Genomic DNA, 144179 nt, shown 5'->3' with positions numbered 1-144179 from the left:
TGCAGTGGTTGAATAATATATATTTGCAAGAGATTTAAACAGAGAAATAGGAAGATTTGTGAACATGTAAGAGCATGGTTTTAAGTAAAAGCAATATATTTATGTGTGTGTTTCAGAGCTGACGGGGCACTTGAGCACTGAGGCAGAGCCAGACGGTCACTTTGGAAAATAAGCTCCGGATACCCACACTCCAAGAGAAGGACTGAAAAAAGCTGAATCAAATACAGACGCTCAGAAAAGAAGTGGGCAGTGGTGTAATGCAAGTCTTGGACTCCCCACGGGAATCGTGAGACAAGAAATATTTCTTATGAATTAATACAATATGATGATTTAGGACAAATTACCCTCTTTAATCCTTTTCTTTGCTGAAATATTTTTATTACGAGCTACTTTTATTTATATTTAATTGTATTTATTATTAATTATTTTTATGATTTATTTTTAGTTTGATTGCATAATTAACACTGGCCATTTAGCAGTTATCCACCACAATGTGAAAATAATTATTGGCTTTTTGTTGACAAATAGAATTTTTATATCACATCCCTTCTGCTCTTAGGTGGTCTTTTCAGAAAAATGTCAACCACATACACCGCCGTTCAAAAGTTTGGGCTCGGTAAGATTTTTTGATGTTTTTGAAATAAGTCCATTATGCTCAGCAAGGCTGTATTTATTTGATCAAAAATATAGTTTATACAGCAAAACTGTAATGTTGTTAAATATTATTATAATTAAAAAAAAAATGTTTTCTATTCGAAATTATACCATGGTTTGTCTGAGTTTTGAAATTATGCCATGGTCTGTCTGAATACTTGATTCTGATTGGCTGGCAGATATGCATTAAGTAAGGGGTTAGCTGTGCATTAAACGATTTTACGATTTAGCTAGCTGTGTATTATTCTGCCTATACCATGGTCATTTGCCATGGGAGGGTAAAAATAACAGTTATTTAGTCAGTTATGGCTATTTAGTCAGTTATGGCTAGCATTCTACCCGCTTCGAATCAGACACAGAGATTAAATAGTGTGGTAAGATCACATTTATTTGAATGAGTTATAACATTTAATTTATTCGAGAGAGATCGATCGAGAGAGAAAGAAAGAAAAAGAGAGATGACAGTTGTGTGTGCATTACTTGTGTACGCACGTCTCTCTACAAACAATGAAGCTGAGTTTAGTTACTTTGCTAACGAATATAACGTAACGATTTAGTATCTAAGCTGTTTTATTAATAAAACTCAAGGGGCAGCGTTGGAAACAAGTTTCTGTGCTTCTACTGCTGAATGTTTCTGTGTGTGTGCAGAACGATCTCTCTCTGTGTTTATGTGCGAGTGATGTGTGCTGGTTTTTGTGCATCAATTAAAACAGCTCATTGCATATAGAATGATGATTAAACTGACTTGGAACTGCCCGTGCATGAAACGGTTTTAATGCATACCTGCCAGCCAATCAGAATCGAGTATTCAGACAGACCATGATATAAAATGTGCTGTTTTCAATTATGCACACAAACACACAGAGAGAAAGATCGGATATCATGCTCTGCAGACACAGAAACATTCGGGAGCACCGAGACTTGTCAATGCTGCCCCATGACTTTTTTTTTTAAAATAATTTTTTTTGGCGTTTTTATGTCTTTATTTAGATAGGACAGTGGAGTTGGACAGGAAGCGAAGTGGGAGAGAGAGGAAGGGGTGGCTCAGGAAAGGTCCACAAGCTGGGATTCAAACTCAGGTTGCCTGCAGTGCAATGCTGCTATATGTCGGCGGGCTAACCACAAGGCTATTGGTGCCAACTGCCCTGTGACTTTTATTAATAAAGTAGCCTAGTTATTGGATCGCTCCATTATATTTCTCAGTAACGAAGTGGTAAAATTGCTGTATTTGAAGTAACTAAACAGTAACTAAACTAGTCATTGTTTGTAGAGAGAAGAAGACATGGGTTCTATCATACACACAACTTTCATCTCTCTCTCAATAATTAATTCAAATAAATTTTAGAATTCATTTAAATAAATGTGGTCTTACAGCACTATTTCATCTCTGTGTCTGATTTGAAGCGTGCAGAATACTAGAGCTAATGAGCTGTAACTGTTGAAAATAACCTTTATTTTTACCATTCCGGTCAAATATTGCACTGGAAACAGCATTAACAGATTTAACTTGTCAGTGCTGCCAAATGACCATGGTATAAGCAGAATAATGCACGGCTAGCTGTGCATTAAACAATTTTAATGCACCTGCGCTTCACCTTGGGTGATTCTTGGCCTTCACGTTGTGCATTAAAATAGTGTAATGCACAGATAGTCATGCATTATAACTTACATATTTTAAAGTGTAGTTTATAGTAATGATGGTAAAGCAGAATTTGCAGAAGTCAGTATTCCAATATGCAATTTTTTCGCTAATATTCTATTTTTGCTCAGGAAACAAGTATTATGACTATCACTTTTGAAAACAATTGTGCTGCTTAGTGTGCTACTTTTTTGTGGAAACCATGATACATTTTTTGTTTCAGTTGGTCAATTCAGTGTGTCTTTGTTGAATAAAAGTAAGATGTTCTTCTTAAAAAAAAAAAAAAAACGGACTGACTGACTGGCATAAAAGTTCTATGTAAACACATGGTATATTTGCCACTTTGATGAAGCTTCTATACAGTGTAAATCCTTCCATAATATAACCATAATGTAACTGACTCATAATGCCATGAGAGGGTCTCTAGAAAGGGTCAAGGAGCCTCTTCACTGTTGATCAAGTGGATCATTCCATATGGTGAGGTAGAGAGATGTATCTGTAGACTGAGAAACTCAAACATTTAGATGTGTTCTGAAGAGCTCAGTAGTGTGCAGTTGTCAAGCACTATTATACACTGGGCTTCTTTGTGTTGTGGCGTTATGCTGCTAAAAGCAGCTAAGCTGATATATGTCGGATGTTTTGGTTTGACCTCCATTGTTCGAGACAGGGCCGAGACTCACTCTGTCCTGATTTGCCATGGCAGCAATTAGTTTTTTTCTGTTTGAGCAAGATAATGTCACAAAGTTCATTTTAAATAAAGTTATTTCCAACTATAATGAAATGTAATGGGACCTTTTCAAGACAAATGAGCTTTTTATGCCTTTGTTCAATTGAATATGTAAGAAAATGCAATTACAGTATCTGAAGGCAAATTCAGTCCCAGTTTTGGATATATTAGTCATATTTGTACTGGCTCTTAAGGCCAATGAACAACAGAACAGAGTGTCACTTATTTCTCTGATTAGTCACGTTGTCACGGCAACTGTCGATTGGGATGCCCAGGTGGCCGCACTGAGTGGGCTGAAATTCATGAAGCATTTACATACTGCAAAGCTTCCTAATGTTGGTATGAAAAGATGTGAGCAGGATTAGAGTGTCTAAATGAAGGTTTTATTTAACAGAGTTCAGTCAACCACAGCACAAGCTATGTGAAAAGCACACAGTAAGTGTGTGTAAGTGGTTTGGCTGTGTCAACACTTAGAAATGACACACAGGACAGAAGTGTATACTTTTTAAACACCACAATGTTAATCCAGCTTGAGACTCTTTAGTGTGACTTTCACCAGATGAGAACCGCATGGATAGAAATGAGTTTTTCCTGGATGTTAACACACTGGTCACGTAACTACATTTACTTGCTTCCACTGACCTCTTACAACTGTTGTTCCTTCTGTTTACTCTGTCCCTCTGTCTCATTTTATTCTCTCCTCTCTTTCTCATTTTTTTTTTTGATCGGACATGTTCATATTTGGTCTAGCACCACTGGGAATTTTCACTGTTAGTATCACTTTGCTTATTTGTGTTTGAGTTATATAGACAGATTGCATCAGTGGTGGGGAGTTTTCAGCGAGTCTCTCTGTAGTTACCTCATTATATCAGTCTTAGTGAGTGAGTAATGGATTCATTCATTTAACTGATTTTAGCAACTTTTTAAATAACGAAAGAATATGTAAAAGTATGGTATTTGGGGAAAAAGTGCCCCCTGCTGTTGGGGCTAAAAGGCACAATAATTAACATGATAATTAATAAAAGGCTGACTTTTCTATTTGTTGACAGGACATAGATTCAGATGGCAAATGTCATATGTTATGTTGGGTGTCCATCTTAGAAATAATCACCATGTTTAGAATGGAACCATCATATTTAAAAACATGCTATTAATCATATCATATAATAAAATATCATTTGTTGTTACTACTGTAAATCTGTATTAAATTACTATGGGATCTCCTTCAATCCTTTCAGAATCTTTACATTTTAAAATGATTTTGCTTCTGTATTTTAAAATATATGTTTTATTTGAACATATTTTAATAAAAGTATATTTATTGAACAAAAAATAATTATTTTATTTATCAAAATAAGCAGAAGGTAGTACAAACTTTGCTAAAGTGGTTGTTTTGCACAAGTAACAACTCAGACATTATAAAAAAAAACAGTATTTGTATCAATAGTGTGTGCCTTTTACCCTTTTACCCCCATTCTGGTGAACATTTTACCCTGTGTGTGGGGTAAAAGGCTCCCCTGCCACCTCATACATTTATAAGATTTTTAAACAACTTGGATGATTTCTTTTCACAAAAAAAATCTGTTGCTCCATAAATTTTCAATACAAACGTATATATTTTTCTGCAATCATACACTTTGGGCACAAAGTGTATTTTTTTTCTTAGGGTGTGTCTTTAGCCCCGTTGTCCCTTATTGTTTTTATGAGTGAGTCATTTAAACATCAGTCATTTAACCGATTTTTTTTTTTTTTTTTCACTTACAAACAAAACAAATGATTCTCTTTATAATCTAGTTATTGGATAATTTACTTAACTGAGTCATTGAATCATTTACTCAACTGATTCATTCAGAAAAACAGATACATTCAGTAACAAAACACCGCAGCTGCTTTGCTAAGAGAACCAACTGTAGAAGTGTTTTTTTTTTTGGCTAATTATAAACAAAATAATATTGTGTCTCAAGTTGGACCTTTTATTAACATCTATAATAACTATTAACAATATTAACTATTATCTATTGAACTGCTGTGTAAAATCAACAACACATATGCGGTTTTGTTGTTGATTTGAATATCATTGCGACTGTGATTTCCTAAGGCCGAATTGCTTGTGATATTTCTTATTTTATAGTGTATTTTGTAAAATAATTATGTAAATCATTAATCACAGATCCGTTTCATAGATTGTCATCTGGCTCGTCTAGAAGGTTCCTTAATGTAAATACTGTAATAGACCGCCAGAATGTTGCCTCACCACACGTTTCAACAAAAGAAAAAATCAACTCACGTGATCTCTAATTATACAGTGAATTTGCTGTTTGAGAGCTACGCCCTGTAATTTGTGGCAGGCTCATTCAAAACCACAGAGACACCTGAAGAGCAAATATTTAGACCTAAAACTAAACCTGATCCTTTCAACATCCTTAAAGTCTGATGTTATTCATGTTCAGTTTCTCATTGTCAGGTAAGCCTTAGGGATTTTAAAAACATACCAAGATGATGTTGTATTATATCTTTGTTTATATTTTACAGTTACAATCCACAGATGGGATGTCTGGGTTTAAAGTCCATGAAACAGCTGGGAAGCTTCAATAGTTGTAGACTGAGGATCAGTGCTTATCCACAGAATGAAAGTCTCTGAAATCATTTCAAGCTCCTCTACAGCTGGTCACACTGTAGGACAGGTCAGTCTCAAAGAACGCTTATTATTTATGGTACTAACCACCAGAGGGCAGAACAAAGAGGCACCAAATTTGTGGGCGCTGAGTTTGTGTGTGCGCCTGAGAGCAGAATCGATCACTGCCGACTAGAGGTAGTCCCTCACGTCCCAGCAGTGTGTGTACATCACACACACAGATACAGAGACACGCAGACACACACAAACACACATTATGAATTATTCATAAGAGAGGTGTAAGTCAGTCACGGTGACACACAGAATCACTGACTAACGCTCAGCGTCTTACAGAAAGACAGAGCTTGTGTTTTTTTAGATGGTGGCGATCATTGATGTGTGTGTGAAGCTGTGGGTGGAGCGTCTGTTGTCAGTGATGTACTGTATAGTGCTAGAAGCTTTTGCTTGGCCAAACCCAGCAGTCTGTGACCAGATTACTGTCTCTCTCCTCATCCCCCTCCATTCCTCCCTCTTTTTTCACACTCGCTTACTCTCTCCTTCAGTTTCCCTCCTCCCGCTCCCTTTCTCTTCTCGTTCTCCGTATTCACCCCTCTGTGTTGATGATTCTGTTATCCAAATGGAGAGGAACTGAAAGAGAGCTGGCTGAGGGGCCGCCATGTCTGTGCGCTCTCATATCGTACATTGAAGAGCGTTATATCACGAACCCCTTGAGAAAGACACATGCCGTTTGATGGCATTGCATGTTTTTCTAACAAATAAAGCAGGGATGTAACCACCACTAAATATTCAGATTTTTAGAGGAATAGTTCCTTAAAAAAATATATATATATATTTTTGTGCTTTCTCACCCTCATGATGTTCCAAAAATGTAAATGTTTCTGTTTTCTGTGCAGCACAAAAGGAGATATTCTACAGTATGTTTACACTGCTCTTTTTTATACAATGAAACTGAATGGTGTCCTGGGACTGTCAAGGTCTTAAAATGACAAAAAACACCATCATGATACAGATAACAGTCAGCATGCTGGAGACTAAAATTGTGTGCCAATAATGTATCTGTTATTTAAAAATGAATAATTGCTGAAAATTGAATAATTGAAATGAATATGGTATGGAAGCCTGTTTCCGCCACTGAATAAAAGTAAAAAAGTTAATTATCTCTTTATTTATCTGTTCACTTTTACTTTTTTCTTGCAATTTTGGGTTTACATCTCACAGTTCTCACTTTTTTTTCAGATTTGCATGACACAAACTCTCAGTTCTGACTTTCTTTCTCAGACTTGTGAGATTGCGATTTTGCAATTGCGAGTTATAAAGTCAAAAATTGTGAAATACAGTCTCAATCATGAAAAATGAAGTCAGAATTGCATGATATAAACTTGAAATTGAGTTATAAAGTCAGAATTGTGAGATTAAAAACTCAGAATTTTTTAAAACTCACAAGTTTTTATCTCACAATTCTGACTTTATTTCTTGCAGTTGTGAGTTTATATCACGCAATTCTGACTTTACAATATGCAGTTACGAGTTTATATCTTAATTCTGAGAAAAAGTCAGAATTGCGATATACAAACTCACAATTACGAGAAAAACTCCAATTATGAGTTTTTATCTCACAATTCTGACATTATAACTCGCAGTTGTGATTTTATATCTCAATTAAGTCAGAGTTGCAATATACAAACTCGCAATTTTTAGTTTTTATCTCGCAATTCTGACTTTAGAACATGCAATTGCGAGTTTATATCTCAATTCTGAGAAAAAGTCAGAATTGCAAGATAAAAACAAAATTGTGGAATACAGTTCTGACTTTATTTCTGAGAATTGCAACATTATTTCTTATTGCGATTTTGTATCACGCAATTCTGATATCTCACAATTAAAGTCAGAATTACGAGTTTGTCTGTCAGAATTGCGAGATAAAAAGTTGCATTTACCTTTTTTTAAATTTTTTTTATTCAGTGGTGGAAACAGGTGTCCATAATATAGGGTGCTTTGCTTTATTCATTTCAAAATTTAAATTACTTTTTTTTTTTTTACATGGCTGTTTTTACACATAATATTGCCAATACATAAATGCACACCTAAAAGTGAAAGGAAAAATGTGTTAAATATTAAAAATAATTTAGGAACTTTTAAAAGTGATTTGATCTCAATGTTTTGGACCCCATTATACATGTGTATGCACATACACTACCATTCAAAAGTGTTTTTCCCCCTTTAATTAATTATTTTAATTTATCACAGTTCCAGCACAATTTAGAATTTTTTGAAAATTAGATTTTTCTAATTTTTCTAGAGCACCAATAAGCATATTAATATGCTTAACTAAAATATTATATTTTAAAATATTTGAATAAAATTTATTAAAATAGAAATAAGTTATTTTAAAACTAAATAATGTTTCACATTTTTTTTACAGCATTTTTAATCAAATAAATGCAGCCTTGGTGACTGTAAACTAATATTTTTACCATCCCAGAACTCTTGAACGGTACATCTATGATGAAATAAAAAGGTAATTCTATTAATAATTACAAGTAAAAATAAAACAGTTTATGTTTCACTACACAAATGTTTCCAATATCTCTCTCTCTCTGTTCCCTGTCTCTCTCCCTGTTAGTAAGCTGATCTCTTGGCACCGTGCTGGAGGAGTCTTCCTTTTCTGGAAGGACCTGATGCATGCTGGTCGAGCCCTGCACATACACACACGTTTACACACCCTCACGCACACGTACACACACAGCACAGAGGTGTCACATTTAATATTTCACTCTGTGCACACTTGCAAGCGCACACACATTCTCAGAGAGCATATGAGTGGACTATTGGCTGCAATCAGAACATATCTCTGTTTACTCTGTGAGAATAAGCCTTTCTCTGTCAGCTATTGTTCTTTCTTTCATATTATTTAATTGCTCTTCTACACCTCCTCGTTTTGTTTCACTCTTGTTTAATGTGTTCTCACCCCCATCACTCCCTCTCTCTCTTTCTCTACGAATATTAGGAGCGTCTGTGTGGGTGTGCTTAACAGATCAAAGCAGGTAGGCTATTCAACAGGATTACGCTCCTCTGCTTTTCTCCTTTCTCTGTTCCAAACTAATCTGTCCATCAATATCTTGTCTCCCTATCCCTGTCTCTCCCTGTCCCCTCCTTCTCTCTCTCTCTCTCTCTCTCTCTCTCTCTCTCTCGCTCGCTTCACTATCTCTCCACACCCTTACTGGGGAACACCAGACAGAAGAAGGCGAGTCTTCTGGAACACAGAGGGAGAGAGTTCACACGAGAGAGCGTGTGCACGTCTCTCAGCATCTCTCCCATAAACAAACACCATCAGCGGAGGTTTAATGGACTTCTCTGCCTGGTCCACGTTGATCCGAGTGGATGTTGGAATAAGGAGGATCGCTCAGGGAGTCTGATTGGATCAGCTTTCCCAAAATGAGTGAAGAAGCCAAAGAAAAAAGTAGCTCCAAACCAGCGCACCGCAAAAAGAAAGGCAAGAAGGTAAGGTGGAATTGCAATATGTTATTATGTTAATATGTTTTTGTGGTTTTGCCTGTTGTTTGCTCAAGGGCTCATGATGGATTGATGAAGATGCTTTAAACCCACTAAGAGCTAGAAAAGCCAATAAGGGTGGTGTATGTCAGGCTTTTGATTGAGAAATATGGGGTTTTGATTTTTTTTAGTATTGATTGTTTTTTTTTTATTGATCTGAAGACTGCCACCCCCAATGCATTTACTCTGATGTCATTTGTGTTGGCTGTCAATCAGCATATTTCTAATTAACATCTTTTAATATTTTTTCTGAAATTTTTGAAACTATTTTGCTTTATAATACCAAAACATAATTTTTAATATTTTTTGTGTGTATGTGTGTATGTGTGTGTGCATACATGTGCGTGTTTAACCGTGAGGTATATTTTCTAGATGATTTCTTGGTATGTCAGAAGATGGTTATTAGTGGGTGTGGTTTAGGTCAATAGGTCGATGGGCCTTTTCTGACAGTTTAAACCAATTTCTTCTGACTTCATTTAAATTACTTCTTGGAGGCATGTGTTTGCGTGAGGGATGAAAAGAGGACGTGCAAGCGGTCATGCGTTCATGACAGCATGTCCATCTTATGAAGCTGTGCTTGTGCTGAACTGGATGTCGTGTGCTTGTTTATGTGTAATGTTATCAGACTCTCAGAACACTTTTGTTGTGTGTTCGACCGTGTGCTTTTTTCAAAAGCGTATGTTTAGGATTTTTGCAACTGTGCGCGGAAGCACAAGTTTGTGCGTGCTTGTTTGTGCATCTGTGCGGTTGTCTTTTTGAATTTGCATGTTGTGGAATGCTGAGTGATTGACAGGTTTTGTCAGGCAGTTATTTGGGAATTTGCTGAAAAACAACAACATCGCTTTCGTTAGGAGTTATGTACACTACATACACCAACATTTTAATATCATGCACAAATCTGATTTTCAACAGTGCATGACTGTTCATGACAAGTCTGATGTCTGACACAAATACTTTAAAGCAGTTGCTCTTCTTTGACTTTGAGGTTGATGGTATCTTTGAGCCCTCAAGGGACAACGTACCCCCTCTGACACACGCCTAAACAATTAAAGGATTTTCACCTATTGCAAATGGCCCCTCCATTTTTGGATGTGGTTCTGTGTGTGTGTATGAGTGTGTACTTGTTCTTATGAGTCATGTCATGTGGTATGTAGAGAATCTTCTGTTAAACCAACAATAATACCTTTAAAAAAACACACAAAACTGTAATGTATTTGGTACACAAACAAATGTTAAATGATATGTAGTCTTTGTAGTGGCAATCCAATTAGGACTAAGAACAAAATAAAGCTACTACAAAATAATACAAATATTTTGTTAATCACTGTTTTTGTCTTGTTTTCGTGCTTGGAAGGTGATTTTAAAATACCCAAGTATTAAACTTGCTTATTTTTGAGACTTATTTTCAAAAGAACATATATTGAGTGTAATATTTATTTTGTTATCATTGTATTTTATTTTGTATTAATTTATTTTTGTAATTATATTATTTTAACCCCGATGGCAATAGATTTTTACGCTTAGCATAATGATTTTTTGCAGTGTGGTACAGGTTCCAAGGATGTTTCATTACCCCTCAAACAGGCATCATTTACCTCATCCATTAGTAAAAGGTTTTGGCAAGGAAGGCATTTTGTCAGCATTTTAATGGTTTGCGCCTGTGCGTGCATGTGTCTTGGCCTGCTTTGTTACTACACTGTGAGATAACCATGTGTTAATGATTGTAGTCATGGAAACAAGAGAAAGAAGGAGAGATTTAGACAAGACAGACCGACACAAAGAAGTACAAAAGCTGTCATCAGAGCCGTATCTTTAAATAACATACACTGACGTCATATGAAAGATTTCGCATTTGAAAATTCGAGATTGATCTCCAATACGTTTTTTTTCTTCATCGGCCCAATCAACAGACAGCACCACACGTGTGACAGCTCTCATGTCACTTGTCGCTATGGTGCTATCCAAGATCACATTGAGCGTCTAAAAGGGAGCGAGAGAGATGTAGTCTGCTGTCAAATCAAAATAAACGTCATATACTTGAAAACTCCCCTATAGTTGATTTCTCTCCTCCGTTTCACTATATTTCCTGCTTCTGCTCATTTCCTTAACTGTCCTTGTGTGAAATGGATGGTTCCCGATTTCCTTATTTGCCCTAATGCCATCTCTTTTGGTCACAAACAACTACACTTTTCTCACTTGCTGCGTTTGTGTGAGTTTTTACGTAGATGTGAGTCTGTGTGTGCACCTGTGTGTGATGCTGACATGGGGCGTGGTGCTCCATTATAGCCCCTCTGCCACCATCATGTCCTTCTGGCTGACACACACGCAGACACACACTTACAGCGGACTTGAACATCGCAATGGCAACACAGCTGTGAATACAGACAGAAATATCAGCAAGTAAGAGAGAACCGTCTACTTTGGCCAGAAAGATCAGACCTGTCAGTGGAGGGAAAAAAAGTTTGTTTGAAGGAGAGCAAGAGAGAAGAAAGAAAAGGAAAGAGGAAGGAAGGAAAACGTTCAGAATGGAGGGAAAGAAAAGAGATTTGTGGTATACTGGAAGGAAGTAATGAAAAAGAAATACTGTTGGTATGGAAGAAAGTAAAGAAAGAACAAATTATTGGTATATGGATAAAAGAAAGAAAAAGGATGGAGGGAAGAAAAAAGATACTGGATACTGGATGGAAAGCAGGAAGAAAACATGGAAGGAAGGAATGAATGAAGGAAGGAAAGGTTGATGGTATACTGGAAGGAAGTAGGTAAGGGAAGCAAAATTTTTAGTCTGGAAAGAAGGAATGAAGGAAAGGAGAATGGATTGTTGCTATGCTGGATGCAAGAAAGAGAAAGGAAGAAAAACATTTGGGAAGAAAGGAAAGAAAGAAAGAAAGAAAGAAAGATTGCTAGTATGGAAAGAAGGAAGGAAGAAAAATGATTGGTACTGTGTGCTGATAGGAAGAAAGGAAAAGGTTGGTACAGGAAGGAAGGAAGAAAAACATGGAAGCAAAGAAAGGAATAAAGATTGTTGGTGTACTGGAAGGTGGAAGGAAAAGAAATTGTTGGTATGGAAGAAAGGAAGGAAAGAATTGTAATGTATGCTTGAAGAAAAAAAAACAAAAAAAGGAAGGAAGGAAAAAATATTGTTAGTATGGAAGGAAGAAAGACAAAATGGATTGTTGGTATGCTTGAAGGAAAAGAAAAGAAAGGAAGGAAGAAAAGCATTTAGAAAGGAAGAAAAGAAAGAAAGATTGTTAGGATGGAAAGAAGGAAGGAAGAAAAATGATCGGTTCTGTACGCTGATATGAAGAAAGGAAGGAGGATTGAAAAAGATTGGTGAAGGAAGGAAGAAAAACATTCTGGAAGCGAAGCAGGAAAGAAGAATGGATTGTTGCTGGATGGACAAAAGAAAAGGGAAGAAGGAAAGAAAGGAAAGTTGCTATTGTAAGAAAGAGAGAAGAAAGAAAGAAAAAAACATTGGGAAGGAAAAAAATATTGTTAGTATGGAAGGGAGAAAGCAAAAATGCATTGTTGGTATGCTCGAAGGAAGGAAGGAAAACAGGAAAAACATTTAGAAAGGAAGAAAAAAGATTGGTACAGGAAAGAAGGAAGAAAAACATTCAGAAAGGAAAGAAAGAAGAATGGATTGTTGGTATGCTCGAAGGAAGGAAGCAAGGTAAATAGGAAAAACATTTAGAAAGGAAGAATAGATTGGTACAGGAAGGAAAGAAAGAAGGATAAACCTTCAGAAAGCAAAGAAAGAAAGAAGAATGGATTGTTGTTATGCTGGACTGAACAAAGAAAAGTACTTGAGGAAGAAGGAAGAAAGAAAAAACATTTGGGAAGGAAGAATAGAAATATTGTTAGTATCGAAGGGAGAAAGAAAAAATGTTGGTATGCTCGAAGGAAGGAAGGAAGAAAGGAAAAACAAAGGAAAGAAGGATTGTTAGTATGGAAAGAAGGAAGGAAGAAAAAATGATCGGTACTGTAAGAAGAATGGATTGTTGCTGGATGGACGAAAGAAAAGGGAAGAAGGAAGGAAAGGAAAATTGCTATTGTAAGAAAGAGAGAAGGAAGAAAGAAAACAACATTGGGAAGGAAAGAAATATTGTTAGTATGGAAGGGAGAAAGCAAAAATGCATTGTTGGTATGCTCGAAGGAAGGAAGGAAAACAGGAAAAACATTTAGAAAGGAAGAAAAAGGATTGGTACAGGAAAGTAGGAAGAAAAACATTCAGAAAGGAAAGAAAGAAGAATGGATTGTTGCTATGCTGGACTGAAGAAAGAAAAGCAAGGAAGGAAAAAGAAGGAAAAGAAAGATTGTTACTTGAAGAAGAAGGAAGAAAGAAAAAACATTTGGGAAGGAAGGAAAGAAATATTGTTAGTATGGAAGGGAGAAAGAAAAAATGTTGGTGTGCTCGAAGGAAGGAAGAAAGAAAGGAAAAACAAAGGAAAGAAGGATTGTTAGTATGGAAAGAAGGAAGGAAGAAAAAATGATCGGTACTGTAAGAAGAATGGATTGTTGCTGGATGGACGAAAGAAAAGGGAAGAAGGAAGGAAAGGAAAATTGCTATTGTAAGAAAGAAAGAAGGAAGAAAGAAAACAACATTGGGAAGGAAAGAAATATTGTTAGTATGGAAGGGAGAAAGCAAAAATGCATTGTTGGTATGCTCGAAGGAAGGAAAACAGGAAGAAAAAGGATTGGTACAGGAAAGTAGGAAGAAAAACATTCAGAAAGGAAAGAAAGAAGAATGATTGTTACTATGCTGGACTGAAGAAAGAAAAGCAAGGAAGGAAAAAGAGGGAAAGGAAAGATTGTTACTTGAGGAAGAAGGAAGAAAGAAAAAACATTTGGGAATGAAGGAAAGAAATATCGTTAGTATGGAAGGGAGAAAGAAAAAATGTTGGTATGCTCGAAGGAAGGAAGGAAGGAAGGAAAAACAAAGGAAAGAAGGATTGTTAGTATGGAAAGTAGGAAGGAAGAAAAATAATCGGTACTGTATGCTGATAGGAAGAAAGAAAGGAGGAAGGAAAAAGATTGGTACAAGAAGGAAGGAAGAAAAACATTCAGGAAGCAAAGAAAGAAAGAAAGAAAGAAAGAAATAGAAAAGGAAAGATTGTTGGTATACTAAAAGGGGGAAGGAAAAAAAAGATTGCCCAGGAAGTACGATAAAAGAAAGAGTGTTGGTATACAGGAAGGAAGGAAGGACGGAGGGGAGAAAGGATGTTTGGAAAGGATAAAATATAATATTTAGAAAGCAGGGAAGGAAAGAAATATTATTGGTATACAAGCAGGAAGAAATTAAGGAAGGAAGAAATGAAGAAAAAACATTCTGAGGAGAAGGAAAGAAAAGAACGAAAGATGAGTCCAATGTGAGAGCAGAATGAGAGAAATAGCAAGCAGAGATTTCTGAAAGAGCGGGATCAAGAGAAAGAGCTGCTCTTCTTTTGAAGAAGGTAGAGAGAATCCGAAAAAATCTCAACGTGAAGTGCTGACAGAAGGCATGGGAACATAAATGTGTGAGAGCAGGAGATGATGTAAACAAAACGAGCAAGGGAGGGTTAGTCTAAAAGGAGAGACGGTGTATTTAAAGGGGCTGAGGGCACTAAATCATAACAGAGCTAGAGAAACCGTTGCCATGGAGCTTTTGGCAGAGGGGCAATCCATCAGTCTGCTCAACTACACATGCGCAGACACATATGCTCACATGTAAACACCAACACATAGATTTATATACTCAAAAACACATGCACACATAAATATTCTTTAGAGCTTCCTAATAAAACATAACTGGCCAAAAGGCCACTGCAAAGAAAATATATGGTGACTATATATATTATTAACTCACATGATTTCAGAGATGCTTTTCATTAGCTGGTTCATATTCTTAAAGGGATAGTCTACAAAAATTAAAAAAATTGTCCTTATGTCGTTTCAAACCTAAAGAAAAAGAAAGACCAAAAGAAAACTCAGACAACAGTAAAACCCACTGACTTTGATTGTATGGACAAAAACACTGAGACATTTTTTAAAATATCTTCTTGGGTGACTAAATAATGGCAGAATATTTGAGTGAACTGTCTCTTTAAGCTTCTGAACCTTATTATATTTTAAGATTTGCAATAAAAGAATGCATATTTAAAGCTATAGGTATCAATAATACATTTTTAAATGTGTACTGGTGTTCCTCGGCTAGGCCAGCAGAACATGTAGGTTAGAAAAAAAAAAGTGTGACAGATACTCGAGCATGACTTTCTGTTGCTCTCTCTGTAATCTTAATCCCACTTCTGAGCAAACAGACAGATTTTCCCAGCCTCTCCGGTGTCTGCAGGAGAATCCAACACACACTCGGTTCCAAACGCCAGTCTGGGGAAATATTTAGCACACGGAAGGGCACCCTAAGACACATCGGAGAGGAGCGAAACTGTACACCTGTCAGGGAGAGAGACAGAAGGAGAGCAGTTTGACCCCATGCTGAATAGAGTGGCATATGCATGTACACTATTCCTACAGGGGTAATGTATCTTTAGCCTTTCAGGATACATTTTGATCTGACAGCCATTAATATTAATCACCATGACTGATTAGCGAATCCATATGAAAAACCTTTGTTATCAGTCCTGTGGTGTTAAAGGTGTTTACAGAATTATTGACGGTTGATTTAGATGTAGACATCTGGTGCTTTGTCGTAGTGATGTGTGAGTATGTGTGAAAGTGTAAATCCATGTGTTGTGTGTGTGTTTGTAAGTAAGTGATATAACTCTATCAGGAAAGAATCTGCAGCATTAGTGAGCTGTAACAGTCTGAAGTGCTGATGAGGCAGTCTGGGTACTAGTGTTGCTGGCCTTTCGGCTCTGCAGCGATGAAGCTCTTTGGCCCTTATAACACATTCTGGACTTACGATTGCACTGTCTGCCCCCTTCTCTTCTGAGAACGTATTTAAACATATTTCCCTTTAGTAATTAAAAAATGCCGTATGTCATATGCCGCAGGCTGAGTGCCATAGGTAATCACAGTGTGCCGACATACAGCCATATTGCACGGCTTCGAGTGTGATATTGTGTTTATACAACGGTTCGACGGCATGAGTGTGTAAATACATAAGAAACAACAACAAAGTGTCTTTAAAATTCCTCTTTTGTGGAACTACACTGTAAAAAATAAAAAACACAATTTGTTGAGTCAGCTTAAAACAATTTGTTACCCTGCTGCCTTAAAATTTTAAGTTCAGTCAACTAAAATAAGTTTAGTCAACTTAGATATTTGTGTTTGCTAAACTTAACAGATGGGTAAGCTGGCTTAAAATTTTAAGTTGATTCAACTCAAATATCTAAGTTTTCACTTAGTACAATTTAACATTTCAAGTTGAATAAACTTTTTTGAGTTGACTGAATTTAAAATTTTAAGGCAGCCAGGTTACAAATTATTTTAAGTTGACTCAACAAATTGTTTTTTACAGTGTAGTTCTTTCCGCCACGGATTCAAATCTCAAGCTGATAGTTTAACAGTTGAGCTCAAGCCTCTGTTAATAAATAAAAAACGGCACTTTAGACTAGTAACGAAGGAACGTTGATTTGCTTAATTAAAAGCTTATTGTATTACTGTTTTAAAAGCTCACTGTGTTACGTACAGTATATATGGAATGAGTGAGTGTGAATACCAGCATCTGATACACCATTCATTTTTCAGCTCAATCTCGTATTCACAATAAAACATTAGTTTGAATGTCTGCTAAGGAAAGCGATATCTTTGTCATACTATCGTTTTAACTGCTAAGGGTGATTTCCAATGACAGCAATGCTTAGTTCATTGTGTCTTACAAGGTGTTGTTGAAAGTAAAAATAACTTCCTTGTTTACAACCCCATTTCAGTCTCTTTCAGTATAAAAGTCTTTACTGTTGACTCACTCATAAAAAGATAAAAATCAGTCATGAACACACACACTGTTTCCCAATACTAAATACTGTAATTAAATCCTATTATTATTTTTATAAAATATTATTTACTAGGGATGTGACGATATTATCACTACCGTGGAATCATGATAGCATAACTGTCTCGATATTATCTTGGTCACAAGATGATATGAAACAATATAGGTCTTCTGGGTAAAAAGTGTAGTTCACAGTGAATGCAGTGAACTCATTTATTGCATGTGTATGAGTTTATTGGCATTTGGGAATGCAACGGCCACCAGCTATGCTTTATTTTCGCAGCAGATGATTACAGCATTTCACTAGATTTGTAGCACGACACTTTTCGTAAGCCTGTTTTCACTGAAGCTGGTGTTTTCCTTCAAAATAAAAGCTTTACTGCTGTTTCCCTCAAAATTAAAGCTTAAAAGTGCAGTATGAATTGCCAACAGCTAGCCATTTGTATGGGTAGTGTTACTGCAGTTCAAATTCAAAATATCTCTTTCAAGTGTAGAAATTAGGAAAGAAGCTAGGGCTCACAACTCACAACATTGAAGCAAATTTTCAAATAGATGTTATCTTTATTAACAAACCACGTATTAAACAAGTACATTTTTGCCAAAAAATCTTAAAACTACATTCTGTGATACAAAAACAGTATCATTTATAAAATGACAGTGGATTCAGGCATCCATGACACTCACTGTGAGAAATAATGCAGGCGGAGTGATACAAACAATAAAACGTTTGGAGTTCCGATATCACTAGAATATTGCACTCCTTTCAGCCAATCATTTAGCTCGCATGCAACACATTTTACAGTGCACTACATTTACAACAGAAACAGTCCCTTTGGAGTAACCTGGGGTTAAATGCCTTGCCCTTGGGCACATGGGTAATAGGGAAGCCCTCATGGGGAGCTGGGTTACTAGAATAAATCAATAAACACATAAGCAAGTTACCATTGCACAACATAGCATGTGACATGAGTTTGAAACACACAATAGAGTGCTTTGAATATGCAGTACGTAACAGATAATTATAGGTGTGTAAATCTTCATGCAACTATGCATCTGCACGAATTACAGTTGCTGAGGTTTCCATACTTTTAATTCCATGTGGTTGCAATAACAGTAGTTAAACACTAGAGCATAACAGAGGAAGAACAATTTTACCTGGTTTTCCATTACACACCCTGTTTACTGAAACTAGCACTAATAATTACCGGAATGGTTGTTTGTGCCTTTGTAATGAGTTGTTTTGATGTGCATTTGCTCCACCAGGGTGATGACTAACTCAAATCAGCGTCTCATTCACTAACTGTGCATTTGAATGTATTTGTGTATGTAACCTCTGTAAACATTTTTAAACAGAAATCGTGATTCATGGCTAAATTGCACTTACATTTATTCTAAATTTAGAATTAAAGTCACGAAGCCACATGCAAAAATGAGAGACCCTTGGTGGCTTTAGAAACATGGAATGCGTTAAGCTGAAATGTTGCTATTCAGTTTGTTACAGGTATTCTTACCCAAGAATGAATGAGGCAAAATGTGTGTTTGTGAGTGTGATTGTGGGTGTGTAGTGTGATATACTTCATTTATATCTACTATGATGGTGTGAACGTGTAAATGAAACACCATTGGAGATACTCATAACAGCTACGTTGCGTGTGTACGTAAGTGTGCAGATTTAGTATGGCAGAGGCTGTTAGCCAAAACATTTGGAAAATCTAAGTCTTTAGAGTTTGAAAACTGTGGCACTTGGTGTTTTTGACTACATTTTTTTGTGACTTTTATGCATTGTTGCAGTTATTGCAGCGGGTATGGTGATGTTAGTCTTAAAAAATATATATAATAATAAATATATCTTAAAAATGCAGTCTATTGAAAAATATTGTTTTTTTTAATATAATTAGTAGTTTGGTTCTGTCTTGATAACTATACTACCAGTCAAAAGTTTTTGAACAGTAAGATTTTAAATGTTTTTTAAAGACATCTCTTCTGCTTATTTGATCCAAAGTACAGCAAAAACAGTAAAATTTTAAGATATTTTTGCTATTTAAAATAACTGTTTTTGTTTAAATATATTTTAAAATGTAATTTATTCCTGTGATTTCAAAGCTGAATTTTTAGTATCATTACTCCAGTCACATGTGACACTGAAGAGTGGAGTAATGATGCTAAAAAAATTTTGCTTCGCTCACAGGAAAAAATGTTATTTTAAAATATATTTTAATAGAAAACAGTTATTTTAAATAGCAAAAATATTTCTAAATTTTACAGTTTTCTGTACTTTGGATTACATAAATGCAGGCCTGGTGAGCAGAAACTAAAAAACATTAAAAATCTTACTGTTCAAAAAATGTTGACTGGTAGTGGTGATATGCAGTGAACAAAATGTAGATGAAGAACATAATGAATTCAAAATGCTTAATGTCCTGTGACAGTTAAAGATCTAACGAGATTAATAAGAGAACGGGAGCAGAAAAAAGACAAAACGATGTTGTTTGAAGATGTAGACGTGATTGAAGGGCTTCTGCTGAGCGTGTGTTTAGAGAGCTCTATTTCAGACACATCACCAGAGAGATCTGCCTACATTTGCCTGTTCCTCCCTCTCTCTGTTTCTCTCCCTCCATCCGTTGGCCATCTTCCAGCGCTCAGAAGCGCGGTTCAGAAATGCACCTGAGACCAGCGATCACCCTCACAAAGAGAGCGGAAGTTCAAGAGAAAGAAATGGCAGTGCTAATGGTGTATTATGTTGGACTAAATGAGGAACTCCCACATGACTGAATAGAGTTATATAAACATCGCTTGTGGATGGGATTGTGTGTATTACACACATTTCCATATACACACATTTTCTTTCGCTCTCTTAAAGTAGTGTTCGGTTTTACTGTACGGCTGTGCAGACAGAATAGTACAGTATTGTCAACTCACACACACTGTCTTGTAATAGAAGCTTTAGGTGAGAAGTGCAACAGAAATCTGACAACTTATAGCGAAGTGTGTTGGCGTTTTCTTCAACTTGAAAGTTTGGTGTCCCAACATTTGCATTTCAGTAGCCATGTTTGAAATGTTGATGTTTGTTACTTACAAGTAAACACTTTCTTGATTTCTCCAGAATCAGGTAGAATGAATTCTTTAGTGAATTCTGCATCTTTCATGGGATTGTGTTGTGCAGTGGTGCCATAAGCTTATTACAAGTCTGCTTGTAGCAATTTAGGGTTAAGTGCCTTACTCAAGGACACAGTGGTGATGGCTAATGCGGATTGAACCAACATCCTTACAGTTACTATCCCTGAACCTTAACCACCACACCACACTTTTCTTTAGGGTTACAAAATATAGCAGTAACTTTTTGGTTATGTACAAATTTTCAGAGATCTTCTAATTAATTTGATATTTTTTCAGTTTTGGATATATAGTTCCTCATTTATGTTTCTTTTTTTTTACATTTATACTCAAAAATGCTGGGTTAAAATCAACCCAGCGTTGAGTGAAATATGGACAAACCCAGCAATTGGAATGTTTTGACCCAGCAATTGGATACCTTCTGAGTAGTTTTATTTAACTGAACTATTGCTTAAAAATGACATATTTCTTGCTTAAAATATAAATAATAATTAAATAACAAACATTTTTTAAATGCTTATTAATACACTCTAAAAATGCTGGGTTAAAAACAACCCAACATGGGTTATATGGCAACCCAGTGCTGGGTAAATATTGGACAGAACACATGCTGGGTTATTTTGACCCAGCTGGTTGGGTTAAATGTTTTTACCAGACATGCTGGGTGATTTTATTTAAGTCAACTATTGTTAAAATTATTATATTGCTGGTTTAAAATGAACTGAAACTTATAAAATTACTAGAGGCAAGAACAATAATCAAAAGATGAACATTTATTATTAAGCAAGAACACATGGACAAAATACAAGACAAATTTTATTTATTTGGGTGAATACAGGATAGTTTACAATATTACATACATTTAAATGTGTTTCACAAGCATTTGTTTCACAAAAAAAGTAACATTCAAAAGTAGAATTCAAATTTTAGTGTATTCAGCCGTTCTCTGTAATTGCTTTTTACCGAAATAGTGCTAACTGGCTGACTGTCTTCAAAAACTTCCCATAAACAAACAGTACTGACATTAGAGAACATATTTTAAGATTAAACTCAGTACAGTAACAAATAAAATCTATTTATTTTATGCAAGGCAAAAGACGTTTCCATCCTGCCAAACAACCAATATAAAAAAATAACCCAATAAAATGACCTAACAAGTTGAACCCAGCATTTGGATAAATATTAAATAAATAAATAACCCAGCATTTAGAATGTAAATGTTCACCTTTTGATTACTGCTGATGCTTCTGATTTCTTATTTACAACCTATTTTGGGTTCATTTTAAAACCAGCCATATAGTAATTTTTTTAAACAATAGTTGAGTTAAATAAAACAACCCAGAAGGTTGTGTTAAGCATTTAACCTAACCGCTGGGGCAAAGCAACCCAATTGCTGGGTTAAAAATTCAAATGTAACACACTCCTGTTTAGAACCAAAACCAAAACAAAAACCAATCATTCTGAAATCTGATTCTCCTCCACTTTTCTTTCTCTGATGAAGTATGGATAATTCAGATCACAACCTTTGTATCTCTCTCTTTTTTCCCTCCCACCTTCTGCAGACATATTGACATCCTTTCCGTCTAAGTCTATACGACAATCTGTCTAATCCATCAGTCACGCATTCATTGTATGATCTCTCTCTCACACACACAAATGAGATATTGAATTTTGGTTAAGAATATGGCGAAAACATCAGATTATGTCCTCCCACGTTTACTGAACGCAAGTCGGATCCGGTTTGGCCTTGAGCTTTGATAGAGACTGACTTGAGATCAGCGATTATAGGCTAAATGAATGTGCAGAGAGAAGGATTGGTTATTAATCTGCAATTAATCATCAAAGGCTTGTGTCAGAATCACCAAATGAAGCATAGCTTTTCATGAGGGATTATCAGGCCTGTGTGAGAGAGTATGGTTGGGTGTGCAGAGTGTTTTGATGGAGCAGAGCTTGGAGCAGAAATGAGAACTGATGAAGAATTACACTGATGGGAAGTAGCAGTAGATTTGCTGTGATGGGCGAGCATGTGTCTGCGTGTACCAGCACTTAATGTGGTTAATAACCACCCTTTGCCTTCTGGTAATACTGTGCTTTAGACTTGGATGGTTTGTTCGCTCTGGGGATGTCAAGAAAAACAGTGTTGATGAATTAAATTATCTCCATAATGTGATGTATTTTAGAGTGAAACAGGATATTAAAAAATATAGGTGGGACTTGATTTGATCTAGAATTGATTGTGAAAAGTCTCTAGGGGTCTTCAAGCAGCCAAGTAAAGACTGATTTGTGCCGGGTCCAAATTCTGTGAGAAGATGCAGCATTGTTATTTATAATTCCATATATATAGTATTATTTATACCTTATTATTTAATATCTATGTATAATATGATATGTAATATCTATGTATGTATAATAAGAATAAGATATATAGTATATGAAATATAGTGTGTGTATATATATATACTCGCATATAAGAGCTTATTTGCGAGAACAGATAAAATCATTCTTCAAAAATCATGTTTTTATTATGTTATTATGTTATCATTTTTTTATTTTGTTATAGTTTTAGTTATGTATATTTCAGGCTATATATATCTAGTTGTATATATAGATTTGAAATTATATGTAGTATTATTATTATAGTAAAATAAGATAAATATGCTTATCATTGATTTCTGGTTTGTTAGGATAGGACAATATGTGGCCGAGATACAACTATTAGAAAATCTGTTTATCATACTGTTATTCATATTTCATGTTTCTGTATATATATCTATTTTTTTTTTCATAGCATTATTTCTATAGTTCTACAGTTTTATATAATTATTATAATTTTATTATATCCTTTTATAATTTTATTTAATTATATTTTTAGAATTATACTAGGTTTTATAAAATTATTAATAGAGAAATAAGGAAGACATAGAATTTATATATTTATAAATATATATATATATATACTATAAGTTATACTATACAGCCTATATATTTTACTTCTTTCTCTCTGTATATATAATATATAAATTTTTAGATTATTTATATATATTTACATATCTAAAGGTTTTTGATTATTTATATATATATATATATATATATATATATAGTTCTTAGCCATGCATATTACTAATCAAAAATCAAGTTTTGATATATTTACGGTAGGATATTTACAAAAAATCGATGTTAATATAAAATGGTTTTCATTAATATCCCATATCATAAAATAATAACGTATAATGAAAACAATTTTACTTCCATTAGATAGATAGGTAGGTAGGTAGGTAGGTTGGTAGATAGATAGGTTTGGTGATTCAAGCTGGTTTGTCAAGCTGTTAATGTGGATACTTGACAATAATTTAGATTTTTTAGTGACTGTTTATGCTGAAAGCAGTTTAATCAATTGAGGCCAGCACATTGCTTATCAATAATCACCATATTGCATCATGCTCCTTTATCACTTCGCTCACAGTCTGACGCTCATGTTGTCACCTCAAACCACAGACTCGTGTTAAAAATGAATGACTTTTGGTAGCTTTGTCGCCGACAATCACTGTCACTGTGAACGAGCCATTAATATTCATAGATGGAGCCACCGCAAGGGTCTCGATTCCTTCTTTTCACAGTGCTATCTGACCCCGAGAACAGCCGTCCCAGAAATACACACTTACACACACACACACACGCAGATGTGCAAACTCACATAGCTTACTCTAGGCTTCAGATTCATCTTCTTGGCAGGTGGAAGGAACGGGATGCTTTGAAGTCTGGGTGCACACAAACACGAAGACGCACAGACACAGGCGCTGAAACAAGCAGTCTGTCACACACGGATAGACGGCAGCACACTGGCAGCCATATTACAGGATTAGGAATGTGTGTGAGACGGGGATAAAAGGGCAAGTGTGTGAAGCAGGGACAGTCGTGACCTGTTTTTAAGTGCGTACCCTGTGTGTGTGTTTGCGTCTGGATGATCTTGAGATGTCTGGGTAGTGTAATGTTGTTGTAGAAGGTCGAAATGGAGTGAGAAAGAAGGTCGTTAAGCGTATTGTGATCTCTTCTTTAAAGCTGTTAATGAGTGTGTGAAATGTGCTTAGCTTATGGAAGGAGGGTGTGTACGTGTTGTGCTCTTTTCTCAGAGTGAGGGTGTTTTTCATGGTGCTCTATTTGTGTCGCCATTGGTTACTCTCCTGTGTCCGTTGCCTTGACGACCCCGGGGCGGGGTTTCAGACTAAATATCAGCAGACGAGACTCTCCTTTGCTCTTTCTGTTCCCCGTCTCTCTCGCTCATATATGAACATACTCACATGCAAATAAAATACAGATTTCAGCAACAAGAATGCAGATGAATTGGTTTGTATGCATGCATGTGTTGACGTGTACTTGTATCACCCACATGAATGTGTGATACAGTATATATATATATATATATATATATATTTGTATGATATGTTTATGTGATATTATTTTATTTAAAAATACTGTTTTAGTTTTAGTTGCTAAATTTTGAATTGTGTTTGGCATGTAAGTGATATCTAATAAAGCAAACAAATGTAACAATTTTTTGATATTTGTTTCTGTAAGTTGCCATGAAACAGAAATCCTTCTATTTGAACATTTTTATTACTTATTTATATTGTAAAAAAATAATATATGCATGTTTTACTTTATTTAATTTAATTTAATTTAATATAATTTAATTTAATTTTATTTTATTTTATTTTATTTTATTTTATTTTATTTTATTTTATTTTATTATTTTTTATTTTATTTTAACAAAATGATTTTGTTTCTTTAAGTTGCCATGAAACCGAAATTCTTCTATTTGAAAATGTTTTAACTTAATTTATTATTTTTATTTTATTGTAAAAAATTTCATTTATGCATTTCGTTTATTTTATTTTATTTTATTTTAACAAAATGATTTTTGTTTCTTTAAGTTGCCATGAAACAGAAATTGTTTTTATTACTTAATTTTTAATTTTATTGTAAAAATTTAATCCATACTTATTTTGTTTTTTGTTTTGTTTTATTTTATTGTATTTTATTTTATTATTTTTTTATTTTTATTTTATTGGAAACATTTCATCCACACGTTATTTTATTTTATTTTATTTATTTTTTTATTTTTTTTTATTATTTTATTTTAACAAAATGATTTTTGTTTCTTTAAGTTGCCATGAAACAGAAATTGTTCGATTTTAAAAATTGTATAACTTAATTTTTAATTTTTATTTTATTGTAAAAATTTAATCCATACCTGTTTTTTGTTTTGTTTTGTTTTGTTTTGTTTTTTTTTTTTTTTTATTTTTTTTTTTTATTTTCGTAATTTTTAATTTATATTTTATTGTAAACATTTCATCCACACATTATTTAATTTAATCTTATTTTAGTTATTTTTTTGACCTTGTAATTTTTATTAAAATGTCAAAATTTGGGCTTTCGGCAGAAAAAACAGACTTCTCTGTCATTGACAAATGACAGTCTTCCAGTCATTTTTTTCGATTATCTGAAATATCTGTCGCTACTTCCATTTAATCATGACTTTAAAATGTGTCTACCTCAAGAAATTTTAGTATTACACTGTTATTTATTAAAAAGTTATTTCATTGGTTTTGCACCTGTTTAGGAAGCAGTGCCACTTTCACTTGCTGTTTGCTCTGCCACTGCCACATTTCTACCATTAGAAAAAGTTGGGAGCCAATGTACTGTGCAAATGGCTATAATAACCCGAACTGCTTTATTCCTTTTTCCTTTCATCAGCAGGGAGTAAAGTAGGCCTAACTCACAACTTTGATTGTGTTAATCAAGTAAACAAGAAAAGAGGCTTTATCACAAGATTATCTTAAAGGGATGTTTCACTAAAAAATTAAAATTCTGTCATTAATTGCTCACCCTTGTGTCGTTCCAAATCGTAAGACTTTCATTCATCTTCAGAATACAAATTAAGATATTTTTGATGAAATCCAAGAGCTTTCTGACCCTGCATAGACAGCAACGCAACAAACACGTTCAAGGCTCTTTCATGAGAGTACCAGGCCTTGAACCTGGAAGTTGCATTTCTGTCTATGAAGGATCTGAAAGCTCTCGGATTTAATATCGTAGAAAATCAAGAATATCTAAATTTGTGTTCCAAAGATGAACAAAGGTCTTATGGGTTTGGAACGACATGAGGATGAGTAATTAAGAACAGAATTTTCATTTTTGGGTAAACTATCCCTTTAACCACTGCATCCCTAATTTTATCTGCCTTCATGTTCTTTCCACAGGTAGATCTGCACGTGCTTTTCTGTCTCTGCGCTGACTACAGCAAGTGAAATTAATCCTCTGATCTCTTAAACTGATTAGCGATTAGCACGCTAACAGTGTCTGATCTCGCTCTGATTGCTGTTAGCGTGTATGCTAACTCAGACTCCAGCTGTCAGTGAGTCACTGCCAGTGTTCTTAATTAAGCAAACTAGATTGATCTGTGACACAGCAGAACACAAAATGACAGGATGGTGAGTCTGACTCACCAACATGTTTAGCTATTCTCATAATTACAGCCTGTGTGTGTGTGCATGCAAGTGTGTCCATTTAAATGTTTTTGAGGATGAGTGGCCATCATAATAAAACTGAACTTTCAAGTTGGGACCATTAGGAAACATCAAAGTGATGTTCCAGGAAATAAAACCCATTATTAGCTAGAGAAGCAAATGCAAAATATTCATTTGAACCTGAAATACAATACAATATATCAGGAGTGGCGAACTCCGGTCCTGGAGAGCCGCAGCCCTGCAGAGTTCAGCTCCAACCCTAATTAAAACTCAGCTGACTGTTGCTTTCTAGTAACACTTCAGACCTTGATTAGCTTGTTCAGGTGTGTTTGATTAGGGTTGAAGCAAAACTATGCAGGGCTGCGGCTCTCCAGGACCGACGTTCGCCACCCCTGCAATATATAGACCAGGGTTGCCAGGTTTTCACAACAAGGCCCATCCAATTGCTACTCTAACTAGCCCAATCTCATTTTCGAGGGGGTAAAATACAAGTTTTTTGGCGGGGTTCCCCTGGTAAAATTCAGATTCCAGGGACTAAATATCAAATTATTGGGGTCCCTTCAACCCACGGACATAAAAAACAACTGTGGCAACAGTGTTAAAGTAGCCCAATTCCGCGGGAAAAACGTGGGCTTGGCAACACTGATATACTGTATTTGGAATAGACGTCACAGTTAAGTCACATGCAGCTGCACGCACAAAGTGGTTGCAGGAAAAGCTCTGGTAACTGAGGTAAATGGGTAAAATCCATGGAATAAGAGAAAAAAAAAAACATTTTTGTGCCTTTTGATGTCAAAATCGGAATGCAAATAATTTTTATAGAATACTGTCGTCGAAGATGCCATTTGAAGCTAAACTCAGATGTTTAAACGTACATACTATGAATGAAAATTGCTATGATTATTCTACTTTTAAAGCATAAATTTGATTTAAACAACAGGTCTACATAATATTCACATATGCTGTTCATAGCGGACGTATTGTATTAGCCCTACAGTTACAGCATGAAATATTATTTAAACCAGGGGTGCTCAACCCTGGTCCTGGAGATCGACTTTCCTGCAGAGTTCAGCTCCAGCCCTGACCAAACACACCTGAACCAGCTAATTAGGATCTGAAGGAGCACTTGATAATTACAGACAGTTGTGTTTGATTAGGGTTGGAACTAAACTCTGCAGGAAGGTCGACCTCCAGGAACAGGGTTGGGCACCCCTGATTTAAACCTTTTACTATTGTCACACCCCTGTGGACTGTTTATGTTGGTTTGAGTTACACAAACCCTCTTGTGCCCATATTTGGTTCTTCCTGTCCTCATTGTGTCCTGATTAGTTAACTCGTTTCACCTGTTTATGTATCATTAACCACCCTATATAGTTGTTTGAGTTCAATGCTTTGGGTCCGGTCTCGTCTACTTGCATGTGTTTTTCTGCCTACTTGTAACTTCATTGTTGATTATATTAAAGATTTGGATTTCACGTTTATCCTTTGGCGAGTACATTCTGCCTGCACGTGTTGTGACAGAAGACCGAACCTTTAAAAAAGTCTGGAAGGGATTGCAAGAATAAAGTCAGAATTTTTAAATATAAAATCAAATGTACCTTTTTTTTATTCTTTATTCCATGGCTCTATAGTATGGAAGCCCGTTTCCACCACTGAATAAAATGTAAAAAAAGGTAACTGTGACTTTTTATCTCACAATTTAAACGTTTTTTTTCTTGCAAAGTTCAGATCTGAGGAGAAAAAAAGAGCGATATGTTCACAGAATTGCGAGTTCATATCTCGGAATTCGGATATTAACTGACTTTATTTTTTTTTTTGCAGTTGCTACTTTGTATCTCAATTTCTTTTTTTCTTGCAAGTTTATAGTTCTGACTTTTCGCAGAATTCTGACATTAATTAATAAAGTCAGAATTGCGTGATATAAATTTGAAATTGCAAGTTATAAAGTAAAAAAAGTCAAAATTGTGAGATAAGTTGCAATTACTTTTTAAAAAAAAATTTATTCAGTGACAGAAACAGACATTTTCTGTCACCACATAGGCTCCGCCCACAAAGTCATCCATTCAGTTTAGAATCTGTAAGACTATTTCACTATCTAACGTCAATTTCCTTAAATAACAGTGCTTATCGCTGGGTGACAAGCTCTTGTAATATGCGGATAACACTTGCCATCTAATTAATATATCCTATAGTCTTTTTAAATTTAACCATTTTGTACCGTATCTGTGTAATTCTCTAGCCATGAAGGCTATCTCTCCAGGGTTTTCTGCAACCATGATGCGTGCGCATCCCAATTGTTTATAAACCTATAATTGGTCTTTAAACATAAAACAAAATTTTAAAGTAGCTTAACCTTTAGTTCTGAGAAATTATTTGCAACTTGTGGGACATTAGATCCAACTTGTGGCCTGCCACAGGAAGGAGGACCAACTGGTTTTCGCATGTTTGTAATCCACCGTCCCTGATCATATCTGTGTGACAAGTCTGAATAAAAAAAATTGACTGTAGACATTAACTGCCTTAGGTGTATCACTGTCACATAGATTCATCTTTGAAGGTGAATTTGATTGACAGCGCTAAGCTTAGTGTGTTTGCTTGTGTAATATAATACTGGTTCAGCCCCCAATGACATATAGAACATAAGATCCAAGTGACCCGACTTAAAACCTACCAAACACACACATATACATACACATAAACTGAACGGGAGCAAAGGTCATATGTCAAACTACTCCTTCTTTAAAGTTCTTAAAGTTTGTTTACAAAGCTTCTTCTGTGAAATAGCACCCGTGTAAGTGTGTGGATCAAGGCTGTGAAATTGACAGCTTAGAGAAACTCCTGTGCCAGCACAAGCAAGCAGATGGCATACAGACCCACTGATGGGCACACACATATGGTCACACACAAAGATATGATCACACACACACACACGTTGAAAAACTGCAGAATTGCATTCACAAATGAATTCTTATATTTACTATATACGCTATGTATGTAGATTCAACATACTGGGAGTGAAGTTGGGTTGCGTAATTTTTCAATCATCATCAGCAGGTTCTGAATTTTATGTCATTTGAGTACCTCAGGTTTTTACATTTCTGAACGCCCTCCCTTACTGGATCTTTTCACAGACACAAACCCTTCCGAGTTCATCATTATGCACTGAAATAACCAGCTCCACCAGAGCGTAAAATCATTCCTTCCTCCATTTTTCTTTTTGCTAACATTTGTGGAAACTTTTCTCTTTTCACTTCCTGAGATTTTTCATCTGGATGATCATGGAAAATGTAAGCAGAATCACTTGTACATGCCCAGCTGAGGTTGTATATACTGAAGAAATAGGTTAGGAGTAAATGCAGTAATCATGCAATGCATTTGTAGCAGTAGCCAGAAATACATTGTATGGGTCAAAATGATAGATTTTTCTTTTATGCCAAAAATCATTAGGATATTAAGTAAAGATCATGTTCCATGAAGATATTTTGTAAATTTCCTACCGTAAATATATCAGAACTTAATTTTTGATTAGTAATATGCATTGCTACGAACTTTATTTAGATTTTTTTTTGCACCCTCAGATTCCAGATTTTCAAATAGTTGTATCTCGGCCAAATATTGTCCTATCCTAACAAACCACACAAAAAACTGATCCTTATGACTGGTTTTGTGGTCCAGGGTCACATTTATTTTAGTCTGTTTTTGTCTATTGTTCATCCTCATTTATATAAAAAATATGTTTTTAATATTGCAAGCATAGTTTGGTAGGACTCTAGAGCAAAGCCATCCATATTTGTTCATTAGATGGGTTGCTTCTTGTTTTCAGTAGAGAAACATGCATTTCGCCTGCAGAATGCTAACTTAAAAAACTAACTAGCATAAGCATGACCCACTGGGAGTGATTTCTCTGTTATATAATTCAAAGATGTTTCTTGAGCACCATTTTAACATATTGGAATGATTTCCGAAAGGCTCATGTGTCATTTACAGCTGTGACACTGAAAACCAGCCATTTGCAAGATTACAGTATTCACTTTGCGATCGATCTGTTCCTCTTTATGTTGCGTAAGTGTTTTTCATGGATCAGATTTATCTCTACAGCTAACTAGAGCTAAAAGGTGGATGCCATGGGCATAGTGACATTTACACAAGAGAGGATGGATTTAACTCAGCCCTCTGGATCTATATTGTGATCACTTATGGATGTCTCCATATATGGCATACTGTATACAATCATAGATAAATGCTGTTTAGCAATTTTATTGTTTTTATTGTGAGGTCATAAGGGTGTATTATGATCTAGCATGTAGCAACAGTGACATTTACCTTGTGTAACTCACTCTGTCCCCTTGTGGTAAAGTAAGGTAATGCATTCCATTTGAAACATCAATGTGTGTGAGTGAGTGTGTGTGTGTGTTGGAGGAAAGTGGGCTAACTAGGTTACCATACAGAGCCAGAGAGTTAATGTCACCTGTCATCTCTCCAGAGAGAAGAGAAAGCAATAGAGTGTGACCTGGATTCATTTTAGACAGAGAAACATATAAAGAAAAAGAGAGCGAGGGGGAGAATATAAGACATCTCACAGGAGACACAGATTTCTTGAATTTATGGATCTATATTTGAAGTGGCTGTCAAGTTCAGATGGAATCTTATGGGTTGATTTAAAGCAAAAATGATATAAAGTCACAGTTTTTCAGAGGTGTCAAATTCAGTTCTGGCCACTGTTCTGCAGAGTTTAGCTCCAACCCTAATTAAACACACATAAGCTAATCATGGTCTCCTGGATTACTAGTCTAGAAACTTCCAGACAGGTGTTTTAGAGCTGGTTAGAGCTACATTCTGCAGGACAGTGGCCCTCCGGGACTTGGAGTTTTACGTGGCTGTGCCACTATATTAACACCATTTGGTTGGGACCTTCAGTATAAAAGCATGTCCTAGAACCAAGGGTGTCCAATCCTGTTTCTCGAGGGCAGCTGTCCTGCAGAGTTGAGCTTCAGCCCCAAATAAACATACCTGAACCAGCTAATGAAGGTCTTACTAGCCATACTAGAAACCTCCAGGCAGGTGTGCTAAACTGGAGCTAAACTCAGCAGGACAGTGGCTCTCCAGGACTGAGTTTGGACACCCCTGTCCTGGCAGGTTTTCAGATGATTATCTGTGGGCTTTAGACAAATGCTGTGATTGGCTGGTGAAATTCGGGGGCACACACAAAATGACATGCATGCTTTGACAACATTAGTTGTTTCTTTTTCATGCATTGAACATTTTATTTGGTTTTATCATTTAATTATCAATTTTTAATTTATTCAATTTTATTAATTTTATCAATTTTATTTTGTTCTTTGTTCAGAGTAGGTCTCTACTCTTTGTTACATTTTTACTTTGCTTCAGTTTGTTTTTCAAACCACAAGAGGGCAGTAGAGCACCACTGTAAGTACTAGGATCAGGAGCATATGTGAATATTGCAGTATGCACGGCAGATCAGGGAACAGGCAGTAAAATTTAGATGTATATGTTATTGTTCTCAGTGTTCAGATCTTAATGTAAAGCTCTTAGTGAAATTTTGAAAGTATCACTATACTGTTTTTTTTCACCGCTATACTTTATTGCAGGGTTCCTCAAATTTTGCCCTGAAGGGCCAGTGTCCTGTAGAGTTTAGCTCCAACCCTGATCAAACACACCCAAAAAAATCTAATGAAGGTTTTCAGGATCAGTAGAAAATTACAGGCAGGTGAATTTGATCAGGGTTTCAGCTAAACTCTGCAGGGCAATGGCCCACGGAACAGAACCAGTGCTGCCAAGTCTGTTTCCAGGTTTGTTTTTCATGTCTGCAGTTCGACTCCAGTAATGTGATATTAAGCCCCTGGAATGCAAATTTTACCAGGGGAACCCCACCAAAAAAATGTGTATTTTACCCCCCATAACGCGACTGGGCTAGTTTTGGGCGGGTTTTGTTGTGAAAACCAGGCAACCCTGAACAGAACCCTGCTTGATTGTGTCTGAATTGTGTCTGAATGTGGATTGAGAGCAGGCCCGCCACTGAAATTCACAGCAGCCAGGACAAAATTTTATAGGAGGGCCATCTTTTCTCTGGGCCTAGAAAATGGGCAAGCCATAAAGGACACAAATGTTTTGCAAATGCCAACCAGATGACACAGTGTCCAGGATAACGTTCCCGGATGTCCCCCTCGACAATGGCCCTAAGCCAGGGTTCAAAATGAACATTTTGGCAAGTAATTTTGGCTTTGGCCAGTTTCTGGCCATTTCCTGGAGACTTTTTTTACTTTAATTGCATGGTATATGTCCATAACCCTTTACTAGCAAATGTCCTCAGCTGTGACATCGAAGGCAGTGGACAGGGAAAAATAGTTCTAATGATGTTCACAAGAAATATGCCTAATAAATAAAATATTTGTGATTTACACTATCATTTTTTTAAATAAATTAATAGTTTTATTCATCAAAGATGCATTTAATTGATCAAAAGTTACAGTAAACACATTTATAATGGTGCATTTACATTTTTTGGAACTCTCTGTTCATCAAGGAATGCTGGAAAATACATCACAGTTTTCACAAAAATATTAAGCAGCACAGCTGTTTTAAATATTAATAATAAGAAATGTTTATTGAGCACCAAATTAGCATGATTAGATATTAGAATCATATTAAAATTATTTCTGAAGGATCATGTGACATTAAAGACTGGATTAATAGCTGCTGAAAATTCATCTTGGCCATTACAGAATTAAATTATACTTCAAAAATATAAGCATTAAAATAGAAAACAATCATTTTAAATTGTAATAATGTTATCTCACAGTATTACTGTTTTGTAATGCATTTTTATTTGCATCTTTGGTGAACATAAGGGACGTCTTTCGAAAACATTGAAAAATCTTACCAACCCCAACTTGGAATGGTAGTATATGTTGTATATATAATCAGAATACATATCTATGTTTGTATGGTCATTAATGGAGAAAGTTGCTAACCCTGACCTTATGATTTCAACACAAAACATGCACCTTCGTTCCTCGTCGTAATTGGACAATTTTGTACTAAAGACAGTTTTAATGGAAGTTCATGATCCTTACAGTGTCTTTGCACTCTGATTTATCAGCACTTCCACATATATTGTTTTTTTAGTCAGCTATTGTTTTGTTTGTCTGCTCTGATAGTATCTGGTTTGTTGGGTTTAGCTTTGTTATCTGATCTGACTGCTCTGGCTGTTTTGACTATTATCTCTGGTCAGTTTGAACTGACGGCTGGACTGGTCAGTGTTTTTGGAGATGGAGGGTGTGTTTCTGCGTTTGCATGACTGGAGAGGTCACTGGGTTCAACAACTCAGCACAGATGCATCGTGGGTAATTCCCCAAGGTGTGATGGAGTGCAAATGGTCTCTTTGGTGACACGGGTGAACTGGGAATGTGCACGCTGTCCCGAGGGAGGAAGGTACTGTGACTACACGCGCACAAGCTCTCCCCTAGTGTGCCAATGAATTATGAATCAGCTTTTCAGGAATCGTTTGGACTCTGATCTGCTGTGATCAGGTCTTATGGTTTAGTAGTGCTGGCACCTTTACAACCGATCATTTGGTAATTCTCACCATTTTGATGAATGTTTGGGTGAGATTTTTAAGAGTATGGGTAAAAAAAGGTTGCTGGGTTTGTTTGTGTGTTTTTAACGTACTGCTTTTGTTTTTATGCAGTGTTTCCCAGACAGAGGTAGTATATGAGTTTGGCTGTTTGCCCAGTCTGATGGGTAAATGGACCCTTTTGAGCAGTGTTTGTGGCAGTAACAGTGGATCCAGAGCAAAGGGAACTGGGCCAGGCTGAGAGTGAGCCAAAACAGACCACTCTCTCAGTTTAACCAGACTTTAAGAAAATATAGGGAAGTATTATAGTCAAAGAGTTGGCCTCGCTTTATATTAGGTGGCCTTAACTACTATGTATTTACATTTAAATTAATCATTTGGTACAGTACACCTATTGTGTACATATGTTTTTACATTGTACTTATATTTTAAAAACACCTACATGTAATTACGTGGGCAATGGGTTGAAGGTTCAAATTGCAGTTTCAATGCAGCTTCAAAGGGCTCTACATGATCCCAGCTGAGAAATAAGTGTCTTATCTAGCAAAACAAACACAAATTTATATACTTCTTAACCACAAATGCTCGTCTTGTACTAGCTGGGCCTCACACATTACATAATCACGTACACATGACGTAAGCGGAAGTAATGACCCAGTGTTTACAAAGCGAACGTGCAAAGAAAGACGAACACCCTTGACAAAAAAAGCTTAAACAACGATGTCGGACGATTTTGAAGTTGTTTTTCGCCCTACACTACCTTTTCTGAACTGGAGTACACAGATGAAGAACTAACCGTGCATGACCTTTCCAACACGATTATGTAATGCGTGAAGGTGCACATGCACATCACAAAGCTAGTGCAAGATGAGCATTTGTGGTTAAAAAGTATATAAATTGTAATATTTTAAAGAAAATGACCAATTGTTTTGGTAGATAAATCCCTTATTCCCCATTTGGGATTGTGTAGGGCCCTTTGAAGCTGCATTGAAACTGCAGTTTGGACCTTCATTCCTTTGGTCACCACTGAAGTCCATTATATGGAGAAAAATCCTGGAATGTTTTCCTCATTCTTTTCGACTGAAGGAAGAAAGACATGAACATCTTGGATGACATGGGGGTGAGTCAATTATCAGAATTTTTTTTTTTTATTGTAGAAGTGAATTTCTCCTTTGGGATGATGGTCAGAAAAAAGCACAAATAGAAAATATAATGAAATAAATAAAAATATTATTTTTCCAATAAATACCACTTTTAATAAATATAAAAATATATATAAATCTTATATACAACTTTATATTTATAATTATATAGTGTATATGTAGTATTATTTATGTGCATGTGCTATAGAATGTATTTTATATTTATGCATTTTATTTAGATTTTTTTTTATTTAGATCTTTGTGAAATATCTTTGTATGTAATACTGTAAATAATAGTCTGCACACAAATAATATAAATCACTTTCCATTTATAGAAACCAGTTGTTTCTATTAAATAATAAATACTAATAAATACTAATTGTATTTATAGAAAGTTATTTACTGTATGCAGACCATCATTTTTCCTTAAATATAAATCTTAGTAAAGATCTAATAAATAACACATTCATTTTACAGGTAGTTTTTTAATTGGAATGTTCTGAACAATTCATACCAGCTAAATATGACTCATGAACTGCAGTGTGTGAACACTCATATTATATATGAGTGATTAAAGAGTCAGTAAACCCCAAAACAAAATGTATTCAAAAACATTAATTCACCACCCTGTTGTTCCAAACCTATCAGTTTCTTCTATGGAATGCAAAAAGGAGAAATTATGTAGAATGTTCACGCTATACTTTTCCATATGTTTTTTAAATATAATATTGTACATTGCATGTACTTATATTTCATTCAGAAAAGCAATGTGACCATTCTGCCTAACATCCTTTGTTGTTCCATGGAAGAAAGAAAGTCACTCAGTTTTGAAATTGCGGCAGTTTCTGTTTTTGAATGAGCTTTCCCTTTAAGGTGTTGCTAACATGTGTAGCATGTTCTCTTTTTTTGTCACACACATGCAACATGAAGTACAGGGTTTTTTCTGTACAGGCAGCGACTGAGACAGTCTCAGAGTTGCCGAGGACCCTGCTGCACTCAGGTGGCTGATACGCAGGAGAACCAACATGGCTGCCGTCACTCCATATTCAGAATGTCAATGACATCAGAGCTGTTGCGCGTGTAAACCACGATCATTTTTCACTCCTGTTCATTCATCTCTCACATTTCCCTATGGGAAACACACTGGGCTTTATGGCCACATTGATTTTTGTAGTCCCTAAACATGAATTCACCCCAAATCCCCACAAATGCAATCTAATATAACCAATACACAAAGCATTGTGTTTGTATCTAAATTCACATGCCCTAAAATATACATAATTACACCTCTTTTTCTATTTAGACTGGGTCAGCTGTTAGAATAATGGGATTGGAGTAGTACTGGTACCCTCCCTCACATCAAATTATGTGTGTGTGTGTGTGTGTGTGTGAATGAAGGATCGCACATGCATGAGCTAAATTGTGTGACACCCCTCCCCTACAACCACCATGCACACACACACACATGGTGCTAGTGGGGGGCTACACATATGCGCATATATTCACACTCGCACACACTGATGCTGGTTGTCGCGGCGACACGTACACGGTTCAGGTAGGACCGTTTGGGGACGGCTAAGGAGAGAACGTGGTTTCCGTAGTAACCACCCCAGCTGCCCTCCTCCACCCCTCTCTCTCTCTCTTTCTTTCTTTCTCTCCTTCAGTCGTTCACTTGTGCCTGGTGATGATGGTGTCACCATCCATCTCTCTTTCTCTCTCCCACCCTCTTTCTTTCTTTCTCTGTATCTTCTTCTTCTCTCTGGATATGGTTCCTTGAGCAGCCAATGACAAAGGCTGGAGGAGAGCAAACGGAGTAGTCCTTTTTTTTTTCTTTCTGGACGGAATTCTTCTCTTCCACTCTTCATTGGTGGAATTTTTTGGAATCTTTTGAGGAATTGGAATTCTTGTTACATATTCTGGACATTTGTGTGAGTGAGTGAGTGTGTTTGTGTGAGTGTGTGTGTGTGTGTGTATGGTTGCTGTGGGGACGTGGCTGATGCTTGATAATGGCTCATGCGGCGTCTCAGATTAAGAAGAATAAAGATGTGGATGTTAACGCACTGGAGGATGAAAAGGAAAGGAAAAGGAAGAGCAGGAAACACTCAAAGGATCAAAAGAAAAAGGTACATGGGAATACACACGCACACATTCATGTTATTAGAGGGGTTTGTGGGATGGCAACATCTCGCCTGTTACTGCTAGTGAGTTCAGCGTGTGTATGTGTGTGTTAAATCTGTGCTGCAGTGCCAAGGTTACACTTTACATTTACCGCTCGGCATCCTCCTCACATAATCACACACATACGTCCCATAAACAACCAGCCGTGACGTGCGTGTGTCTCTTGCTCTGCGTTCAGGTTAAAAATGAGAGCATCACACTGCAGCATGTTCTGAGAGATTTTACTGTCCTCTGAAACGCGTGCGTGTGCGCGCAGACTCTCGTGTATTATACATCACATACTGATTTATTGATGTTTGTTCTGTGGAGAGTGATGGAATGAAGCATGCGGATGTTAGCCGTGCTAACTGTCTATCATTTCATTTCATAGAGACCCAACACACACATACACACTGCCTATATCCACCACACCCAGACAGATCTTCCTCAGCCGTACCTCTGCGGTTCCTGGTTGTTCTTATGTTGCTGCTGTGATATTTTAAACCGGTTTTGTTGTGTGATGTGGTTTAAGACATAAAGGATTCCCGTGGAAGCGATTGATGGCTGGGTGACTGCCTCCTGCCTCTTATAACATGTGTCTTACCTGTGATCAACACACTGAGCTATGATCACGTCTGTTGACCTTTGCTGTTTTATGAGGTGTGTGTGTGAGAGAGAGTGAGTTTTACCCTCTGCTAATGGACTATAATTTGTCATGCCAAAAAAAAACCATGTAGAAACACTTAAAAATTAAAGGTTTAAGACAGAAAATTGACGTTCAACAGTATTAATGTTATTTTATTGGAAATCTTTTTATTGTTAGACAAGTTTATTTTTTAAAGAAATACTGGCATTTTAAAATTAAGTATATGTTGTATTTTATTATTTTATTTTATTTTATCATTTTCATTATGGTCACTGACTCATTATTTTATTTTATTTACTTTGTATTTTATTTAAGGTTATTATTATTTATTTATGTATTCATTTATTTCTGACCATGGACCGCAAAACCAGTCATAAGTCGCATGGGTATATTTGTAGAAGTAGCCAACAATACATTGTATGGGTCAAAATTATAGATTTTTCTTTTATGCCAAAAATCATTAGGATATTAAGTTCAAATCATGTTCAATGAAGATATTTTGTAAATTTCCTACCATAAATATATCCAAACGTAATTTTTGATTAGTAATATGCATTGCTAGGAATTTAATTTGGACAACTTTAAAGGTGATTTTCTCAATATTTTGATTTTTTTGCACCCTCAGATTTCAAATTTTCAAATAGTTGTATCTTGGCCAAATATTGTGCTGTCCTAACAAACCATACATCAATACAACCATACAATGGAACGCTTATTTATTCAGCTTTCAGATGATATATAAATCTCAATTTAAAAAAAAAATTATCCTTATGACTGTGATTTGTGGTCCAGGGTCACATTTGTTCTTTTGTTTTGGTATTTTTGTATTAATACTTTGGCAAAACACTCATACCAATTAAATGCTTTGAAACCAAAATGATGAGAGAAGGATAGAGCTTTATGGTTATGTGTGGATTACAATACATAATTGCACACGATAAAGGAATTTTAACATTTTCTTGAAATGAGAATAGAAAAGGAGATATATGAGAATGAGAGACAACAGAGGACGGTTCTCTTTATACATATGAATGACAAACAGAGAGACATCATAAAGATGGAGGTTAATGTGTGCTGCACTCTTGTATGGAGGAGGTAATTGCCTTCGCATTGTGGGACAGAGACACACATGTGCTTTCACACACACATCCAACCACCCACCCACCAGTACATTACACAAATTTAAAAGGAGAGCAATTAGGAAGACTCATTTGGCAAAGAGAAATAGCTGTTTTTTGTCTGAGGTTCTGGATTGGTCATTTTGTCTGGGTTTCCTGTCAGGGAATCCCAGAGCTTCTTCTATAAAACATTCTATGGTAATACCATACCCTTTTGGACATGTATCGCCGTAATACCCCAAATTGGCAACCAGTTAATTGACTATTAAAATTCCCTTTGATCAAGGTTTCACTTTAATATTTAAGAATATGTGTGCTTTTAATGACTGTGGTATATGAATATGGTATCATTTAGAACAATGGTATATATCAAAATGGTTCACTTTGTTTCCTCATAATAATATTCTTTGTTTATTTTAGTATTTGGCTCCTCCTTGGTTTATTTTGCTCTGCATATCTCATGGTTTTAAAGCTGTGTCACACAATGTAGATTTCTGCATCCCAGGTTACACTGAGGGTTGCCGTGGGAACAGGGAACCATCTGTTGTGTTTTGGGAGTCAGGCCGTCTGAGTGTCACTGTCCTGATCTCAGATCAGTCCCCGGGGTGTTGTTGTGATTTAATGAAAGGCCTCACTTTCAGGGGCCAAAGTAGGTGTCGGTTTCACAAGGAGCATTGATGACTCATGTTAGTTTTTGAATATTTATTGATTATTCAGGTGTGTCTTTTGAGTGATTGTTGTAAAAAAAAACAATCTGTTACACTTAAGAGAAAGATAGAGAGGAAGTCAGGAAAGTACATAAAAACTCTGAAGCTGTGTCACTGTGGTTTTCAAACATCATCCTCCTCTTTTACAGCTTGTGAAATGTCTATATCTTATATTACACAAATGGACTGAGCAAAGAAGAGAGTAAGAGAACAGAGAGAGGTAGAGGCATGGAGACCAGCTGATTGCCATTGGCAGAGGTCATATGAAGGTTAGCTGGTTTCAGTCTTGTGCCCCAGGACAGTGTATCCTGTACAGAGCTCAGTCATGGAGAAGTGAAGCTACTGGAACCTCCAGGACTTTTGAATTAACTCGCTGACCATTTGTTGATATTCTCGGTTGTCTTTGAGCAGATGAGAAAAATCCAGTTTTAGGCGACGATGTGTCCCATTTGGATATCAGGGAACAACTGATAACAGATGCCATAGATAAGGACAATGTAGTTTTTTTGTTTCTCTGGTTTTGTGCATTTCAGCCTTTTATATAAGCAGAATAATTTCAGCTCTTTTTTGTGAAAACTTAACAAAGATATGGTTTGCTATTTCCTTTATAATGCGTTATATAGTTTCGTAATACTATTTTAACATTGTGAATACAGTCACAGTTAAATCAAAAACGCACAGTGGAGCAAAAACGTGCTGTTAAAATTAGCTTAACATTTTAAAAGTTTAATGCAATAATTTTAACGCATAAACCAAATTTGATATTGATGATCACAAGATGATCACAGTTATTTTAATCCTTAAAGGGGATGTTTTCCACAAGTTAGTGTGATTTTTTTTTTTTTTAGGGTCTTCATGAAATGTCTGCAACATACTTTGGTTAAAATTCCTTGTGTAAAACAACATCCTTTTTATCTTGTCAAAAACAGTATTTTGAAGAAAAAAAAACCTGTTTTGGTGCATGTCTCTTTAAATAATAATGAGCTACTGCTCACTCCACCCCTCTCTTGCTTTTATTTTGTGTATTTGGTGGTGCATTTTAATCAAAAACAAAACGAATCCACTGCGTCCTCAGTTGCTCTCATGTTGGGAGAAAATGAGACTCTTATGTTCACTTTTACGTCCAACTACAAAACACATGCATTGCTAACGAGACATTGTTGAGCTGCTCGGGTGCGGAGAAAATGGTGAACAGCGTACAACTAAGGACAGAAATATGCTAATATGAGACAGTCCATCAGTGGTTGTGGGCGGGGCCTGAGCAGTATGACATCATAATGCTCAGAAAATCAAAATGACTTGATAATTGAGATTGTTTCGTTTTTTGGGGGATTAAAAAAAGGAGTGAATGGATTTTTATCATTGTAGGGTGGTTGTGTCCACTCAGTGCTAGGACACATTTAAGACACATGGTGCAAACACCATGTAAAAGTGAATTTTGCATCCGATGTCCCCTTTAAACAAGTCTGCAAAGCATTATTCTACAGTAAATGTATCGTAAATGTGTGAAAACTATATTAAAATAATGTAAAATTTAGTTAATTTTCATTTTTTTTAATTAGCATTTTGTGAAATCATCAAAGCAATTGTATAATTGTTTCACGGTTGGAGCAGGTTGGGTTTTGTAATACTGAGGAGTGAAAATAATTTATAAAATTGTGAAAGTTTTGATATTTTGTTTAAGGTTATCAAAACAAAGATTATCAAAACAATTTTTTCTTCTTTATTCCTCTGACTGGCTAAATGCATAAATGTAAATGTACAATAATTACATTTATTTTATTATACTACATTTCTGTTTTTTTATTACTGGATTTTTTTTTTCTGAAAAACTGGGACCGACTGGGCTTTCTAATAGTGCATAACTATAATTTTACAGCGTTTGTGCACTGGGCAGTAAGATGTCAGAGAGTTAAATGCCTTTTTGGGGTTTGTCCCTGGTGAACACTCGTGCACCGTGAAGCCCCTATAGCAGAATTCACAGTCGCACATGTACGTATGTGCATGTGGCAGGACAATGTGATAAATGAGCTTCGCTCCACACCATTAATGAGAGAAGCCGTGTAATAGTGTGTCTCTCTCTATTGCTCACACGCACAAACATGAAGAAGGAATGATGTGGGGGAGGGGAAGGGGGTGATGGAGAGAATGAGAGAGACTCACACATTGAGGGGGAGATGAAGAGGGTGATTTTGTGGGAGAGGTGAAGAACAGCCCATTATCCATCTATTCAGATGCTTTGTTCTATTTGTATGTGATCATGTGATCATCAGTTATTAGATTAATCATCTCAGTCTTGCTTTATAACCATATTTGCTTATTGCATATTTACAGATGCAGAAGAAGTTCTGCATCTGTGGCAGTCACGAGATTGTTTTTCATTCATTCAAAGCAGAAGCACATCAGCAAATAACTGCATTTGTGATTCTAATTGAGTAATGGATGATTCCAGGACTTTTGTCTGTTATTCAGTGATACATGAGTAGCAGATGTTTAGAGTGTCCATGATAGGAGAGAACAGGTGTAAACAAGTGTATTTATGGTAATATGTGTGTGTGTGTGTGTGGATCAGGTTTTGCTTACATCCTGGGTACCGAATGTCTCCACAAGCATAGTAAAAACTCCCAAGTTTTTTAGTAAAAGTCCCAATGAGGTAAATGGCCTTTACAAAACAAAAGTATAATGCAATATGTTAAATAGTAATTTTCACATAGGGGAGACTAGTTTTTCTATTTTTAAATATACTGCAATATGTACATGGACCATGTATGGCTATATATTGATACATATAAAAATACATATAGCAATATTTATACAAAAACTGCACTACATTTGAACATGTAATTACATGTAATAGCTAAAAGTCAACAGAAAGCTATGTCCTAGTGGGTTTTTATAAATATTATAGCTCTTTTAAGTATTTTTAAAGCTGTAAAGAAATATCTTTTACATTTGTATAATCTGACATTTCCTTACGTGTGTTGTGTTGGTTTATGAGCTGTATTGGTTATCTGTTAAAGGTTGATCTGTGCTTGAGGCTCCATATAGAGCTTCAGTTCCCTGCTGAGAACACTGTGTGTCAGAGGACAGATCATACACTCACACACAACCATACCTCCTCACCTACAGCCATATTTATACAGGAGCCCAATGTAAAAGAAGAATGAGTACACTTTGTGTTGGTGAACAGACTCAAACACATTCATACCTCCTCACCTACACTCTTAAAAATAAAGTCTCCAAAGGGGTGTTTTTGCGGTGATGCCATAGAAGAACCATTTTTGGTTCCCCAAAGAACCTTTCAGTGAACAGTTCTTGAATGAAACATTTTGAAGAACGTTTTAAAAATCTAAAGAACCTTTTTCCTTTTCTGCATTTGAAAGGTTCCGTGGATGTTCAAGATTCTTCGTGGAACCAACAGTGCCATAAAAGGACCTTTATTTTTAAGAGTGTACAGCCGTATTTCCACAAGAGTCAAATGTAAAATAAATTGAAAATGAGAGTTAGAACAAAATGCCACAGTGTTGATGCTGAAATATTGAATCATACACCTCATCTGTGTCACAGGTTTGAGAATATCTCTCTCATTAGAATCCCAGCTGTGCAGTAAACATGCTTCTGCATGTACAGTACATCTGTAATCTGGAAGCTTGATTGTGAATGTCATTATTTTTTAAGATTCAAAGAGTTGAATTGATTCTCAAAGTATGTGTTACTTTTCTTAAAACTGTGAGGTGAGGTTGGTCATATTTTGGAATCATAATTGTAAGTTGATGCACGCTACAGTTTAGAGAGGTATTTATTTATTAAAAAAATGCTTAATACATTTGTTAAGCAAAGACATAAAAGTGACTGTAAGGACTTTCTGTAACATTGATTTATATTTCAAATATAAATAAATAACTTTCAGTTCATTAAAGAAAAAATCCACATATTCTACAAAAATATTAAGCAGCAAAACTGCTTCAACTTTAATAATGATAAGAAATGCTTGTTGAGCTTCAAATTATTAAAATGATTTCTGAAGGATCATGTGACGCTGAAGACTGGAGTAATGATTGCTGAAAAATCAGCTTTGCCATCATGGGAATAAATTACATTTTAACATACAAAACAGTTAGTTTAATATTAATATTATTGCTTTGTAATAATATTTCATAATAGTGTACATACTGTTGATCTGAATTAATGGTAGCGTTTTGAATGGTATCATGATATGATTTAAACTGTGCTTAAAAACGATTAATGTTCACATGAAACAAGACTTCAGTCATATCAGTAGTCTAGAAAAATTGTTTTGTTATATAAGCATTTTCTTCCCATGGGGGCTGCCATGTTGAAGTCACATGACTAGACAAATACCTTCTTTGTACTGTACAGTACAGTCTGTTTGCTAATGCATGTTTCCCTAATAGGAACAATAAAGCACCTATCAACTGACGTATTTAAAAGAACATGTGAAATGCTGTGCTTCTGGGAAACTACTGAGTGATGATTCAACCTATCATTGAAATCAATCATGGAAATGAACAGATTCACTAAAATGATACTGGCTTTCCCAGTGCTAGTCAACAGATGTTTATAGATAAAAATAATGCAGAAATACAATCATAAAAGCGTTTTAATGAAAGATTGTAACAGTATTAACCATTTTAAGAGGCTAATGTGATCATTCTTTCTTTCTTTCTTTCCTCCGTACTTTGTCTATTTCACTGTCTGTCTTTCTCAGTGACCCATTTTTCAGGAAATTCCCACATTTCCATTTTGGAAGAATATCCAGCTATTATTAATTGTTATGTCAAGTTCAATATAGATCATATCAAGGCTGTATGACATGAAGGTGTGTGTCTGTGCAAGTGAGTGTTTTTTGGAAGATGTGTGTGTGCGTGGGAGAGTCATGTGATCAGAAATGAGGTCGCCCCCCTCACAGTATATTATTGCTTCTGCTTAGTCAGCAACACCAAGAAAGTCTCCCTGTGTGTGTGTGTGTGTGTGTGTCTTTGAATAGTCCATGACCCAACTTGCTTGTCAATAAGTTCACTGCTAACCTTGGAAAAATGTTCTTCAGTATGTTTGTCTTTTCTTTCTTTAGTATGTACAGTACACTACTGTTCAAAAGTTTGGGGTCAGTAAGTTTTTTAAGTCTAAAATAAGTCTCTTATGCCCACCAAAACTGCATTTATTTGATCAAAAACAGTAAAAATGGCAATTTTGTGAAATGTTGCAATTTAAAATGACTGTTGTTTATTTTTATATATATTAAAAAATATACACAATCCTAATAATATGATTTTGTGCTCATAAAACATTTATTACAGTATATTATCCATGCTGAAAACGGTTGTGCTGCTTCTATTTCCTGTAACTCGTAATACATTTTTTAGAATATAGAGTTCAAAAGAACAGCATTTATTTGAAACAGAGGTTGTGCTAGACCTCAACATTTTCTGTCATTTTGACGGACAGGGTCGTAAAAATTCCAAATTCATAATCTATTATTACCCTTAATTTTAAGTTTCATATTTTAATTAGAATAACACATTTAATTGCCTTTATTTTTGTTCACATTTTCATTTTTAATCATGAACCTACAGGACGACATCACAGTGAATGAACAGTACATAGTGCGTCTTTCTTCCAATAAATAGTAATAGGCTAGGCTTTGTGTTACTTATGATATGAAACAAAGTCTCATATTTCAATTTTTGTCCATTTCATTAGGAAATTCAAGCATTAAATACTGTTTTGGCACTCTTTAATGTGACATGATAGATCGTTGTAGCTTCTGTGTACTTGTCTGTGCGTAATCATACGTATAGGAAAACATTCATGACAGTTTCATTTTTGTTCTGGATCCAGTGCTCTGCTGCTACACTGGAGCGCACTTGCCACCAACTGGATAGGGGTGGGAATTACAGCTACAGCTGTGCAATAGATCACCCTCAGTGTAATCTGTCAAAATGACGGACTGCCTTCAGATATTTCCATCACTGCTAAAAAACAAAAAAAAAACTACTGATGCGAACCATTTGAACCAGATTCAGGGTCTCTCTATTTAGAACAGTTTATATTTTACAGTCTTATTGGTTTGTAATAAAGCTTTGTTATTCAGGATTCTATTTATGATCAAATAATGACAAAGTGTTTCTATATATTTCTCTCGGCCTTTCTGTCCGTTTTATTATGGTCATTCTTTCTGCACTGTAATTCTTTTTAGATCACATTTGCTTCTGTCCTGTAAATGCCAGTCAAAGGTACTCTGTCTGATAATGGTCTATTACCCAGCAGCTCTCTATTGATCTTGTTCAGAGTGTTGTTGTATCTCTGGTACATTCTCAGGGTAGCAGCCAGACTGTCTGCCCTTATAAAACTCCTTTACTGTAAACTGAACAGAGATGTGTGTATTTGTGTGTATCTTTGAAAGGCTACAATATAACGTCTGTTTAAAGTTTTATGGTATGCTGGCAGGACCTCATAGCTTAAAGTTGTGTGATATTACTTGGAATGACAATATTGGATAATAGGTTCTGGTTTGATTTAAAATTAAACAGCTTAAAGGAGAAGTCCACTTCCAAAACAGAGATTCACATATAATGTACTCACCCTCTTGTCATCCAAGATGTTCATGTCTTTCTTTCTCCAGTCGTAAAGAAGTTATGTTTTTTAAGGAAAACATTTCAGCATTTTTCTCCATATAATGGACTGATATGGTGCCCCGATTTTGAACTTCCAAAATGCAGTTTAAATGCGGCTTCAAACGATCCCAAATGCGGTTGTAAACGATCCCAGCCACGGAAGAAGGGTTTTATCTAACGAAACAATCGGTTATTTTCATTAAAAAAATACAATTTCAATACTTTTTAATCTCAAATGCTCGTCTTGCCTTTCTCTCCCTGAACTCTGTGTATTCCGGCTCAAGACAGTTAGGGTATGTCGAAAAACTCCAATTGCATTTTCTCCCTCAACTTCAAAATCATTTAAAAATCATCCCACATCGCTGCAGAAGTACCGACCCAGTCTTTGCAAAGTGAACATGCAAAGAAGATCAAACACCCTTAACAAAAAAGGTAAAACAGTGATATAGGGCGATTTTGAAGTTGAGGGAGAGCATGAGATGGAAGGTTTTCGACATACCCTAACTATCATGACCCGGAACATAAAAAGTTTAGGCTGAGTGAGACAAGACAAGCGTTTGACATTAAAAAGTATATAAATTGTATTATTTTTATTAAAATTATTGTTTTGCTAGATAAGACCCTTCTTTCTCGGCTGAGATTGTTTACAACTGCATTTGAGATAGTTTGAAGCTGCATTTAAACTGCATTTTGGAAGTTCAAACTCAAGGCACCATATCAGTCCATTATATGAGGAAAAATGCTGAAATGTTTTCGTCAAAAAACAATTTCTTTACGGCTGAAGAAAGACATGAACATCTTGGTTGACAAGGGGGTGAGTACATTATATGTGAATCTTCGTTTTGGAAGTGGACTTCTCCTTTAATTGTTTTAATGAATATTTTTTTATTTTATTTTATTTTAATCTGCATCATCTTTTGCAGTAATTTTGGTTTGTCCCTCAATTCTTTAATCCAAAGGAAAATCATAAGTGGTGTGGATTCATATTTTATAGATCAACCATTAGCATAAGAATTAAACCGGATGACTGATGCAATATCTCGGCTCGTGGTCTTCAAACAGCATGTGTGTACATTTGAGATATTTTGAGGTGTGTGTATAATGTGTGTGTGTTTGGGGGGTGTTTGAGGGCACAGGGGGGAGTAATACAGGCAGATGGCCTTTCCCTCCTCTCTCATCTGCTACAGTCTGAGTGCCAGATAATATCTCACACACACACTCACACACTTTTAAATGGAAGAGCATGTGACAGTCATTCATCGAGCATGTGCACTGGTTTGATCCTGTGTTCTGCATTAGAATATATTAGAAAGCAAGCATGTGGTTACTTATCTTTAAGTACAGTGCACGAGACGGTGTATAAATTGTACCTCGAGGTTTTCGGGGATTTTTGTTATAGAATTTGCATAGCTTAATCTTGGCACACAAAGACTCTGTCTAAGCTTTTGTACTAAAGTGAAAAAAAAGATTGCATTTATGTGATCCAAAAAGACAGTAAAAACAGTAATGTTGTGAAATATTGTCCAAAGTTATACAGTTTCAGTATCTAATATGCTGATTTAGTGCCCTAGAAACTTTTCTTCTTATTATTAATGTTCAAAATGATTGTGTTGAATATTTTTATGCAAATTTTTTTTTCATACATTTCTAAAATATATTCACTACTGTTTAAAATTTTGGGATCAGTATTTTTTTTTAATGTTTTTTAAGAAGTCTCTTATGCTCATTATATTTTTATTTATTTGATTGAAAAAACAGGAAATATTATTTAAATTTAAAATAACAGTTTTCTATTTTAATATACTTTAAAAAAAAATATTTCTGTGATGCAAAGCTGAATTTTCACTATCAATACTCCAGCCTTCAGTGTTACACAATCCTTCAGAAATCATTCTAATATGCTGATTTATTATCATTGTTGGAACATTTGTGCTGCTTAATATTTTTGGAACCTGTGATTCTTTTTTAGGATTATTTAATGAATAAAAAGTTTAAAAGAACAGCATTTATTCAAAAATTACTGACCCTACATGTTAAATGGTAGTGTATATTATTGGAAACGATTTTTATTTTAAATAAATGCTATTCTTTTTTATGTTTTATTCATCAAACAATCATATGTTCCAAAATAAATAAATACATAAATAAATAAAATTACGCAGTACAACTGTTTCCAACATTGATAATAAATCAGAATATTAGAATGATTTCTGAAGGATCATGTAACACTGAAGACTGGAGTCATGATGCTGAAATTTCAGTGCTGCATCACAGGAATAAATTGTATTTTAAAGTATATTACAATAGAAAACCACTATTTTAAATTACAATAATATTTCACAATATTACAGTTTTTTCTGTATTATTATTGTTAATCAAATAAACACAGCCTTGATGAGCAGAAAACACTTCTTTGAAAAACATCCCAGACTTGTACGGCAGTGTGTATTTTTTAATAAACTCTTTTCAATTATCAGTTTAGTGCATACTCGCTGAATAAAATATTAATTAAATCTTGCTGATAACAAAACTGCAAAAAGCTAAAAAATTAAACAATGCAAAAAAAAAAAAAAAAAAAAAAAGTAAAAAGTGAGCAGCTATAGCTAAATGATCCACAACCTAATCATTTCTTATGTTTGTTTGTATATGCAGAACTCCCTGAGGAACTGGCTTTTATTTAAAATCAATATTACAGTAAGCATTAAATCATGGCTATTGAATTCTGCACAGTGTTTCTGGACTTTTTCTGACCCTTTGGACACTATTTGTTGGTATTTTCTCTCAGCAGACTAGTTTCGTACAGGACGCTAATTAACTAGCACATAATAAACGAACTAAAAAAAATTCACATGGCTCTTTTTCACTCTGTCATTCTCACTTGCCTCCTTCATCTCTTACTGTCTCACTAATTCACAAATGATTAAACACACGCACATTACATTACGGCCATGGTCTTGTCATTATTTAGTTCCTTTATTATCTTCCTTAATCCAGATTTATAGTTCTTCATAGTATGATAGTCTACCTTAAGATACTTGTAAGCCTGAAGAGCCCTTCTTATGGCTTTGCTGTTCACTCAGACTCTCTTTTCTCTTTGACCTAATGATGGGATTGTGATTTATCCTTCTCACCTGACTTGAAATTCCCAGTGAAAATATAATCCAGGAATCCAGCTAATCTCAGTCCCACAGCTGGATGGAGATGTGCTGAAAATGGCAATCTGCATGTTAAAAAGATCTATTATGTATCATCTGTATACCATACCATTAAACCAATTACAATTAATTCCAGATAAATGAAGTATCTACAAAAACATGACAGACATGATATGTTATTAATTATGTGGCAGTTGCATGTTTCCGGTCATGTTTGTGTTATGAATATCTATTAAAAATATAGGCTATTGTAGACAATCTTCTAAACAAATTTACAACATTTTAAAGATTTAAATATGTGCATGTGTAGAATATTGCATCCAGCATCTGCAGACTGTCTGCACCTGGGTGCTGAGGCCACACACATTTCAGAAAATTAGTTTTAACATTTTTTTTTCTCACTGGGTGGATCAGATGTGGTTTTATGGAGAGGATGGTTGGGGTCTGTAATGATAAATGCCTTGTAGAAGCATGATTCTGGGTCACACGCTGCTGTTCTGCCCCCAGAGACCCACAGACTCACACACTCGCAAGTTCATGCATGCCGGCACACATTAACTGCGGCCCCTCAGAGAGAACATGAGAGAGTTTAAAGTGCTCCCAGCTGCCCGAACTCACATGAACTATTCACTATCTTTTTTATTGACTTTTTAATTGACTGATCTGTTGACTGTAGACTTATAAATCATCAAATTATTATTATTTCATTATTAACAATTCTGATCTAAATTCTGATTTAATATTATTAAAAATATTCATAATTAAAATATTATTATTATTATTATTATTATTATTATTACTATGAGTAGGAGTAGTAGTTCTATACTTGGTAAATAATTTAATTAAGAATAATAATAATTATTATTATTAATATCATTACAAATACATGTTACATTAATATTATATATTATTTTTTTGTTGTTGTACTATTCTTATAAATTGACTAAGTTTAGGTTATGATAATAATAATAATAATTATTATTATTTTATATTTTATTGGTAACAATAATTACAATCATCCTCCTTCTTCTTTAAAATATTAACCATAATTATAATAATTATTCATTATTATTGTTATTATTATTATTTTATATTTTATTAGTAACAATAATTACAGTCCTTATTATTATTATTATTATTATTTAAAATATTCTTATATAATATTTATATTTATATATTATATAATTATAATAATTAATAATAATAATAATTTTATTAGTAGTAGTAGTAGTAGTAGTAGTTCTATACTTGGTAAGTATTTTTATTAACAACAACAATAATAATAATACTTATTATTATTACTAATGTTATTATCATTGTTAAAAAAATATATTAAATGTATATGAAATATTAACAATAATAACAACAATAATAAAATAATTATTTTTATTGTTGTTGTTAAAATATATATTAAATAATATTAAATATTAATATTAATGAATTAATATTAGTATTATTATTAGTAGTAGCTGTTGTACTATTCTTATAAATTGAAGTGCAGGTAATAATAATAATAATGATAGACATATTTTTTATTTATTATTATTATATATTTCATTAATAACAATAATAACCATTTTATTAATATAATTTGTAATATGTAAAATAATGATAACAATTATTATTATTATTATTATTATTATTATTTGCAGTAGTTCTAAACTTGGTAAATTATTATTTTATTAATAATAATAATAATTGTTAATTATTATTATTTGTATTATTATTATATATTTCATTAATGGCAATTCTTCTTATTATTATTAATACGTAAAATATTATTCCTTATTATTATTAGTAGTAGTAGTAGTAACAGCAGCAGCAGTAGTTGTAGTTCTAGACTTGGTAAATAATTCCATTAATAATAATAATAATAATAATAAATGATAATATTTGTTAATTATTATTATTATTATTGTATATGTAATTAATAACAATTCTTATTAATATTATTATTAATATGTAAAATATCATTCCTTATTAGTAGTAGTAGCAGCAGCAGCAGTAGTTGTATTTATTAGTATTATTATTATTATATATAAGTGCAAATTATAATAATAATAATAATAATAATATTTTTATTTCAGTAATGTGACATAATTGTGAGTGAAATGTTGCAAGAAAAAAAAATAATAGGGACAGACTTGATTTTATCTGTTGCTCTTAAGTTTGATTAAAAATAACATTTTTTACTTGGACTGGTTAGTTGTTCACAATATGACCAGTATCATACATTAGAAAAGCAAATAGGGCATTTTGCCATTTTGTATGTAACAAAGGAGATGGATGTTTTTGTTTATCAGTTTCTGTTAGGGTGACAGTATTGAATCTCTCCACTAGGGTCCAGTGTGAGTCTGGATATCAGGCATATTCTGATGATGTCATCATTGCTGATGTTTCTTTGCAGTCACTCTGTGTTTGTAGTGCTGTTCACCTCATTTCCTCTGTGTCGATCATAGACCTTTTCCTGCCATGCCTCTGCGTCACATGTTAGAAGACTGTTGCCGACGGACATTAAATTTCACATTTTCAGCAAACACAGTGAGTGCACACAAACGAAACATCATCACAAATAACCAACATACATGCAAACACAGTACTGACAACCTGTCAAATCCGAACTAAGCAAAAATGCAAACTTAAATACTATATTGCTAGATCCAGAATCTGTGTTGGTATTTCGTCATGTACAAGCGAAGCTCATTTGTCCTTCTAGAATGTAAAACTCTGCCCTATTTCTGAAAGCCTGGAAATCCTTCAGTGCCCATGGGTTTAAAGTAGGTGTAGCCCTTGTGAACACCTCTGTGTGTCTGACTGTATTTGAGAGAGAGAGAATGATGGCTCTCACATACTTTCCCTGATTGTCTGATGAGGTGGAGGTCATTGAGGGAAACCATCAACACGGTTACTGAACATCTTGAGCTCCTTCACATCACATTCTCTCTCCCCTCCTCCTCCTCTGTTGCCTTAGCAACACCACCATCCCAGAACGAGGAGACCTGTGATGCACCCCAAAGCATCATGGGATGCCTCTCTGCATAATCAAAGTGTATGTGTGTGTGTGAATGCCTGTATGTTCAAGTGCATGTCTGTATTTCTTACAGCTATGTTTTAGAGCGAGTACCATGAACAGGATCAATAGCATAAATAAATAATTTTAGGAAAAAAGTGTTGCAGATGTGATGTGCATTAGGAAGTATGTCTAAACAGCAGTATTTAGGGGTTTAAAGAAGAAGCTATTTGGTGATTCAAATAAAGCTTTTCAGAACATGTCCAGATCATTTCATTTCACGAACAAAATAAGATAAAAAAAAGCCAACAATATTGTATGGGTCAAAATGATCGATTTTTCTTTTATGCCAAAAATCTTTAGGATATTAAGTAAAGATCATGTTCCATTAAGATACTTTGTAAATTTCCTACCGTAAATATATCAAAAGTTAATTTTTGATTAGTAATATGAATTGCTAAGAAGTTCATTTGGATAACTTTAAAGGTGATTTTCTCAATATTTTGATTTTTTTGCACCCTCAGATTCCAGATTTTCATATTGTTGTATCTCGGCCAAATATTAACAAACCATAGATCAGTGGAAAGCTTATTTAACCCTTATGACTGGTTTTGTGGTCCAGGGTCACATATATTATAAAATATGTTTGTGGATGCTAAGTGTTTATGTTTTATAAAAGAAGTCTCTTGTTCTTAATAAAGCTGCATTTGTTTGCCTAAAAATACAGTAGCAACTAATATTTTAAAATATTGTTACAATTTAAATGTAATGTATTCCTGTAATGGCAAAATTTCAGCAGCGATTACTCCATTCTTCAGTGTCGCATGGTCCTTCCAGATTTCCCGCAGAATTGGGCTACTTTAACACTGTTGCCGTGGGTTGTTTTTCATGTCCACAGGTTGAAGCGACCCCAATAACGTTATATTTAGCCCCTGGAGTGCAAACTGTACGGGGGAACCCTACCAAGAAATGTGTATTTTACCCCCACAGAACATGTTTTTTTACTGGGGGACCCCCCCTCTAAAAGCGATTGGGCTAGGTTTGAGAAGCAATTAGGCGGGTTTTGTTGTGAAAACCTGGCAACCCTGGATCCTTCAGAAATCACAACTTTGGAATGGTAGTCTGTAGTTAAATTAAATAAATATAATTTAAATTATTATTTAATTATTATTCACTATTATTTAAATTGTAAATTATACATCATTTAAAATGTCAATTTCTTTGTACATTTTTTAAATTATCATTGAGAATGTTTTTATGAGATTGATTTGTATAAGTAGTAAAATGTTAGCATCTCTAAAACCATTTACTAATATTTTTTTATATATTTACATATTTAAAATATCTTAATGTGAGATTTAAAATTTACATTGTTAAAGGATTAGTTCACTTCCAGAATAAAAATTTCCCGATAATTTACTGCCCCCCCTTTGTCATCCAAGATGTCCATGTCTTTCTTTCTTCAGTCGCAAAGAAATTAAGGTTTTTAAGGAAAACATTTCAGGATTTTTCTTGTGTGGTTAATTCTTCGGTTCAGAAAGGTAGGGTAGGGCGAAAAACTCTCATTCTCATTTCATTCAAACTTAAAAAACGTCCAACATTGTTTTACCTTTTTTTGTACAGGGTGTTTGACTTTCTTTTCATTTTTGCTTTGTAAACACTGGGTCGGTACTTCCACCTATGTCACATGTGATCTTTCCAATGTGATCATGTAATGCATGAATTCAAGCTAGTGCAAAATGTTTTTTTATTGTTTTTTGAAAATGACCAATTTTACTAATCTAGATAAAACACTTATTCCTTGGCTGGGATTGTGTAGAGCCCTTCAAAGCTGCACTGAAACTGCAGTTTAGACCTTCAATCCACTGATCCCCATTGAAGTCCACAATATGGAGAAAAATCCTGGAATGTTTTCCTCAAAAACCTTAATTTTTTTTTTCAGATGAAGAAAAAAAGACATGATGGTGGTGAGTAAATTATCAGGAAATTTTAATTATGCAGTGAACTAATCCTTTAAACTCTCTGTTGAAAAGCAAGAGTTAAATCATTTGTTATAAAATCAAATTGTCAGTGGCAGTTAGCTCTCCATATGTTCACACAGTATGTGTCTGTCTGACACAGCTCTAGGCCACTCCCCCCCTTTCCATAAACACATGGGCACAATACAGACGATACACAACAGAAGAAAACAAACACCCAACGGTACATTCACCAGAACAGTATATTCAAACAGACACTAAGATACACAAAGCAAGCAGAGTATGTAAACAAAACAGCCTGTGTCACTGTGTAATGGGTGACACACTTCATCCCTTTGTCAGAGAGCTACAGCTGGGGTGTGTTTTTACGTGATGGTGCTTTGGCCCTAATACTACGGGAAATACCCCTAATCCTTTTTTGAACCCTGCATTCAACCTAATAAACCGACCCCCAGCAGTCCTAAACACACACACACGCTCTTTTTGTCCAAAAAGGGAGCAGATAAGCACTCAGACAATACATGAGGGTTTGCAGGAAGGGGGAGACTACAGAACGGAGGGAAAGGGAGTCCTATTAGCAAATGCATTGGATTCAGCTGCTATATTTGGACCTCATATCACTATTCAAAAGACTCCCACCCTCTGCGTTCAGTGTGTATGACAGAAAGAGAGAGGAAATCAGAGAGGAAGGCTCATAAAAACATGCCAGCGATGTAACTGATGAATATTGGAGCCGGTTCCCATTGGATTCATAGAAAGAGTGAGGGAGAATAGTATAAAGAAGGAAAGAGATTGTTTTGGCAGAAGTTATAAACAGAGAAAACAGGGAAGTCATAAGTTTGACACAGGAGGAGAGGTCAAGTTGTAAAAGAGAATAGACGAACAGAGAAGGTTGGATTCAAAGTGACTTTGTGTTCACTGTAGTAGCGCAGAGCATTGTATCCTTGTGTCTGTACTCGCACACACGTCAGGTGGAAGCGTGTCTTTGAGCATCCTGCTGCCTGGGCATTTTTTTCCACACATCACATGACTGAATGGCACCTTGCTGGCCGCAGAGCTAGAGAAGTAAGTGATCGGGTTTCTGTAGGACTGCAGGAAAAATGGCGGTGGAAGAGGCTGCTGAATATTTTTCACCCGTAAGTACTCTACAAATATGGTTGGGAATGATTGGGAAGTGTGTGTTGTTTTAAATAGGTGTTTTGGGAATGGTTGGGAGATGAAGATTGTTGGTTGAGGATGCTTGGGTTCATTGTGCTTTTGCTCGTTTTGCTCTTTATCTGCTTCAGCCTGAGTCAGATTTTGTCCTTCAAACCTTTTATTAACATATTTCTTGAATACAAGATATATTTGACACTGCTGGTAATTTTAAACTCCTCTGCGGTCTAAATGGCGCAAAGTGTGATCTGCTGGGCTCAGATTTCTAGATTTTATTTGCAGTCCTCAGAGTTATCAGAGAACCACTTACTGTTTATTTGAAGAGCAGCTCTGTTGACAAGGTTGAATCATATGCAAAATCAGATCTGATTCATGTGTGCTGGTGTTATTACCACCATTTTGACATTCATGCTAGTCAGGCACTCCAACTCTACCTTTGCTCTAGTGCTTTTTTACTGACCTTGGTGTGTGTGTGCATGCATGGTAACACAAGCACAGGGTGTCCTGGTGCTAGAAGGCTCATTGCCATGTTCACTACAGTTCTGGACAATTTTATCTAGTTTACCTAACAGTGCTGTATATATACATGACTGTGAATCTACCTCTTTAAGCTATTGTGACTATGGGGCTTCAGTTTTATTGTGATGCTGAGGGTGGAGAGACTTCAGTCTCGGATTTGTGTTTATAGGGTGTTTAACTTTTCAGAAATGACTAGTTTTTAAATTTAAAGCAGAAGTGAAAGATTATGGCAAAATGTAACCCTTTAATAGCACTTGAGGAGCGCTTTCCCTTTAAGAACTGCTGTGCTCATGTGATGAGCATTTAGTGTATTTCTTTTCTTTTTTTAAAACAAAGTAGATGTAATTATGTATCTTTTTCTAAAGGGTAGTACTAAATGGAAAAAATATGATGTGTAGGCAAAATAAGAAAAATGTACACATCTCCATTCTGTTCAAAAGTTTTCACCCCTGACTCTAAATGCATCGTTTTTCCTTCTGGAGCATCAGTGAGTGCTTGAACCTTCTGTAATAGTTGCATATGACAAACAAGGGACTTATGAACAACTATCACTAAACAAAAAATCACAGCTGTGGATCATTCAGGTAACAACATAGTATTAAGAATCAAGGGGATGTGAACTTTTAAAACTGGGTCATTTTATAAATTCAGCTATTATTTTCTCTTGTGGACTATATGTAAACATCTTCCATGTGAAATATCTTATTCAGGTCAGCACTACATATAAAATAACTTGCATTTTGTATGATCCCTCTTATTTTGGTAAAATAATTAACATTTAGCAGATTCTGAAAGGGGGATGAATAACTTTTGACCTCATCTGTATAATACTGCCTGTTCATCAGTTACATGAATAACATGAAAATAATTATGTGCGTGGTATTGGCCAGAATTTCAACATTGGTACTCTTTTAAGCCTATAGCATATTTTAAATAATTTGACTTACTTTAAAGGGATAGTTCACCAAAAAATGAAAATTCTGTCATTAATTACACACCCTCATGTCGTTCCAAACCAGTAAGGCCTTCGTTCATTTTCGAAACACAAATTGAGATATTTTAGATGAAATCAGAGAGCTTTCTGACCCTGCATAGACAGCAGTGCAACTACTATGTTCAAAGCCCAGAAATGTAGTAAGGACGTTGATAAAATAGTCCATGGGACATCAGTGGTTCAAGCATAATTATATAAAGCTATTTTCTGCAAAAATAACAACTTCATTCAATAATTTCTTCTTTTTTGTGTCAGTCTTTGAAGTATGTTCACGAGAGTACCATGTATGTGTGCGGTGCTGCTATTTTAACAATGTCCTTACTACCTTTCTGGGCCTTGAACGTGTCAGGTGCAGTGTTGTCTATGCAGGGTAAGAAAGCTTTTGGATTCCATCAAAAATATCTTAATTTGTGTTCCGAAGATGACCGAAGGTCTTACGCATTTTGGAATGCTTTACTATTGAAAATTAATACTGTTCTGTCCCGTTCCATTATGTCTGACCCAGACAGTCTGAACTGACTGACTCCTCTGCAAAAACCAACCACAAATGGTTCAATCTGACTGTAAATTGCAACATGTTGTCTTTTACATTATTTTCAGGATTGTAGCTGGATATAGCGGTGCTGATGTTGTCTCTTCAGAGGACAGGAATGTGTGTGTGTGTGTGTGTGTGTGTGTGCGTAGTCGCCTTGTCTGCAGCCACACTGACGGGTAGCTTTGTTTTTTTGCCTATCATGCAGTATTTGAGCTCACTGCTTATCTAGGACCTGAAGAGACACTGAGACAGAAAGACAGAGACTAGGGTATTATTAGGTCAGCTGTTTAAATACTCTTATTCTTTTATGAACAATAGCTGTACAGACATTAACATTTTGTTTTCACATGTAGTGTCGCATCATTTTAATCAACTCTGACCTTTTTTCTTCTTTCCTCACATCTTTCTTTCCGTCCAGTATGTCTGATGTTTTAATAACAGCTGTACCCTAGAGAATGTCTTATGTAACTCCACTGGGTGTGTTTGTGTGTTCGTAACTGTGTGTATGTGAGGTAGCGCAGAGTGTTTCCACTCTACTGTGCATACTGTACATGCATCGAGTGTTCACAGAATTTCCCACACTAAAATATTGATGCTTACTATTTTAAAACAGAGAGGCCTTTCACATCTCCATGCTTGAGATGAATTATACAGTGTGAGCGTTTATAAAGATTCAGAGCTTGACACTTGACACACAGGTTGTTACCACTGGTGTAAAGAGGATTTTTTTCTCTTATTTTTGAGGTTAGGGGTTTTTCACACAGTATTAGTAAGATTATCCCAAAGACAGATTAGGTGGCCAGGAAGAAACCACCACCCAGGACACTTTAGAAACCAAATAAAACTATCCAGAACACCTTAGCAAGTGCATAGTAAGATACAAACAACAATTGTTCTAAATACCTTAGCAATGTCCTGGTAGTGTAGCAAAACTTATGTTTAGTAAGTGCTCCACTGTGCACATCTAAAACAAATACCTCAAGAATTGTCAAAAAACAAATATATCCTGTACATATAAACAATAAATGTTAATGTTTACGGAAAGTAACACTTAGCACCAGTTTTTCAAGGCACAAACATAACTACACAATGGCAATTCATGACCTCTGTGTATGTCCACAATGGGACTTGCATTCAGTCATACATAAAACATTTTGCCTAGTTTCTCACAACCTCCCACAAAACCATTTGTATATTTTACTTAGTGAGAAAATTTTCTGTGGTGGCTGAAGCATGTTTGGTTTTTGTGCAATACTATGGATATACAAAAGATAAAGATGATCTGTTCAGACGACATCAACATTGGAAATCACAGAGGTCGGGTAAAGGTTGATATGGACAGTGTTCAGGTAATGTAAAGTTAAGATGTTTTATGGAGTTTTTTGTATTCTCTGATACTGTTTTGTAGGTTGTACATGAATGTTTACATGTTTACATGTGGATATTCAGTGTTGGGAAGGTTACTTTGGAAATGTAATAGCTTACAGATTACAAGTTACGCTATTTAAAATGTTATAAGAAGTGTAACTATTTCAATTACTTTATTAAAATAATGTAACTGATTACATTTGATTACTTTTTTGTTACTTTTTAAAATTTCTAACTAATTGTTACTCATTTTGAAACATTTAAAGCAGGCAGGGTTAACCTGACAGTAGTACTCAACACTGATTACCGTCAGACTTTCAATATCCTTCATCATCTGAATTAAGATTTAAAAAAATTAATTTTAAAGCACAGGCACCACAAAATCAGACTTTAGCATCTCTTTTTACTTTGAGGTCAATACAGTTAGAGTTAAATACAAATTTAAAATCATAAAATCATAACATATCATGTAGTTTAATAGCTATGATACTGTTTTTGAAATCAAATATTTGCATAGCTATTACAGGAAACACTGGCATATAACAAAGCCTTGGGGGAAAAAACAGTTAATCTTAAAAAAATAAAGCATATACATAAACCCAAACAGGAAATAAAACAGTTGTTGAATAAGCATGTGTTCTACTCTGTCTTAAACTCCTCAAACATTGGTATTTTTCAAAAGTTTACATTATTTTAGTAATTTACATATAGTCCACAAGAGAAAAAATTAGTTGAATTTATAAAAATGTCCCCGTTCAAAAGTTCACATCCCCTTGATTCTTAATACTGTGTTGTACCTGAATGATCCACAGCTGTTTTTTTTAGTAATAGTTGTTCATGAGTCCCTTGTTTGTCCTGAACAGTTAAACTGCCTGCTGTTCTTCAGAAAAATATTTTCAGCATTTTTGTGTATTTGAACCCTTTTCAACAATGGCTGTATGATTTTGAGATCCATCTTTTCACTCTGAGGACAACTGAGGGCCAGGGGCTGAAAACCTTTGAACTTGTGTACAATTTTCTTATTTTGCCTAAGTATCATAATTTTTGTTTTCATCTAGTACTGCCCTTCAGAGGCAATAGCAATTTTTTTACATGTTTCCCAGAAGACAAAATAAGTTAAATTTACCCTGATCTTCAAATTCAAAAAGTTTTCACCCCCAAGCTTTTTTTTTTTTTTTTTTTTTTTCCTTCTGGAACATCAATGAGTGTTTGAACCTTCTGTAATAGTTGCATATGAGTCCCTCAGTTGTCCTCAGTGTGAAAAGATGGATCTTAAAATCATACAGTGTTAGAAATGGTTTAAATACACAAAAATGCTGGAAAACCAAGTAATCTGTGGGACTAACAACAGACTTATGAACAACTATGTTCAGATATTCAGGGATATTCAGATGTAACCCCTTTTGTATTCACAAACATTTTCATAAGTTACTGTAATTTAATTACACGTTTTTCTCAGTAGCTGTAACAGGTTACAGTTAACATTTATTTTGTAATTAAATTATGTAATTCCATTACATGTAACTAGTAACTCCCCAACACTGTGGATATTATGTGTGAACATTGTGTCACTGCTTTAGCAAAAGATAGCATTTGTTTAGCAAGTTAAGCATGCTGTTAAAAAGTTTTTTGACAGAAAGTATTCAGCAAGGGTGCATTAAATTGATCAAAAATTACAGTAAAGGCATTTAAAATGTTTGAAAAATATTTAAAATAACAGCTTGAACAAGTTTTATTATAAATTTATTATATTATAAATTTATATTAAGCAGCACAGCAGTTTTCATCACTGATAATAAAAACAAATGTTTTGTTTCTTGAGCACTAAATCAGCATAATAGAATGATTTCTGAAGGATCGTGTGACGCTGAAGTAAAATTAATCTTTGCCATCACAAGAATAAATATATTAAAAACTGTTATTTTAAATTGTAATAATGTTTCACAGTCTGACCCTTTTTTTTTACTGTATTTGTTTGATCAAATGTAAATCAACATAAGAGACTGAGCAGACTTTTCATCTAGCGCTTTCATTATACTTATCATACTTGCAATCCCACTGGAGTAATGAGGGGTTAAGAGTCTTGCTCAAGGGCACTATGATAACAGGACAGGAGGTCATTCCTCCACACGGCAACCCATGCTTTGAATAAACCATGTTTATGTTAGAAATCCAGATCTTATCCAATAGGACACCAACACTCACATTACTTCATACAGATGTTCTGTGCGACTATATATGTGAGTGGGTGTGGGTGGGTGTTATGTTCCAAGCTAGAATCCTCCAGGGAAGGAGTTAGGGGTGACAAGCTGGAAAAACTCATTAACTCAGAGATAAGAGAGGAAAATCACAAAAAGGCTGCCACACACATACAATGTTTTTACTCTCTCAGTCCTTTTATTCTGTGTGTGAGGAGCAGAATTTGTTTACCGTAAGCATTACCCTCTGAGCAAAGGCATCTTTTGCGTGTGCTATTAATCCATCATTTCATACAGCACAAACTGTAAATGTCCGATGATACAAGCACACACTCGCATGCACAAGAAATGGAGGTTTTCCCAGTGGAAAAGGTTGAGTAAATGACTAGCTAATGAGCTTAGAGTTCATTATGAACTGTAAATCTCATACTAGAATATAGAAGCATACACACACACTATTATAAAAACACACATCTGTCCTTTCCTGGGTGATATATTCTTGACTGTTTTGGTTGCTAGATGAATAAGCATGTCATTTATCTCCGTAATACACCAGCATAACCTCTTCTTGTCAAACTCAGATGAGTTACTTTTGGAAAGTGAGCCTTTCTTTCCAGATCTTCCTGCCAGCACACACACTGATGGTGGATACGGGGAGGAGTTTGTCCTGGGTTTAGTGAGAACTAAATATAGTCTCTCATTTAGAGGAATTCCCCATGTGAGTGTGTCTCTGAGATAACCCTCTCCTATTCTTTATAAAATCGTGTGTGTTTATGTGTGAGTGAGGTAAACTCAGTCATTTTGCTCTGTGTCCTCTTATGTCAACTGCAGTGTCCCCGAGTCAAACTGAGGCTGACAAAAGAAGACACGTTCACGAGGCACACGCACATACACACATCGTGTTTTCTCCCAAATCCTGCTCTCTCTCTCTCATATACGCATGAGAAGAGAAAACTAATTCTGAGCGAGAGACTGAAAGATCAGGAGGGAAAGTGGGCGGAAACCTGTGTCAGAATAATAGCCGTTATTTAGTGTTCTGTTCTGTATCTGTTGATGAGAGACAAGCTCTGTTTTTGGCCGGATCATTAGCTGGAACGCTGGGATATCTGCTGAGATGGACTGCCAGTGCTTTTAGGTGTTCTGTGCAACTTTGATGCTCTGTCACGCTGCGATCGTAGTTTTCCTGCAGGACGTCGACTGGTAGACTAAAGCTGATGTTTCTTTGGATATGTGTGTGTGTGTGTGGAGACAAATGGCACTGAGTAAAGATGGAGCTGGTATGAATTCTATCAATTTCTTTGCTTTTGAATGATTTAATGACCTGAAAGCTGTAAATATGTTTGTTTATTCATTTGTTTTGACCTCAGTTGCCCTGGATTTGACCTTTGACCTTTGACCTTGTCATTGGAATAATCAACTTCTGCATTTTCTCTCATTACTTGCAGTCGGACAGCAATGCAAGTTATCTGCGGGCAGCAAGGGCAGGGAACCTTGAGAAGGTCCTCGACTACCTAAAGACTGGTGTCGACATCAACATCTGTAATCAGGTACGATTCATTTCTTTTATCAGGTGACAGGATGTAACGATAACATTATCATAAATGAGAGTGATCGAAGTAAATTAAGTAGCTGTTGCTGTACTCTACATTTTTAATTTCAGAATATACAGGTTATCTTCCATATGTCTATAAGATGCTGATGGTTATGATATTATAATACTGTTCAAAAGTTTGGGGTCATTAGGATTTTTTCGGGGGAAGAAATTGATACTTGTATTCAGTAAGGATGCATTAAATTAATCAAAAGTGAGAGTAAAATAAAAATAAAAATAAAAATATAAATGCTGTTTTTAATGTTATATTATCCTGAAGATAAAATCTTAAGCAGCACAAGTGCTTTTTAATATAAAAAATAACAAGTGTTAAAATTATAATAATTAATAATAAAAATATTACATTTATTTCTAAAGGATCATGTGACACTGAAGACTGGAGTTATTGTAATTTTTTTTTGTTTTGTTTACTTCACTTCTGATCAAATAAATGCAGTCTTGGTAAACCTAAGAGACTAATTTCACAATTATTGCAAAAAAAAAAAAAAAAAAAATACTGTCATTTTTAACAGTTTTGTATATGATGATTTAAAGTTGCTGTATGTACTTTTTTTGACTGTACCGAAGCATAGAAACACCATAGGTACACTACCAGGTACACTACCAGTCAAAAGTTTTTGAACAGAGTTCAAAATTCTCTTCTGCTCACCAAGCAGAAGAGATCCAAAATACAGCAAAAGCAGTAATATTGTGAAATATTTTTACTATTTAAAATAACTGCTTTCTATTTAAATATATTTTAAAATGTAATTTATTCCTGTGATCAAAGCTACATTTTCAGCATCATTACTCCAGTCTTCAGTGGCACATGATCCTTCAGAAATCATTCTGAATTTCTGAAGGATCATGTGACTGGAGTAATAATGCTAAAAATTCAGCTTTGAAATCACAAGATTAAATTACATTTCAAAATATATTAAAATAGAAAAGTGTAATATTATAATACATTTAATTTTAATATTAATAATATATATTTTTAAATAGGAAAAATATTTAAACATGTTATTGTTTTTGCTGTACTTTGGATCAAATAAATGCAGGCTTGGTAAGCAGAAGAGACTTCTTTAAAAACATTAAAAATCTTACTGTTCAAAAACCTTTGACTGGTAGTGTATTTAGGAAACACGCTAAGTTCACATACTTGTTTCTCCGATAAAACAATGCTACAGCCAGTTATTCTACTTTGAAAATGTATGTGTTTTGTGTCAAAATGTCTGTTGAGTTTTGGTGTTTTGGTGTGATTCCGGCCACTGCCAGTTTGACCAATAGTATTTTGACACCCTGGGTTGCCAGTTGGTGGAAAATACAGTGTATTAAAGCCATTGTAGGCTGCAAAAAAACTGGCTTAGAGATCGCAGATTCTATCCGGCCTAAAAAGCCTCAGCGTCTATCTAAAAAGCTCTATGACCAAAGGCATTTTAAAAATCAGATGAGTCAGCTCATAAACTTCCTCCTGGGTGTCCTTAGTCAGCAGGGTTGCCAGGTTTTCACAACAAAACCTGTCCAATTGCTACTCAAAACTAGCCCAAAAATAGCCCAATTGCGCTTTGAGGGGGGGTCCTCCGTTAAAAATCGCATTCTGGGGAGTAAAATACACATTTTTCAGCAGTGTTCCCCTGGCAAAATTAGCATTCCAGGGGCTAAATATTACGTTATTGTGTTCGCTTCAACTCACAGACAACCCGCGGCAAAAGAAAGTAGCCCAACTCTTGACAACACTGTCAGTCAGTACCCATTTCAACCGCAAGCTGTCAATATTACATACTGCATCTTTAATGATGTGTTGCTGAAATAAAGGATTTGAAAGGTGAAAATTTGATTATTAAAAAATTTTGAAAGTTGATTATGTTGAATTATTTTTAAAAAATGTGCTCGAATCAGTCTTTATGAATTTCTCACAATGTTTTGCTACAGAAAAATGTTACAGTTGTGCCATATCTCATGTTGTTCTGAGAGGTGTAACAGATGAGTGAAACTTTAATGAGTATTTTCATTTTTATTTAATTTTTTAATTAATTTTAATAATAATTTAAAGCAATTGTTCAATATTAATTTTCCAAATATTTTTTAAAAATATCTTATTTTGTGTTAAAAAACACAAATTGCTTTAAACAGTGATTTGTGGCAGTGCCTACATAAAAGTGTTGTACACATTTCCATACTGGTTCAGGCTGGTTTATACTCCTCTGTTGCTACCTGACAGACAACCACATCCATACTGTTTACTAGCAATGTGCATTTTCTGTTTCAGAATGGGTTGAATGCATTGCACCTGGCGTCCAAAGAGGGGCATGTGGACGTGGTGGCCGAGCTGCTCAAACTGGGCGCCAACGTAGATGCAGCAACCAAGGTCAGTTTGACACACACACATGCACACTCTCTGAGCCTCCAGCTCGAGGAGATGTTTGTGTCTGATATCACATGGTGTTATTCTGCTCCAGTGACCATGTTCACACTGGGTATAAAAAGCCTCTAGTGCTGCATTCACTCCGCAGGAATGAAGTGTGTGTATGGAGGTAAATTACAGGCCAGCGGAAACAACACCTCTCTGGCAGAGAGGACGGAATGGTAGCTGGGGGGACGCCAGTGGGACAAAAGCACCCGTTAGATGGGGTGACACAAACAGGTGGTGGAGAGATTAATCGAGAGATGCCACTCATTCTCTCTCTCTGTTGTTTCTCCATCTACTCTAATCCAGAAAGGAAACACGGCGCTGCACATCGCCTCACTGGCGGGACAGGCGGAAGTGGTGAGAGAGCTAGTGACCAATGGGGCCAACGTCAATGCACAGAGCCAGGTACACACTTCAGACTCCACAAGCTTTTATATACACACACACACACACACACACATAATCATTGAGATGGATCATCTAGCTTTTCCGCAAGGCAGCTCACGTACACTCTTAATCTGTTGCTATTTTAGATAACCAGCCATTGAACACCTAAATACACACACATACACACACACACTGCTTTGAACTTGAGCTCAGAAAGTTATGAAGGCCACCTACATTACCCGAGTGCCACTAATGAAAGTATTTCCTGCACTGATCTCAACACAGTACATACTGATGTAAACACTGGTAAAAATGGACATATTCTATATCTTTAAAGCCTTTACTGTGTCATTTTTGTGGCAGATCAGATTCCTTTGTGCCAAATAACTTATTAAACAAATAAAATTATCGTTTTATCCTCTCTATGACCTTCAAAAAACATATATAGTCAATTACTGTATTTTGGATTTTTGTTCAGTATTGTTTCACTTGTAAAAGTAGATTTTTTAAGAAAAATGCATATATTTATGAAGTGTGATCTTTGAGAAAATATAAAGGTCACTAACTTTTACTGAACTGTATCATAAATTTGTCCTATCGTGTGACATAGCAAAAAAAATTTAACAATATACAAATAGCATGAGAGAAATTTATCTTAGTTGTTAGACACTTATTTTCATATAGTGTTATTTATTTCATATTAAATTATAATTAACATGATTTTTTCCCCATGACTTGTTGGACAATTTCAAGACAAACTTTGACAACAAGACAAACTTTGCTGCCATCCGTTCAAAACTGCTGAAAATTACACCATTTTAAGATGAGTGATAATTATATCTCCCCCATTTCAATACTCGACTGTTTTTTTATGATATTTTGAGATAAAAACAAATCTGTGGTTCTTTTATGTGTATCACACCATAGGACATTACAGACATTACGTCACACCATAGGACATTGGACATCACACTAAATAACAGAAATAGTAGTTATTGAAGTATTTCTATTTAATTTTTAATTTGTCAAAGGAGAAAGAAAGTTTAATTTTGACACAAACAATATCAACATGCTTTTTAAACGAATTATTTTTTATCACAAAATTCATTCACAAAATAAAGAAACTATGTCTGGTGTGACATCTTTGTCCTGTGTTGTGACAGTACAAGCGTCACAACGGAGGACATTATCTGTCACACCAGAGGACGTTTCAGCTTTTTGTGTCAATTAATGACCCTGCTATTGCAAGCTAACCTGTCATTAGTGATTAGCAAGACACATTTGCATAATTTTTCCATGATTGTGTAGTTTAAAATACTGTTTTTAAATAAAAAAATAATTTAGGGTTGTCACACCAAAGGACGTAACACTTTTGTAGTAGTTTTTAAAAAAGTTACATATTTGAACAATTCTGAGACAAAAATTTACCAAGTGCACATGTCATGGGCTTAACAGGGGCCTTTAGTAACATGATCGAATGGGGTCCTTTAACTAATTAAAGTTTTTTTTCTGGAATTGGGCGATTTAAAATCAGGATATGGTGTCATACCAGAGGACAAAATGTATCAAGTTCCTAAACTTCAGAAGTATATGGATGAAAAAAATAATTGCCATTTAAAATAGACACTTGTACAATTACACCGGAGGTATTTATTAACATTTTTATGCTTTTCTTTTTAATTTATAAAAGTTGTAATTTATAGAACCATGCTTGAGACAGTCACACCATAGGACAATTTTGACATTTGGCTCAAAAAAAACAAAAAAAAAAAAAAAAAATAAGACAAAGAAATGTTTAACGATTTACTGCATTTTAAATAACAACAGTATTAATTATATTCATTTTTATCTTGTGGGACAGTGAAAATGCCACGTCACGTCAACAACCCATATACAGATTTACTTTCAGTAATTGAAAAAGAGATATTTTTGCATGGGAGTTTGTCTACATGGTTTTTATGTTAAAGGAGCAAGGAAGTTACTGTTTGCTATCACAAAACTAATGGCATTTAAATTAGACATTTACACATACAATGAAAAGAACCAGATTTTAAGCTCAGAGATAAAGTGTTAAGACAGAATAGATAAAGTAAACATGATGATGAAGAGAGGCTATGTCTGTGTCTCTGCTTGATGCTCCATCATCACAAAGTATTACCCTCTCCTACCTGCACTGTCAGCATCTCTGTGTTGCCATGGGAATAGGGTCACTGAGGTTTCGGTAGGGGGTGTAATGGAGGTCTGTCCTCTCTGGGGAAATCTCAGAAGATTTCAAAAATATTAAGAATGACAGATTTGCCATGGCAACCTAGCTGTCTGGTTACCGCAGTAATGGTTTGTGCTTCATGCTTATGAAGTAATTCAAATAAAACTTTTCACTTCTGATCGATTTTTCTTTGCTGAGAGGGGGAATGGGTTGCTCAATTTTGTGCATTTCAAATCAATCAAATTATGATTCAGTTTTGTAGGTCTCAATGTCCAGTTTCTATAACTGAGTTGTAACATTAATAGAAATCATTCAAATGTATATACATTTTTAATATGTAATAACATTTATGTGATTTGTTGTGTTTGTTTCAGAATGGCTTTACCCCACTGTACATGGCTGCACAGGAAAACCATCTGGATGTGGTGCGCTTCCTCTTAGAGAACAACTCCAGCCAGAGCATTGCCACAGAGGTTTGTGTGTGTGTGTGTGTGTGTGTGTGTGTGTGTGTGTGTCTGTGTCTGCGTAAGTCTTTTATTGACTATTGAGATGAGCCTGAGTGACCTTGAGCAGTTCACAGATAAGTGCTTCCTATTTTTCACTTACCTTTCTATATCTATCTATCTATCTATCTATCTAATGTAGTCTCTTTTGCTTACTTAGGCTCTATTTATTTTAACAAAAATGCAGTAAAAACAGTATTATTGTGAAATACTGCATATTCTTAATATCTAAAGCTGCAGTACGCAACTTTTTTTTTTTGGTTAAAAATGATCAAGTTCGGATCAGTTTGGATCGGTTTCTGGCCTTTTCTCACAGCAGCTGGAATAATGAAACGTATAATTTTGATGGTGGATTATGTGTGAATGAAACACACGTGTCTGAAATCAGATTATATTCTAGTTTTAAATGTGCATCTGATTAATGACACAATATTTGTATTTCTAAGGAACATTAATTAGTTTTTAAGGTTAAAAGTTTCTTTACATGAAATTTGAATGACATTTAGAGATTAGACTTTACAGAACTTGAAATCTATAGATAACACTATCACACACTATATACACATAGTCACCCAATGCTGATGTTAACATTTAAGGGGTCATCGGATGCAAACTTCACTTTTACAGGTTGTTTGAACATTAATGTGTGTTGGCAGTATATGTACACATCTAATCGAGCCATTCTCAGATGCCTGTCGGTGTGGCGTCACACCAACAGAGGCCGCTCCCACGATGGTTGAATGACATGAGCGTCATACCTCAGATCAGCTGTAACAGTCACCTCCATTGTTTCCTAACTGAACTATGGCCTAATCCTGGCTTAGTCTAAGCACTGTCTGTGAAACCGGGGTCTATATGTCTTTACTGTTACTGTTACTACACTTTAAAAGTATTCTTTCAAAAAAGTCTTATTGACCTCAAACTTTTATTTTACAGTAGTGTTTACAAATGGTATTGTAAATATGTGACCCTGGACCACAAAACCAGTCATAAGGGTCAATTTTTTTATACATCCTCTGAAAGCTGAATAAATAAGGTTCAAAAAATCAAAATACTGAGAAAATTGCCTTTAAAGTTGTCCAAATTAAGTTCTTAGCCAAGCATATTACTAATCAAAAATTACATTTTGATATATATATGGTAGGAGATCTTTACTTAATATCCTGATGATTTTTGGCATAAAAGAATCGATATTTTTGACCCAAACTGAATTTTTGGCTATTGCTACAAATATACCTGTGCCACTTAAGACTGGTTTTGTTGTCCAGGGTCTGTATGAATTAATAAATGATAATAAATGAAATGTAATAAATGTTTTCCTCTCTTTAGGATGGCTTTACGCCGTTAGCCGTAGCCCTGCAGCAGGGTCATGATCAGGTGGTTTCTCTGTTGTTAGAGAATGACACGAAAGGTAAAGTCCGTCTGCCTGCACTTCACATCGCAGCTCGCAAGGACGACACCAAATCGGCAGCTCTGCTTCTTCAGAATGACCACAACGCGGATGTCGAGTCTAAGGTCTGTCTGAAAGTTTCTTGCAAACATGTTTGGGGATTTTTTTTTTTTTTTCTATTTATCACTTATTTCATTTACAAAAACAGCATTGTGCTGGTCAAATCTATGTATTAAATATATATATATATATATATATGCACACACTTTCACGCACATATTTTCTAATGTAATCAAGAGCAGTTTATCATATGCTCTATATGTTTTGCTTTGAAATGTGATTTGTTCTTTTTATCCTTTAACTCACTCACCCACACTTAGTCCTGTCTTTAGGCAAGTGTCTTTCATTTCTTTGTTTTCCTTTACCTGTCAGTGTTCACTAACTGCCCATTCTCTCCTTTCCTCACGTCTCAACATAGATGATGGTGAATAGAACAACAGAGGTATATCCACGATAAACATTAAGCTGTTGACCCCCACCTCCACCCCTGCTTTGCCTAGAACACCCCCTAGTGTTGCTCCCACCCCTGTTGTACCATCTCTATTTTTGTATCATTTCCTGTTTTCTCTTCTCTTAATCACTATGTGCCCTCCCTCTCTGGGGATGGAGGAATGAGACCATGCTTTGGGTGGAGGGCTGAAGCATGCTTTGATTTCTGCAGCTACAGGCCGGGGTTCCACATCTAAACGCGCAGCTTTCTGATTGGTTAAAACTGTTTTGTGTCAGTGGTGTTGTGTGGTTGCTGGCAATGATTTTGATACTGGTGAATATAACTGTCGGTTCAAGTGTTTCAGTTTTTAGAGCCCATTGATGAAATACTAATGCTTTTATAAATGTTTTTACAAAAGGTTACAAAAAAACCTTTTGCTGGACAGTATCTAGATCAGACATGATCATTGCTATAAGTCACATTTAAGGCGAGACACTGCAGGTGAATAGGGTAAAAAAAATTAACTACTAGTTATCACCTTACTTACCCAGTTGATTTATTACACTGATAATTGCAAACATTTTTTGTATGACAAGTTTTCTAAAATGTTAGGTTTAATATGCAAATGAAGCATTATTTAAAGAAATATGCACAAATTTGCATAACTTTCTAGTAAAATCTAAACACTGGATGAAGCCAGTTTTAAAATTCTTGTTTTCTTGTGTTCAAGTTTTTTGACATTAAAGTTAAATGTTCTTACAGAGGGAATTCTGTCACTTTTTTGTCACTCCATAATTCAGAAAATACTTATTTTTGGGGGGGAAATAAAATGATGTATATAATCAAGCAAATTATATATGAACAAATCCCTCTGTAAAAACCTTCAGGATATAGATAGGAATAAAAATGTAAAGTTTGGTGTTTTGAGAAAACAGCCTTTAAAAATATGTATTGTAATTGAAATCTGTTGACACAAATATATGAAGTGCTATAATAGAAACACTTAACAGTGTCTTTTGGAAAACACTTTATGAAAAACAAAAAGCCCAAAATCTCAAACTTGACAGGTGCATGAAAAAACAGTTTTTGTCTGCAGTGTCTCCCCTTAAATACACAATGATATTAAAACAGGAGTTTTGTAGGTTTTAGTCACACACAAACACATAAAAAGTGTAAGCAACTACTTAGATTTAATTTAATTTAATTTAATTTAAAGATGCAGGTTATTAACTACTGTCCAATAAAATGCTCCCTTTAAATTATAATTGCCACCACCTTCATTTTCCAATTATCATATGATTGTGTTAGAAAAAGCTATAATTGAATCATTGTCAGAGTCGTTACTGTAGGAATTAAAATTGCATTTGTCAACCCATTTCATGGGTCTTTAAGAGACCTATAACATGTTATAAAATATTCACCAACTTGTTGTTTTTGCAACAAAACTATTTACAAATTAATTTATTTTTCTCATGTCTTTCTTAAGTCAAGGAATTAAAAATGTTATAAAAATAGCTAGCTTTTCTTATGCAAAATAAGAATTATTGCACAGTATTTTGGACTGTGTGAAAGGTTTAAACCATTTGTGAAAGTCCATCTGGGCTTTTGGAGGTTCAAAGATAATTCATTAGAATTAGAGTATTACATAATGCAAAGGTCACTTCACTGGCACATCCTTCTACTGTAGAAGTGAGAAAATGGTAGATTTTAATTTTGACCTTTTAAACTGCTTTTATTACTAACTGGAAGTAGCATGTTGTTCCTTTGACCATTAAATATTGTGAGACATCTATTCATTTGGTTTGGCTGTGAAAGAGGAACCCGGCTGCTCAGCTACAGAGATGAGATGGTCTGGTAGTTTAGTCCTCCCTCCCTAGGGGTTGTGCATGGGCCTTTAGACAAATACCTCCCTCGGTTTCAGTTAAACAGCTGGAAATCTTGCCGTTTAGAATCGTTGCAATGTTGGAAAAAGAATCTGCACATGTGCATGGTCAGGTTTTGCCCGCAGCAGTTTGGCTGTGTAGATTTATAACAGTTATGCATGATAGAGAACATTGCCAAATTGCAAACTTACAACCATATGTAAAGAGCTAAGTGCTATGTTCCAAGTCCATAAACACAATGATTCTCTGCATAAACATTTAAAGGGTTTTCATGAGTGAATGGAAATGTGAATGCGTTGATCATGATGACCGTATGGCGATGATCTATGAGAATGCTTTTTTAGTTCTCCCCATACAGTAGGTGACGGTATGTGTTGTCTCTTGTCTAGAGTTGGTTCTGTAAATATCATAGTCTATTAGTGTGCAACTGGAAATGTGTAAACCCCCGCTGTTTTTCCATTCACGCCTGCGGCTAATAATTGCAATAATTCCCCTCAAAATGGGTGGAGCCCTGTTCCCTTGGAGATGAGAGAGCAAACAGAGGCGAGGAAGGGTTATGCTGAGCACCACCTGCTTTGTGTAGGATTATTGGCTAATTGAGATGGAAATCTCCATGACTGGAAAGCCTTTACTGCAATGCAGCCTACAGGACACCTCCATCTCGCTTGAACAGCTGCGTCTCATATTCAAAATGTTCTTATATAAAGAGTTTATTTTTGATGTAATACACTCAGATCCACTGTCCTTTAATTTTAGTTTTTATTGATGGAATGTAAAGAATACAAATTAATTTGTGATTATTTGTAATGGGACTAAAGAATTTCATTTAACCATTAAAGAGAGGATCATATTCAGCAGTAAAAGACTCACTGTCTTTAGATAATCTCAAACTGAAGCCATATTTACAAAAAGAAATGTCTAAGGAAACACGGGTAGCTAAATGGATTCATAAATGATTGTTTTAATCATTCTGTTCTTTGTGTTTCTTTTCATCAGAGCGGTTTCACTCCTCTCCACATTGCTGCCCACTATGGAAACATCAACGTAGCAACACTACTGTTAAATAGAGGAGCAGCAGTGGACTTCATGGCAAGGGTAAGGACATAGCACCATCTACTGCTTCAGTGGACCAATTTTAACAGATTATAAGGAAAAAGTTCTCCCGTAGTCTGTTAAAATCTTCTCTTTGACCCTATGCTAAATAAGCTAAATGCTTTGGAGTCCACACTTTTGAATAAATCATTCAGATGGAAGCCTGTTTCTGCCACTGAATAAAAAATAAAAAAGGCAATTGTTACTCATCTCACAATTCTGACTTTTTTCCATCTTGCAATTTTAACTACTTTTCTCAGAATTGTGTGATACAAACTTGCAATTCTGACATTTTTTTCTGAGAATTGTGAGATATAAACTCAGAATTGCATGATATAAACGCACAATTTTGATAAATAAACTCGCAATTCTGAGAAATTGTGAGATATTAGCTCAAAATTCTGAGAAAAAAGTCACAATTGCAAGATATAAACTTCTGACTTTTTTTTTCATGAGTTTATATCTTGCAATTGTGACTTTTTTTTTTCAGAATTTTGAGTTAATATCTCACAATTCTGACTTTATACCACAATTGCATGTTATCAAGTCAAAATTGTGAGACAAACTTGTAATTCTGAGAACAAATCAGCCTTTTCCCCCTCAAAGCTGGACTTTATAACTTGCAATTGCAAGTTTCTATCTCACAATTTTGAGAAAAAAAGTCAGAATTGCTAGATACAAACTCACATTTGCAAGAAAAAGGTTTGAATTGCAATTCTGACCTTATTTATCGCAATTGTGAGTTTACATCACACAATTCTGACTTTATAGAGGGTTTTCACTTACGTCAGGATTTGATAAGTTACCTAGATGCACGGCTATATTGCTGATACTCGGATGTAAGCAACAGCATGGATTGCACTTTAATGTACCACTGAATATGTTGTTCTGCTAATTTATGCTTTCTAAACCATGGAAAAAACATGTGGAAGCTGCTAAATCATATAGAGAAAGACTTAGTAAGCAGGAAAGGGTGAAATATTTTGACAAATAAAGTTAATAGGTGGTAAAGATACGTACGAGCAGTATTAATTAAGATATTAGTCTAATTTTTCACCTACCTGACCGGAAATGATAAGAACAAACACGAATGTTGTCAAGATTCTTGCCCTGGAAATCCTGGTTCAGTTTGGCCAACCACAAACGCCTTTTGTTCCTCAGACAGTTTATTGGACTCTTCTCCTTGATTTGTTATAACCTTTGGCAGTCTATAATACTCCAAATCTTTTTTCCGGTCTTTAAAGATTAATACATACCAAAACATGACAATAATTGACAATTTTCAGCAGCAATAATCAGCAAAACATGTGAGTTTTGATTGGTTCAGTGGCATTGTTTACGTTCAGTGATGCTAATATGGCCGACTGATGATGTATCGTGAAAACACTCTTTAATTCGCAATTTCAAGTTTCATATCGCGCAGTTCTGACTTACAATTGTTAGGAAATTGTTTGTTAATTTTTCAAATTAAGCTTGTTTTAATATTTTATTTGGTGGTGGAAACGGACTTCCATAGATTTACATTCAAAATTCAGCTAGACTGTTTCATTATGAGTGTGGTCATGCAGTTCTTCTAAGCGTCAAACGGGGGCAGTATTGCATTAATATTATACGGTGTTGTCACCAGACTGAAGCCTAAAATGTTCCATAAGTGGTTTGATGAATGAGCTAAATGATCTGCCTAAGGCTCTTTGTGAGCACACATGCTCACATGTATATGTGTGTGCATATCTGCCAAATGCCCTCCCGGCTGAACTCTCCAAACTGTCATATGGCCGGCACAGTCCAAACAAACGCATGCATGAATGTGCTTCAGGCTGAGAGTCACATGCACACAGCCGCAATGCATCTCATATGTTATTCAGAATATTCTGTATTCTTCCACAGAAATAAATATTAGTTATAAGCAAGCCTCTGGCTTGCTTAGTTGGGGACACTTTCTCTTAACACAATATTGCATTTTATTTTATTGTTTTTGATTAACTACCTTTACCTATAATGTGAGTGTTTAATGTTGCCTTTGGCATTGTTGATGTACTGTTTCCTATTTAATACTGTACAGCCGCCTTGTCACAATTCTGTATTGTTAAAGGCGGTATATAAATAAAGGTGACTTGACTTGACTTGACTTATTCCATACATAGTTATTTTGATTTAATCTCTGAAATGTGATTGTACCTGCGAAACCTGTAATCTTTCTTGTACCTGCTGTGTGTCTTATGGTGTTTGTGTGGGTTGCATACAGAATGACATCACTCCACTGCATGTGGCGGCTAAGAGAGGGAATGGCAACATGGTTAAGTTGCTGCTGGACCGAGGAGCGAAAATTGATGCCAAGACCAAGGTAACACATACACACAAACACATAAACACATGCTATACTGCGAATTTAACTACAAATTACACTACCATTAAAATGTTTGGGGTTGTTAAGGTTTTTTTTTTTTTTTAAGTTTTTGAAAGAAGGCTGCAAAATATAACAGTAATATTGTAAAATATATAAAATAACTGTTTTGACATATAATTCATATAATACATGTAATGTAATCCTATGATGGCAAAGCTGAATGTTCAGCATCCATTACTCTAGTCTTTAGTGTCACATGATCCTTTAGATGCTATTGAAATATGTTGATTTGGTGCTCAATAAACATTGCTTGAAATGGTTAATGTTGATATTTTTGTGGAAACATACTGTTTTCAGGATTTTTTGATAAATAGAAAGTTTAAAAGAACATGATTTTTTTAAACATTCTAGATGTATTTATTGTCACGTTTCAGTTAAATTCAGTTCTGTCCATTTAATGCATCCATTTTAAATGAAAGTATTAATTTCCTTAAAAAAAAACAGAAATCAAAAACAAAATGTAATCTTATTGACCCCAATCCTTTAAAAGTGCAGCTATGGAAATGGACATATAAAATATACTATTACTATAGGAATAACAAGAAGAGAGTTGTTTCGGAAATGAAACCGTGCTTCAGTATGTTTCACCTTAATGAAAATGTCAGGCAGCTTCTTAGGATGTTTCTACAGTTATATATAGTAGCTCATCCTTTGACCTTTGACCTTGATATCACAGGTGAGCCCAAGTTTCAGAGAACATTATGCACCTTGTAAATATGCTGACAGTAGATGGGCACACAATACAATTTGGTGACTGAAAATAGCTAAATAAAATGTATATCAATAAATATATTTCAATAAATAAATAAACAAATCTTCAGTGTAGGCGCAATGGTAAAGGTAACTATCAGGCAAGATCCAAAGTATAAACTGCAATACATTATACTGCCTAAAGTTGAATAGCTTTGCAAGAAATATCAAACTGGTCAGCATGTGGTGTCAGAGGAGCATCTGGAGGTGCTGATTTTTGTCCATGGTATCAGCTGTTTTGAAAAGTATGGTACTTTTTTAATATTATGTAACATTTTATTTTTGTGTTTGTGTGTGTGTTCATATAGGATGGTTTGACCCCTCTGCATTGCGGCGCACGCAGTGGACATGAGCAGGTTGTTGAGATGCTGCTGGACAGGGGAGCTCCCATCTTGTCCAAGACGAAAGTAAGACCTCTGCTTCTCTGACCGCAAGAATTATTTTGCCTCTTTATGTGTGTGTGGGTATGTTTGATTGCTGGTATGTTTGAAGACTGCCCTCATGTGGCCATTATTTCTACAGAAGTGTATTTTGTCAGGCCCTCTTCCTCAGATTTTCTCCTGATTCCAAGAAATCTGATACTTCACCATAGATTGTGGGTTTAGGTGCCAAAGGATGAGGGATTTCCTGTCACATTTGCAAGCCCCTTAAAATGATTTTTCTTGTAAATGCATCAGTCTCTTCAAGCAGAGTGTGACCTTCCTTAACACTAAACACTGGCTTTCTTTGCATGTTTAATATTTTAAGGCTTTCCTGCAGGTTTTGTGTAAAATAATCTGTTTTTGAATAGCTACAGTGTTGCAATTATCAAGTTGGTTTTGAACAGACAGATAAAGTGTGGTCACATTTACCATTGATTAGACGAAAATTCACAGGCAGATCCAGTAATTTCAAGGAATTTCACGCAAGGGAAAAAGATTGTCCCACGCTGTTGATCAAGTGAATTTACTGTGTTGACCAACAGACAGCTGCTTGATTTGAAAGTGGCTTCTGTGTGAGCTTTATACATTGATTCGCTGCACAACTGATAATAAACAATGGACCGTTTTTGCTCATATGACTACAATTTTATTTTAATATATCACTAGTGGTCAACTGACATATTGCCGAGGCTGATATTTTGACCAATACTTGGCATTTAACTATCAGCATCTGTGATCTTTTTTTTTTTTTTTGGTCTATAAGTGTTAGAAGCTTTGATTTTGACAATACCAGCATCTTCGTGCCTTATTAACTGCGTAATGTAAAATTTGCATTACCTGATCTTTATTTGAGAAAATAATTTCCAGTGCACAGCAGGGTCAGAAATGAACCACCTTTTCCAATATTTAGCCCCCTGGAATTGATTTCCAGCTGTATTTTTTACATTCGTGAGGGCAATTTTTATAACCACCTTATTATTATAAAACCCATATGTTGTCTTTAATGTAAAATACTCAAATTTACCCAATTACTTTGTTGTCAATGACAATAGACTGTTTAAAATTGTGTCTAAATTATGCATGTAAAAATACAGGAGCTCATGGGGCTGTAATATTATAACAAAAATCATTATTGTAGATTATTGCTCTTTTATTGTAATAATGATTATTAATATCAATATAGAAAACAGTATCAAATGTTTTTGTTCTGTTTTGGCCACGTCACATTCTAGCTTCACAGACAAACATGTCACAAGTTGTACAAAATCTCCCGTTATAATCACAGAAGCTATGAAAATAATCGTTTATATACATCATATCTGTACTGTGTTGTATATAATAAGGGAACTCGCAAGTGTGCATACTCATTGCTTAACTAATCTAAGCGCCTCTGATTGGCCAATGCATTCCTAAGTTCCACAGAAACACATTTGATTGGTTGTAAGGCTCAGCGCTGCACAAAACAGAGCATAAAAGCAATCTGATGCAGTATGAGCGAATATAAACACTTTTCATTCATTTTCACATTTCATTTAAATTGCAACAACCCTAATATGTTTAATTGTGCAGGGGCATTTTTTGCCCCTTTGTCTTAAATGTATGGGTCATTTTTGCAGCATTTTTGCCACAAGCCCTTGTTAATTTCCAACTCTGGTGCACACAAACTTAACATTTTACTTCCTTTTTAGTCATGTTTTGTTGTTTATTTATGAAATATGCTATAATAGAATTACAACATGAAGAAGTTGCTAAAGTATAAATCCTTTTTAATCAGTCTTTTGCATTTTTCATCAAATTCATCCAATTATTGATTTCAAATGTAATAAATATTATGTAAAATAAATGAAAATTTAGTTGCAGCAAGGGACTTATTAAATTTTTTTTTCTAGTTTTAAATTAAATTAAGTGTAATATCATATACATTGGTTTTATAGTGACCATCAGCTATCAGATTTTGCCATCAAAAAATCCATATTGATTTAAGCACTATCTATTACCATTATTTTTGTTAAATGTCCATTGCTGTTTTTTGGTTTGCTATAGAACGGTCTGTCTCCGCTGCACATGGCGACCCAAGGGGATCACCTGAACTGTGTCCAGCTGCTCCTTCAGCACAATGCCCCCGTGGATGATGTCACCAACGATTACCTGACGGCACTGCATGTGGCTGCTCACTGCGGACATTACAAAGTGGCCAAAGTCATTGTAGATAAGAAGGCCAACCCTAATGCTAAAGCCCTGGTAAGAGCAGAAAATACCCTCACGCTGTTCCTTTCTCTCTACATTTCTTTCTCAGGGTGACTGGGTTCATTTTCCTCTGTTACCAGATGCAGCTGTATGAATGTTAATCTGTTGCTTCACAATGCGTGAGACAAAAACACAGTTGTGGCAGGGAGGATAACACAATGTGAGCGTGTTGCCATAGTAATACTGGGACTTTCTTATGATGGTTTAAAAATAAACTTAAAAATAACTTTAAAACAGATCAAATGAACAGCGGCACACAGCTTTATTACTGAATACCGTGGGTTCGTTCAACCAGAGGAAGGTTTTTGTGGTTCCTCACTTCTGGTAAATGTGGGTGTGGTGGTATCTCAGTCAAGCAGAGCATGTGTGTGTCTACATCAACAGAACGGTTTCACACCCCTTCATATTGCCTGTAAGAAGAACCGAATGAAGGTGATGGAGCTGCTGCTGAAACACGGGGCATCACTGCAGGCGGTTACTGAGGTACGAGAAATATGATGATTGAATGTTTGTTGATAACATGTGATATGATATTGTACTATAAAACCACTAGAAATTCATTGTTTAGTTTTAAATTAAGTTTAATGTTTACCATTTAACTTGGGAAATATAATAGCACAAGAGGTTTTATAAATGTTTGTGTTTTGTTTGGTTGTTTTAGTCGGGGTTGACGCCCATCCATGTTGCTGCATTTATGGGTCATGAGAACATAGTGAAACAGCTCACGCACCATGGAGCCTCACCCAACACCACCAATGTGGTACGTTTCCTCTTTAAGAACAGTGTCACTCACAGATACAGTTTAAGTACTGTGAGTCATTCTGTGAAACTTTTACTTTTGTAAATGCATTTCTGTCACATTCTATGAGACATTTGTTCATATATGCCATTGTGCAGTTCAGGCTGAATGAATACAAATGAACTTCAGTAAATAAATAAAATTATGTTATATAAAAAAACATTACGAAAATACAAAAATTAACTGATGTTTTATGTGACTAAATGGACATATTTTGTTTAAATAATTTAGTCTAGTATGAAAAACAACAAATTATGAATGTTGGTCCTTCGGAAACTCAAATAATTTCACTTCCTCTTCCTTGTGTCATTCAAAATAACTGTTCATTATTATTTTAAGGTGGATGTTTTAAATGTTATTGTTTTTCTTAATATATGTACATTTTTGTATTGTATTGTGAATGAGAAAATTAACACAAATTATATTTTATTTTATTTTATTTTTTTACATTTAATTTAAAGTTTTGGTTCATTTTTTTTTTAGAAACTTTAATTTTATTAGAATTTGTATAAGGCTATCTTGGCATAATGGATAACAAAATTAATATATTTTGTTTTGTTTTGTTTTTTTTTCATTAAAAACGTCACAATATTACTATGTAATAATGAGCTTAAAATTAATTTTGAACTAATATATTGTGAATGTAGCGTAAATTAGAAAATCAGTACAAACTATATAGTTTCTACATTTAATTTACAGTTTTGGTTAAAATCTATATATATATATATAGAAATATATAGAAATCTATTGTCACGGGGGCGGAGCAAAGCGACAGACACAGTGGGCGTGACGTCAGGCCTCGGAGAGGCTTTTATTAAACAATAAAACAAAGTGTCCAAAAAGGGGGAAAAAGTGTCCAAAACAAAAGGGGGGGATCTGGTGTCCTCGAAGTGACGGGGTTCCGTGAAGGAGGGGTAGTGTTCCAAAAGGGAAGGGTCCAGGTAAGGGGCGGAGTCCGGCGGCCGCACGCGCTCCCCGCTCAGGTCCGGGGTGCGAGGGGCGGCGGCTTCTCTAGCGGCATCGTCCTCCTCCACCTACGCGGCGCTTCTGGGGGATAACACGGCCCGGCATCCTGGCCCGTCAGCCGTTACGGGTGCGGTCCTCATCCGGACCCGCGGGGTCCGGCAACTCGTCCTGCGGCGCTGGTTCCCTCTTCACCCCTTCCTGGACCCACGAGGACACCAGCGTGCATGCACGGGGAAGAGACCGGTCTCCTGAGGAGAGGCGCGCTCGGCATTTTAACAGCGGCGGTGATGAGGCTTCATTCACATCAGGTGTGCCTCATCACACGCCGCCAGACCTGGATGTTTCGGCGCCCCTCCTCCTCCCACACGCCCACTCCCGTCGGGAGCCTGGTGAAGGGCGGCGATTACCGACGGGGTGCAGCTGACAATAAGGGGGGGAGGCAGTCGACTCGTCACACTATATATATATATATATATATATGTTAATAGAATTTGTATAATGGCTGTTCTGGCTTAATGGATAGCAAAATTCATATACTTTTTTTTGTTTTCATAAAAAATACTCAATCACACATATTATTGTGTAATAATGTGCTTAAAATTAATTTTGAACTAATATATTGTGAATGTTTTGTGAATGAGAAAATCAATACAAAATGTATATATATATATATTTAAGTTTTGGTTACAATCTTTTTTTTTTTTTGAAATATTTTAATACAATTTGTACAATGGCTATCCTGACATAATGCATAATTAAATTCATGTACTTCTTTGATTTTTTTTTTTTAAATTGAAAATACTAGTAAAATCACATAATTTTACTATGTAATAATGAGCCTAAAATAAATTTTTTGAACTAATATATTGTGAGTGTAGCGTAAAAAATCAATACAGAGAATAAATAGAAATATTTTAATAGAATTTGTATAATGGCTATCCTGGCATAAAGCATAATAAAATCCATATGGAGAGTTTATTTGCAAAAACAGATAACTTTGTGTTTTTTTTGTTTTTTTTTACAATTTTCAAAAATTATGTTTTTTATTATGTTATCATATTGTTATTATGTTTTGTTATAATAATTATATTAAAGCTCACATGCACTTCATCAAATGTGTTGTAGAGAGGTGAAACAGCATTGCACATGGCAGCAAGAGCCGGACAGGCTGATGTTGTCAGATACCTGCTACAGAATGGTGCTAAAGTGGACATCAAAGCCAAGGTGAGACACACACCTTAGCTCAAATTTGAATAAACCACTGTCCACATCCCATCACACAAATGATTAGAACATGACAGATGGTAAATTAGCTTTTCAGATTTGCCTAACATCTCTCTCTCTCTTTTTCACTGTCCATTTCCATAATGACAATTTCAAGGATGACCAAACAGCCCTGCATATAGCTAGCCGTCTGGGAAAAGTAGAGATTGTGCAGCAGTTGCTGCAGAAGGGGGCGTTACCCAATGCTGCCACCACCTCCGGCTACACCCCTCTCCACCTCGCCGCCCGTGAGGGACATCAGGAGATAGCAGCACTCCTGCTGGAGCAGGGAACATCACTCTCTGCAGCAACTAAGGTGTGTGTGTTTGTACTGTATGACCACATAAAGTGGTGTTCAAAAGTCAGAGACAATATGGAACATTAGAATTTAAAATCTAATTTACATGTAGGTTTTAATTTGAATAAATGTAACCAAAGAAAAGTTATGACATAAAATTAAGAAAAAATACACTACCGTTTGGGGTCACTACTACATGTTGATGATAATGTGACACTGAAGACCGGAGTAATGGCTGCTGAAAATTTAGCTTTGCCGTCACAAATAAATAAAATAAAATAAGTTAAAATAGTAAACAGTTATTTTAAATTGTAATATATTTAGCTATATATTTTGCTTTATATTGCTGTTTTTTTGATTAAATAAATAAATAGACAAAGTGAACATTAGAAATTTCTGTCAAAAACATTTTCTGGACCCCACTATACAGTATGTGGTTTGTGTGTCTGTCATAATAAAAATAACAAAACTATACATATTTCACTCTTTTTGTTCTCTCTCCTTTTGTTTCCATATATACATCCACAGAAAGGGTTCACTCCCCTGCATGTGGCTGCAAAGTATGGGCAGTTGGAAGTGGCCAATCTTCTGCTGCAGAAGAAAGCTGCCCCGGATGCTGCAGGAAAGGTTGGTGAACAAAAGCATACTTCATGCACAAAACAACATGCACAAGACATATACAAATATGCCATTTATGCATGGTGGTTTACATTTGTTTACTTGGTCCTGTCCCAAATATTGATGAGGACTTCACTCGTGCTTGTTCATGGGGTGTCCAATTTGTCATTATGATTCAAAAGTCAGAAAATAGGGCATTGATAAAACATTTACTATAATTTAATGAAATCTTTGTTTAAACTACTTACAAAATGATCAGAGAACATGGCTATTGTTAAATGGCCTTCAATTAACAAACCTGGCCAGATGGTGTAGTTACAACATCGACCAGCAGGGGCTAACTGGGCCAGGGTAATCTGAGGGCATCATTTGGGACAGGTCCTTCATTTGTCTTCGTCTGTTCATCTGTGTCAGCCTCACCCCAAATGGTTCCTTCTTACTATTCTCGCACTACAGAGTGTGACTGTCATATCTAGCTTTATTGAGAGACTCACAGAGCTGACAAGTTTTGCTGATTTTCTTACTGTATGTGTCATTCCGTCAGCTGTGCTGTCACGAGGGTGTGGTTTCCTTAACACAGATTAAGCTTTTAAGTACAACAATGCGGATAAGAAATATGACACAGAAGCTTCAAAGAGTAGGCTACCCAAAAACGAAACTTTTGCTGAAACAGTACTCACCCTCAGGCCATCCAAGATTTAGATTTAGATGAGATTTGGAGAAATGTAGCGTTACATCACTTGCTCACCAAAGGATGCTCTGCAGTGAATGGGTGCCGTCAGAATGAGAGTCCAAACATCTGATAAAAACATCATAATAATCCACAATTAGTCTATGCAACTCCAGTCCATTAGTTAATGTCTGGTGAAGTGAAATGCTTCATGTTTGTAAGAAACAAATCCACCAAGGCATTTTTTTTAACTTCAAACCTTTGCTTACAGTTAAAATACGGATTATGTACTCATATTTTAGCCAGAAGCGACAATCTAAAGTTAAAATGTCTTAATAATGGATTCGTTTAGCGCTGTACCAATTCCTTGATTCTATTCGAGTATTTGTTTAAAAAAAAAAAAAAAAAACGACATTTGCATTTTGCCCGGGTCGAGTAACTGGCAAAATGCACATTCCACATATTAAACCCATTAGAAAATCATAATAAAGCATAATGCTATTAAGCATTCATTCATTGCTATTAAGAATTAATGCTAAATGCTTAAGAATTCATGAGTTAAATAAATATATGCGATGCAGGTTTAATAAATGCGGTTTAATTTAAGTTTACATGATTGTAATTTGCATATATGTGCATCTCATCTCATCATGTCTCAGTTCACAGTAAATGCTGCTACACAAACTGTTATCATTTACATGCGTGGAGTGTCTCAAACGCCATCTCTGCATGTTGTGAGTTTGGGTTTATTATAACGTTCATCTGGGAACACAACGTGCACCATTTCATCAGATTTGTAAGGTAAATCATTTATAAACCTAGAGAATACATCATTATCTTTGTATGCTAACTACTACTCATCGCGATTTGAAAATAAAAGTTTAAACCCTCACTCTGAGTTTACACGTTTTCATGTCCATATATTTAAAAAATCACAATGACTGTATCTTTTCTGTCATAAAGAAATGGCCAAATAGTAAAGATTAAGTGGACATTTGAATTAAATGTTGTTGAGGCAAAATCGGGGCACCATATCAGTCCATTATATGGAGAAAAATGCTGAAATGTTTTTCTCAAAAAACATAATTTCTTTACAACTGAAAAAAGAAAGACATGAACATCTTGGATGACAAGAGGTTGAGTACATTATATGTGAATCTTTGTTTTGGTAGTGTAAAAACAATTGTCAGGCCGTTGGCGCCCTCTGCAGGCATTTGTTATAATGCATAATATACATTAGCTCTATTGTTTTAATATATTATGTAATTTAACAGTTTTGGTTAATAAAGCCATATGATTTCTTGCTTTTGATACTTTATTTGAACTAATTATCATTGCCTCATTGCTGTTATATATGTATTTTAACTCATTTTAGAGGATATTGTTCACTTATGCCTATTTTTATAACTACAAAAAATTATAATTATCCGACTACTCGATTAATTGTCACAGCTTTTTGCGGTAACAAGACATTAGTTGATGGACTAGAGTGGTGTGGATTACTTGTGGATTATTGTGATGTTTTTATCAGCTGTTTGGACTCTCATTCTGACGGCACCCATTCACTGAGCAAGTAATTTAATGCTAAAGAAGCAAACTCTACATCTTTGATGGTCTGAGGGTGGATACATTTTCACAAAATGTTCATTTTTGAATTAACTGTTCCTTCTAATCTATGTTAAGGAAAGACACACTCATCCTGTGAAAGGTGTTTTTTCACTTCATACTGTGTGTGAACTCATGCTGCTAGCTTAATGTGGTTTGCTCAGATTTCTTCCCTCTAACTTTAACATGGTGTGTCTGTGTGTATGTGTGTGTGTACACCCACCCGTGTGCACACCCATGTACTGTATGTGCTGACATACATGCATGCGTCCTATGTTTGTGTGTATGTGTGCGTGCATGCTGGTGTTTGTGATCGTGTTGCGGTCTGCGTGTGTGTGAATGTGCTGGGGTCTGTGTGTGTATTGTAGACTGGGTTAACACCGCTGCATGTGGCTGCTCACTATGATAATCAGAGAGTGGCTCTGTTACTCCTGGACCAGGGAGCATCTCCTCATTCTGCTGCGAAGGTACACACACACACTCCAGCCCATCGAGTTTGGGTTGCTGGATTTACCCTTCCGTGCTGTTTTTCATTGAAAATCTTAGTGACCCTACATAAATCACATCATGTGCTGTTTGTGACTTTGCCATTTACAAATCCCATCTGTGGAGGATGTCATGAAGTCTCAGGCTGAAAAGTTGATGTTACGTTTCAGAAAATTAAACTAAACTAACTCAAATTGACACACAACAGCACAGAAGAGTTGTTAAACAGGCTGTATTCTAACACTAAGCTCTGCAAAAATCATTTTCTTAATCATTGTTTTTATTTTGTGGTTCAGTAAACAGAGCTAAAACAAATGAATAAGTGCAAGAAAATTTACCTGAAAAACAAACTTGTCAGAGAAAATATGTCTTGAATTAAGTTTGTTTTATTTGAAAATAGTTTTTATTCTTGTTTAAAGCATAAATCTCACTAAATATTATTCAAATCCCCTAACGGGACATGGCGATGAAAAATAAATATTTAAATGCTGTTGCATTTGCTCACAAATCTTTTTTTGTGTTCTCTGTGAACTCAACTTTTGCAAATCAACAGAAAGAATTTTCCTGGAGGAGTGCAAAAGTTTTGTAAGCAAATGCAAAGGCTTTGAAATTAAATTTTTCCTCCAATTTAATTTTTTTCCCATCACCATGTCCCTTTAGTGATTCTGCATGTTTGATTAACGCTCAAAGAAAAAAACACAATTTCTCAGGTAAATTTATATTGTTTTTAGCATTTTTAGATATTTATATGAAAAAAAAAAGATATACAGTGCAAAATGTTAATTATTTGACCAAAATAAAAGGGATCATACAAAATGCATGTAATTTTTTATTTAGCACTGACCTGAATACATTTTTTCAAATTAAAGGTGTTTACTTATAGTCCACAGGAGAAAATAATAGTTGAATTTATAAAAATGACCCAGTTTCAAAGTTTACATACACTTCGTTCTTAATACTGTGTTGTTACCTGAATGATCCACAGCTGTTTTTTTGTTTAGTGATAGTTGTTCATGAGTCCGTTGTTTGTCCTGAACAGTTAAACTGCCTGCAATTCTTCAGAAAAATCCTTCAGGTCCCGCAAATTCTTTGGTTTTTCAGCATTTTTGTGTTTTTAAACCCTTTCCAACAATGACTGTATGATTTTGAGATCCATCTTTTCACACTGATGACAACTGAGGGACTCCTTTGCAACTATTACAGAAGATTCAAACACTCACTACTGCTTTAGAAGGAAAAACAATGCATTAAGAGCCAGGGCGGTGAAAATTTGATCAGGGAAAATGTAACTTATTTTGTCTTCTGGGAAGCATGTAAGTATCTTCTGTAGCTTCTAAAGCGCATGACTAAATTAAAAAAAAATGTTACGCAAAATTAAAAAAATTACACATCTTCATTCTGTTCAAAAGTTTACACCCCTGACACTTAATGCATAATTTTTCCTTCTGAAGCATCAGAGAGTGTTTGAACCTTCTGTAATAGTTGCATATGAGTCCCTCAGTTGTCCTTGGTGTGAAAAGATGGATCACAAAATCACACAGTCACTGTTGGAAAGGGTTCAAATACACAAAAATGCTGAAAAAAACAAGGGGACTCATGAACAAAAAAAACAGCTGTTGATCATTCAGGTAACAACACAGTATTAAGATTCAAGTGTATGTAAACTTTTGAATGGGGTCATTTTTATAAATTCAGCTATTATTTTGTCTTGTGGACTATATGTAAACATCTTTAATGTAAAATATCTTATTCAGGTCAGTACTAAATAAAAAATAACATGCATTTTATATGATCCCTCTTATTTTTGTAAAATAAACATTTTGCAGATTCTGCAAGCTGTATGTTAACTTTTGATTTTAACTTTTAAACTTTTAAATATGATTGAGTGTGAGATTTTTGCAGTTCCAAATTTCATGGCTTGCATTTTCCCAGAGTTGGGGTATATAGGTTAATGTTAAAATGTTTCTTACAGTCTCTGTTTTGCTAAATTAGTATCATCAAAAAAGTACTGGGGAAAAAACCAAGAAAAGATTATTGCATTTATAGCAGTTCTGTTAAAAAATATCTGTATCTTTGTATCTTGTTTCTCTCTCATTCTCTGTAGAATGGCTACACACCTCTCCACATCGCAGCTAAGAAGAATCAGTTGGAGATTGGGACAACGTTGCTGGAATATGGGGCGGAGTGTAACACAGTGACCCGTCAGGGCATCAGCCCCCTCCACCTCGCCGCACAAGAGGGCAGCGTAGACCTCGTATCCCTGCTGCTCACCAAACAGGCTAATGTTAATATGGGCAATAAGGTAAACATACTTACACATGCATATTACACATACACACAGCACATGGCTGAAAATAAGTATTAGTTTGACTCACAGTGTGTGTTTGTTAAGCAGAACGGTCTCACGCCGCTGCACCTGGCTGCACAGGATGACAGGGCAGGCGTTGCTGAAGTGCTGTTGAATCATGGAGCAGAAATTGATGCCCAAACCAAGGTCAGGGTTCAGGTTTTGTGTTGTTTCCAGTGATTACATAACCACTACTATCAGACTGATTCATTGTGGACTGTACTGCATGTCTGATATTCTCGTCTTTCATATTCTTCTAATAGAGTGGTTACACTCCGTTGCATGTGGCGTGTCACTATGGCAACATTAAGATGGCCAACTTCCTGTTAGAGAATCAGGCCAAGCCTAATGCCAAAACAAAGGTGAGTCTGTTTATAGCTTGTAAAGATGTGGATATGATCTTGTTTTGCATGTAAATTGACTCTCACTGTCGTTCTGTGCATAGAACGGTTACACACCTCTTCATCAAGCAGCGCAGCAAGGCCACACCCACATCATTAATATGCTGCTTCAATACGGAGCTTCGCCCAATGAGCTCACAGTGGTGAGTACTGAGGCACGCTGGGAATACCTGCTTCACTCAGCAAGCTGTCAACCTTGGTCAGCAGTACTTGTACTGTAGCACGCACTCACATGTACACATACACTACCGTTCAAAAAGTTAGGGGTGAGTATGTTTTTTTTTTTTTTTTTAAGAAATAAAACTTTTATTTAACAAGGATGGATTAAATTAGTCATTTATGGAAGTGAACCTTACATAAACACACATCTTACTCTTTTTTATAATATCTACATTTACCAAGTTATATATTATAATAGTACATATGAAATGCCTCATATACAGTCATTTTCTTTGTGTTTGTGTGTGGCAGAATGGGAACACAGCTCTCTCCATCGCCCGACGACTGGGATACATCTCCGTAGTGGACACGTTAAGAGGAGTTACAGATGAAAACCTCACTGCCACGGTAACGTATTCAACCTGCCTCACCATCTGTGTCCTGACCTACTTTCCTCAACATCTTCTAGCCACAATGTCCCTGATTACCATAGAAATTAATACCAGGCGATTTGCTTTTGCATTCTGAATCAAATGCACACCAACCAGCCACATCATGCTAATCACTTCTGAGGAAAGAATTTAAAGTGCCCCAGTTACGCCGTTTGAAAATTGTCTTTCATGCAGCGTGTAATGTAGACATATGTGAATGCAAACGATCTGCAAAGTTGTAGCCGAAAATGCACCATAAAAAAAGTTATTGTCTCCCAAAAGAAAGAATCGACTCTGAATAGCCTGAATGAGTAGTTAGTAATTCGAATCCTACTTCCGTGATGGCTACAAGTCACAGGGTAACACATTGGCTGGCCCCGAACAACTTGACCTGCCCTCAAACATGTCATTTTACTGACCACTGCTTCTAATCTTAGGGAATTCAATGCAGGATTCACAAAATGGGTACTTTTAAAAAATGCCTCAGTACCGAGTTTATTTGGACCAGCTGGCTCCACTGCATCTCAAACTTAATAAATAATAGATGTTAATATTTTCTATCAAGTGTTCAAAATACTAAAGACCAGTCACAACAGACTGGGCCATCTGAGCAATCAGAGCTGAGTAGGCACACAGAAAGGAGACTGAATATTTGAACTGCTTCAAATGAATTATTTGAGAATCACTGAAAAATGAGGCAATATTAAATCCATATTTTGAAAAAACTAAAGTGTTTTGTGTCCTTGCATGCATGTAAACCAATTGTAGGAGACTCCCTAAACAATATTAAGAACTTTAAAATGGCTTAATAGGGGCACTTGAAGTCTTGTGTTATTTCATAAATCCAAAACTGTGTACGCCATGTTATGTTTTTTTTTTTTTAATTACACTTCAAATAGAATTTTAAATATGCTCTGTTTCAACTGTTAATGGATATTCAGTCATTTGTGCTGTTTTTTTCTATTAAGATTACTTTTGCCATCATCTGACGACAAAGTTAGTTAAACTTTAAAAACAGTAATAATTTAATAACACTCTCTAAATAAATGTTGTTTGCACACTCTACATTATAATGTTGTGATGCCTGTATTTACTTGTAGCATTTAAAATGATTGATTTTAGTTTTTTTTGCTGTTATATTTTTAATTTAATAATATAGTATAATAATAGTATAATATAATAATTGAATATAATAATTGTATAAAATATAATATATATCAAAATAGTATAAAATGTTTAATATGCCTGTTTCTATTTCTGTAATTTATTGGTTATTGGCAATAACACAAAAATAATTATTGTGTTATATCCGGTATAAGGTAGAATTTTTACATTTGTATTGTCATTTTAAAAGTAACTTGTATTATTATTTCATATTATGAATATAATTTGCAGTATTGTAATGCAATCTAATGTAGTAATATAATATAATATAATATAAATACAAAATATTTCTATCATTTGGTGGTTATCGGCAATAGCATAAAAATAATTATCATATTTAATAATCATATTTAATAAAACATGATTATCAACTTATCGGTATAAGCCAGAATTTTTACATCTGTATTATGTCATAATTTATTAATATAATTAGCAATTTTATGCAATATATTTTAGCAACATTTTTAATTTAATTTAATATAATAAAATAATATAAATATTAATATTCCTATATATTTATGTAATTTGTGACCCTGGACCACAAAACCAGTCTTAAGTAGCATGGGTATATTTGTAGCAATAGCCAAAAATACATTGTATGGGTCTTGGAATTTTCTTTTATGCCAAAAATCATTAGGATATTAAGTAAAGATCATGTTCCATGATATTTTGTAAATTTCTTACCGTAAATATATCAAAACATAATTTTTGATTAGTAATATGCATTGCTAAGAACTTCATTTGGACAACTTTAAAGGCAATTTTTTTGCACACTCAGATTCCAGATTTTCAAATTGTTGTATCTCGACCAAATTTTGTCCTATCCTAACAAACCATACATTAATGTAAAGCTTATTTGTTCAAGTTTTAGATGACATATTAATCTCAATTTTAAAAAATGTACCCTTATGACTGGTTTCATGGTCCATGGTCACATTTATTGGTTATAGGAAATAACTTTAAAAAATTATCGGATTATCGGTATAAACCAGAATTTTTACATTTGTATTATGACATTTGATTTTAAAAGTAAGTTGTATTATTATGTTATATAATTAGCAATTTATGCTATTTATTCTCCTGGAAATCTGAGTATGTTTAACTTACATTTTGCTTATTTTCCATTTTTGACCAGCCTGTAACTGAGAAACACAAGATCAACGTCCCGGAGACCATGAATGAGTTCCTCGACATGTCTGATGATGAAGGTAAAACTGATTAAGTGCTGATCTAAACACACCATGCACAGTGTCACTATTTCTTTGTGAACTATATGGTTTTATACTGCTGTAAAGAACTCTTCACTCAGCTGTGACCATTTGCACACTGAGTCAGTGAGGCAGTTGTTAAAATATTATTTAAATTCGTCTTGCATCCAGCGGTATATTCAAATCATTTTGACAGCTGCCCCACTAGCTTGCACCATGATCACCGGGCTGACACTATCTGCCTTAATTATTCTGTGTTTGTGTGTATGTGTGTGTGAGAGAGAGAGTGAGAGCGTGTATGTTTAACCTATTGCTGTGTACTGTATGTTTGACAGCTGTGAAAGATCATGAAGCTCAGGCTGATGAGGAAGAAGGTACACACTTCTGCAGTTCTGTTTTTTCACTCCCTTTGTAATCATCCCTCGCTTCAAGCGCACACTCGCTCGGCTTAGATGCGTTCCTCTCGCCTGGCTTTGCAGTGCGCTGTGTATTTTGTCTGTATGCATATAACCAGAGTGTGATTGCTGTGATTTCCTGTGTATGCCAACTTGACACACACAGTTTTTTTTCATATTTACAAATGCTCATACAATAACAGATGCCCACAAAAGCCTGTATGTGGCTCATACAGTTGCCTGGGATACAGTGAAGCTTACGTGCAGTGTGTCAGGAGGAGAAGAAAACACTCCACGTGTTGACTATGATGCCAAACTCTCTCTCTCGTCTCCTGGTGCAACGTTGAAATATTCATGATGCTTGATGTCCCTCATTGCACCCTTCTCCATGGTTACGTGGAGGGATGAGGGTATACGGTTACCGTGTGTGTCAGCAGATATGCTCACAATGCCGCCGGTGACACTGACTTGGCCCACAGGTGTCACCCCTCTACCTGAGAGCGGGAGAGACATGCAAAATAGAGAGGGATAGTTATGGAGACAATCTTGGAATATGATAAAGCAGTAAATGCTGAAGTCTAGTGTTGAAACTGCTGTCTTAGCAGTACACTGAGAGGTCAAGTGAGCGTTTGTGCATGTGCGTGCGTGTATTACCAGCAGACGCCTATAATAGATCCATAGGTTATCCTGAAAGTTATCTGTGTAATCCCATTAAGCTGTGCATGTAGGGCTTGTGTCGGTCAGAAGCAATGAGCACTGCACCTTTGATCCCCAGTCTGATTTTGTAACTCATGCACACCTGTTTGTCGTCATATTATGGAGGAGACTGACTACCGACATCTATTGTTTTTATTTTACACTAATTATATTTGCTATACCCTAAACCTAGTTCTTCCTTACAGAACTTTTTTGGATTTATAGAATTAAATTAATATGATTACATGTAAAGTGCTCCTACACTTTCTAACCCATGGCTATTTTAGTATTGTTTATGTATGTATGTTTGTTTATTAATATTTTAACACTTTACAATAAGGTGTCATTTGTTAACACTGGTTAATGTATTAACTAACATTAATATACAATGAACAATACATTTATTACACTATTTATTAATCTTTGTTAATGTTAGTTAATAAAATTACAGTTGTTCATTGTTTGTTCATGTTAGTTCACAGTGCATTAACTAATGTTAACAAATGCAACTTGTGATTTTAATAAAGCATTAGTAAATATTGAAATTAACATAAGATTAATAAAAGCTGTAGAAGTATTGTCCATTCTTAGTTCATGTTAACTAATGTAGTTAACCACTGTTAACTAATGAATCTTATTGTAAAGTGTTACCAATATTTTTATATTAATCTTTTTAATATTACTTATTATTTTTAAAAATGTTAATTTTTATATTTTTAGTTTTCATTTTAATTTTATTTAATTTTTGTTGATTTATTGGCTTTTGTTGTTTAAAATAGTACTATTTAGCTTTCTTTATTTCTGTTTTAGTAAAGTTTGGTTTTATTTTTTATGGTTTTATGTAATTTTTGTGTTTTACCTTAAACTTATTTCCACATATTAATTTTTTTTTTTCAACAACTGAATTTACATGATTTTTCCATAAATTTACCAGTTGTTTGTGATGACTGGATGGGGATCATTCAAAATAATTTATTTTATAGGAGATCATTTTCAAAAATTTATTTTTGAAAAGTATTTTGAAAAGTATTTTCTTTAATTATGGATGAAACAGTTTTCAAATCACTTTTAAATAAAATCATAATTGTCATTCAAAAGTTTAGCTTTTTAAATTGTATAAAACAAATATAACATATACTGTAAAATATTTTGACTATAGAAATTTTACCTTTTTTTAAATTTTACTTGTTTTTAAAATTGTTTTTACATGACTATTCCACATCTGGAAATTTTCGGGGCTGTGGGCACCCTGTATTTAATCTCTTTGTTAATCTCTTTTGATTATTTTAGAATTTTATCACAGTGTAGTCATTTTAATATCATAATGGGGATATTTTATGTTTTTAATATCAAAGCCTAATGCGCCCCACGCACGTCCAAGAGCACAGTGCCTAGTTCAGCAAATTACACACAGTTAAAAGATGTTGCGTACATGCACTGTAACCACAGTACTTAAAAGACAGGTGAACTTCCTTATAGTTATGTAATGTTCTTCAGCACTTTGTAATGAGTTTTATAAATGTTCTACAGTGACTGAGTGTGAGTGCATGAAGAGACCTTGACATGAACTGATAAAAGAAAAAACATTTATCTGTTTGAGCAACTTTTCCACATTTACACACTTATGTCTTATGATGCCATATTAGAGATGAGCATTTTAGTACTTCAGCTTCAACACTTAGTTGCCTAATAAGCATTTTAGATTAGTTTAGATTATGTTAAATTAACAATAACAACACTGGTGCAGACCTGTTAACTTTCGGTCTGAAGGCCTGACATTAGGGTTTGTCAGCTAAGATTAGATATAATGTAAAGCATAACATGATTCAGATATGAGGATTTCAAAAAGTGAGTAAAGTGGTACACACAAGTCAGTTATCAACAAGTTTCTTTGTATTTATGATGACATTTGACCCTCAGAAGTACAGCCAAACCAGAAAAGGTATATATTAGAAAAGTGCTTGCACTGTCTCCCTTCATTCTCTTGAGAGAACTATGTTGACAGTACTTGGTGTCTTATTACCACCTCGCACTTGCTGCTAGACCTGCAAAATCTTTAGCAACACACACACAGTCACACACAGGAGCTGTGTGTTGAGTGTGTGTGTGCGCGCGCGCGCACGCGCGAGGCTGGAACGAGAGCAGAGCTCCCCTGACATGTGAGAGTGCAGCTTTGGTAGATCCTCCTTCGCTTGATCCAGGCTGCCTTGTGATTTAACTTTTACCGGGCGAATGTACGGATGTAAATCTCGCACATCCAGTGCCACGAGAGTTCTGGTCGACTCGGGACGAAAGACTCTCACATGACCAACCCTCATCATCAGTCCTCATCATCAGTGTTTTTCTCGAAGGATACAGGCTTCACTGAGAACTGAACAAATAATCGGAGGAATACGCTAATAACGGATTTATCTGTGTCGGAGTGGGATATGGCAGCGCTTTTATGTGAGTGTTGATACGGACTGTCGGTGTGTCAAAATACTGCGGTGTTTTGGGGCTCTGCTGCATACAGCGTTCACCGGCTGGACGCTGCTCGGATATATCATTGTATATGTATACTTTAAAAACTCAAGAGTGAAGTCAAATACAGTGTCATCTTTTTTTAGACATGGTCGTCTATTAGTCTTTGTCATGACTGCTCGTTGTCATTAAGTCGTTAATTCAGTACCGGAGTAGGAAGGTATTAGCGAGCCGGTTAGGGAAACGGAGGAGTTCGGTAGCGGGAGGGGAGGGGCTGCAGCACGGAGAGAGAGGACAAGCTAGAGTCGCGTTTATGAGAGAGAGAGACGGAAAAGATGTTGGCTGTGACTCAAATCCTTGAGAGTTGCCTACCTAGGCGTCATTTTGTGCGACATAGCCGCGTCCTTATTTTATAATATTAACGACTGTCCAAAAACTTGAGAGCTAACGTTAGTTAACGGCGTTGAATATCTACGATAATGACTAGGTGGACAGCTAGCAATGATTTGAGACGCAGCCATTGCTTTTTATGTTTTAACGTTAGCAAGAAGTTACGAATTATTACTAATATTACCGCTTTGTTGATTTCGATGGCTATAAAACCGTTACAATTGAGTATTTTCTTAGACTTTAACGTTATACTAAACAACAAAACCGTTTTGCTGGTTAAAACAGGTCTTAAAGCTTATTTGATCATCTGAAAAGTGCCCCAAACCCCTAGTTGACGGACCAGCAAACTGTCTTAGGTTAATTTAAACTTTTTTTCATAAGACAAGAACGTCAGATACATACTATAATATTTGTAAAAAGTGTTGTTTGAAAACGTAATTTATTAAATGAAATTGATTTATATTTTTATTGTCATGTTTCTAATGTCCAGTGCTTTTAAAAACAGCTTAAATAATGGCAGACTAAGATAATTTGCTGGTCTTATCTGGTTTAGGCTGATGTCCCTGTTTGACCTGCATGAAAGTGCCCCAGACCCTTCTAAAACTAGCAAGCAGACCATGCTGAGAGACTAGCAAACCAGCCTTTGCTGTTTTTGAATCAGGTTTAAGAAACTCTTGGGGGTGCGATGGAAACTTCTTAGCAGGAGACGCAGTGGTGCCCTGATGCAGCAGAATGTTTCTTGTATGTGTCAGTGAAATATCGCCACCTAAGTTTCTGTTATTCACTGTGGGACAGAAAAACACCCAGGTGTTACGTGACATCAATTAATAATCTAGAAGCTGCTAGCTTGATGTTTGTGTGACACAAGAAGACTGTGTGGACTGGTAGGTTCACCCCACGAGATGAATGCATTTGAACAAGACACTTAACCTCAGATTGCTCTAGCGGGACTGTCTTGTTATTAAGTGTATTCTAAGTCACTTTGGGTTTTATTTAATTAGAGCAGCGAGGGGGGAGGTAATTGCCGCAGCTGCTGATAGGTCACCTTACCAGTTCACCTTCAAGTGAGCTCACCTACAGCCTGTTTCATCCCTGCAGGTGAAGATGCGATGACCGGCGAGACTGAGAAATATCTTCGGCCACAGGACCTGAGGGAGTTAGGGGATGACTCCTTACCGCAGGAGGGGTACATGGGTTTCAGTATTGGAGCCCGCTCTGCCAGGTAATATCACTCATTTGGATTTTATGTATGGATGCTTGATTGTTTGTGAAGCTGTTTGTTTCTTATGCCGGTTCTCTATGAGTAGCAAATGTATATGGATTTGTAGGTTGTTATGGCACAAAGTAGATGGCTTTTTAGAAGTGTTTGGATGGAGAATCATTTGGATAGGTTTAGAATGTTGTGTTCAGGTGGTCTTCACTGAAAGTGTTACTACTGTGTTTGTGTATTGGCTTTTAGTCTGCTATAATAATAATAATGCTTCAGGAACAGGAAGGTGGTAGAAAGCAAATCAGGAATAGTCAAATCTCTGTCAGATTCATTGTGCTTCAGTGCTGTCAGTCTTCATATCCAGTTGTTTACTGGAAATAAACACTGGGATTGTAGTTCTCTGGAAACTGTTCCCACTATACAAATTCAACTGACCATGTGTCATTTAAGTTACAGTGTGCTTGACACAAGTGTTTTTAGATGACAGGATAAAACTATGAGAAACAGTTATGCAAATAATAACAGAAAAGCACCTGTTGTACTTTTAGTGCAGACATTAATATTTTACAGTATTTAATATTTTAAAAGAGGTTACATCATGCAGTTATACCACTTCGGCTAAAACGTGTGTTCTACAGCTGGGCAACTTTTGCCGAATTTGTAACAGTAAATGGTGGTTGCAAACTGTGTAAATATTTATATTAAATATAAAAACATTTAAATGTTTTAAAGTTAAAAAATAATAAATTTAAAAGAGTACCAAGTTGTTTTTAAAAACAGATGTTAGTATAATGCTCAACATGAAAAATAAATAAAAAATAATGTAAGATTGATAAATAGACTTTGTAAAGTGGATTATGGCTATAAGATATAACATTCATGCACTTTATTTGATCAAATCTGCTTGCATATGAGAATGTGTCAATTTACATAGTTATACATATGACCTATACAACCTAATGCATAGACGCACATTTACATATGGTCTATTTATGCTCATATAGGTATCTGATTAGGAAACATACAAGTAACCAAATGTAAATTCCTGCATAACAGATGCTAATTACAGGCTTACAGGGATAGTTTACCCAAAAATTAAACATTTTCATTAATTACTCACCCTCATGTCGTTCCGAACCTGTAAGACCTTTGTTCATCTTCAGAACACAAATTATATTTGTGATAAAATCTGAGAGTTTTCTGACCCTGCATAGACCGCAATGCAACTGAAACACTCCGAGGCCCAGAAAGGTAGTATGGACTACTAGTAAGACAGTAATCATTAAAATGGTCCATGCGACATCTGTTTTTAAACTGTAATGTTATGAAGCTACAAGAAAACTTCTTTTGCGCAAACACTTTATTCAACAATTTATTCTCTCCTGTTTTAATGAACCTTTTAATAAACCTTTCTGAGCCTTGAACTTATCAGTTGCATTGCTCTCTATGCAGGGTCAGAAAGCTCTCGAATTTCATCAAAAATACAGTTGAGACCAAAAGTTAACATACACCTTGCAGAATCTGCAAAATGTTAATTGTTTTACCAAAATAAGAGGGATCATATAAAATGCATGCTATTTTTTATTTAGCACTGACCTGAATAAGATCACATAAAAGACATTTACATATAATCCACAAGAGAAAATAATAGTTAAATTTATAAAAATGACCCTGTTAAAAAGTTTACATACACATATAGTTGCAAAGTGACTAAGGAGTCCCTTAGTTGTCCTTAGTGTGAAAAGATGGATCTCAAAACCATACAGTCATTGTTGGAAAAGGTTCAAATGCACAAAAATGCTGAAAAACAGACTTGTGGGACCTGAAGGATTTTTCTGAAGAACAGCAGGAAGTTTAACTGTTCAGGACAAGCAAGGGACTCATGAACAACTATCACTAAACAAAAAAACACAGTTGTGGATCATTCAGGTAAAAACACTGTATTAAGAATCAAGTGTATGTAAACTTTTGAACAGGGTCATTTTTATAAATTCAACTATTTTCTCTTGTGAACTATATGTAAATGTATTTTTTGTGAAATATCTAATTCAGGTCAGTACTAAATCTAAAATAATATGCATCTTTTATGATCCCTCTTATTTTGGCAAAATAATTAACATTTTGCAAATTCTGCAAGGTGTATGTAAACTTTTGACCTCAACTGTATCTTAATTTGTTTTCTGAAGTTAAACGAAGGTCTTAGGGGTTTGGAATGACATGGGGGTGAGAAATTAATTTTCATTTTTAAGTGAACTATCCTTTTAATGTTTTGTTGATGAAACATGATCAAATGGATCTTTACAGTCATAACAAACATGATGTCCTTGTAAGCACGATCATCCATAATATAACCATATACCAAATCTGATCAGATCACGTTATGTTTGTGTTAAATTAGAAAAATGTACATGTTTTTCTATAACAGTACCTTATAGTTCCTTATGTTTTAATTGTAAGTTATAAGTTTATCAAAAAAGTTGTAGGCCAGAAGACGCACATCTGTGGTGTTCTGCTCTGAAGTACATCCTGTTCTCTCATTTAAGAGGTCATGTTCATCGTGGCTGATGGACAATGAGCGTAGCAGGTGAGGGAGAGGTGGGACACTAGCATGGAAAGGTACCACTTCTGTCATGCGAGCATTATGTGGCACAATGAAGCCTGATTTGCTGTTGTTGTACGGGACAGTGAGTTCTGACTGGCTGGCTTTTGTGTGCCAGTGGTTATAATGTTCGAGGACAGGGAATAAATGACTGAAAACAATTACATCATCACCGGGAAGGGAATGCTGAGTGACAAAGTCTGGAAAGTGCGTGACTCAGTTTGTGTGAACGTGAAGGTGTGATGTGATGGACCTTCAGTCTCTTATCACGTTTAGTAATGATGGATTGGTCGTTTTAGAACTCTAGTGTAGCTCAGAGGGAAGAATTAGCTTTATGGTTAGCTGCATTTGGATATTGACACTGCTGCTTGCTTGCGCAAGAGGCATTAAATAGTCAAATGTGAGTCAAATTAGCTGTATAGATCATTATAATTACGTCATTTGCAACTCAGTATCCCAGCTGCTTAGCCAAGGTAAGATGCATTGTTTCATGTCTGAAAAGTTTTATAATACTTTTGGTATTTGGATTGTTGCTATTGGGTTTTAGATGATGTTTCTATGCAGAGCTTCATATTTTCTGCCTCTTTTGTTTTGTTAACATCCGCCTGGCATTGTTTGCTCTTACATAGGGCTAGTAATGTTGACTGTTTTTACCAAACGCGTACCCAGTCCTGTCTAGGAGCACAACACATGCTGTGGCAGAGCCTCAGTGCCATGCTTAACTCTCACTGCTTCTGCCACATCCAGTACATTTTACTCTCTTTTCTCTTTTTCGGCTTCTCTCACTCTCTCTAGCCCCAGGATAAGGTAAGAGTGATGTCTTTCTCTCTGCCTTTCCCTTTCTGTGCCTTTCGCCTTCTCTCTCCGTAGCTGTGGTTTCTGTCTCTGCCCTTTTCCATACGTACTACAACTCCCATCATGCCCCGCTCCACCGAGCCATCTGGTGCAGTGCGTTTCTGTGGAGTCTCATCCCTATCATACACTGAGGCCTGAGCTCCTCGGCCTGATAGAACAAATTCATGCATCTCAACTGGAGTTTTGCTCTATGAACTTCTCTTGCGTTGACGTTTAGTTTGTTCTATCCGGCTCCGAAGCTGAACACGCTTCTTATCGGTCACACAAAAGCCATCTAACCTTTTCGAAGTTGGTTTATAAATGCAAAAGATGTAAGGAGTGTTTTAAAAACAACAGGAAAAGTGGGCAGTAGTTGTGTGTTGTGAAATATTGTGGATTTAAATGTTTTCGATGTCTAAAATATTAATGAATAGTGTGCTAACTATTGTGTTTTGGTTGCTTTATAAGTTTTTGTTTAGTGTGGCATGGATTGTGTTCATATATGTTGTGTTTTGCTGTTGTTTCAGTTGTGTGGTGCTCTATGTAACATCCAGGGACAAAAGCTTCAAGCTGATCAGTCAGCAGTTGAGGCCAATTACTCTGTCACATCGCTGACGGCACATTTAATTGGCCATGACTCACCACATTGATCACAGGTCAATTTTATTGCAAAAATTAAAATAGATATGGTGTTCTAAGCATGTTTGGTTATGATCACCAGTGTAGTTAGAGAGGATAATTAATCCACATTGTGTGCTTAAACACATTCACACATCTTGGTTCCAGAATGTGAGGTAGGAAGCATATTATTAGAATATAAATATTCCTCAGAATTGTTGTATGCTGTTTCATATGCATGCAAATGAACATAGAACCATAGTACTGCCTTCTTATACAATGCTGGCTCTATTCAAAGAAGGAGAATGATGAAGAAGGGAAGGAAAAAGAGATAAGTTAATGCAGAGAGAGCTTGTGCTGCAGAGTCAGCTGCTGTAGTGCTACAGAATCATAAAAACTATGCAGATCAGGACAAATGAACCTGATGTGCAAGAGGATGAGAGGAAGGAATGGAAAGAAAGTTGTAAACCCATTCATCCAAAAACTAGCTCGCAAGCCGACACGGTTTCTTTCGTAAACACACCCTCGTGTGCAGTTCTGCTGTGTGCGCTACAGTACTGTACCTTTAAATCCTGCTGATTGCTGCAGAATTTTCAATCTCTCATACACACACCGTGCAACCAGCCCAAGACTGCTGTCCTGCAGAGATCCAGGCGTTTCTAACAGCACTGCAGAAGGGTGCACACACTCACACAGTCGTAAATTTGATCTGAGCTGAAAAATACTTATTCAAAGTGTCAGTTTATTAGCGGTGCTTGCTATAACTGTTCCTCATGGACTGGGGTTTTTTCAAAACCACTCGCAATAAGTGTTAAACTTTGGCACATAGCAAGACCTGCACTGTTTGTGATACTGACATATAGTAAATTATACCTTTAATTGTGCAATTTGTTTATGAGAGGTGTGCGATTGCTATTACTTTTCAAAGAGTTAAAGGTATAGTTCACCCCAAAATGATTAATTAGTCAAGTCATTCCAAACCTGTAAGACCTTCGTTCATCTTCAGAACACAAATTAAGATATTTTTGATGAAATCTGAAAGCTTGCTGACCCTGGAGATAGACAGCAATGCAACTGACACATTCAAGGCCCAGAAAGTTAGTAAGGGCATTGTTAAAATAGTCCATGTGACATCAGTAGCTCAACCCTAATTTTATGAAGCTACGAGAATTACAGCATTTTTCCTACATTTCTGTTTTCTTCTTACTTCCTCCTCTCTGTCCATCAGATATCCCTTTCGCTCTTCTCTCCTCTGAGGGGTTTGATTTTGTTCTCCCTGGATGTTGCATGTTGTAACTTTTGTGTTTTTGTTTTGTGTTTATGTTCGTTCGTCCCTGTGCGTCTTTCGCTTTGTGTTTGTGTGTATCTGCTTGTGCTCGTGTACATGTGTGAACCTCTTACACACTCCAGTCTGCGCTCCTTCAGCTCAGACAGGTCCAACACTCTGAACAGAAGCTCCTTCGCTCGGGACAGCATGATGATTGAAGAGATGCTGGCGCCCACCAAAGACACGGTAAGAACGCCAACTCTCTTTATCACTCTTATCCGTGGATTACGCTGTCTTGTTCTCATTCAGTACTGTAGCCGCTTTTCCAACGTTGAGCCAAAGTGTTCTCGTTGCTTAACCGTTGAGTTCCGGGATATGGTTTCATTTTTCACTGTGGGGCTGATAGTAGAGCTCATAATACAAATGCCTCAGTTGTTGCCTTGGTAATGCAAGTGTTTACAGATGGTATGAGATGTAAAAAGCAGCTGCGTTATAGAGGATGGTCAGATATTTCTGTTTACTTCGCTCAAATAGCGCGCTTGGCCAGCTAGAGAAACTGGTAGCCAGGCAACAAATAAGTGACCAATCCCAAGTGGTGACATCACTGCACACATTCTACCAGCATTGTTCAGCACTGTTAGCCAACCATTCTGAGAACTGTTTATTGAGAATTGAGAATGGTTTGTAATCGTGCCATGCTGAACCAAGCTGAAGTGGAAATATGACTGTAACTATTCCTTACTGTTCTTAGAACAGTTCACTTTGAAGGTGGAAAAGCGGCTGTGTTTTCCTTTTAGAAGCACATACACACTACCATGTTTTTACAAACCCTAATTAGCTACCTTCATAGACAGCATTTTAAAGGGAGTCCCAGGTATTAAAGGAGAACTACACTTCCAGAACAACAATTTACAAATAATTTACTCACCTCCTTGTCATCAAAGATGTTCATGTCTTTCTGTCTTCAGTCGTAAAGAAATTATGGTTTTTGAGGAAAACATTTCAGGATTTTTCTTCATATAATGGACTTCAGTTGTTCCCCGATTTTGAACTTCCAAAATGTAGTTTAAATGTAGCTTCAAATGGCTCTAAATGATCCCAGCCGAGGAAGAAGGGTCTTATCTAGCGAAACAATAGGTCATTTTTTTTGAAAAATAAAAATTTGTACTTACACTCTTCAAGCACAAAAGCTTGTGTAGCACAGGCTCTGGGATGCGCATTCACGACACTACGTACTATTGAATCACGTCGAAAGGTCATGTGGAACTACAGACACAGTGTTTACAAAGCGAACACACAAAGACTAACAAAGTGCAAGTAAGTCAAATGCTGTTTACAAACAAAAAGCTACAACGATGTCAGACAATTCTGAAGTTGTAGTAGAAAATAAGATGGAGTTTTTCTACGGTAGTAGTGATGGGAAGTTCGGATCATTTTACGACTCGAACCTTTGAGTCTCATTCAGCAAAATGAACAAATCTTTTTTCGAGTCATTTCATTCATTTTAGCAAAATATAATTAAAATGTTACGTGTTACTTCCCTAACACATCTACTGCTTACACAAACGTTGATCACACTACAAACAAGACAAAACTGTAATGCTATAAGAAATGAGAAGAAAAGATTAACTTATTGTTTACCTGGGTCTTTAGTCTTTGATTAGCTCACCTCACCTTATTTTAAGTTTTTGGGTTTGAGTCGTTCGTTCATCATGTGACAGCCCCATAAGATAAACGAATGACTCGAAAAACCTGAAGACTCGAAACAGGTGAACTAATTTCAGTACAGAACCTAATAGGATGTTGCGCATGCGCGACTGAACAATTCACTCCCCGAGATGACTCGTTCTTCCCGAGTCACATTAAAGATCCGTTCAAAATGAACGAATCATTCAACAACGTGCATCCCAGAGCCTGTGCTACACGAGCTTTTGTGCTTAAAAAGTATACAGATTCTTTTTATTTTTCAAAAAAAATGACAGATTGTTTCGCTAGATAAGACCCTTCTTCCTCGGCTGGGATCATTTAGAGCCGTTTAAAGCTGCATTTAAACTACATTTGGAAGTTCAAATTCGGGGGCACAATTGAAGTCCATTATATAAAGAAAAATCCTAAACCATGGCAAATTATGCTGCTTTTTAAGTTTTAAATTTTAAGATGGCTTTATCCTAAGTAATGACAGCAATTCCAGAATGCATGAATACATCAAAGATGGTGGATGAAGTAAAGAAATTGTATTATTATTATTTAATAGTATTTGTAAATATTTTCAATTAGCTTTTATTATATATATATATATATATATATATATATATATATAATAAATGCTAGTTGAAAATATTTACAAATGCTATTAAATATATATATATATATATATATATATATAGTTTTCATTTTGTTATGTTTTGGTTACTTTTATTAATTCTTGAATATTTATATATATATATATAATTTCATATATTTTAAATATTCTATTTAATTTTTAATTAGGTTCTTTTAAGTTTTTTCTTATATGTATACATTTTTTATTAGTTTTAGTTAACAATAACTGTTTATAATTGATTATAAATATACTTGATTCATTAAATACTACATTTCTACCATATTGATTTATTACTTTGACCTCTGATCACCTCTGATTGTAATGTAGAAACATGCATTTGCTGTAAAGATGCTTCGAAATGATATGTATCGTATAAATAAACGTGAATTGAATTCATTACTGAAAAACATAATAAAAATTGTTTACATGTATTTTGCCACAGATTATGTTTTATGTGTTTGTTCCACTGCAATGCTATATCGCTATCAGACTTGTTCTGCATCGACACTGACTGATCAGCACTAGAAACTATATAAACAAAGGATTGCTACACTTCAACCCTGTAGTCATAAAAAGCCATAGATTTATTGTTAATTCCATTCATTGCCTGGCATTGTTCCTACAATTGCACAAAGTGCACTCAGGACTTTCCACAACACAGCAAAATATCTTGGAATATTTGTTTTGGGTCCCGTGGGGTTTACGAAAGCCTGGTCCCCATCCACACAGACACAAACTGTTCTGTCCAGCGTCACATTCTCTTTTCCAAATGTTCCTTTAAATACACTCTTAGACTTGAGACTTTCAGCCTAATAAGAGTTTATTTAAAGGCACTTTAAGAAATCTAAATGCATGACCTCGATCTATCCTTAAACAGTTGGATAGACACTGGGAAGGAGGACAAAGAGAGAGAGAATGATAGAGAGTCAGACTTGGACTCTGTCAGGCTTTTCCATTTTGTGTTTTCCTGTTCAGTGTTGCTCTTTCCATTCTCTGGATGTAGAGAGCAAATATTCAGGCTAGACTTTTGAAGTTGCTCAATTCTTAAAGAAAACAAAGATGTAGTTATTAGGCCACTGATTTTATTTGATTAAAATTTTTGTTTAGCATGCATATCAAGCATGAAATCCATTAACCTTAACTAAAAATAACTGTTATGAGGTCAGTACTGTGTCTAGTGTAGTATATGACCACGTTCTTTGTTTATGGTAACTTACAAAAAGAGAGAAAGTGCAGTACTGTGTAAGTGCTTTTATTTTTGCTTCAGTGTCAGATGTTGTGTTCTAAAAGCAGCTGCCTGTCTTGACAGCTTTTTGGGCTTCATTACAGTGTTCAGTTCAGGTTCGATCAGGTAGACTAGGTTTTGAACAACTTGGGAGAAACACTTCACATTATACTTATTTTCTCTCTCTTTGTTTGGCTTCAGAGTGTATTTAAAGATATTTCCTACATGGTGGACCCACACAATAAGGTACAGGTCCATGGTCAGGACCATGTTAGATCATCTCTCTCCATCTTTTCCATCCTTTCATTAGACAAAAATCCAAACATGCTATTTATTCGCTCATCTGTATTTGTGTGTTATTATTTGTTTAGAAAAACAAGCTCCACCTCCATCTGTAGCATTTATTTTGTTGTCTTTCACGCATTGTTTTTTCTGCTTTTTATTTTTCTTCTTGAATGTCCTGTTTGAAGCCATGTTTCATCCAGATGCATCCTCATGATGTTTCCAAAGACATTCTGTTTTTAACTTTATTTTGGCAGCGGTTTTCACAAGGCATCTCTGCAAACGTTAGATAAAAAAACATTGATATATACACTACTAGTCAAATGTTTTTGAACAGTAAGATTTTTGATGTTTTTGAAATATTTTTACTATTTAAAATGACTATTTTAAATTTATTGTTATTTAAATATATTTTAAATGTATTATTCCTGTGATTTAAAAACTGAATTTTTAGTCACATGATCCTTCAGAAATCATTCTAATATTCTGATTTGCTGCTCAAAAAACATTTATTATTATTATTGTGTTGAAAACAGCTTAGTAATTTTTTTTTTTCAGGTTTCTTTGATGAATAGAAAATTCAGAAGAACAGCATTTATCTGAAACAGAAATCTTTTGTAACATTATAAATGTCTTTATCATCACTTTCGATCAGTTTAAAGCATCTTTGCTAAGTATTAATTTCTATCATTTCTTTTCCAAAAAAAAAAAAATATATATATATATAATGACTCCAAGCTTTTGAATGGTGTTACAAAGCTTTTTATTTCAGATAAATGCTGATCTTTAGGAAATATATGTTCAACTGTTTTATTGATAATAATAATAATAAATGTTTCTTTAGCAGCAAATCAGCATATTAGAATGATTTCTGAAGTATCATATGACACTGAAGACTGGAGTAATGATGCTGAAAATTTAGCTTTGATCACAGGAATAAATGCATTTTAAAATATGTTCAAATGGAAAGCAGTTATTTTAAATAGTAAAAATATTTCACAATATTACTGTACTTTTTTGTATTTTAGATTAAATAAATGCAGGCTTGGCGAGCAGAAGAAACCTTTAAAAAACATTAATTTTTTTGTTCAAAAACGTTGTACTTTTTCTGTAATTAAATTTCTGAATTTAATTACAACATGTAATGTTAGCTACTGTTTTTAACAAACCTCACACTCATTTTGAAGGTTATGCAACTGCTAACCCTGAAGTGTGTGTTTTTATATATGGATGTGTTGACAGCACCTTGCAGTGACTCGTGAATACAACAACGAGTGTATGCGGCGGTACAGTTGGACCCCTGATACAGTGGACCACTCGCATAACACTGTCTGCAGTCCTGTGCATTCTGGGTAAGTGTGTTTACATTATTTAACGTTAAGTATGCAAACACATTAGAAACCACAACATTAATGTATTTTGATTATATACTGTATGATATATTTATACGCTATAGTTTAAAAGTTTGGGGTTGATAAGATTTTTGAATGTTTTGTAATATCCTGATATGAAGAACATTTGTTTGAAATGTATTTAAGTATTGATTACCTAAAATTAAAACCTTACTGACCCCAAACTGTTAAACAGTGCTCAGTCCTTCCTAATGTTCAAATCTGTATTTCCAGTTACAATATTTTATATAGACGAAATTAAATATGTCATTCTGTTTATTAGTGTCACCAAATGAATTTCAATTCTGTTAGAATAGCAATTTATCTCAATGCTTAAAATGCTTTTGACCACCTATGTGTCCTAAGGGGGGGATTGAGCATCTCATTATGCATTACAGCGATACCATTTGATTGGTGGAAGATGATTTAATCCAGCCAATCTGCAAAAAAGATGCTGTTTTGGGCAAGCATGTGAATAGTTTTTCATTGGCTTCATCGAGTTGTTTGCATAAAGCACATTTTGTTTTCCTTTAGTTTTCTCCCCCCCCACGCTTTCTGCTACATTACACATAAGATCTGATTTTTGACATCAGCTTCATGTCTTTCTTACATGTATGTCAGCATTTTTTACCATGACAACAACTGTAATAATGAATGTTGTTTATTTTTTTTACCTTCTGCTTTCTGTTCTTTTTTCTTTCCGTTAATTTTTCCTTTTGCAGCCCTTCCTCCCCGCGCTTCCTCAGTATGACTCCAGGTGAAAACTGAGTCCGGTGACATCACTCTTTCTATAGCTTTTTCTGTCCTGTCTTTTTCCTCTATTTTTCATCTGTCCTCTCCTGTTTTCTTTCACTCTTTATCTCTTTCCTGCTCTCTGGTGTTTTATTCCCCGTTTTATCTCCTCATCTGTGTGAGCGCTCCTCCACACTGTGTGTGTTTAGCCGGTCTATGGGAAATGGACCTCAGCTCATTCAGAAATTTAGCAACTTCAGCAGTCATAAAATAAATTTCAGATCACTCATTACACACACTACTTCCACCATCAGCACATTAGACATTTTGTGAGGAAAGGGAGTTCATTGTAATGTTCTTCATTTCTCAGTTAGAAATTACTTGTTATAGCTAAATCATTTCTTCAGTAGGACTGGGCGATATATTGAAAATGAATGGTATATTGTATTTGAATTGATTCACTACTAAATCTTGTGGGTGGCATATTTGATATATAAAATATATCTATATATCTATATATGTATATTCTTCAAAAAGATTTAAATTTGTTTATTCTTTGAAAATAATGTAGAAAAACATAACTTTATTATTTTTAAGATTTTTACTGTTTAAGTTCTTTCATTAAACATTTTAAATGTATATTATGTTGTTAAATATTTCTATATATTTTTAAATATTTCTATATATTTTAAATATTCTGTTTTGTTTCAATTTGGTTCTTTTATTTCAGTTTACGTTTTTTTTAGTAGTTTTAGTTAATAATAACAATAACTGTTTATAAATGATTATAAACAGTTATTCAAAATGGTACCTGGTTTTCATTGTATTTTAAACACTTTAAATCTTTTGAATGGTAATTTTAATATTTTATGAAATTATTTTATTCAATTTGAATATAACCAATATGTTGACATGATGTCAAAATTTTTGGTTTATCGCCCAGCCCTTGTCATCAGTGTTAGGATCTCATGTATATGTAACAAACACACAATGGCAGTGAATGCTAATATATACTGCATTCATTTCACGTTAACAGATAATGGGTGTTTTGGGGGTTTTTTTGTCCACCTGTGGAGGTGCTTTTGGTCACACTGTTGATCACTGATCACTGCTTCGAAACAATTGATCTTGGCAGTAAACAGGATATTATTTTCAGCTTTGCACACTGAGTCTTGAGTACAGTGACTATGGTAATATTTTGGTAAGTCAATATTGAAGGAATCCCTGTTTCCTGTTCAGGTGTCTCTGCTGTTGTTGTATGAGGGACTAAATGCTGCCAGGTTTAACAGCTCGAAGCACTGTCACTCTTTTTAATTGTTTTTCCTTTGTCTGTTGACTAAACTGTCTCTATCTTTCTGGCTTTAATGGTCTGTTCTTCGCTTACTGTTTCTCCTCCTTTTCATTTCTGCTTAGACCTTTCCCTTCTCCCTCCCTCTCTCTCTCTCTCACCACGTGTGTTGGGTGTACAGTGATCACAGCATGGGAATCGTCTCTCACTCGTTCGTGTCTGTGTAGTGGGTTAGCGTGGTGTCCCTCTTTCTTTCTTCATCTCCTTCTGTCTTTTTCTTTCATGAATCCTTTATTCTCTTCTTGCAGGTTTCTAGTGAGTTTCATGGTGGATGCTCGGGGCGGGTCGATGAGAGGAAGTCGTCATGATGGGATGCGTATAATCATTCCACCTAGAAAGTGTCCAGCACCAACACGAATCACCTGCCGCCTAGCAAAGCGACACCGCCTGGCGTACCCACCCCCTATGGTGGAGGGAGAGGGTCTTGTGAGCAGGCTGGTGGAGATGGGGCCAGCAGGGGCACAGTTTTTGGGGTAAGAGTTCCTCCATGGTGGCTTAAATTATCTGTAGTCTCACAGTAAAAGCAGATAAATCATGAAAAGGCTAGCTCACCCCAAAATAAAAATTTTGTCCTTAATTACTCATCCTCATGTCGTTCCAAACCCGTAAGACCTTTGTTCCTCTTCGGAACAAAAATTAAGATATTTTTGATAAAATCCGAGAGCTTTCTGACCCTTCATAGACAGCACTGCAATGGAAACCTTCAGACAATCTTCAGATGTGTTTATGAAGACTGTTTTATGTACAACGTGTGTCTTCTTCTGCTTGTAAACAAAGCGCATTGCATCCGGGTTCTATGTCAGAACGCCGAAATTGCTGAATAAAGTTGTTATTTTATTTTCTTTGTGCACGAAAGTATTTTCATTACGTATTTAAATTACGGTTAAACTACTGATAGAGTATTTTAACAATGTTTTTACTACTTTTCTGGACCTTGAAAGTGGTAGTTGCATTGCTGTCTATGCAGGCTCTCGGATTTTATCAAAAATATCTTAATTTGTTTTCCGAAGTTGAGCGAAGGTCTTGTGGTTTGGATTGACATGAGGGTGAGTAATTATGATCTGAACTATCCCTGAAACATAATCTTGGCCTAAATACATTAGTTTTTAACTTTTTTACAAAAATGTCCATGGGGAATGAGTTCAGATTGAGTGATGTCAGGATTTCCTTCTTAAATTCTCATCAAATTAGTGCTGAATGCAGTCTGCAGGGTGCAGTTCCCCATCTGTTTAGTGAATTCTCCCCTAATTGTCTTCACTTCATTTCAGGCCTGTGATAGTTGAAATTCCTCATTTTGGCTCCATGCGGGGAAAGGAAAGAGAGCTGATCGTGCTACGCAGCGATAATGGAGAAACCTGGAAAGAACATCATTATGACTGTAAAGTGACAGAGCTCACCTCCATCCTCAATGGCATGGATGAGGGTAATGTACAAACAGCTAATGAAATAACTGAAATTAGACTAATGAGGGTAGTTTTTATTAATTACCTCACTAGTAGTTTTTATTAAATCCTTATAATTTTGTTTATTTAATTCCAGAGATGGACAGTCCAGCAGAGCTGGAGAAAAAACGTATCTGCCGCATCATCACAAAAGATTTCCCACAGTACTTTGCGGTGGTGTCACGCATCAAACAAGAAAGTGATTACATGGGACCAGAGGGCGGAGTCCTGAGCAGTGAGGCGGTTCCCATGGTAAAGGCTGCCTTTCCCCAGGGAGCGCTTACGAAGAAGATTCGTGTTGGGCTACAGGTATAAGAACTTATCAAGATTGTTGTTGTCAAATTATGTTTGGTCAAGCTTTTGTATTTAATTATTAATCTAATTGAATTACTTAGCCATCCATTTTATTGTATGGAAATCCTAAAAATTTCAGGGATATAGTAAATTTCTGTTTATGGTATTATTAGTTTTAAAATATTTAAAGGGGTAGTTCACCCAAAAAGTGGCGATCATGTATGCGTAGTCTAAGCTCTGGTGAGAATATGCTACTTTCTCGAGAACAAAGGTTTGTTTACAGGAGCAAAGGAAGCAAAGTTTGCTTTGTTTAGCAAAGGAAAAACAATGTCCTCTTGGCTTATATCGAAATCATCCAACAAGTTTCTTTACAAATCTTCGCATTGTACTTCTAATTCATAACGGTGTTTTGTTTTGCTCTCTCTTCTGCGTTCGTCACTTCTCACTTGAGCTTGTCACGTGTACGACAGTTAGCAGAAGCTAGAGATGTTTTTCTTACAAAAATGCATTAATTCGCTTCAGGAGGCCTTTATTCACCCCCCTGAGCCGTGTGGGACACTTTCATGATGGATGGATGCACTTTATTATACTTTTTTGGACTGTTGAAATAAATAACACCCACTCAGTTGACTCATGACATTTTTAAATATAACTCTGATTGGATAATACGTGAGAGAAGAAAGTTACATACACCTAGGATGCCTAGAGCATAAGTAAATCATAAGGCAATTTCCATTTTTGGATGAACTATCCCTTTTATAAGCTATATATTGATCTAGTTGTAGAGCTTGTGTAGGTTTAAAATTGCTTGCCAGCCATAATGATGTTTGGTTTGCGAGTGATTTGAATGCGAGTGGTTTGAATGGTTCGTAGGCGAAAGTAATTTAAGCAATTTACATAAAACTGGCCTGTCATCTCTAGGGGTTCTGGGATCATTCTTTCTCTCTGTCACACACACATACACACTATGGTAGAATATGTTCTCCACAAAACACACACATAATAGCAAAATAGCTATTATTATTGCAAACAACTCAGTGTTTTTTGGATAGTTACTCTCTGTTCCAACAGTCAGGGGCGCAGATGGGATTTTAGAAACTGGGGGGGGCCAAGCTGTCAGCAGATGATTTCAGCTCAGTTATTTTGCGTAATTTGGGCTTTAACTAATTAGTTAGCTCAATTAGTTACATTGCATAATTTGGGCTAATGGTTTGCACTAAAAAAGCCATTGGGGGATTCTTATTTGAAATCATGGATAAACAATAATTAACAAAGGTAAACAAAGGTCTGCCTGACCAACACTAGCAATGCATGATCAAACTGTTAATTGTCTAGTATGCCAATCACCCACGAAAACTTCATGCCTTATGCAAAATATGTTTTATTTAGCTAAAATTTAACGTGGTCGCATTTGTGCGAGTGCATGGTCTGCACTGCTCCAAAAGCTTCTGCTCTATAAAGTGTCAGAAGGAGTCAGAATTCACTGATCACGTAAAGAGAGGCGCATTCAGTGCAATCGCTTCAGATATAAAGCCTGGTTTATACCACTAGCCGCGTCAGCACGAGCACAAAGGTGCACGCAGCTCGCAGCAAAAATAACACAAATATTGAGGAAATGACCAATAAACATGCAAGCATTGTCACCGACAGTTTCACTTTTTTGTTTTCATTTTGAAAAGCTATCATTTACCTCACGTTACGTTATGGAGGCTTTCTTTTCAATTTATTTGATTCCTTTTAATTTTGAGTGTTTGCTGACATTCTGTAATTTATTAGTCGGTATAGGCTAGTACAGCATGTGGTATATGTCATGCTTCTTGTTCGTTTTGTAGCCTGTTTTATTGTTGTTATGCTTTTAATGAAGAATAGGCTACCAATGAATCCATCTTTTTTTTAGTCTTACAAAGTGAAAGATGTATAAATGTAAGCAAAACAGACAATAATCTTTTCTTGTAGCTAAAACGTGACAAGATTGCGAATTCGAAAGTGAAAGCGCCTATACCAAAAGAGGAACTCCCGTTCACAAAATTCAAACCAAACAGGGGGTCCCCCTGTCCCTAGTGGCGTCTGTGTGCCTGCCAACAGTGGTTAGGATGCATTTCCTGTTAAACATCTCATGACCATAGCAACTGTGATTATATACATGTCATACAAGAAACAGTCAGAAAGTCAAAAGACTACAGCAATAAAAAAGTTATATGCGTTCCAAGGATGATTAATTTGTTACAAATGAGTGGTTATGCAAAATGCATATCAGACATGCATTAGTGCTGTAAATGCTCTTCTGTTTTTTTCTCCTGTTCAGCATACCACTTTTTTCTGTTTCTCTCTCAGGCACAGCCAGTGCCAGATGACATTGTGCGGACGATCACTGGTAACCGTGCGTCCTTCAGTCCAATTGTTACTGTGGAGCCCAGAAGGAGGAAATTCCACAAGCCCATCACCATGACAATCCCTGTGCCGCCCAGATCCAAAGAGGCTGTTGCTAACGGACGCAAAGGAGAACCTGCCCCCTGCCTTAGACTGCTCTGTAGCATTACAGGCATGTGAATAGTTTGTGTATATAGGGAAATGTTAGGTCATCATGGTCAAATGATACATGAGAGATGTTCCTTCTGAATTTAAATTAAAGGAGAACTCCACTTCCAGAACAACAATTTACAGATAATTTACTCACCCCCTTGTCATCCAAGATGTTCATGTCTTTCTGTCTTCAGTCGTGAAGAAATTAAGTTTTTTGATGAAAGCATTTCAGGATTTTTTACCATATAATGGATTTCATTGGTGCCCCGATTTTGAACTTTCAAATTGTAGTTAAATGCAGCTTCAAAGGGCTCTAAACGATCCCAGCTGAGGAAGAAGGGTCTTATCTAGCAAAACAATCGTCATTTTTTTCAGAAAATAAAAATGTGTATACTTTTTAAGCACAAAAGCTTGTGTAGCACAGGCTGTGAGATGTGCGTTCTCATACTATTGAACGCACAAAGACTAAGAAAGTGCAAGTAAGTCAAATGCTGTTTACAGACAAAAAGGTACAACGATGTCGGACGGTTCTAAAGTTGTAAGAGAAAATAACATGGAGTTTTTCGACATACTCTAACTTTTTGAGCCGGAGTACACAGACGATGAACTTGTGGTGATTCAAAGACGTGATTCGTAGTAGTGATGGGAAGTTCGGAACATTTTACCAACTCGGACCTTTAAGTCTCGTTCAGCAAAATTAACAAATCTTTTTTCGAGTCATTTCGTTCACATTAAAGATTCGTTCAAAATGAACGAATCGTTCAAGAACGACCCATGGACGTGCATCCCAGAGCCTTGCTACACAAGCTTTTGTGCTTAAAAAGTATAATTTTTTTTGTTTTTCGAAAACAATGACCGATCGTTTCGCTAGATAAGACCCTTCTTCCTCGGCTGGGATTATTTAGAGCCCTTTGAAGCTGCATTTAAACTGCATTTTGGAAGTTCAAATTCGGTTCACCAATGAGGTCCATTATATGCAAAAATCCTGAAATGCTTTTCTCAAAAATCATAAGTTCTCCTTTAACCATATGTGTTTGCTTTGGTGTATACGGTGTTAAAAGTCTGGAAAAATCTGAAATAAAACATGCATTTGCAAGTGACAACGAGGAATTGTGATAAAAGTGATTCCCTACACCAGTGTTTAAAACAGTTTTATTTTTAGGTGGAACATCCCCTGCACAGTGGGAAGACATCACTGGGACCACTCCACTCTCCTTTGTCACAGACTGTGTTTCCTTCACCACAAATGTGTCTGCAAGGTGAGTCTTAGCTGATGTTGAAGTATGTCAGATGCAGATTCAAATCATGTGCTTTGGAGTGGGGGACAGTGGAGGATCTCTGTCCTAGATTAAATTATATCACTGTAATCATGTTCATCTGCACATCCACAATGTCAGATGCTGATTAAACTCAAATATGACTGCAGACTGTGGCCTAGAAATAAGAGTTACTGAGGAAAGGAATAATCACATAAGGTCATTAAAGAACTGGAGAAGCTCAGAAATATGCAACATTAAACCATGTTTATTCTTGTTGCATGTAAACCTGTATTTAATGTAGTCTGGATTACATTTCATTCTATGTGTTTTCTGCTTTTGATAAGCAGATAATTTTCTAAATATGCATGCTTCTATAGTCATGCATTTTGCATTTAACATTGTTTTTTTTGTCTATGAACATATCGGAACAGATTTGCTGCCCATTTTTTGGGTTTCAACCAACCCACTGAGCACCATTCGTATAAACATTTAGTGTTTGTGTCAGTGTTGAAGACAACTGACCAAAGATTCCAAAACTTCTATCATGTAAACATCTTAGAACTAAGGTTTTCTGTCCCATGGAGTTGTAACAGAGAAAGTAAATATTTGTGAACATTTGAGAATTGTACAGGGTTTTCCTTATTCTAGGTGAATTCTTTCCACTCTTTTTTGTAGATTTTGGTTGGCAGACTGTCAGCAGATCAGCGAGACAGTGGGTTTAGCTTCTCAGTTGTACCGAGAGCTGATCTGCGTTCCATATCTGGCCAAGTTTGTCGTGTTTGCTAAAATGATCGACCCTGTAGAATCCCGCTTGCGTTGTTTCTGCATGACTGACGACAAAGTTGATAAAACTCTGGAGCAGCAGGAGAACTTTGAGGAGGTGGCAAGGAGCAAAGACATTGAGGTGTGCCACTGTAACTCACACTCTAGCCTACACACATGCACACGTTCACATAAATAATTCACATTGAACATACTCGGTTTGGAAACAGTGAGTCATGAATATTCTTGTATATACACATAGGTCAATCCATTAGAAAAAACATGACAACATATACCAACAAAACCTTTTTCCTCTGTAATTCACAGACCATATTCATACAAACACCCACACAACAATATTGTTCTCCCATATTCAAACACAATAATGCTTCAGATCATTTGTTGACATTATGACGTAAATGAGGAAATGCTTATGATGTATCACTTGTTCCCTTTGTCAGATTCTGGAGGGTAAGCCCATTCATGTAGAATGCTACGGCAACATCGCTCCTCTGGCAAAGAGTGGTCAGCAACTCATCTTCAACTTTTATGCCTTCAAAGAGAACCGACTCCCATTCAATATCAAGGTTTGAGAGACACTGACCATCCATTGTAGCTATTATGGATGCACATACAAAATTTCAGTGAACAAGTATTATCAAGTAAATCAGCTATACAGTTAAATCTGAATGTTGAAATGAACTGCAAGAAGTTAAAAAAGGGTTTTATTCTGTGTTGTACAGGCAGATGTAACAAATCTCTTGGACATTATATTAATACTTAGCAGTGTGGATACAGCATCACGCAAACGTTTTCGGTTACCAGTGCCACTGAAAAAAAAAAAAAAAAGCTCTATTCACAGTTAGTTATAAATTATTGATTCCATGAGCAAAAGGTGTCCTATAATTTGTATTAGGCTAGTCATGTGACCAGAACATAGCAGAACCCATGAACAGGGCTCCACGCTTACATTTCTTTTTAGGAGCACTTGTGCTTGTAACTTAAATTTGGTAGCACAGTCAAAATTTAGGGAGCACTTTCTAATCAATAATCAGAAAATCTGTTCAAAAATGAGCCTTTCCATTACAAGGTGATATTTGAGGTAAATTTTGTTTTTACCTTTGTAATGGCATTTTTCTAACTTTATTAAAAATGTGCCATCTTTTAAGTCAAATTAAAAAAAAAGTATTTTATAAGCTGTTTAAAATTTCTAATTAAAACAACAGAATCAGAACAAGTAGAATAAGATTAAGTTACCAATCAAATGAAATCAGTATTAACAAAATTAATTTGTTCATTGAGGTGGTACAGAAAAACACAAAAATGGCTTGTAGGTATATTTTCATATGTTTAATGAGGCTCAGAGGTGGCGTGAGTGCAATTAAAATGTATAAATTCATGCTGAGATTTATGTTTTAAATATAAAATTTTGAATATCGAAATATTAAATGATTAAATAACTGAAAAGATACTTTAAAAATGAATTTAAAAACTGCCAGTAGGTGGCGGCAAGTCACTGATTTAATCACTGAATCATTCATTTACAAACCTTAAAAATCAATAAAATCTGTCACTCGTCTTAGTTCATCACGATCTCACAAAGTTCCATTGTAATCAACGAAGCTCTCTACACTGCACACTCTCTTTGCACTTTGTATATGAAAGGATTTGTGAAACATGTCTGTGATACATTACTCAGTGTTGCAAAAACACGTTAAAATGCTGTTCAGTGTAAAATAAAGCAGCTTTTATTAGGCTACTGATATGATTAAGACTTTTTGTCATTCTGTGTTGTATATATGCATGCGTTTTGTAGGTCAGAGATATGGGCCAAGAGCCATGTGGGAGAATCTCATTCCTCAGAGAACCTAAAATCGCAAAAGGCCTGCCACAGAGTGCAATCTGCAACCTTAACTTTACACTGCCAACACACAGGAAGGTAAGAACAGACAAAAACATGATTCTCTAGCGTTATTTGGAGTCTATTAAACATTAACCATGTCACAGAGCTATTTGTGTTGCTGCTTTAGTTGTAACTTTATTTTGCCTTTCCTTTTGTCTTGCTCTCTTTTAATCTCTCTGCATCTGCATTTATTATCTTTTCTATTCCTTTACTGTCCTCTTTCTCTTACTCGTCTCTTTCCAATACCATCTTCACCTTCTCACCATCCTCGGTTGCTGCTGCTCCATTATGTATTGCTGCAATGCAACGTGGGAAATTTTAGGAAATGGAGTCGGATCCTGATGATGAGGTACATATTTCATAACTTGTCAACCTTTGCCTTTTATTGTGGTGCTTATGTGATCATACGCTTATTTATGTGATTGGTCAAAAGCTTTTTGTACCAGCTCCTGTCATTGGTTAGGCAAGTGCATGACTTCTTTTTGTGTTTATTAGTATATTTAAAGCATTCTGTTATTTTGTGGCTTGGTGGGAACATTTTTCACATATCTCTTTTGCAGATTTAAGTTTTATTTAATTTGATTTCAAAGTGAAGCAATTAGGCAGTTTCACTGGAAAATACTAACCTTTCACACTGTTAGCAAATGGGCTGTGCTTGTCTAGTTGACCCTCTCTGAGGAGAACACATTTTAAAGTGAAATGAAGCACAGCATTCCTTACAGAGACTGAAGCAATTGAAATATTTTACTGATAGCCTAAATTAAATTCACCACATGAATGAATTCCTTCAAAAGATGCACTGAAAAAAATCTGGACCAACGTAGATGCAGTGCTTTCAAAACAATCAAAAGCAAAATCTAGTAGTAGTTAGGCACTTAAAAGATCATTGCACTACGATTTTTGTCAATTTGTTCTTACATAGGATTTTTACTTTTGTGTTATTGCAGAATGACAAAGATCGACGACATACCTTTGCCTCATTAGCATTGCGAAAACGCTACAGCTATCTGGCCGATCCAGCATCCAGTGAGTCCTACATTTTCTTTATTCTTGAAACATCAGCATGACATAATCACACGGTCGAAGCTTCACAAGTACACAGGCATCTGATACAGGCATATATGAAGTCACAATAATATCATATCACCATTTTCGAAAACGGAACAGCCAGTATATAATGTCTGTGTACATCAGTCATAAACAGTTACATTTGTTTGCTTGCTTTTTTGCCTTCTCTTTTTTCTTTTGTCATTTGTGTTGTTTTTTGTTCCATTGTTTCATATTTCATATGATTTGCTATCATATTGTCTACACGGGTTGTGTATTGCTTAATGTGTTTTGAATAAAACCATTATTATGCCTCATACTGTCATTTGTTTTTTATTTTCAAAAGATTTTGCTTGTTTTATAGACAGTCAATATTACTACTCAACAGCAGTACTCAGTACTTGCTTCTTTGTTCATGTATTAAAACTTTGTGCCTTGTAATTGGTCAGATTTATCTGCTTGTTGCCATTTGAGGGCAAAGGAAAGTAGGTTTGTCACAATACCAAAATGTCAGTAGTCAGTAGAATTAGTGAAATTTCGTTATTTCAATACCACAGCTAAAACTAATAGGCTATTGATCTTATGCGTTTAAAAATTAATTATTAAGGTAAATATTAATATGTTAAACTAATGGCATGTAGTCTTTAGTTTTTTAAACAAATGAATTTAAAAAATAGCTGTACAATTTATTTTCTCCCATGTAGGCCTAACATTGTCTTTATGTTCGATTGTAGATTGTTTATCAAATATATTAAAGTTGCTCAGCTGTGATTTATATAATAAATAGTGGCAAGCCTATTAGGCTGCATTTAAACTGCAAGGCCTAATGTGCAGATCTATTTTGACAGGAATCTTATTTACTCAATATAAATTTATCAATACTGCAGGATTTCATACATAAACCAGTAATTATGAAAAAAAAAACATTTAAATCATTTTATATCATACATATTTTCAGAACATTTGGAGCTTCTTGGTTTATTTAAGTGGCTGACATTTTTCCATAATTTTGCATCTCCACCCATGTGCCACAGGCATGAGTTATGTTTTGTTTTTTCTATTTGTTTCACTTTTCATTGTTCAAAGCCTCCACAGTTTCAGTATTTCCACTGCTGTTTGCTTTTGGATTCATCCCCTGACTAAATCTTTCTTGTTTCTCTCTTCTCTCTTATTTAACTATTTCCGTTTACTTTGTTTATTAATTTAATTATGCTAGAAACAGCTGAAAGAGGCCATAACACCACCACTCCAAAAACCACGCCGCAGCCTTCTGGCTACGCTTACAAGCCTGTCTTTACGACGCGCTCCTACCAGGCCTGGGCGACAAGCTCTCCCGTCAACGTCCCCAGCCAGACGAAGTCTGGATTTGGCTCCCTCTCCAGCTCGTCATCCAACACCCCCTCAGCCTCCCCACTGAGGTCGGTGTGGTCTGTGAACTCTGCCTCTCCTATCAAATCCATTATTGGAGGTTCACCAGCGTCTTCCATCAAATCTGCCAGCGACGTTGCATCACCGATTCGATCCTACAGAACAATCTCCTCACCAATTAAAACTGTAGTTCAAGGTGCCCAGTATCCAGTCCAAGCCTCCCCCACCCTTCTGTCCTCCCCGGGCAAGAGTGCCCCTGATCCAGTTTCAATTAAAGGCCTAACAGGGCTCTCAGCCAGGACATCTCCTGTACCATCTGGAACCTTGCTGGAAAGATCCTCTATTGCTATGACTCCTCCAGCCTCACCTAAGTCTTCACTAAACATGTACAGCTCAAGTTTGCCATATAAGTCTGTCGTAACCTCTAACCCTCCAGCAACCTGCTCCCCCATTAAAACTGTCCCGGGATTCTCCTCTATTAGAACCAGCACTGATGCCTCTGCCAGAGGATTTCTGTCATCCCTGTCCTCACCATTGAAATCCGGCTCAGCCACTACAGCAGCTGCGCTGATCAATGGGACAGTTTCCCCAACCAAATATCGCTCCTCCTCCCCAACAACCCATCTTACCAGCACCCTGCAGGAAAGAATTCAAGCCACAACAAATGCAGCAACAACGAGTGTAAACGCTGCCTTTGATGAGGTGGAAAAAACTTTTAATTCCTGCTCTGCTGGTTATGGCACACTAAAGTCAGTGTCCTCCACTCCCTCGTCCTCTTACCAGTCTATACGTTCCTCTGCATCCAGCTCACTGTATGCCTCTCTCAGATCCCCTCCGAATTCAACCACATCTGTAACTTCCAGCACTATTACAGTCCCTGTCTATTCCGTTATAAATGTCTTACCTGAACCTCAGTTTAAAAAGCTCCCTGAAGTCTCAATGTCAACAGCTGCTCTCCTGTCCCCCAGAAAGGCCATGCCCCAAGAGGTCAATGCCCAGACTCAGTCCTCTTTTGCCAGAACTCTGTCTCCCGTCAAGACTCCAATGCACATGTCCCCCGGAACAATCAAATCTGCTACCTCTTCATCACCTCTGTCCAACAGCCAGGAGATACTAAAAGATGTGGCCGAAATGAAGGAGGACTTAATCAGAATGTCTGCAATTTTGCAAACTGATACAAATTCAAGCTCCAAAGGTTATCATTCTGACTCTAAGGAGCATAAAGTGGAAGATGAGGAGCCTTTCAAAATTGTAGAGAAAGTCAAACAGGACCTTGTCAAAGTCAGTGAAATTCTTAGCAAGGATGTTTTGAGAGAGAGTAAGGCAAATATTAAAAACAGCAAAACAGAAGATGTCCTAGAGGATGACATAGACGATAATCCACAAAATGAATGGAGATGCCCCCCTCGATATGAAACATTAGCCCCTCAAGTCAAAACAAAACAAGTATCTGACAGAGATTTTAACCTTGCAAAAGTTGTTGATTACCTAACCAATGACATTGGCACAAGTTCTCTTTCTAAAATAGCAGAGGCTAAACAAAGAACAGAGGAAGCAAGGAGAGAAGGAGAGGAGAAACAAAAACGTGTCCTGAAACCTGCAATGGCATTACAGGAGCACAAGCTCAAAATGCCTCCAACCAATATGCGCCCCTCACCTTCAGAAAAAGAACTTTCAAAGCTAGCCGATGCATTGTTTGGCCCTGAAATCGCACTAGACTCTCCTGATGACGTCTCCCATGACCAAGACAAGAGTCCACTTTCAGACAGTGGGTTTGAAACCCGCAGTGAGAGAACTCCCTCTGCCCCCCAAAGTGCAGAAGGAATGGGGCCCAAAGGTCTCTTCCAGGAGATTCCTCCTGTCATCACTGAAACACGCACAGAGGTCGTACATGTCATAAGGAGCTATGAGCCTCCAGAGGATCCTAAGGAGCCGGCATTGGAAGATGCTAGAATGACAAAGCCTCCACTGCGATGTGCAGACACTGAGCCTCGATCACCTGGTGGGTCCATCAAAGAAAGAGTTAAAGCTTACCAAGCCAGAGTCAATGCGGAGGATGATGTGATGAGCAAAGGTATGCGGGTCAAAGAGGAGACTCACATAACAACAACAACAAGAATGGTATACCACAAACCCCCAGTTAAAGAGGCTGCATCCGAGAGGATGGAGGAGACCATGTCTGTACGAGACATAATGAAGGCCTTCCAATCTGGGAAGGATCCATCTAGAGAGTTAACAGGCCTGTTTGAGCACAAAAGCAGCAGTGAAGGGGCAGATCCATCTGTTAGGCCTCTAGACCCAATGCCCAAGGTTGAGCGTATCATTGAGGTTCACATTGAGAAAGGCAACAAAGCTGAACCAACTGAAGTAATTATCAGAGAAACAAAAAATCACCCTGAGAAGGAAATGTACATATATCAGGGCAAAAGTGGCATGAAGGAACTGCAACATAGGATGAGCAGTGAGCAACGTGACAGCATAGAACCTGAAGAATCTCTTCCTTGTTATCTGGACTCCAGAATACATGTGCCTGTCTCTGTGGAGGATGATAAGACCTTGAAATTGCTTAGTCAGCAGTCAGTGGAGTACCATGATGATGAATCATCTGAAACGAGAGGAGAATCATACAAATTTGCAGAGAAAATGCTCCTGTCAGAAAAATTTGACTCTTCCCATTCAGACTCAGATGAATCTGTGATTGATAGGTCTCGATATTATGGTGAGGGAACACAAGGTGGCTCAATTAGAGAATTCATGCTAAAGCCTGATAGGTCAGGTCGATCATCAGAAGATGACAATTATGACAAACTCACTTTGCTGCAGTATGCTTCTGATCCTGACAGTCCAAAAAAGTCTATTTGGATGAGAGTTTCCGAAGATGGGCAGAGTAAAAGCAGAGACAATCACAAGTATGGGGACAGAGTAGACAGAACTGTCAAAGAGGCAGAAGAAAAACTTAGCGAAGTCTCACAGTTCTTTCGTGATAAAACTGAAAAACTGAATGATGAGCTTCAGTCCCCTGAAAAGAAGCATCGCAGACAAGATGCAAGGGAGACTCGTTCTGGCCCCAGCTCAACATGTAGTAGCCCAGAGAGGTCAATGCACAGGAATGGAGGTACTGGAGAGGACTGGAGTAGAGACAGGTTTAGGGATAAATATGATTGCCATGACAGAAAATGTGCCAGTCTACCAAGCAGTCCTGAAAGACGAGTTTTGCTTCGATACAATGATGACCCAAAAAAGGGAGACAGCTCATCTGCAAGCAGTGCAAGTGAATCGTCTAAATACTTCCAGCCCTCAACATCTAAGGTTAGCTCGGTGAGAATGAAATTTGAATCAGAGGTCCAGAAACAAGATAAAGGTCCACAGTGGGGACACACTTCAGGATCCCCAGTGAGGAAGCTGCAGGAAAGTAAGCTGCCTGTTTATCAAGTTTTTGCAGGGGGGAATCCCCCAAAGTCAACAGAGTCTTCAGAAAGTGAGAGAAGCCCCAAAAAAGATAGTGAGGGTGGGCACAGTTACAATGTTCGAAAGGCTCAAGTGTTTGCCCAGAATCAACAGAGTGAAAGACAGAGAAATAGGTCAGATAACTCTTCACCGAAACATCACCACAATGTTTACAGTAATGAGCAAATTGCCAGTGAAGACAGAAAAATATACAAAACTTGGGAAAACCATGGCAATGGGCAGCTGAAAGGCCAAAAGACAAAGCTCACTCATACTCTAGTGCATGATAGGCAAAAGGATGACTCACAGAATGAGACGAAAGAAGAAACAACTAAAAAGATAATTTACACAGAGCTTGTAATTCGAGAAGACCCTAGTAATACTGAAAAATGCAATGGTGCTCTAAAAAAAAACTCGGAATCACAAATTCCTGTTAGGGTTTCATCTAGTTTCATAGACCATCATCAAAGTAGTACTTTAAAGTTAGATTCCTCCATCAAATCTGAAAGAACAGGGTCTCACATAGCCAGAAATACACAGCACCCTAATTCGGGTGCTAGCAAATCACCTAGTGATGTGTCATCTGTAGTGAACTCAGATTCTAGCAGGCAGATTGTGAATATAGTCTGTAATGGTGTGGATGATAACCAAGTTGAGTATATCGAAAAAGTGACCCCAGGTGTCACTGCGGACATTAAACCTCTTCCTGTTTATGTCAGCATTCAAGTAGGTAAACAGTACGAGAAAGAAACTGCTACTGGCCAGTTAAGCACTTACAAAAAAGTTGTGAGCCATGAGAGCAGGACAGTACATGAAACACGTGGAGCGTTTTATTCTGTCAAACAGAAGCAGCCGCAGTCTCCACAGGGTAGCCCTGAAGATGATACGTTAGAGCAGGTTACATTTATGGACAGTTCAGGGAAGAGTCCGGTAACTCCTGAGACGCCTACCTCTGAGGAGGTCAGCTACGACCTGAACTCCAGAGCTCCTGAGCCTATCATCGGTTCCATGGCTGGCATGCCAAGCCCAATCCCAGAGGAGTCAGAGGAAGAGGAGCAGCCCAAGACATTCATTTTCAGAGAAGTACCAGCAGAAAAAGCCAAGTCAGAGCCTTCAAAAAGAAAACAAGACTCGAATGGAAAAAGGTCCAAAGACAAGCGCATAGCATACATTGAGTTTCCACCACCACCGCCTTTAGAAACTGAGCATGCTGACCCTGAAAAGAGGGGGTCGTGTCCTTCCTCAGAAGCAGAAACAGAGATGATGGAGGTGAACCTACAAGAGGAGCATGACAGACATCTCCTTGCAGAGCCAGTAATCAGAGTCCAGCCTCCTTCCCCTCTTCCACCTGGAGCTGACAACAGTGATTCTAGTGATGATGAATCTGTTTTTCAGCCTGCCCCCCTCAAGAAGTACACCTTCAAAATGGCAGAAGAGTGTGAGAAACGTGTTAAGCCTAAGAAACCAGAGAGAAACGGCTCCCACCACAAGGAATCAGGTATCAACGGCATTGTTAAAGGAGAAGAGGTGGAATGTGAACAGAATGGAAATGATCAATCTATCACTGATTGCTCGATAGCAACGACTGCTGAATTTTCCCATGATACAGATGCCACTGAGATAGATTCTCTTGACGGGTATGACCTACAAGATGAGGACGATGGACTGAGTGACCCTAAAACGTCCAGTCTGTCGAATGAGGGAAAAGCAGGAGATCGGTCTTTTAGCCAGAGCAAACTTGAAGTAATTGAAGAAGAGAGCACACCAAATGAGGAAACCGGGGAAAAGGCAAAAACAAAGAGGTCATCTGGGAAAAAATCTGACAATGGGAAAGAGGACAAAATCTACTCTTTAGAGGGAAGACACCCAGATAGACAAGGTTTTACAGACAATTATTTCAAGTACCAGCTAGAGGAGGAAATAAACACTACCTTTAAAACTGTGGCTACCAAAGGCCTGGATTTTGATCCATGGTCTGGTAAAGTGGGAGAGGAGGGAGCTTTTGATGCTAAAAACAAAGATGACGATCCGAAGCCATGTGCTTTGTCAGTGGAAGACAAATCGCAAGCAACCACGCCGGATACCACCCCAGCAAGAACCCCGACAGATGAGAGCACCCCAACTAGTGAGCCCAACCCTTTCCCCTTCCACGAGGGCAAGATGTTTGAGATGACCCGCAGTGGTGCTATTGACATGAGCAAGAGGGACTTTGTTGAAGAGAGACTTCAGTTTTTTCAGATTGGTGAGCATACATCAGATGGGCAGTCAGGGGACAAGGGGAAAGGGGGCAGGAATGCGGGGGTAGTCGCCTCTCACTCAAAGGCAGGGGAAAGAGCTGTAGAGGGGAAGGTAGAGGAAACCGCAGATTTATCGCCCTCCAGAGGCAGCACAGTGCAAGGCAGTGCTGACTGCGTGGACGCACCTCCATTCGCTGACACCACCTCATGCACTGTCACAGCCTCCAAGGTCGACCCCAAATTACGCACCCCCATTAAGATGGGCATCGCCGCTTCCATTACTATAAAGAAAGACCCTGGCTCAGCTGAACTGACTGATGTTAAAACTGAGTCCTCAGACAGTCAGATGCCGGAATACATTAGCTTGGAGTCTCAATTAGCTGAAAGTCACTTTGATAGCAGGCACACTAACTCTTCCCCGACTGGCAGAAAAGATTACCCATCAGAAAACTACAATAACAACAATAATTTAGAGTCCTCCAATGTGCAGGCCAACTACATCCAGTGTGGCAGTGTAGTGTTCAATTTGCAGTCATCTTCTGAACCCACCTTGCAGAAAGCTAGTAGAATAGAAGCTCAGTTCTGCAGGGAGTCTTTGGAGAAAGTGGAGAAGGTCAGCGCTGAGAGTCCTCAGACTAAGGTAGTCTCAGAAAACAGGCAGCCCAAGTCTAGGCTCCCAGTCAAGGCAGCAGGGTTCAGTTTTAACACGCTCAGTTCAGGGAAGCAGAAGCCTAAACAGGTTGTGAGGCCAGAGGCAAGGAAAGTAGACCCTGCATCCATAATGCCTGAGCCCAAGTCTAGAATACCTGTCAAGGACATCAAAAGAAATGGTGCAGTTTACTCAGCTGTCACAGCTCAGGTAGTTCCAAGGTCAAGTAAGCTCACAGAGCCAGAGAGATCCGTCAGACCAGTAGTTCCCTCCAAGCTGCCTTTCAAAGACAGGCCATCTGGTGCTTCCGGTGGTTCAGTTAGCGAGGTGTGTAGGCAGTCGATTGAGTTCTTAAAGAACGTTAGCGGAGAAGCAATAAAGGTGGCCGAACGACTTTCAGACGAGGAGAAACAGACACAGGGAGAGCAGTCGCAATCGGAGGAGGACAGCAGCACATCACGAAGCACCTCACTATCGGACCCCTCTCAGTCCCAGCCCTCCCTCTCCGCTGGCTCCTCCCGAGGGGTCACACCCTCGAGGACAAAGGTCACAAGGGCGGCGGGCAGTGAGAGGAGGAGGAGTAAGCGGACTGGAGGAGGGAAGGAGGGCAGTAAGAACGAAGGGGCTCGCAGGTCGCCCCCCGTCGCGGAGATCAAGCCTAGTTTGTAAAACTTTATTGAAAACTTTACTTGATCCTTAGTTGCATGAGCCGTTGTGACTGATTGGATTGCCTGTGGCGTGAACAATAGCTGTCATTCTCTCATTCTCCCATCACTGTGCTGTGTGACTGTACCGTACTGTATCTGTCCCTGTCAGATCTCCCCTACCTTCCACAGATAATTGATCATAATAATGAGGGGTGGGGCACTGAGCAGTCTATCTGTGCTGGGTTGGTTAAAGAAACATTGTCGAGGAATTTATACCTGCTTCAGTGTTTGTGAACTTTGTTAGAAAAAATGTACAGTACTATGTTGTCTGCATGCCTCATCTCAACAAAGTCTCTTTTTTGTTAATGTTTTGTTTTCATTTTTGTTATACCGTTGTATAAACTCATAGTTATTGCCTGCATAGATTCTGTGGACAATTTGTTTCACATACACAATCAGAGCACCAACTGTGTAGCTGAAACGTTGTAGTTCACTGTCTGTCTGTTCTTCCTTTTCTAGCCAAACACTACTATTCTAAAAATGTCCCTTTCCGTTTTTTCTCTCCCATTAATAGCTTCTGTCAGAGAAAAATCTTGTTCATTTTTTCCTCGTTTTGGCCAGAAAAGAAGGAAGCCATCCGGATTTTTCATTTGAAATGAGTAAGCAACATATTTGTAATGTTTGTGTTCTGTATGTCATGACAGGTCCACAGAGTCCCTGTGAGAGAACAGACCTTCGCATGGCCATTGTTGCTGATCACCTGGGACTAAGCTGGACAGGCAAGATTCACTTTGCCCTATATGACAAATTAGAGGTTACATTTCACTTTCCAGGCACTAATTATTTACTCTTAGCTTCTGACATCTAAAATATTTAAAATTCGATTGCTAATGATCAGTAGCCAAACAAGCACTGCTGTGGTGCCCTCTTTTGTCTGTGCTTGGCTTTGCAGTGCAGAACCGGATTTATTTTTTAAATTCTGAATTTTAATTTTTTTTATAATTCAAAACATACTATGAAAGATTGACTGTATTTTCCTAAATATCTGATTCTGATTAGCCTTTCAAATGTTTACATGGCTCAGAAACAGGAATTCTTAAACTCAGAACGCAGCAAATGATGAAAGGCTTAAAAACTACATTTTAATTGTTTTCCTTTACTAGCTGTCTGTGTAGAGATGATGCTAGTTGTAATGTGATGTGTTTTTCTGTTTTATAGAGCTGGCTCGAGAGATGAATTTTTCTGTGGATGAGATAAACCACATCCGCACAGAGAACCCAAACTCTCTCACAGCCCAGAGCTTTATGCTCCTTAAGAAGTGGGTCAGTCGGGATGGGAAAAACGCCACAAGTGAGAATCATTTTCTATCAATCTCTCCTATTTTTTATTAAAGGATTAGTTCTCTTCCAGAATAAAAATTTCCTGGTAATTTACTCACTCCCATGTCATCCAAGATGTTCATGTCTTTCTTTCTTCAGTCAAAAAGAAAGTTTTTAGAGGAAAACATTCCAGGATTTTTCTCCATATAGTGGTCTTCAGTGGGAGCCAATGAGTTAAAGTTCCAAATTCCAGTTCAGTGCAGCTTTACGCTCTACACGATCCCAGCTGAGCAGTGTTAATTTTGCTGATGAATCATTTGCGTCAACGACTGTTTTTCACCAACGAAAACAAGATGATAACGAAACAAAAACTAGTTTTGAATGACAAAAACTATGATGAAAACATTTTCGCCAACGAAAAAAAAATGAAACAAAAATGTTAGGGAGGGGCAATTTGGGAAGAGATTAATTCAGAACAAATCTGCTGCGTGGTTAGGAGGTTAGATGCATACATGTGAACTGTATCATAGCCTGTTGATCTATCCGGTGGGACATAAGATAGCATACATTTGCTGCATTCTCATAAAATGTTAAAAAATATCAATATCTGGGAGTAAGAGAAGAGCAGACATGTGGATAAATTTGATGACGCGAAAGAGAACTCATTTCGGTCTGGTTTTCTGAGCGCACACACTGAAGCAGCGCCTCTCACACAGCGCACCAGTACTCTTTCCCATCTCATGAACAGAGAAATGCACACAAAATTATGTAGAATTGTCCGTTTTGACAAGCATTCTTGTAAACACACTCCGTTACGTCTTGGGTGAATATAAACATTTGGGAGAATATCGGACATGTATCAGTACATTTTGTCCATGCATTCGGTTTTAAAGGGACAGCAGCCTAATTTAGTTGCTATTGTGTGTATCATTGATGTTAATCAAGCAACAAAAGAAAAACAGAAAATAACTTCCTGCTCTTGACTGAATCACTTTAGTAGCCCTAATACGGGTTAATCTAAATTTATTTATAGAAATATGTCTGCTTGAAAGAATAAAGAATATGGTAAACAAGTTGTTATAAAGAATGCATAATTATCCTATATAACCATTGGTATTTTATTGAAAAGAAGACCATGTTCTTGTTTCTTTATGAGAATTGGTTTCATTTCATTTCAGTGTAAAGGCATGTTGCATGTCACAGCAGTTAAACCTGTCTATCATGATAAAACCTTAATATCAAACCTATATAATATAACCTATATAATAAAATAATTTTAGAGAAATGCTTAATAAATGCATTACACTGTAACTAAACCCATTAGATTTTAGCCAACTAAATCTACTGTAGATTTAGTTGACTAAAATCTTATGATATTTAGTTGACTAAAACTAGACTAAAACTAAAAACAATTCAGATTACTAAAATAGGACTAAAACTAAATGGCACTTTAGTCAGAAGACCATGACTAAGAACTTATTCTGGAAGTGAACTAATCCTTTAATTTCTTTCTTTTGCTGTTTTATATTTACGTTGAAGTTCTAATATCTTCATAAAGCATATAAATGTAAGTTACTTGTATTTATATTTTCCTAGCGGATGCACTGACGGCTGTCCTGACTAAAGTGAACCGGATGGATATTGTGACTCTGCTGGAAGGGCCCATATTTGACTATGGTAACATTTCAGGCACCAGAAGTTTTGCAGATGATAGCGCTGTGTGCCAGGAAAAGGCGGATGGTAAAGTTTAGCCCCATCTAGCTGAACCCCCCCCCACACCCACCCGACCTCACCCTCTTTCCTCCCCAACTCATTCCCCTTTTTTATTGTCACTTTTGTTTTTTCCTCTACAACCTCCCTGTGCAATTTGCCAAAGTGTCAAGGGCCACCAATAATTACTTAAACTTGAAGTCACAATGAGATGTTGCCTTTGGCACATTTATAAAAGATTAGGTCACAGGCATCTTTTTAGGGTCCCGATCACACACAGTCTATTATTTTAAAAACTTTATGTATTCAGAGACTCTTCATTTCTGTTACCCCTTTCCCTTCCTCCCAACACCATATGCATGGACCTGGTTTGAACATGCATGTATATGGTCATGTGACGTGAAGCAATCACAGCATGATGCTTTGCCTCAACAAGTGTAGGAAGGGCTGTTCGAAAAAAGATTTTCCTGTTACACATGTACACATTTCTTTTGGTTTTAATAAAGGCCCTACAGTATATTACCAGTGGAACATGAAGCAAACATAAAAGAACGTTACATGAAATTACTACTGTTATTGAAAGGTCAGGAAAGAGTTATTTCTAAACAAAATGCATGTTATTATCAGCTGTATCCTAATGAAGCTGTTTTGATATTAGTATTAGTAGGAGTGTTACAGACCAGCTGTTGTTTTACATAGTGGACCACAGCGCATGGCCTCAGCTAAAAGACCTCTCAAGCTGTCGATCTGCTTCCTCCTCCATCTATCCTTCTCTCCTCTCCTCCCCTGCACTGGAGCAAGGGATCAAAAGAGAGAGGGGGGAAAAAAGAAGAGAAAGAAGGAGATCATCCTTCACTCCGTAGTCTCCTCCTCCTGACAGTCTCCTGTGCCTCCCTCTGTCAGATACAAAATGACTTGTCCTCTCCTCTCCTCCAGTACAATCCCTCATTTCTCCCCCTTCCCAGACCCAGTCATTCTTCTCATTAATACAACCATTGTCATGTTTTTTTTTTAACTTGCATGTTCTTTTGTGTGTGTTTTTTTTTTTTTTACTGTGCCACCCCACACTCCTAATACTCCACCACAACATAATCCATCCTAATGTGCCCCAAGACTCCCTAACCAGTACTCTATTACCATCTGCTCCTCTTAAGTCTTCCTTCTCTCTCTCATGTCTTTCTCCTGCTCTCAGCCTGTCGTCTCCTATTTCTGCACGTAGAATTTGTCTCTCTCCTTCACCCTGCCCTTCTTCCCTTCCTTCTTACTCTCCTTGTGCATCACGTTGCCTGAGTCCTGCTTCATTGTCCCCACCGCCCACACTGTTGCCCCCTTGTGCATGCTGTCATTGCCCCTGCATGCCCCCAGGACCGCCCCTCACCACTTCATCCCTCTGTCACAACTCCTGTACTATTGAGCTCTTCATCTAAACGCACATCATTATCCTCATTTTTATTTAGCCAGATTTTGAGTCTCCCCATACTGAGTAGAAACACACATCTTGACCATGACTGTCAAATTAAGGCTGTGCTTGTTATTTTCACTTATGCAACATTTGTAATGGTGTCTAACTAACCAACTAAAGTAACACTCACTTGTGGTAACACTTTACATGAGGGAACACTATTCACTATTAACTAACGCATATTACTAGCATATTGGCTGTATATTAGTATGTATAAAGCACATATTAATGCTTTATTCTGCATGACCATATTGTAGATCCCTTAACCCTGCCTATGACTTAAACATACTGATTACAACAACTGCCTTACTTACTATCAATAAGCAGTAATTAGGAATTTATTGAAAGAAAACTTTTAGTTAAAAGTGAATATGTGACCCTAAACCACAAAACCAGTCATAAGGGTCAGTTTATTGAAATTGAGATTTATTTATTTATTTATATATAATTGCTATAAGCTGAATAAATAAGCTTTCCTTTGATGTATGTTTGTTAGGATAGGACAATATTTGTTCGAGATACAACTATTTGAAAATCTGGAATCTGAGGGTGCAAAAAAATCTAAATATTGAGAAAATCACCTGTAAAGTTGTCCAAGTTAAGTTCTTAGTAATGCATATTAGTAATATAAAAATTAGTTAAGTTTTGATATATTTACGGTAGGAAATTTACAAAAATTCTTCTTGGAACATGATCTTTACTTAATATCCTAATTTTTTTGGCATAAAAGAAAAATTTATTAACTTTGACCCATACAATGTATTGTTGGCTATTGCTACAAATATACCCGTGCTACTTATGACTGGTTTTACGGTCCAGGGTCAAATGTGTGTTCCCTAATCTTCCCCACTTTATTAATATAGACTCAAATGCTAAAACTAATGCTGCACATTTTTTTAAGTCCAAGTTAGACTTGAACATACACAGCACTTTTACTATGGGGAGATCACACAGACATAAAGTGCCTGTTCAAAAACTTGGGGTTGGTAAGAATTTTTAATGTTTTTGAAAGAAGTCTTTTATACGCACCAAGGCTGATCAAAAATACAGTAATGGCGTAATATTGTGCAATATTCTAATTTAAAATAACTGTTTTCTATTTTAATATATTTTGAAATGTAAGAAATTCTTGTGATGGCAAAGCTGAATATGCACCGCCATTACTACAGTCTTCAGTGTCTCTCATGATTCTGCAGAAATCATTCTAATTAAGGATGCGCAATATTGGATTTTGCCGATATTTTGGTCTATAGCCGATGCGGAAACCGATATATTTCCTTTCTTTGGAAACATCAGGTCTCTCCTGTGTGGAAATTATAAGCAAATTATTTTTCATTTTGGTTAGTTTTAAACAAGAACCTATTTGTCAGAAATAAATAAACAATAATGAAGTTATTTTATAATGACAGTACACTGAAACTTTGAAAATAACTATGAATAAACTACATATCAATCGCTGCATTTTTGTTTTTTTGTTTTTCAGAAAAAAAGCAGTGGTAACCTTAACATTTTATTTTAAGATTTAACATTAGTAGATGGTTCAAATTTTTTGGAGCTCATAATTTGTTTAAAAAAATATAACATATTACTTATTAATGAATAAATCACTATATATAAAATTATTTAATTTACAAGTGTCATGATTTTATTTTTTTTTTTTTTTATTCATGTAAGCTATAGCTTCTGACCTTAAAATCAAAACATACTCATGATTTTATGACATTTATGTGACCAGATGTGTATTTTACTTTAATTTTATTAGAAGTAGGCCAGCAGCGCCCCCTACGAAATTAAAATGCCTTACTGAACGGGCATTTGGACCCGGAGGTTGCCGTTGCTGCTTCTACTGCACCTGCTATTACTGTTTACTTGATCACACACCCAATGCTTAATTCTGTGCTTGCATTCTAAGATTAAATGGAGTGATCAAAAACAGTGAATCTAATCATTATTTAGGCAAAACTTTGTGTCAAGAATGAGCCACACATGTGAGTTATTCTTCTTATCGGCAAGACAAACAGCATAAATTTTCATATCGGGTTGATGCCGATATTTACATTTAAAGCCATTATCGGCTGATTCCGATATCGGTCCGATGAAATTGTGCATTCCTAATTCTAATATGCTGATTTGGAGCGCAAGAAGTATTTTTGTGGAAGCAATTGTCACCTTTGGTCATTTTAATGCATCCATCCCGAACAAAAGTATTGATTTCTTCAAAAAATTACACTGACCCCAAACTTTTGAACTGTAGATACATGCAATCACAACCTCTCTGTTTTTGGAGATCTGAATCTATTCCATTGTCATCGTGTATTAACTGTGTGTTTGTTGGTCTGTATGTCTGCCGAATCTGTACTGTGTCAAATACTGTGCTTTTGCTGTTCAGGGTGGGCTTAGGTGATTGTCTGTCAATGTTTAAAAAAATAGTTCACCCAAAAATGAAGTTGGCATTGTTTACTCACCCTTCATGTTGAATGAAAGAAATGGTACAAAGATTTTTCCAAACATTAACAGAATGCAGGTTTGAAACAACATGAGGGTGAGTAAACGTTTAATTTTTGGGTAAACTGTTCCTTTAAGCATGTATATGTGTGTGCTTGTTTGTGTGTGATTGTAACGGTGTCCTGTCATGTCCATCCATCTGTGTGTATCATCTCACCCAGGTTTCCACAACATCCTGGCTCAACTGCAGTCAACTACCAACCCCATCCCCACCACACCCCCTATCTGCCCCTCTATGTCTGATGACATCGAACCCATCTCAGATTTGCCCCTTGACCCTCCCCCTTATTGCCCCTCCTGGGGAATAGAGCGGTACAGCGAGGACGAGTCTGGCGGAATCACCCCAGCCAGACCCTGCGACCTGCCCCTGTCCAAACCTGTAAACCAGCCTCACGTAATCTCTGAAACAACTGCCGAAATACACGCACACATGCTCTCCCCTGATCCACATGCACAATCTCAGCTTCCTCCTGACAACCCCAAAGTCACAACACAGCTTTCAGCTGTCACATGTGACCCTGACTCACACCTTACCCCTGAGCTTTCTCCCCTAGACCATGATGAACCTCCTCTAAACCCCTTGGTTTGCTCTGTACCGCTCCAGTCTGTCCCCAAAACAGACCCACCCACAACCAGGATCGAACAGGACCAGCTTGTACAGCAGCGGTCTCAACAAAAGGAACAGAGAGAAGAAAATGAGAAAAAAAAGTCTTTTCACTCACAACAGAAATCGTCCTCTCCAGTGGAACAGACTGAACTAGCACACAAGGGAAAAGAAGAGTGTAAGAGTTCCTCATCATCATTACTACCATCACCATTAGAAGAAGCAAAAGTTAACATGAGGGAAGAAGAGAGAGTGATTCTGACAGAGATCAAAAGTCATGATGAGTCTCCTTTGCGACCCTGGGCAGAAGTCCTCAGGGAGTCTGGCTCAGGAGGAGAGGAGGAAGAGGAGGAGGAAGCCGAGAAAAGACAGGAGTGGCCAGAGGTGACAGGAGGCCACGTCGCAGAGAGGGAGAGGGAAGTGAATGAGGAGATGACTAAGGAGAAAGTGAGAGAGGTAGCGAGAGGTGTTGAACAAATTGAGTCTGAGTTGTGCTCGCTTTCCGCAGGCTGGCTCACTGAGACATCGGAGCAGCCCGCTTCAGGGCGGAGTCACGGGTCAGACTTCATGGACAGACAGGACAACAGGTACTATACATAGTTACCATTATTACGCTTATATTAACCCACATTAGTGGGGTCATGTGATCAAATGTCGAATTTGAAATAAGTCTTTAAAGTACTGGAAATCATACTGTAAATTTCAAAGCTTTCCAGAAAGATCATCTATTGAAACTATGCTGCTGAAGCAGCTACAAACTTTTGGTTTCTGAAGTCAGAAGACCACAAACATTAACATATTATGCAGCCTTAAAATGTATAAACAGAAGTAGTGTTGCATTTCAGCCATGCATTTGATTTTGATCTTGTTATAGTTGTTTCAAAACCTCTTTTGGCTTTCCAAAGCTGTAAATGCTCACATCCTACTGATCATTTAAAAATTTGGGGGCAGATTTTTTAGTACTTTTACTAAGTAAGAATGCAACACAACTATTTACACAACTGTTTACATTGATACGACTATGATTAATATTTAATATAATGATTAATATAATGATTAATACGACTATTTTTTGTTTAGACTATTTTTTATTTGTACTGTTTTTATTTATATTTGTAAAAAGATCTTTAGTTAGAAGGTCAAACGTTCTAAAAGCTCATAATTCATGTATAGTTCTAAGGTCTGAAGAGACTCACATGAAATCATACAGGAGAGAAGCCAGTCAGTTGAGTGTGTAATGTATGTAAATGCAGGAAATGGGATTCAAATCTAAAATATTTTCCCCCATTTTGTGTCCCCCCTTCTCAAAGTTACACCCTTGACCTCACATGTAAAGCCCTTTGAAACCACATTAAAACTGCAATTTAGACCTTCAACACGTTGGCCACCAAGCCCATTATGGAGAAAAAATCCTGAAATGTTTTCCTCAGAAAGCTTAATTTCTTCTTGACTGAAGAAAGAAAGACATGAAGATCTCGGATGACATGGGGCTGAGTAAATTATCAGGAAATTTTCATTCTGGAAGTGAACTTAAAGTTTTACCGACCCCAAACTTTTCAGTGGTAGTGTATATAAAATTAGAAAGTACAATATTATACAGGACTGCAAGAATGCGTGGTTTTGTTTTTAACCCATGGTTCTTACCTAGTGTCATATCAGTGTATTTGTTCCTAACTAGCTAAATGGTTACATTTCAACCCCTTGCAGTCAGGAGAACTCCAGTGACTCCATGACATCGTCATCCAGAGCGGATTCAGGAAAACCTCGACAAAACGGCGAGCACTCCGACACCATACCCCGCAGCTCAGCGTCTCAGGAATCAGCCAATGGTGTGAAAGCAGGGGCGGGCAAACAAGAAGGAGCTCTGATTGCTGAGCACAAAGTCCAGGTGAGATCATCACTAGAATACCAGCAATAAAAACTGATTAGGTAATGCTGCACTTCCAGTTTAAAAATCTCTTCTTGCTCTCTTTGCCTCATATCTGTTATAAACTTTTTTACAGTGAAATGAATATCAGAATCATTCACTAATCATTCCTAATATTTACTCCAGAAGAAAGAAAACACTGATGACCATTTACACTAATTAAACGAGAGAACTGAAATCACACACATTTTAAGATGTATTTTATATGCATCCATTAGCAGCGGTTATCAACAGAGACCGGCCTGGATGAAGAGCGTACCGTCACCACCAAAGTGTTTCGTAGACGTCTCATTCTCAAGGTACCTGCCTGCTAAACTGCAGGGCGGTCAGGTTTAGATCCGAGTCTGATTTTGGTGTAGCTGGTGGACTGAATCTGATTCATCCAGTCAGAAACACAGTGTGATCTGATCTGATACATGTTTTGTCACTTGGTTCTTGCTGTGTACTGTTTCCTTGTTCCTTGTGCATACAGGTGCTTGGTTTGGGTTTACATCTTGTTCTACATTTTGTCTTTATCTTATTTGCTTGTGTGCTAGATACATGTCCACATAGAAGAGTGTGTTTCTACTAATGCTTTGTGTGATTTCTAAAGGTGGTGATGTTGGGCATGAAGGCATGTTGGCTCATATTTAAAGTTCCAGCTTTGCTTGCAGGTTCACATGACTGCTCAGGGTGTGTGGAAATGTGTTTGTAGGTGTGGTGTGCTGCTTTTGAAGGTTTCCTGGATGTGTGTGTTTTCGTATTGAACTGAGCGCTGTCTTGCTTTAGGGAGAGGAGGCGCGGAACATTCCTGGAGAGTCAGTTTCAGAGGAGCAGTTTATTGATGAAGATGGAAACATCATCACCAGAAAAGTAACTCCATTGTTCCCTTTATGTTTTCTTTTTCTCCTACTCTTCTATTCATTTCTGATATTCCAACATATTTTACTTCCTTAGGTTGCTTGTTTTGTGAGACAAAGATTGAATACAGCACAATTTTCTTGCAGCTCACTCCTCCATAACCTTAATTGATTCTTCCCAGACTTTTCTCACATTGCTTTGTTTTCACATGACAAGCATTCATGGTGACCTCTGACCTTCAATACCCATCTGCAGGTCATTCGAAAGGTGATTTGCCGTGTGGACACTCCCACTCCTGAAAACCAGGACTTGGGGAGTGGTGTGGGGTCACAGGGAGACCCTGCTACCCTGGGGAAGAGCCACGTACCCCTGGTCCCTGATATCCAAACCCATCTCGCTACATATGCTGAGGTTTGCACAGTCTGTGTGGAGTGTTTCTTTTTCCATATACTTCTATTTGATTACATATGGGAAAATGGATCCAATTTTTGGTTGCTCACTAGAGCATTTTAGTGAGCTCTCCCACGATTGTTAGAAATATTGAAGTTAATACTGTTCAGATGTTTGGGGTTGATAAAGTTTTCTTATGCTAATCAAGCATGCATTTATTTGATTAAAATAACAGTAATATTATGAAATATAATCATTTTAAATGTTTTCTATTTCAGTATATTTTAAAATTTAATTCTGATAGCAAAAAGTTACTCCAGTCTTCAGTGTTGCATGATTCTTCGGAAATTATTCTGATATGCTGATTTGGTCAAAGAAACTTTTCTTATTATTATCAATTTTGAAGATAGTTGTGCCACTTAATATGGTTGTGGAAACAATATATTAAGGTATTTTGCATTTTTTGAAAAACCTTCTTTTGCAAACTAGTCCTAGGTTTTTCACTTTTTTTGATATTCACTCTGGAGATTGAATATCAATAATTATCAAAAAAAAGTTGAACATTCGACTCACTGTGGCAAAGGGACACCAAAATGTTTGAAGGAGGCAGGGCCACTTTTAGTAAAATTCCTGTAACTCCTGAACGGAATGAGATATCTTCGCTAAACTCTGCACACGTATGTATGAGATCAAACTGAGGTCAAAGGAAAAAAAAACACAAAGATTGGCCACTTGGTGGCGCTATAAGTGGGAAAAACACAAAAAGCCCTATAACTAACCAACCATTTGTCCTATTAACATGAAAATCGTTGTGCACAGTCTTGGCCCAAAGTGCCTCAAATATCTTAAAATAACTTGGCCATTGGCTGATGATGTTGGAGCACCTATTAGACAAGGTTAACAGAGGCTGATCGGAACAAAACTCGTGGGCCTTTTGGAGTCAGAGCCTTAAAATCATTTTTTGAGGGTTAAAAAAAGATTGTACATTTAGCGTTTTTTTGCACATATTTGCGATATCAATCAGACCTGCTGTCAATCAGACCATTTTTTAAATGATTGAGAAGATGTGAAAAACCTACTTTTGTGAACTAGTCCAAGGTTGTTGTTTTTTTCGCTCAGTCTGGAAAAAAACACCACAGTGCAATTCTCTGGACTTTCTATGTCAATAATTATCAAAAATATGTTGAAATGTACCCTTTGGGAAGCTATATTGGGGTCCTTTAGAAAAGGGGCCTGTCCAAATATACCTAAAAGCCTATAAAGCCTGAATGAAAACTCAAAACTTTTCAGGGAGATAAATGTTATAAAAACATAATATTTCTATGGTAAATCACCTGGATTTGACAAAAATGCTTTTTTAATAATTGATTTAGGTGGTTACAGGCTTGCTTAATAATATGTAATGTCTTTTTCTTTATGTGCTTAAATGTGACCTTGGACCACAAAACCAGTCTTAAGTCGCTGGGTTATATTTGTAGCAATAGCCAAAAATACATTTTATGGGTCAAAATGATTGATTTTTCTTTTATGGCAAAAATCATTAGGAAATTAAGTAAAGATAATGTTCCATGAGGATATTTTGTAAAATTCCTACTGTAAAAATATGAAAACTTTGATAAAAATGAAAATATGAAAAATTTTTGATTAGTAACATACATGGTTAAGAACTTTTTTGTACAACTTTAAAGGCAATTTTCTCAATATTTAGATTTTTTTGCACCCTCAGATACCAGGTTTTCAAATAGTTCTATCTACTATCCTAACAAACCATACTTTAATGGAAAGCTTATTTATTCAGCGCTCAGATGATGTATAAATCTCAATTTTGAAAAATTGACCCTTATGACTGGTTTTGTGATCCAGGGTCACAAATACCTAAAGCGTTTTAACCCTGGTGATCGCTGCTTGCAGCAATTTATTTATTTTTTTTACTTTTACTTTTTACTTTTAATTTTTTGATGAATACAAAGTTCAAAATAACCACACTTATTTGAAATAGAAATATTCGTACCATTAGATTTCCCACTTTTGAATAAATTTAATGCTTCCTTGCTGAATAAAAGTATTAATTTCTTAAAAAAATGTACTGACCCCAAACTTTTGAATGGTAGTATATGTAATTCTAAAACAATAATGTTGTAGACAGTAGTACAGTTTTGGATAATCTAAGGTTCTGAAATCTTCATTATATCCGCACAGACTGGAGACCAGAACTACCCTTGTAGTTGTGAATTTATGTGGGTTTATTAAGTTTTTAAATTATTTATACATTTAAAAATGTTTAAGACATTATGATGTGTCACACTATTTAAGCTAATGAATATAATTCTTCAGCTGTCTTTCCACTAACTTTCAACTTGTCTTCTCTTTCTTTTCCTCCCCTTTTGTCCTTTTTTGTCTTCCTTCCAGCTTTATGCCTCCCCTTCAGCAACAAATAACATGAACTCAACTGAACTGCTTGAACTGTTTAATATTAACGTCCTGTCAGTGATTACTGATAGGTTATATAATGATGTTTCTAGCTATTTTCGGGTTGATGTGTTGATTCTAAACTATAATTCTTTCCTTAAAGATTTGTAAGGAAAAAGCCCATTTCTTTGATACAGACTGTTCTTTCTCTTTATGTGTAACAGGGAGAAGTTTCCAAGGTGAGGAAGAAGGAAGAAAAACGTTCAGAGAGAAAACATCATTCATAAATGTGGCTTCACAACTATAGGCAGGTACAGCATTTATTATTAATTATTCTCTGTGCATCATTTAAAGTTTTGGGGTCAGGTAATACTTTTAAGTGAATACTTTTTGTAGCAAGGATGTACACGACGAGTCAAAAGTTTTTGAACAGTAAGATTTTGAATGTTTTTGAAAGAAGTCTCTTCTGCTCACCAAGCCTGCATATATTTGATCTAAAGCACAGCAAAAACAGTAAAATTTTGAAATATTTTTAGTATTGAAAATAACTGTTTTCTATTTGAATAAATTCTAAAATCTAATTTATTCCTGTGATTGCAAAGCTGAATTTTTAGCATCATTACTCCACTCACGTGATCTTTCAGAAATCATTCTAATATTCTGATTTGCTGCTCAAAAAACATTTATAATTATTATTATGTTGAAAAAAGCTGAGTAGAATTTTTTTCAGGTGAATAGAAAGTTCAGAATAACAGCATTTATCTGAAATAGAAATCTTTTGTAAAATGATAAATGTCTTTATCATCACTTTTGATCAATTTAAAGCATCCTTGCTAGATAAAAGTAATAATTTCTATGATTCCTTTCCCAAAAAGTGTATAATGTTACAAAAGCTTTTTATTTCAGATAAATGCTGATCTTCGGGTGTTTCTATTCATCAAAGAATCCTGAAAAAAACATTCTCAACTGTTTTAAATATTGATAATAATAAATGTTTCTTGAACAGCAAATCAGCATATTAGAATGATTTCTGAAGGATCATGTGACACTGAAGACTGAAGTAATGATGCTGAAAATGTAACTTTGATCACAGGAATAAATTACACTTTAAAACGTATTAAAATCGTTTTTATAAATTGTAACAATATTTCACAATATTACATTTTTAATGAAGTTTTGATCACATAATGCAGCCTTAATGCAGCCAAATGATACACTTTTAACATTAATTTCCATATATTGTCTGTTTTGTGTCTCAAGGTTTGCAGGTATATTTCTGATCTGTTTCCTGAGCGGCGGGGCCACAAGAGCCGAAAAGAGACATTTGGCCTGAAAAAAACATCTACAGCTTCCACTCTGAAACGCATGGTCTTCAGAGAGACAGAACTTTGACCTATCCGCTTGCGCATGAGCATGCATCACACTGCAGACACACTTCCTGTTCCAAGGGGGTCTTGATGAATTCTATTTCCTGAGATGGGTCCCGGTGAATTCTACTTCCTCTCTGTGTTGGGTCCTGCGTAATTCTACTTGCTCTTTCTGGGGGACCTACGAGATTACACTTCATTCGTCTTGGTGGTTAATACCTGTGCTGACCTGGACCATCAGGAAATCAGAAACTGTTTTGTGTGCCATGAATATCCGATGAATAAATGAGAGGGGTATATTCAAATGACCCTTCAAACCGTATACTCACAAATTTCCCCCGTGACCAAAGATGGCACAAAAGCTCTTTTTCGTGTTTTAGGGGGGAAAATACAAAACAATAGATGCTGTTGAACCACACCTTACATTCGCCTTACACGTTACCGTGGACCCATGACGTCAGGAGGAGGATCCCTGTGTTTTATTTTTTATTTATAAAACAAAAATAAATTATGTGGTGGACTTTTCTGTACATAAATCACAATATGTAAAAAAAAAATCAAATACAGTTTAGTAGTTAGGTTTGGCGAAAGCACCGCAGACATACACTTTACAAGTGCTTTCGACATTTTAAAGACAGTGAAACTTCACATGCTCTTGTATAATTAATTATTATAGCAGGTATGTTTGTATATGAGAAAAGTTGGTTCGGTTTTCAGGGGACATTTCCTTAAAATCCTCTGCGAATTTCAACGATTCCCAAAATGGGAATTTATCGAATTCTGTGAAGAAGTCAAACAGAGGACTAATATTTTGATGCATGCAGTTCACCTTATTTTAAGAACCTTTTTTCTAAGTTTGCAAAACACTGTATTTAAAAAAGACGAGTAAGAAAAGACTTTTTCTTGTGGACACATACAACATGTCTCAACTTTTATATTCCAAATGTCACCCTACAAGCGTCCATCATGTAGAAACGGTTACGTGTGAAAAGCTCTAACCAGACTGCTTCCTTAGGACTTCGGTGTAGTGTCTGTTATCTTTCATATGGAAGACGGCGTCCGCTGATGTTAGCCTGAGCGCTGCGAGTTAAGAGGTGTTCAGAATGTATATGCTAGTAATCAGCATCTCTGTTCAACTATCACTGTATCATGTGTATTGGCTGTACAATGTAGAGGTCTCTCTTTGTCTTAAGGCTGTTTGTAATCATTATAGGAATGTCTTCGGGGTTTTTTCTTTCTTTCTTTCTTTCTTTCTGATTGCTGAGGTTTTAAAATAAAATTTTGGCATTTCGTTTCAGGTTAAGTTAATATTAACATTTAACATTTTCATCTGGAGTCACACTTATGGGATGTCTTTAGACCTTTATTACTTGTAGATTTAATAGCTTATGTATTACAAATGACACACACTGGATGGTCATTCTAATTTTAAGTATTACAAGAAATCCAATTTCGGAACTGTGTGATATATTTTAGACCAGCGAGTCGATGTGTTGCAGTGTTCTGCATCGGTTTTTGATAATATAGGATTTTCTTTAGCGATTACTTTCTGTTTGTTCGTTTGTTTCGTTTTCCTCCAATAGAGTCTTTTTAGCTTGTGGTGTGTATGGTGTGAAAAATCCTTTTAGTGTGCTGAATTTTGCTATGGCAGTGAGATCTGAAGGACCCGGGAAACTAGGTCACGATGGGGTGTGGTTCTGCTTCCCTGTTACATGTCAATCAAACTGTGGGAGGGGCCTGACACGGTCCATTCAGTTGGTTTTGTTTAATATAATATGTTTTCACCTGAGCAACATTTTTGATGTACAATTCTTACAATGAGTGAAGCCATTTAAATGTAACTATAATAGCACTTTGGTTATTGGAGGTCTTCTCTTTTAGAAACTAGCAGCTATGATGCCACCATAATGTTTCAAATGTCTTACAAAAATCTGATTTAAAAATAAAATAAACGCATTGATTTTGCAAACCTATTATTTACAGTTATTTCAGTGTTCAGTTTGTGCATTGCATTGTAGTTCAATGTATTAGAAATGTTTGTATTGTATATCTATATGCATAATGAGGCATCATGACAATTATTTATTATCACATTACAAATATGAATATGACTGCAGTTTTACACTTTATGTAACACTATATATATAGAGAGAGAGAGAGAGTTTAGGCATTGAAAAAATGCTCTAATGATTAATTTTCTTTTTTTATGAGAAACATACTGAGGATGAAGAAGGTCAAGCACTGTTCTTGGAAATTTGAAACAAGGTTTTGCATTTCTAGCTTCTCTATAAACGTTGCTTATTAAATCATTACTGAAATAAGAACCATGAAAACGTCCTGAGCAAACCAGCCATTGTTTATCAACTCTGACATTTTGACACTAAATCAATTTAGACTAAACATGCTTTTTTCTTG

At 36.1% G+C, this 144179-nt stretch overlaps 1 protein-coding gene and 1 long non-coding RNA gene across 2 annotated transcripts; both read left to right on the top strand.

The window, feature by feature from the left end:
- The first annotated feature begins 131 nt into the window (after positions 1–131).
- On the top strand, positions 132–1926 carry LOC127180019 (uncharacterized). The gene is made up of 3 exons (XR_007829577.1): positions 132–286; positions 560–616; positions 1645–1926. It is a non-coding gene; the product is annotated as an uncharacterized LOC127180019 (long non-coding RNA).
- Positions 1927–37016: 35090 nt separating this feature from the next.
- ank3a (ankyrin 3a) lies at positions 37017–143737 on the top strand. Its single transcript, XM_051133877.1, is given in 50 exon segments — positions 37017–37634; positions 63133–63234; positions 65551–65649; positions 65998–66096; positions 68659–68757; positions 70117–70302; positions 70656–70679; positions 73547–73645; positions 75888–75986; positions 77108–77206; positions 79265–79462; positions 79853–79951; positions 80130–80228; positions 82359–82457; positions 82615–82812; positions 83323–83421; positions 86056–86154; positions 88278–88475; positions 88569–88667; positions 88784–88882; positions 88966–89064; positions 89393–89488; positions 91811–91883; positions 92219–92257; positions 96923–97046; positions 102496–102598; positions 107425–107534; positions 108296–108308; positions 108311–108330; positions 109902–110126; positions 110922–111076; positions 111193–111404; positions 113724–113931; positions 115075–115171; positions 115847–116075; positions 116395–116520; positions 117750–117872; positions 118159–118185; positions 118784–118862; positions 120100–127245; positions 127936–128010; positions 128450–128581; positions 130147–130290; positions 134389–135418; positions 136539–136719; positions 136977–137057; positions 137527–137610; positions 137854–138009; positions 140622–140708; positions 141658–143737. Coding segments are annotated over 49 exon segments (13560 nt in total). The 5' UTR covers positions 37017–37517; the 3' UTR covers positions 140685–140708; positions 141658–143737.
- The last annotated feature ends 442 nt before the right edge of the window (positions 143738–144179 follow it).

The sequence above is a fragment of the Labeo rohita genome, chromosome 17, assembly GCF_022985175.1.
Source record: "Labeo rohita strain BAU-BD-2019 chromosome 17, IGBB_LRoh.1.0, whole genome shotgun sequence".
NCBI classification, from domain to species: Eukaryota; Metazoa; Chordata; class Actinopteri; order Cypriniformes; family Cyprinidae; genus Labeo; species Labeo rohita.
Note: the sequence above shows the minus strand (reverse complement) of the source record. Positions and strands in the feature narration are given on the sequence as shown.